The 121,896-nt window shown below is 35.0% G+C and overlaps 2 protein-coding genes across 9 annotated transcripts; one reads left to right on the forward strand and one right to left on the reverse strand.

Moving 5' to 3' along the window:
* Window positions 1-42,557: 42,557 nt before the first annotated feature.
* Window positions 42,558-106,728, reverse strand: PMS1 (PMS1 homolog 1, mismatch repair system component). Of its 6 annotated transcripts, XM_081142410.1 has the most exons (14): window positions 106,591-106,702; window positions 105,730-105,851; window positions 100,350-100,501; window positions 98,057-98,239; window positions 88,673-88,775; window positions 82,968-83,131; window positions 70,357-70,473; window positions 62,582-62,704; window positions 61,919-62,062; window positions 60,854-61,740; window positions 52,334-52,819; window positions 49,026-49,156; window positions 43,883-44,043; window positions 42,558-43,003 (listed from the first exon to the last, which is right to left on the reverse strand). In XM_081142410.1, the coding sequence occupies exons 3-14, from the start codon at window positions 100,479-100,481 to the stop codon at window positions 42,839-42,841; spliced, it is 2,796 nt and encodes a 931-aa protein (XP_080998536.1). In that variant the 5' UTR covers window positions 100,482-100,501; window positions 105,730-105,851; window positions 106,591-106,702; the 3' UTR covers window positions 42,558-42,838. The 6 variants fall into 6 exon arrangements, with proteins under 6 accessions (XP_080998536.1, XP_080998537.1, XP_080998538.1 ...); XM_081142411.1 differs by lacking the exon at window positions 105,730-105,851 and having other exon boundaries at window positions 106,591-106,728; XM_081142412.1 differs by lacking the exon at window positions 70,357-70,473 and having other exon boundaries at window positions 106,591-106,678.
* On the forward strand, window positions 106,695-121,424 carry ORMDL1 (ORMDL sphingolipid biosynthesis regulator 1). 3 transcript variants are annotated; one of them, XM_081142418.1, is made up of 4 exons: window positions 106,695-106,907; window positions 108,564-108,744; window positions 114,145-114,296; window positions 119,445-121,424. In XM_081142418.1, the coding sequence occupies exons 2-4, from the start codon at window positions 108,571-108,573 to the stop codon at window positions 119,578-119,580; spliced, it is 462 nt and encodes a 153-aa protein (XP_080998544.1). In that variant the 5' UTR covers window positions 106,695-106,907; window positions 108,564-108,570; the 3' UTR covers window positions 119,581-121,424. The 3 variants fall into 3 exon arrangements, with proteins under 3 accessions (XP_080998544.1, XP_080998542.1, XP_080998543.1); XM_081142416.1 differs by having other exon boundaries at window positions 106,814-106,957; XM_081142417.1 differs by having other exon boundaries at window positions 106,814-106,911.
* The last annotated feature ends 472 nt before the right edge of the window (window positions 121,425-121,896 follow it).

Consider the following 121,896-nt stretch of genomic DNA (forward strand, 5'->3'; position numbering starts at 1 on the left):
GTGAACATTCTTTTAGAAATGTATAACCATTCTCTTCCCCCTGCCACCCACTTTTACATGTATAGCAGGGGTCAGCAAGTTAAGGCAGAGGCCTGTTTCTGAAAATAACGATTTATTGGAACAAAGCCATACTCACTTGTTTACACATTGTCTATAGCTACTTTTGCTATAGACAGGAGAGTTGAGTAGTATGACACAGACCGTATGACTGGCAAACTTAAAAAATTCACTACCTGGCCTTTTACAGCAAAAGTTTGCTGAACGTGTTATGCAGAATCATATTACACATGCTGTATTATAAACTGTGTTTTCACTCAACAATATATTATTATTTTTACAGATCAATAAATATAGATCATCATTTTAATGGCTGCACAGAATTTCATTATATAAAGGAGCATTATTTATTTAATAAATATCTATTAATGGATAGAGTTCTAATTCTTCTATGTAATAATCAGTGCTGCCACAAACATCCTTACATCTTACCACACTAGGTTATCACCTTAAGATAAATTCTTAGAGACAGAACTGTGAGGTCAAACGCTCCATATATATTAGATGTGAAACATATTTCCAAACTGCTTTCCAGAATGAACTGAGCAATTATCACTTCATCAAAAGAGAATAAAAGTGCACATTTTTCTCTATTCACTTGCCAATGCTGAGTATAAGCATGTGTTTTGAATCATGGAAAAAAGCTGTATCAGTTGTTTCCATTTTCATTGTTTGCTTCTTACTGAGGTAATACATCTTTCATTTTTATTGGCCATTTGTGCTCCTTTCTTTGTGAAATAATGTAATGTACATTATACTTACACAAAAATGTATGTCATGTACTTTGCCAATTTTTTCTGTTGGAGCATTTCTTAAACTAATTTATAAGTGTGTTATATGTTAAATAATTCAACAAATTATCTACTGAAGAAAAAAGACAGGAAATATGGCTATATTCCATCTAAAGAAGGAAGCAGGTATGTTTTCTGTCTTCACAGTGACAATGTAGTAAAGACAGGAGCTATCATTTTGTTTGACATGCAAAATGCAAAGAGCTTCCTAAAATTCAGTGAATTATTTCATAAACATGTCCTAGAAAGTGCAACATCACAAACAAGTCAAAACAATTCATTTGAAAATTAATATAATCACAGGGATACTAGGCTCATTTTTAAAGCCTGTATGTTAATTAACAATCCTACCAATCAAGTTTTTAAACTTTCTAGAATGTTAATGCTATTTTTTTGTGTGATCAGAATAACCATTTTTCATTTCTCTAATGCTTATAAACCTCAAGCAATACAGAAAACCATAAAGGAGAAAGCAAAAACCACCTAAAATCCTTCACACAAACATGTTTTTATGTTTATTTTCACTCCTCTCCATGAATTATTGCACATATCTGAAGCAAGTCACAGAAATGGGGATAATCAAAAAGGCAAAAAAGAAAGGGAAATTTAAGGGAAACCAGGAAATAAGGGAAATCTTTTCAGAGAGCAGCAGAATATAATAGAACCAGCACCCTCTGCTCTTGACATTTTTTCTGGGGTTACAAAAACAGGCAGTTAAGAATTGAATTTCATACACAAAATTACATTTTGAAATTCTACAATGCCTGATCTCATCATTTGCTATAACTTTGCAAAATAAAACAAATAAAAAAGCATCCTCACACTTAAATTGATGGATCCTGAACAAATACTGTTGCACAGGAAAAAATTTAAAAACAATTCTAAACATTCTTTCATTACCTGTTATAAAAACCTAATAGGCTACCATAAGCCTATATAGTGCTTACAAAATGTGCAAGGGAAATTGATCATCAAACACCACTGATGACAGATATTTATATCAAATTTACATAACTATTCGTAATTATAAATATAGATATACATTCCAGGATTACCCACAAGTATGTACTCCTATTAATACTTATTGCAGTTACATATGCACATTGAAAGGAGATATGCCCTTTCACCTTTTATGTACTACTCAGAAATATTAGAGTATCACCAGCTGCCATGAAGGTCACACTGAATTTTGGGTGCTAATTGTGGCAGACTTATATACATCACTTAATTTAAAAATAAGGATGTCATTTTAAATCTTCATTCTAATATAATTCCTTCTGCTTAAATGAAAACTAAAACCAAGTTTAGTAAGAGGCCATGTTTATATGTTCTTCTCCCTCTATGCAAAATGTGGTTGGTATACACAGCATGTGAAACTTGATAGAGAAATCAGTTAGTTGAAACCTCAAGTCAAGTTTGATCTGTAGTACATAGCCACCACGTAATTCCCACCGACTCTATTAAGAATAGAGCATTGTGCATGCATGTCCCAGCTTGGATTTGGAACATAATGTGGCATGTGGGATGAGGTCAATATGAGGTTAGGGGGCAAGAAATATTACTCTTTTAACAAATGGTGTTGAGTATAAAGTTAATGCTAAGGTACATAATCTTTCCAAGGGCCAATTTAAGTACTTGTATTTTAGTACATGCCATAAAGTTGTTCTCAAATTCTAATCCTGGAATTTTGGGCCTGGGTTACATTGAAGTTCATAATTGAAGTATATATAAAAAAGAACTTAAGTAAATGAATGCATTTTATAAAATAATAAAATTTATCGTATTTTTTAAAACCTAAGTACTTTAACAAAAAAAAATTCGTTGAGTTAAAGCTATACTGTACTAATTCCCCAAAATGCCATTTGCTCTCGCATCTTGGTGCCACGGCTCCTTTTTCCTGGAAGTGAAATTTCCCCCAATCCTCTCTTAGTGTCAGAAGCCTTTTCAGTGCCTAAAGTACATACCTCCAACAAGCCATCCCCTTTCCATCCTCCAAGCTGAATTTATTCTTTTCTCTGCCTTCTTCCAGCACTTGCCAAGTAATCTCTATTCACCATCTATTACATTATGCCTTGAGGCAATAGTTTATTTACACTTCATCCCCTCTCACTAGATTGGCTTACAAGTAGTAAGTAGATTGTAAACTAGTTGAAGGCAAGAAATGGTTTTAGTAACTAGGCATTCTATTAAGTGTCTAGCACACTAAATGCTCAAAATGTTCATTCAGTTCAATTCAATAAACCTTTTCCAAGAACCTACTGTGTCCAAGACATCATGCCAGTGTGCCAGGTATTTTTCATTGACAGTCATCTGTACATTCACACTTTTGTGTTCTCCCTTGAACTACTGCGACTAATACCTTGAAAATATTTTCCAAAGTCCACTGCCAAATTGGTTCTGGTTAGATTCTGCCATTTGAAGGCACTCACGTGAGATTAGAAGGTAGGAATTAGACAGGCACGATTCTTTTTTTGTTTCAGGCAGCTGCAAAGCCTCCCGGGTCTTATAAGGCAATTAGGAGTGTTGGTTTCTAGTCCCTGGTTAATGAAATCTTCCCTCTATGTTCCTCTCACCCTTCTAACCATTCCCCTAAACAAACAAACAAACAAACAACACACACACACACACACACACACACACACACACACACACACACACACAGCCTGTGTTCCCAAACCAAACTTGGTTTCTAACTGAACTCTGATGTAGATGGAAGCTAGGGATCCAAAGGTTTCATAGCCAAATAGATTAGGAGATGACAAATTTTTTTCTGTAAGAGCAATTCGTAATTATTCTAGGTTCTGTGGGCTACATGCTGTTTCTGTCACAGATTCTCTTCCTCCCTCCATTCCTTTCTTCCTTTCTTAACAATTCTTTAAAAATGTAAAGCCAATTTAAAAAAAAAAGTATAAATTTTTCTAAAATAAAAAAATATGTAAAGCCATTCTTAGTTCCAGGTGTTCAAACACAAGAAGGCAGGGGTTGCAGGATTTGGCCTGTTGGATGTAGCCTACAGGCCATAGTCTGCTTACCGCAATGCACTGTAGTAAGTAATATAGAAAAGACAATGCCTAGCTGTGCCCAGAATGGTCATGTTGTGTTGACGAAGAAGTTAAAGATGAGTTGAATTTTCACAAACAAGTGGATGTTCAATAGGCTAATATGGCATTCCAGAAATAGAGAATGCTCAGTAATAAGGACCTGAGAGGTTACAGACAGAGATAGTCTTGCTTAGAGGAAATATAAATAGTTCAGAACTAGTGATATATAAACAATGTAAGTGGGTTTTACATCCATTATGCTAAGTGAAAGAAACCAGACTCAAAAGACAATATATTATATGAATCTAAAAGGTGAAGCTGCAGGGACAAAACACAGATCAGAGGTCACCAGAGATTGAGATAAGGAAAGGGATAGTGGTTGACTACAAAGGGGACAGCATGGAGTAATTTTTGGTGATGATGTAACTTTTCTGTATCTCTTTTACTGTTGTGGTTAATTGTATATATTTGTCAAAATTTATAGAAATCTACATAAAAAAGAGTGAATATAACTTACTGTATGTAAATGTTTTAAAACTATATAAAAATAATCTGTTCATTGTGGACACATGATGTGGGGAGATGGAAAGTGGGAAAGGAGATGAGGATCTGAAAGTAACCAGGGAGCAGATTCTGAAGCACCTTGTGTGCCCTGCTAAAGATTTTAAATAGTAACGGAGTTGGAAAGCCCTGGAGAGGGATCTCTCATGCACACACCACTAGCTGCGGCCTACAAAGCAAGCAGAAAGAGAAAAGAATTATTTTGATAACGAAGGACATTTTTCACAAAGAAATTCATCTCTTGCTTTTAAGAAAAGGCAGGCCCTAGCCGGTGTGGCTAAGTGCTTAGAGCGATGGTTGCACACAGGAGGGTCCCAGGTACGATTTCTGGTTAAGGGCACATACCTGGGTTGCAGGTTCAATCCCCAACCCCGGTTGGGGCTTGTGCAGGAGGCAACCAGTCGATGTGTCTCTCTCACATCAATGTTTCTCTCTCTCTTCTCCACCCCCCCCCCCCTTAGAAAAAGCAAGAAAGAAAGAAAAGGAAGGATGGCCGCTCCCTGCCCAGCAACAATGTATTAACCACTCTTTGCAGCCAATTAAAAACTGACATAGCCTGGAACTCCTATTCTTTTCCAATGAACTTTTGTTCAGAACAACCTTGCTCCCCACCTGTATTTCCTCCTAAAACCCAACAGAAGCTAACTTTCCCTTTGTCTCTTCAGGCTTGCCTATGGTTCACCATAGCTGGCTTGTCCCAAATTGCCATTCTGTTATTCCCAAATAAACTCATTTTGCTGCTGAAAAAAAGATTTAAAATAGTACGTGGCTGAAACAACTCAAATTTGTAAGTAGTCCAACTACTTTTAGAAAGAATCACTACAAGTGTTAGCACAGAGCATTAATGAAAAAAAGGTGACACTAGAAGCAGGAAAATTAAGAGATTGTCACCCTGAGTAGATATTTAGAAAATAAAACTGATATATCTTAGTGATCAATTAGATTTGTGCCTATTCTACAGTTGCACGAGGTATGTATATGACTTTACATTGGAAAGAACTAGGTGTCTTTAAAAATGAATATATAACAGTTTTCAGATCTTATCTTGGTTTCTCAAGATAATGTCTGAGTTCCACGTGCATATCAGCCACTAATTGATCTAGGCTCCTATTGCTAGGAAGCAATTTACCATGGTCAGTCCAATGACTACAGCTCCAGTAGGAACATTACGGTAGTCAGGACGCTGCCCTCCCATCTCATTACTTCTCCACACCTGTTATTTGCATTTGTATGACATCAAATACAGTCACTATTGTATCTAAAGGATATCTTGAATTTTATAAGGCAACAATACGTATAGATTTATAGATATGGGGAAATGACTAAAAAATATTGCTATTTCCCCCTCTTACATTGATGGAGTTTTAACATCTTTCAGAAAATGTCCAAAAATTGTAATTAAACTACAGAAAGTTATAACCTAACTAATCTACCTTTACTTCAAATTAAATACAGACTAGGGAAATATATATACATTACTTATGGGATAGTATATATGATCTTTTGAGGCTCTGTTTATGATCCCAAAGAAATCTAAGCAGCTTTTATTTTTCCTTAAGTTTATGGTAAAATAATCCTCTTTAAAGAGATTGTTCTATTACAAAAATTTTTTAATTTAAAAAATTTTGACCTTTTAAAATAAAAAAATATTGAAATAAAAACACCAATGAATTTTTCTTCAAAATGATTAATCCCTACAGTATTTCTCAAGCTTTCCCATCAAGTAGCTCTTTTTTGCTCTTCCAGTTTTACTGAGATAGTAATTGATACATAGGTGTGCAAAATAATTTGATATATATATGTATTGCAAAATCATTACCATGATGAATTTTAAGTAAAATATTATGAAACAGGACACAGCAATTTTTCAAAAGAATAATACTCAATTATCAAGTAAGTTTTCATTCCAAGAATACAAGGGTGATATTGTATCACGGAATCTATTAACACAATTTCATCACCAGGAGAAAAACTACATAATCAAAGGAATAGTGCTAAAAGGCATTTGAAAATGATAAAAGATTAAAAAATTATTTTTAAAGCACTTGATAAAATCCCAGCAGCCACTGTTAAACACCTTGCTGACTGGCAAGTTTGAGCCAGAACTCTCCCATGTGGCAGGTTATTTTTCCATCGTGACAGGTTAGCAAGGTGTTTAAAATCACTTTAATGTAAGTGCAGACACAAGTTATCTCATGACCGGTCAATAACATTTGGACATGGAAACACATGTATACTTGTGACCAGTCCTCAAGGTGTTTTAATAAAAATCTATGATGGAATATAAGGAAAATACTTAAATTTGATAAAGATTATTTTTAAAAATCTAATAACAGATATTATTTGAAATAAAATATAAAAATTATTTCAACCATTATCAGGTATCAGAAAGTGATACATGCTATCTAGAAATCCCAAGAAACTATGATAAAATTCTATTGTAAATAATATAAGAATCTAGTAAGGTGATTAGATTTAATAAAATGTATAAAATCAATAGCTTTTTTTCTGTAATAGCAACAAACATCTAGAAATATAAATGATGAAAATATTTCTTTTACATAGAAACAAAAATCTATAAAATGTTTAGAAATCAGTATGATATTGGCATAGAAACAGATAAAATAATTCAGTTACTAGATCTATACCCGAAAGAACTGAAAGCAGGGACTCAAACAATTATTTGTATACCTATGTTCATAGACATATTATTCCCAACAGCCAAAAGGGAGAAGTAACCCAAGTGTCCATTGCCACATAGATGAATAAACAAAATGTGGTACACACTCATAATGTAATGTTATTCAACCTTAGAAAGGAAATGCTTACACATATTACAACACGGATGAACCTTAATATATGTAAAGTGAGATAATCCAGTCACACAAAAATAAATACTGTATGAAGTCCTCATAGTAGTGAAATTCATAGAGACAGAAAATAGAATGGTGTCTAATATCACCAAATCTGAAGAAATTAGGTAAAAGTCTCATCAGTGAGTTTTATCTAAGTGTCTTAAAAAATTTGGTAGCACCAAAATAATTTTCAGTTACATTTTAAAAAGCCAGCACCGATAAACTTTACTGCTTTGGCTTTTCAAAGAAGCTTTTCTTTCCAGCTAATGAATTGTCCTGGGAACAAGTAATGAGAATAGCTAGAAATAATTTTTTATGCTTAAGTGTATGAAATAGCTGCTTTTAGCATTCGGTATTTCTTATTGTTTTCCTTGCTTTTGCTCTTAAAGTACTCTCCTTATGCACACATATTCATTGATAATAGCTGGGGCACTGAAGAGGCACAGTCCTTATATGAAAATTATTAGTTCTACTACCCCATTCTACCATATGTCTGCATTCAAAACTTCCCAACATGGGCCAAAGTACCATATTCCTAAAACACTTTCACCCATAACATAAATGGAGAAGACAGAGAAATTCCCTGTGGGATGTAGTAACTTGATTAATCATTGAAACTCAAAATGTGTACTATTTATGTGTGTGCCTTTATTTTGTAAAGTGAGAGAACAGCTGTTATGAACCCAGGAAAATTCTCACTCAAATTAATTTTTGGAAAGAGTTGGAAGTGGAGAATTTGGAAATTTATCGCTTTGAAATGATCCATATTTTTGTATTCCCTACAAAGTTTTCACATCTGTAAGAGGTAGCCTACCCCAGTTTGAAGATTATTGGTAAGTGTTTCTCTCGTGTGATAAAACGTACACTGCTGTGGTTATCTGACACCCTAAAATAAATCACTGAAATTTTTTTGTAGTAACTGTTCCTCAGAAGATCTACTTATCTAAAGTCTTACATAGGATCTCTTCACAATATATACCACACTAATTTGGTTCCCTAGAATTCTGCTTCTAACTAGCTTTTATGTAGAGCTGCTTAATGACTCATCCACTTTGAGAAGGAAATTGTGGCTCTTTTAGTCAGATATTTTACTTTGAGTCTAGGGGAGCTCTAGCTTAGAAAATATATATTACTCAGTTATGCTCCAGAAATGTTGTCAAGGAATGCTTCCTTCATAATTGCAATTCTTGAATATTCTCTGATACAATCTTTTCACAGATGAGTTATTCTGTAAGTGATAAGGACACTGTACTATATTTTACTTCTCACTAACCATACTAGAACACTTAACTGGCCATCTTCAGGTACTTTTAGTGCTCATTTGCACCTCCACTGGATGGATAATAGTAAAAGCTCCTATGTACTGAGCACAAATATAGTGTATCAAATATTGCAAAGAAAGAGGCTAAAGGGACAAAAATTCAGATTATAAACAGTGTCTGCTTCCCTTCTTCCCAATCCCAACTAAACTGAACAAGGAAAATATAAAAATAAGGAAAAATTAAGTTGGTGCTTAAAGCTAAGGAAAGATTGGCAGATGCTACTGTTACCATTGCAATTAGCTAGTTATTAATATTAATAATAGGAAGAAAGCAAAGGGAAAGCCAGACATTTTAGGCACGGTGGTCTGGGCAGCTTCACCAGGAAGCTACAACTTCATGCTCCACTGGGAACCACCAGTCCATTCCCTGCAAATTACTAGGGGAAGGGACTGGACAAACGGGAAGATGGCAGCATGCACAGTAAAGTCGGGGTGATATAGGGAAGGTGGCTTGTCTGTTAGTCTAGCCTGGTCTGAGGTACAAGGACAAAAGGTAGTTGTAACTGAATCCTCCAGTGGTATGGCTATTGATATCTTGGAAATAACAAAAAAGATAGCCCAAGATATCCTGTTTCTAATATCTCCATAGGTGTCTTAGTTCCTATACTTCTACAAGTCTAGCTACTTAACTCTTACTCTGATTCTGTGAACAAGTAAGTATATATCCATAAATTTTTAAAAATATTTTTAAAAATTTACTTTTAGAGAAAGAGGAATGGAGGGAGGGATGGAGGAAGAGAGAAACATTGATTTGTTGTTCCACTTATTCATGCATTCACTGGTTGGTTCTTGTATGTACCCTGACCAGGGATCTAGCCTGCAACCTTGGCGTATCGGGACAATGCTCTAACCAACTGAGGTACCTGATCAGGGCTCCATAAGTTTTCTTTTATTGACTAAGTAAGGAACAATTTCTGGTGTGTGCAGCCCCAAACTCTAACTACAACTGAATTAGTTTCAGAGGCTCTCATAAGAGTCACATTACTCCAAATGTCCAAGACCAAAATTAGGCTTTTGTCAAAATTCATGCCCGACCCTGAACAATAATAAACCGAGAATGCTACTACCATGGAAGGCAGACTCTGAGAGGTCATGGTCCCCAAATGGACAGTACACTGACTTCATATCTGGACTTGTATACCCTACAGCTTCTTAGATACCTGTTCTAGAGTGTGTCAAAAGGAAAATTAAGTAGCCAGAGGCAGGGCAAAATCAAATCAAATCATTCCCAGATAAATAAATACTAAGAGAATTAATTGCTGGAATACCTGCCTTGCAAAAAAATAGTAAAGAAAGTTTTCCAAGCTGAAAGGAAGTGACACCAGACTATAACTCAAATCCATAGGAATAAACTAATAGCACTAAAATGGAAATTCTGTGTACTAGTACAAAAGACTAAATATATATATTTTTCACACAATGTTTCTGATAACAAAAGAATTAAATTCAAAATTGGTGAGTTTAGTTCATTACATTTATTGAGATTATTTAACATTTCTGGGCTTGTTTCCATAATCTTACCTTGTGCTAACTGTCCTGCCTTTCTATGGCTTCCACTACTTCCTTGTCCTTTTTAGCAAAATAGGAGGATTAAGATTTTATACTAGAAATTATACAGTCTATCTATTCTTTTAGTGGTTACCCTTGAGATTTTATCATGTGTTCATAACAAAATCGAAAGACACTATCTGAGCTTTCTGAATTAAGGAAAAGGCTAAGACACTCAAAGATACAGTGGCTCAATGAAAAATTTCTTTCTTTTTCACTGAACAGTCCTGAAGCAAGCAGTCCAGGTTAGTCTGGTGGTTTTGCTCCATGAGATCACTCACAGCCTTAGCCTGCCTCCATATCACTGAATTGCCATCTGCTAAGTATGCTGTCCTCATCTGCACAGTCAAAGGCAGATTGTTGCCACATTTACAGTGCACAGGAAAGGGAAAGAGAAAATCCAGTGCAAGCAATTTTCTTTTAAGCCAATGAAGCAGAAGCTGCACATAGCACTTCTGTCCAATATCAAGAAATTAGTAACAAGACAATATATTCCTGCAACTCTGACTTGGAAATATAGTCTCTTGCTGGTAAGACCAAGTACCTAAAGAGAAAGGAGAAAAGATTTTGGGGGTCACACTAGAAATCTCGTCATCAAAATAACTATGTCTACTTTTTTCCCATAGAAAAGACTTTAATGCCTCTCTTTGGAACATAATTCAAGATCCCATCTAGTCCAAGGTCCAAATTCTCCCCATTCATTTCAAATGAGTCTGCTCATAATCCTGGGAGTAATATATTAATAGTCAAGTTATATAAACCTGAACCCTAACATATAATGATGAAAGCCCTTTTAGATCAGGGGTGGGGAACATGCGGCCTGCGGGCCATATATGGCCCATGAGATCATTTGGTCTAGCCCTGCCAAGGCCTCACCAAAGAGAAGCAGTTCCAGCCACCACATTAGGGGTGAGTTAATTAAATACTTGACTAAATATAGCTGGCTAATTTTTAAGTTGATAATTTTGTTTGGCCCTCAAATGATGTTATAAATATCCAAATAAATGGCCCCTGGCAGAAAAAAGGTTCCCCACCCGTTATAGATAAAGAAAGGAAGGATGAAAGACAAAAAAACAATGGAAAATACATAGTTGTCACTGGCCCACGGACAGGAAAACAATTGTGCTGCCCAGGAATTACAAAGAACCTTTTGGCCTCATATTAAAAGAGAGTTCTTTGTTTACACATTGGTTCTGATATCTTAGAAAAATTCCTTTATCATCTACAGTCTCTGCCTTTGTCTTCTAGAGGTTCTTCACTGTTCATAATCTTCTGTGGTCATATCTAATTTTGGAGAGAATGTAGGTATGGTAAAGTCGAAATGGGGGAGTATACTGTTTTAATAGCCCACTTCTTTGTTATAGTAGGTTTGGAAGCCTGAAAGTTGCTCTAAGGATTAAACCACCAAAGCCTTTCACAAGATGTTACTTATTGACTCTTTGGCAGTAAAATTCTCAAAACACCTTAGTAGGCTTTGGTTTTATTTCCTATTTGTTTACATGTTAGTAACCACATCAAATATTTTTCTTTTGTTTTATTTTTTGCTTTTCTGAACAAAGTTTTTAAACCAGCCTTTTCCCCGATTTCTTGGCTCCCTCTCTCCCTCTTTCTCTTAATGACAGTGGCTTTGAGGCTATCTGAACAATAGGTTTAGGTTGGAAGGCAACATCCTTAATTTGATATTTGTCAAAGGATTGCCTTTCTTTCTTTGAGGATGCTTTAGGGAAAGTTTCTGAGTCATAGTTTTATTTCATACTATTTCTTACAATACATTACTAAAAGCAATAGGGAATATGTGTTGGCTGCTCTTGCTGCTTTTAGCAAGGTATTATAAGAAAAAGATGAGCTAAGGCAAGAATATGCCAATTTGCAAGGAGAGATGGAAGAGGATAGAGAGTCCAGAAATTTGAGCCTCACAGGCTAGAAAAGCCAACTACTTCTGTACCCCAAACAACATAAGATCCACTGCCTCACTGCTAAGCCTTAAAGTTTGCTAAGCCAAATGCCCCACAATTCCAGGGACTGATTTAGTTAAGGTTAAGCTACTCTAAGAAAGACATCTAAAAATACAAAGGGTTAATGCAAATTTCTGCCTCATGTAATAGTCCCAAGATATAGTCAGGATAGCACTATGGCTCTGCTCTACTTAGTCCATTCAGGGACCCAGATGATTCCATTTTGTGGCTACACCATTTCCTGCCATCTGAATTTGTACAGTCAAAGCTAAGTCTCTATACTGTCCATGTTCCAAATATGAGAAAGGAGGATGAGATGTCCAGAATGAGCAATTTCCTTTTAAGCAAATAAGGTGACAGGTACAAACATGACTCCAATTCACATTACATTGGTGATAATTTATCATATGGCCACACCTACTTGTATGGGATACAGGCAAGTATGGTCTCTGACTGAATGGCCATTTGCCCAAGCAGGAGGGGGATCATATTTTAGAAGGAACACCACACTTATAAATCCCTGTCCCTGAAATACAAAGATCTTAGAATACTTTAACTATGGTAAGCCCTCTTTCAATTTATATGCTTTTGCTCAGAATTGTATTTTTGTTTTTTAAAGACCCCCCCAATAGGTAATACTATTATTTTTACACAGATGCTTGTGTAGATTTACCTACACTTACCAATTTTTTTGGTATTGTGTTAGTTTTCTATTACTGCATAACAACTTACCACAAGCTTAGCATCTTAAAACAACACCTACTCACTAGCAGGCAGTTCTGTAGGTCAGAAGTCTTGTGAGGAATAGAGGGGCTCTCTTCTAAGAGTATCATAAGGCTGATATCAAGTTGTCAGTGACACTCAGTTCTTAACAAGAGGCTTTGGGGGGAAATCCTCTTTCAATCTCATTCTTTTTGTTGGCAGAATTCGGTTCCTTGGGGTTGCACAACTGAGGTGGTCCCTCTTTCCTTGTTGACCATCTTCCATGGGCCACTCTCAGCTCTTTTCCACTTGGCCTCCATAAGCAGTTCATAGCATGGCTATATGGTTTTGAGGCCATTGAGTGTCTCTCCAACTTTCTCTTCTTTAACCAGTTGAAAAAATATATATTTATATATATATAATGTATATATGTTAGTTTCTCAACTGCTCTTTGAATTAGTCATAACATCTGAGTAGTAAAATCTTTGATACTTGTTAATTTATATTTGTATGAATTGTGTTTTTTAACCTTAAAGGTTACACTTTAATAGTTGCATTCAATAAAAAAGCTAGCTTGCCACAGAATGCCCTTAAAACTGCTAGTCATCAAGGCCCATAGATACATAAGGGTCTGTAATCAGATTTTTGGTGCTTCACCATTAAATATAAATAATAAATTTACATGTGGAGAAAGCCTCCAATATGAAAATATAGAAGAAAAAAAAAGGAAATCAAATTAAGAGGAAACTAAGAAACTGCTAGAAGCAGAAGAAAACTTTAAAGAAATGATATTTAAATCCTTAGGGAAACTTCCAGTTCTGGACGAGATGGAGTAAGCATATTCAGCCCCACCCTTCATCAAGATTACAACAACCAACCTGTGGACAAAACACATAAAGCAATTATCAGAAGCCTCTGAAAGAAGAGGCAACTGGCTAGGGACCATGGAACTTGAGAAATGACCTGTGTATGTCGGTTTTTGTTTTTCTTGTTTGTTTGTTTGACTCCTACATATGCAAGTGGCACAGACCCTCTAAATAAACAAACAAACAAACAAACAAACAAATAAATAAAGCAAGCCTCAGTGAAAACCCATTTTCTCCAGCCAAAAGACTAGCAAGGGTGTGGCTCTGAGTAATAGAACTCTTAACTGTACCTTTCCAACTCCAGGCAAACATGAAAGAAGTAGTGCCCCTCTCCCTCCACACCAGTCACTGTGTGGATAGAGCCCTGTCAACTATTCCTACCCTGCACTAAAGAGTAGAGCAAAGAGCAGCTCCAACTCCCTCCCAAACTAGAGAGGAGACGAGGATAAGAGAAGGGAGAGAGCTAAAGAAAGGAATTCCTTAAACTTGTTTGTGAAGTTCTGGGCACACCCCCAAGTGGCCCAGATATAAAACCAATGAGAATCAACACAGTAAACGTTCTGATAACGGATCTATGGTATAGAACATTTCCAGGTTTCAAAGTAACCTTTGGGTAGCACACAAGTGAGGCAGGCCAGATTTGCACTGCAATCGCTTTGAAAACTAAATTGACATTCAAGACGTAGCCAACAAAAATGGGTCAGGATGCATATTCTGAATCTAAAAAGCATGACCAGCTGCTATAAAAGAAGACTTAAATAGAAAATATATTCTCATAACATAACACGCAAAATATACATACTACTCATAGCAATCCAAAGTTATGCATCATATTAGGAACCAGGAAAATCTAACTTAAATGAGAAAAGACAATCAATAGGTACCATGACTGAGATAGCATAGCTGCTGGAATTTATCAAACAATGATTTTAAAGAGCAAGCACACAAATGCTCCAAGACGCAATTATAAACCCTCTTGAGCCAAATGGGAAAACTAAAAATCTCAGAAAAAATAAAAAATATAAAGAAGCAGATAGAAATTTTAGAACTGAAAAATATAATAACCAAAATAAATAATCTACTAGATGGGATCAACAGGAGATAACAGAAGGAAAAAAAAGCAGTGAACTTGAAGATAAATCAATAGAAACTATAAAATGTGAACAAGAGGGAAAACAGACTTTCAAACAAGCCAAAAAAAATGCCCTTCAGGAACAGTACAAGAGACGAACATGCAAGTCCCCTGGTTTCCAGAAGAGGATAAAGAAGGCTATGGCGAAGGGACATCTGAAGACAGTTGGGAACTTCCCAAATCTAATGAAACACGAACCTACACATTCCAAAATCTTAGTGAACCCCAAACAGGGTAAATGCAAAGACACTGATGCCCAGGCATAATCAAATTTCTGAAAAACTGAAAACAAAGAAAAACTGTTAAAAGCAGCTGTAGAGAAACAACACAGTACCTGAAGGGACACAATGACAGTAAATTTCTTATAGTACAATATAGAGGCCAGAAGGAAGTGGCACACAGGGGAAAAGCTTCATGACACTGGTCTTGGCAATACTTTCTTGGATAAGACACCAAAAGCACAGGCAACAAAAGCAAAAATAAACAAGTGGGGCTACATCAAACTAAAAAGTTCTGCACAATCAACACAGTGAAAAGGCAACCAATGTAATGGAAGAAAATATCTGCAAACCATATATCTGATAAGGGTTCATCTCTAAAATACAACTCAATAGCAAAAAACTAAACACTTGATTAAAAAATGGGCTAAGGACTTCAAAAGACATTTCTCCAAAGAAGTCATACAAAAGACTAATATGTATAAGAAAAGATGTTCAACATCACTAATCATCAGGGAAATGCAAATCAAACCACAATGAGATTACCTCATGACTACTAGGATGGCCATTATATACATACATCACACACACACACACACACACACACACACACACACACAACCAATTGTAAATAATTATTGGCCAGGAGTGGAGAAATTGGAATCCTTTTGTACTGTTGGTGGGAATGTAAAATGGTGCAGCTACTATGGAAAACAGTATGGAGATTCCTCAAAAACAACCAAAACAGCCTGGCCAGGTGTGGCTCAGCAGTTGAGCATTGACCTAGGATCCAGAAAATTGCAGTTCGATTCCCAGTCAGGGCACATGCCCAGGTTGAAGGCTCAATCCCCAGTTGGGGGCATGCAGGAGACAGCCGATCAATGACTCTCTCATCATTGATGTTTCTATCTCTCTCTCTCTCCCTCTCCCTTCCTCTCTCTGAAATCAATAAAGGTATATTTAAAAACAAAAACAAAAAACAAACAAAACGCTCCCATATGATCCAGCAATCCTACTTCTTGGTATTTATTTATCCAAAATAATTGAAATCAGGGTCTCAAAGAGATATCTCGGCTCTCATATTCTTTTCACATTGTTCACTATAGCCAGGATGTGAAAACTACTAAATTGGCTATAGACGAATAAATAGATAAAGAAAATTTGGTATACACACAATGAAATATTTAGCCATAAAAAAGAACAAAATCCTGTCATATGCTGTAACATGGATGAAACTTGAGAACATTATGTTAAGTGAAATAAGCCAGTCACAGTAGGACAAATACTGTATGATTCCACTTATATGAAGTCTGTAAAGTAGTCAAATTAATAAAAGCACAAAGTAGAACAATGGTTGCCAGGGGATGGGAGGAAGGGGAAATGGGGAGTTGCTGTTCAGTGGGTATAAAGTTTCAGTCATGCAAGATGAAAAAGTTCTAGAGATCTGCTGTATAACATTGTGCTTGTTGTGTGTGTGTGTGTGTGTGTGTGTGTGTGTGTGTGTGTGTATATATATATATATATATATATCTCCACAGTAAAAAAAAAAAGAGTGGCACATTTTCAAAATGCTGAAGGAAAATAAAACTGTCATCCAGAATTCTATATCAAGTAAAAGGTACAAAAGCAATTGAACAGATAAAGAACAGTATTAGAACAATACTTGGATGCCTAATAGGCATATTTAATCTTTTTTAGACAAACATCATTTTCAATAAGCATTCCATATTTGAAATTGTAAACTCCATTAGGGCAAGAACAATGGTCTATCTTATTTATGATATTCAGCATCTAGCACAGTGAAGGCACAACAAATATCTGCTATTTAAATAAATTTGTATTAGCGTGAGTTTTTTAAAATCTAGTCTGCAATAGGAGTTAATCATTAGCCTGTAATGACTGATTTCAAAAAAGGCATCCCTGTAAGTTACTATACTTTATAAAAACTTTATAAAAGTTTATAAAGTTTTACTTTATACTTTATAAAAAGTATAGTAACTATCAAGGGAGCAGCCACACAAAGGTGGGGTCAAAGACCATATATTATCCTGACTTTACTACCCTACGGCTAATTTATCTTCTTTTCCAGAAAAAGCAGGAAAGAACATTCTCTTCCAAGGATTAGAATCACTCTTTTACTTTACCCTAAGAGTGGTTCATAGTAATCACTGGATTAACAGAGTAGAAATAAAAATGTGTGTGATGGGAGGGAGCAGGGATAAAGAAGCCCTAATAGCTCTTTTCTCTTTTTCAGATCACTTCACCTCTTTATTCTTCCTGAGTTTATTTATTCTAGGGTGGCAAGGGGGCTGCCTAAGCCATATATTCCACTCTACTGTATCTGAGAACTCTAAATCTATATTTGGTTTGAGATACAAGATAATCTAATAATAAAATGGATTTGGACTTGCAGTTGTCTCAAATCTATAGTCTCCTGCAGGAACCTTATGAGGATGGGTAATTCAGCCAAAGCAAGATTTTGGGAGCTGGGTTTCTTGAGCTAACACCTAACAGCAGGTGTTCAGTAAATAATAATAATCATCATCATCAAACATACTGGTATGTGCCCAAAACAGAAATGAATACAAGATCAGTTTGGAACTGGCTTCTGCCAAGGCAAGTTGAACTCTGACTGCATAAACATATTTTCATTCCTTTTCCCCCATTCTTTTTGATGCCTATAGGCAGAAGTGACTCAGTTGTTTTTTCCTGTGAAAAGAACGTGAAAAAATATCTACACAAATGTTACATTAAAATTCTTTTCATTTTTTGAAGAAACTATTGAATATAATAAGTAATGGCATCACAAATATTTCTGGGTATGTATTTTTTCATTTCAAATGAATATAACATTATCTACTCTCTCCAATAAAAATTATAAATGGGTTTTTAAGCTAACAAATCATGAAATATTTTTGTTGAGTTACAAGTGAACCAAATGGTCATATTTATTTTAACACCTGGAAAAAGTCAGGCTATGCACAGCTGGCTGTTAGCTTGTCACACATTCCTAAGTTTACAATTACTACTAGTGTTCTCAAAGTTCACTGACAAGCAGTTACAGGTGGCCAAGATGTTTGTGTGTAGAAACAGCTTTACTCAGCAAAATCCAATCATGTATCAATAATAGCAGTTACTTTTGAAAATATCAGTATTTAAGAATGGAAATTTCTAAATATTTTATTAAAATTATTTAAAGCATGCTTAGGACTGCTAATGAGAAATTTACAAATACCGCTCTAATTTTGAAAAAATTTAAGTAAAATATTTTATTTCAAAGAAAGAGTTGACCTGTTAAATAAAGTTTAATTATTTAGAATTTTTCTTATGGTAAAAATAGCCACAGTCTTATATAATGTACTCATTCTCTAGAACATTGTTTCTAGATGTAATGCAGCTAGTATCCCAAAGGAAGCAAAAACATATCCTTTTACAAAAAATCATTTTCAGATTTTTAATTATATGAAAAGCTAAATTTCTATATTAAATTTAAATGTTTTATATAATTATTTAGAATTTTAAAATTAAATATTGATAGGAAGTTATATTTACAAAGAATATAACATGTAAATATTAACAAAAATATTTACATACTGCCACCCAGTTTAAGAAGATAATGTTATCATTGCAGTTGTGTGCCCCTTCCTGAACTAATTTCCTTCCCCTCTGTCCCTCAGAGGTAATCACATTCCTGCATTTTGTGTGTTTCATTTTCCTGTTTTTCTTTAGGGTTGTACCACATAAGGTTTCATTCCTAATCAATTTATTGTTTACTTTAGAACATTCTAAACTTTATATAAATTAAACAATACTATAAGTATCCTTTGACTTTTAGTTTGTTCAACATTATATTTCTAAGATTCATTCAAATTACTGCATGCAGCTGTAATTCATTCATTTTCACTGCTGCATTATACAATATGAAAGTAAGACAATATATTTATCCATTCTATTGTTGATGGACATTAAGGCTTGTTTCCAGTTTTTCCTATTACCTAGTTTACTAACAACAATTTTGCACAACTTTTTGGTGCACATATGTAAGAATCTCTAATGGGGATATAATGATAGATATACATGTGTGTATATATACATACAAACATATAAAATGTCAAAATTATATGTAATATATAAATGTCTATAATATTTATGCCAAATTGTTTTCTAGTGTACTTTTTATCAACTTATACTTTCACCAGCAGTATTTCCAATTGCTCTATATCCTTGACAATATTTGATATTATCAGACTTTAAATTTACGCCACACTTGCAGGTTTATAGCAGAATCTAGTTGTGGTTTTAATTTTTAATTCTCCAATTAACAATAAGGTTGAGTACCTTTTTGATTATTGGTCATATTGATAAATTCTTATGAAGTGCTTGTTCAAGTCTCTTGTCCATTTTCCTATGGAGCTGTCTTTTCCTTAGCTGAGTGGGGAATAGTTCTTTATATATTCTGGAGATTAATCCTTTTTCAATTATATGGTGCAGATATCTTTTCCCATGGCTTGTCTTTTCACTCTCTTTATGTTTTTTGATGAACAGTTCATAATTTTAACGTAGTACTATTTAACCATCTTTTCTTTGTTCAAAAGTATTTTTCATACTGTTATCAAATATGAAAAATATTCTTAATACAAAAGCTATCATACTGTACTATAGAAATTGGGGATATGTCAGTTGTTTTATCACATAATATATTTTTTATTAAGTAACAGAAGTTCACATGAAAAATTGTGGCTCAAATGATTGTTTAAATGATTATTCTTCTCTGTTCTTGGTGGCAGCTGACTTACTAACAAATCAGTTTGTTGGCTGATAAATCTGGAGCTACCAAAGGCACAGATTTTTGAAAAGCTTTGTATAATTTATCACTTAACTGCAATAAAACATCAGTGAAGATTGGTTGCAAAGACATACTTGCAACATTTGAATGAATAATGGAGCTGATGTCATTTGTTTATCAACAGGGATATGTAGGTACAAACATAGAAAGTATGTAATGGGAGTGAGGGTAGGGGGAAAGGAATTTTTTTACTTTTCACATCTTAAGATCATACGACAAGTATGGATACCTTTATAATGAAAACCATGTCTTATATCCTTCAAGCTGAATTAAAAATTATTGTAAAAATATTAAAATATTTAACTGTATATGGTATGAAAACTATAATTTTACTATATTGCAGAAAAGACTAATTTTATGTTTTTATGTAAGATCTGGGAGTCTTATATAACTGCTCTTAAAAATATACTAGGCAAAACAGGTTTAAAGATGCTAAAGCATTATCAATTGAAAATGCCCCATGACTCTTAAGAATTTTTGGAAGATCTTTAGACTGTGGATCTTGTTATTTCCAAAATGAAGAGGCAGAATATATCAGCATTAGAAGTCATAGGTGAACATCTCTTATATCCAAATTTAGAAGAACAAAAATTATAATTTTGGCAAGAGAATAAGCAAAGCAAATACCTACCTGATATTCACCATGACTTAGATAAAATATATCTGCTTTAAGTCAGTTCTGTGTTAATTTTCTGCGATATCTTAAGTTTTAATATATTTATATTGGATTCAGTTTTTTAAAGACCCTGCCTGAGTGGATGATTCAGCAAAGGCATAAAATCTTTTTTGAAGCTTCTCTTCCTGCCTTGTCACATGATGGTGTTTATGATAAATTTTGTGTTCTTAAATCACATTCTGATAAAAATATGCTAGTTGAGTAGGTTGAAGAGAAACTTTCTATAGGTCAAAGACACTAGAATATATGTAAAGATTAAGGCAATTCAAACCTCAGTAATCAACACACAAAAATGTACAACTGAATGGTCTAATTCTGAGCAAGGATGTGGAGAATATTTTTGCTGATAATATTTGAATATTAGAAAAGTCATTGAAGGTCAATAAACTGTAATATTCTTTTCCAAAATATTTAAAGAACTTATACAACTCAACACTAGGAAGAAAAATAACCCACAAAGGACCTTAATAGACACTTCTCCAAAGAGGACATACAGATGGCTAATAGACATATGAAAAATGCTCAATGTCACTAATTACCAAAGAGATGCAAAATAACACCACAATGAGGGATCACCTAACACCTGCCAGAATGGTTACCATCAACAAATCAACGAACAACAGGTACTGGCAAGATGTGAAAAGACAACCCTAGTGCACTGTTGGTGGGAACAAAGACTGGTGCAACCACTGCGGAAAACAGCATGAAGTTTCCTCAAAAAATTTAAAATGGAATTACCTTTTGACCCAGTGATCCCACTTCTGGGAATATGTCCTAAGAATCCCAAAACACTAATCAGAAAGAATATATACACCCCTATGTTCTTGGCAGCATTATTTACAATAGCCAAGAGCTGGAAACAGGCCAAGTGCCCATCAGTAGATGAGTGGATAAAAAAGCAGAGGGACATTTATGCTGGAATACTATGGAATACTATGCTACTGTCAAAAAGAAGGGAATCTTACCCTTTGTGACATCAAGGATGGACCTGGAAGTTATTATGCTAAGTGAAAAGACAAATACCATATGATCTCACTTATATGTGGAATCTAATGAGCAAAATAAAGTGACAAACACACAGAACCAGAGGCATGGATACATGGAACATACTGACAGTTGTCATAGGGGAGGGAGAGTTGGAGGGACTGAATAAAAGAAGGTGAGAGATTAGCCAAAGAACATATATGCATGACCCATAGATACAGACAACAGTGTGGTGATAGTCAGAGGGAAGGTGGGTGGTGGGTGGAGGGGCTGGGTCTGGAGATGGGCAAAAGCAAGGGTAGGGAAATGGGGACATCTGTAATAATGCCAATAAAAATAAAGTTTAAAAAACTGCAATAATCCAGCCCGGCCAGCGTGGCTCAGCAGTTGAGCATCGACCTATGATCCAGGAGATCGAGGTTCAATTCCTGGTCAGGGCACATGCCCAGCTTGCAGGCTCGATCCCCAGTAGGGGGTGAGCAGGAGGCAGCTGATCAATGACTCTCCTCATTGATGTTTCTCTCTCCCCCTCTCCCTTCCTCTCTCTGAAATCAATAAAGATATATTAAAGCAAACAAAAACTGCAATGTTCTAAACGGATTATTCTGAGATATGCCAACAGATGTCTAAAAAAATAATAAAGTGAACTGAATTAATCATGGATAAAAATGATGCAAAAGTGTGTTGTTACTTGTAAGAGTTTTTAAAATAAAACACATTTATTTAATATTCAAACACAATGTGATTTAATGTTTATATATCTGTACAGTTTCTCATATAAACATATCAACAAACCAGAAGAGAAATTTGGTCAAACCATGTGTACTGATGATTTTCATAATAAGTTACCACAGATTTAAGTAACTATTATGTGTGCACATGCAAATTTATCATATTGTTACTTAGAATCAACTATATATAAGAATGTGAATGTATTAAGTAATTTTCTTATGAGAAAATAAAACTTGATGAAGTAGGTGTCTCGTTTATACTAAGAGGGAAATGAAAAAAGGGCTTGCAGAATGGTATTTTTGCTTCTAGATATACCTGACTTGGACTATATCTCTTTTCTTTTTCTTGCCTTTCCACTAACCTTGATCCTAAACTTTGATGTTCATCTTCACCTAATCTCTCTGGCTCAACATATATTGGCATCTTTTACAACTATCACTTGAATTTTCTTCTAACCCTATGACTGTTTTCATTTTTGCAATGCAATTGTGGGATTCATTCATTCATTCAACATCACAAACAAACAAACAAACAAAAGGGGTAGTTTAGTGGTTAAGACCTGGAACCTGAAGTCGGATGGCTTATCTATATCTTGGTAATGACAATTATTTATCAGCCATTAGACCTTGGAAATGTCATTTAACTTCTGTGTATCAGTTTCTTCATCTGTCAAAAGAGGGTACTAACAATACCTATCTCATAGGTTGCTGTGAGGAATGAATAAATTAATATATGTAAAAGTCTCACAATAGTGCCTAACATGTAGTAAACATCATATAAATGTCAGTTGCTTTTACTATTATTGTTATTTGAGCATCTATGTGTCAAACATTCTACTACATATTTGGATTATATTGGTGAACTAGATAGACAAGGTCTTTGGAAAAGTCATTTTATATGCAAACTGTCCCCAGTTTTTCTATCTCAGATTCTTTTTTCTTAAAAAAATGTTTTTATTAATTTTAGAGAGAGGGAAGGAGAGAGAGAAACATTGATCAACTGCCTCCTGCAAGCACCCTACTGGGGACTGAGCCAGCAACCCTGGCCCTGACTGGGGATCGAATTGGCAAACTTTTGGTATATGGGACTGAGCGACACTGGCCAGGGCTCTGTTTCAGATTCTTAAGTGGACCCTAGACAAAAAGTTTAGGGATGCTATCACATTTAACAGTAGGCACCAAAAATGTTAAAGTCAAACCATCAAGAAAAGATACAATTCCCAGGACTGGCGCAGATAATGAAACCCATCTGACTACCTATTTTTCATTTCTGTTGCTCTTACCACATTCTTGTCCTCTGTTTTGACATTTAAAAAAAAAATATCTTTATTGATTTCAGAGAGAGGGAGGGAGAGAGATCGAAATATCAATGATGAGAGAGCCATTGATTGGCTGCCTGCTGCATGCCCCCGACTGGGGATTGATCCCACAGCCCGGACATGTGTCCTGAGACCAGGAATCGAACCTCAATCTCCTGGATCCTAGGTCAATGCTCAACCACTGAGCCACGCCTGGCTGGGTGAGTTTTGACATTTTAGAAAATTTATCTTTATTACTGAAAATATTACAGATGTCGTCCCCCCCCCCATTCACCCCCTCCACCCCACTCCCACCTGCTCCTCAGGCTTTTACTGCACTATTGTCTGTGTCCATGGGTTATGCATATACGAACATAAGTTCTTTGGTTAATCTCTTCCTCTGTTTTGACATTAATTCTAGTTCACACTTTCCCCCTTTCCATCACTACAGCCTACAATTTTCAAATCCTAAACTGGTACAACTAAAAGTAACGTCTGGCCTCAGTATGTTTTTTCGTGTTTTTAGCACTGTTCATGAAACTGTTGAAGTTATACACACAGTTACAAAAATATCAGTGCACTGGGTTACCAAGTAAACTTATTTTTTTTTCTGTGCAGCCCATATCTGAACAACTCTGCATCACAGGATGGAAGAATTTCAATATGCATAGAGCGAGAAGAGAGCCAAGGCAGATTAACCCTCCCAACAAAGCTGCTCTAATGTAAGCTGCTTAGAAATGGTATTATTCTCCAGTTTTTAAATTTTCTTCATCAGTTTGTTGACCTGGAATTTCTGCTCCTATTTGAGATGCTGCAAAGGAGAAACTTGGCTTTCTGTTACTGTTGATGAGTTTGTATTTTCTAGAACTTCCTATAAATGGAACCACATAGTATGTAGCTTTTGTGTAAGGCCTCTTTCATGTGGCATGTTTCTGAGATTCATTCCTGTTGTTTCAATAGATCATTCCTTTTTATGGCTAAATAGTTTCATTATATAGATATACCTGAAAAAAACTTGATTATTATTATACTTTGAATTTCAGCAATGAAGTGTTTATGGACATTTTTTCCCCCTCTTGCTATGTAAACAACTACATAGTATCTTCATTTTGCTTCTCAGCCTGCAAACTATAAAATATTTCCTAACCCTTTAAAATAAAAGTTTGCTGACCTCAGACTAACAGAATTGTCATTAGCTAGGAACTTGCTGAAAATGTAGAATCTCAAACCCATCCTAAAAGTAACGAATCAGAATCTAGACTTTAACAAGATCCCCAGGTAATTCATATGCATATCAAAGTTTGAGAAGCACTGGTGCTTTTTTCCTCCTCATGATTCTAACAAGAAGCAATACATATTGTGTATGTAAAAGTGTGGAAGCCTGTGTGTATGTTTATTGACAAACATAATAGTCATTCATATCTATGAGTCTCAGAAAATTATTATCCAAAATAAACTCATAAAAAAATCCAACAAAATATGGAGATATATACAAGTTAGAAATTCTAATTCTTATTTTAAAATTATCTTTTTATGTATAAAGTATTAATTATTTTACAATCTGAAGAGTAAAATATTCATCATTTTACAATCTTAAGAGTATAAAATAATTTTTACAAATTCCTTGTTAAAGCATTTTCCAAAAGAGCAAATGTAGCACAAATAACTATTCTGTCTTCTATACAAGGATGTACCAGTGATTAGTAGAGATTAACAGATGATCATCTTCATGCATGTGATCAACAAGACCAAAGGTCACCAGGGTTTTAGTTTACCATATGCTGCAAAATTCATGCAGCAAACCTACATGGCATGTGCTTTCATTACACACACTTTTAATCAACAAATTAGAAGTTAAAGGTCAAATTATTCACTTGCATTTCTATTAATATTTGCTCAGTAAGTATCTGGAGCTGAACATTTTTCTCCTCTATGCAAAGCTATTTTCAAAAGTAGAAAAAACTAATTTATATATAATAATTTTAAATGTACAGTAAGCAGTAACAAATAGCATTTTAATACTAAACCTAGATGTTCAGTTTGTAATCATCTAACCAACAGCTGTAATCTTTTTGGATTTCCTAGATAACATCTGAAATTAAATTGTATTTATGTAACTACTATTTTAGACAGAGTTTCATATTTTCACTGATTCAGTTCTATCAATTTTAAGTTATTATTTAAGGCCCTTAATAAAATCCTTCAAAATAAAATATTTAAATCTCTTTTCCATATTTATTTCATTAATGCTAGCCAGAATACAGAAATTTGTCCTTTTCAAACATTCTTTTCCAGAATTTCTTGATTCACTTTGTATCTTTTTGCACACGTTAGTTCTAAATATATATCTGAACTCTAAATGACTTCTGTTCATATTAATAGTCCATAACAAGCTATTAAATCTTCCTTACAACAAGCAAGAATATGCCAGAACACTTGCTCTGTATTTAGTGAAAAGAACCTATAAATACCCCCAAAATAATTATAAAAAAATCACTTCTTCATTAATAAATATTGTGTTCTCCATTCATATAATAAATTTTAACAATCGTCAGAAACTGTCATAGAAATTGTTCAAAACAAGGATTTTTTTGGATTTATTTAATCTTATTTGATAATGCATATGCACTATGCTTAGAAAGAGATTACTTGGTCCCTTTAAGCCCTTCAGATATTCACCTAAATTAGTCCTACTTTAAGAATAAAAGTTGTCTCCATGTTATTGTTAAAATCTTAGCAGAATAAAATAAGTAATGTGAGATTACATCTTTTTGTTTCTGTTTGGGGTTCTACTAATATTTATTATTTATTATTCAGAGAGAAGTTGAATTTATAAAAAATAAAAGTCAATTATATTCTATATCTAGTTTTAAACAAAATATATTAGTTGAAAGAAAAAATATAATTAAAAGAGGGTTACATTTAAAATGATGTGCTTCTCTGGAAAATACAAAAGGAAATGAAACATGTAAAATCCAATACCAACACAAATATTAAAAAAGGGCATACTAAAATACAATTATAGGTTAAGTATAAGTGACTAGAGAATTTACAAGCCATAATGCAATAAGCTCTGATTTTAAAAAGGCAACAAGAGTGTCTCACTCTGAAAGATACCCCTACAAATCTGTAAGGTAATAATGGAGAGAAGTAGAAATCATTAATGATGCACGAGTCAGAACATCAGTTTAGAGTAAAAGCCAATTACGATTATGGAATCTGCATCTGTTCGTTACAACTTTGTCAGTTTTCCAGAATATGAGACTAAGCAGTTTTTACAAATGACGTAAATGGAAATGTGTTTAGAAACAGCTAAACAATGTGTGCAACATGTAAAAAATGCAATGTTACAGCTAAAAAGGAATTCACTCTTCTTCACATTACTATTTATATAGACTCCTCTTGGTTCTATTTCTATGGACTTTTTTCTTACTCTGTATAATTATGCCATTAAAAGACTGACTCAACATTCCTTGAATGTTTAAAATTTCTACAACTTTTTCTGTTAGACTACAAAATATCTTCTACCAAGGTGTATGGAACGGCTTACAGAGAATCTAAATGACTTTGAAAAACTGCATTAAATTTGCCTGATGAGTGTGTGACAAATGTTTAGATGAGTAATCTTAAGGTAATTTCTAATTCATGAGCTCAGCTTTTTGGGAAATCAAAGGACTTCTTAAGATACGTCATATTTTGCTGAAAAGAGGCTGATTAGTGAGAAAGAAAATTCATTTGGAGCATTTAAAGTAAACCAAAAGTGACAAAATGATACAAAATAATACAAAAGAAATCAATCTAAAGAAAGTTAAGCAGCATTCTAAAGATCAGATAAGCATTTCCCAAAGTGTGTTCCATGATACCACAGTCCTTTACAAACTGCGAAAAATGGGTTTTACCATTAAATGAGCATTAAAAAATGCTGGGTACTGTCCTTTCCCTAAGAGGTTCACAGTGTACAAAAACATACGAAAGGCTTTGTGGGCAAAGTGCAGAAAAATAATCAACCTCATTTTTTTAAAAATGAAATTCCTACCCCACTTGAAATTTTCAACACATTTTTTTTCCACAGAAGACAGTTTGGGAATGCTTTAATAGGTAGTTAGAGATATTTAGGCAACAAAATGTTAAAACTAAAAATGGCCCAGATGTGAAAAACTATTAAGTTAAAAAACGATCTAAAGGAATTTAAGATAAAAGAAATAGTAGGGGAGCCCTTCCTCTAGCTTTTATTCATTCATTCAACAAATAGTTACTGAGCACAAACAAGGCCAAAGATAGTGTTAGGTACTGGGTACATGGTTTTGACTTTCTGGAAGTTGCTCCCACCCTCACCCTCACATTTCCCCCCTACAAAAGACTAGGAGTCTTTTGGAGAAAGAATTCTGTACATGAAGAAACTGACAATTTCAACTCTTATACAGTGTTAACCTTATTTCACAAGCACTAACATTAGTAAAGGCACTTAACAAATCAGGAAAATAACTAAGTATTGATTATATGAAAGCTCTCTCAAAACTGAAAAGTTTGCCTGAGTTAAGCACGACAAAGCAATGTCACTGAAAACATCTTGTTCTCAATAATGTGCATGAGATGTAGGATAATCTAGAGACACAGATAAACACAGGAAGAATAATCTTTGCTCTTCAGGAGTGTAATGATGATTCAGATATTTTAAATAGTTTTACCGTAACTATAAGACTTTTTAATTAAATGTTACCAATACTGCAGAACAATCCCATTTTTATTAGGTGACATGCTCAGCTGGAATATAAACCAGCCTAAAGGGCTCTTACTATTCATATCTGGGATAATCTGAGCATAAAATAACTAATGATGATAGGAATGGATTTTAACTATAGAATGAAAGAATCCATGAGTCCCTACCAATAAAAGTAAATAAGGAGAGGAAGTTTATTCTTGCAATAGAATTCAAATGAGTAAAAGTGGTAGAAATTAGAATTAGAAAAAAATGTGTCATGAAATTTTTGAAAGACTGAGGAATTATCCCAGATTGGAGGAGACTAACAGAGATGTCACAACTAAATGAAAAAGGGATTCTGGACCAAAGAACAGTGGAATATTTAACAAAATTTGGAACACCTCTTTTTCTTTGCTATAAAGGGCTTTAGTGGAACAACTGGCACAATATGAATGTCTAGAGCATTACTGTGTAACAGAACTTTATGCAATGATGAAAATGGTCTATATATCTGTGTTCTACAATACAATGGCCACTGGACTGCTGAGTGCTTGAAATGTGACTAGTGTGACTGAGAAACTGAATTTCTAAATTATTTAATTTTAATTAATTTAAATTTAAATGGCCACATTTAAATTTGGCTAGTGGCCATCATATTGGACAGCACAGGCTTACAGATTAGACAGTAGCACCATGTCAATGTTAATATCCTGATTTTGAAAACTGTATTGAGATAGTGAGACTCTTCATTTTTAGGGAACACACAGTGAAGTTTGTAGAGGTTCAGGGAGCATTTTTGTGTAAAGACTTTAAAAAGTTTCATGGAAAAGAAAAGAAAGAGAATGCTAAAGCAAATATGGTGAAGTGTTCATGTTTGGAGTATATGGGTAACGGGCATACAGAAATCATTGTACTATTTTTGCAAGTCTAACTTTATTTCAAATTAAAAGTTAAAAAAGAAAAAATGAAAAAGCTGTATAAAATTAATATCTCACTAGTACTTATAAATTAATCAAGTTCTTATTTACCTCCACATTTTTCACTTAGTTTTTATTTTTATTTTTACTGATTTGAGAGAGAGAAGGAGAGAAAGAGAAAGAAAGAAACATCAACTGATTGCCTCCTGTATGCACCCCGATCCGGGATAGAACTCACAACCTGGGTATGTGCCCTAACTGGGAATTGAATCCATCACCCTTTTGGTGTACAGATGATGCTACAACTGAGCCACACCCGCCAGGGCTTTTTACTAATTTCTGAAATGTAAGCATTCAACTATTAATTTGATTTTTATAAAAATCTCCATCACTCTCTAAACAAATATTCACTCCTTGATCAAAAGTGTATGTTAAGTTATTCTAAACTTTTGTAGTTAGCAGAGGAAAAAAGATAATAGAGCTCAGATTTCAGTTTGAGTACTAAATATTAAAGCAGCAAAGGTATTTAAAAGTTAAGGTCATTCAAGAGAACACCAATAACACTTTGGGCATCTGAGAATGTGGAACATATACATTTATTCCCACAGGATACAATGGAAAGCCCCACAAAGAGTGAGATTTAGTGGGTTCATCCTTAGGAAAATTATTTTAAAATGCGTATATATTCCAGCTATGTGTTAACAATCAAATGTCAACAATAATGCACAAGTTGTTAGCTAGAAAACCGGGATAATAAGGAACAAAAGTATCTAAATTAATTTCAAATCAGACTTCTTTTTCTACACACTCATTAATCCAATATAATCAGGTTTCTACTATCACTTCATTAAAATTATTTTCAGTGAGATCATATATGTACTTTTTACTGATGTTTTGTTCTTGATGTCTACGTGCTGTTTGATAATACAGACTATGCCTTCTGGAAACATTCTTTTCTCCTGGCTTTAATGACATGTATTTCCTGATTTTCCTACCTCTCTTTATTCTGCTTTTGTATCCTTTGCATGCTCCTCTTCCTTTACTCATTTTTTTTTTTTTTAATTTTTTACTGATTGATTTTTTTTTTCCCCCAGAGGGAGAGAAAGGGAGAGGGAGAAAGAGAAACATCATTGTGAGAGTGGGACATGATCAGTTGCCTCCTCCTGCACACCTCCTACTGGGGATTGAGCCCGCAACCCAGGCTTAATTGTTATTTCTTAAGATTCTGTCCTAGGCCTCCATCATCTCTCCTCATTATAAGCACTATCCTTGGGTGATTTTATCCCACATTCCTGCCTTCAAAAACTATGTGTTGCACATATGGGAATGAATCCAAAAAACATCCTAACCTAAACTATTTCTAAGGTTCATACCCACAAATGGACTTGTGGGTATATCTAGTTAGATGTCTTTCAGGAACCTCTAACTCTACATGCCAAACACTAAGCTCATCATCTCTGATCCCTATGCTTCCTACCTCCCCTAGAACTGCTCTTCCTATATTCCCTCTTAAAAAATTCCCACCATTTGCTCAAGATAGAAGCTAGGAGTTACCTTTGATTTTTCTCTCTATTATCTCTATGAAAAGGATCATCAAATTTTGTACATTCTACCATTTAGAGTAGATTCTCATTATTTGCAGTAGAGATGTTCTACTAAAAATATAAAGTAAATGTTAGTACTGATTTGGGCTCTTTCTCCTTTTTTAATGTAGGCATTTATAGCTCTCAGTAGTTTCTTATACTTAAGAAAATGAAAGCCAAGGCAGCAGCAAGCATACTGTTTCAGGTGGCCTTAGGTTAGTTGAGGAAGGGAATGGGCATAGCAGAGGCCTGAAATAAAACTGTCTAGTTGAGATTTTTTATTATGGTTACCTGCACCTGAGACAAACTAGAATTAGCTAAACTGGAAGCATAAGATTTGAAAGAATTTTTATTAAGAAGTCACATACCTTACTTATAAAAGTGCCTATTTAACCACTAAAGTAAATGATGGGCTACCAAAAATGCACCAGCAGAAAGTAGCTCCCAAAGTTGTACATCCCACAAGAGCATATTCTTTAATGTGCATTTTAAATGCGGCCATGGATAAGAACCTTCCAGCCAAAATCCAAAGATCAGAGAAGACAATGAAGAGGGTTCCTCCCAACAAACAGAACTGGGGTGAAAGGAGGAGGAGGAAGGCCAGGTTATTCTGTGTGGAAAGTGGTAATGGATGTCGGACACTCTGTTAGTATCACTGCAGTGTAATAAATTACCACAAACTTAGCAGCTTACAATAATACACATTTATTACCTCACAGTTTCTGTGGATGCTGCAATTCATTTTATGAAGTTAGTAATATCCTGACACCAAGACCAAAGACAGTACAAAAAAAGAAAACTACAGACCAATATCCCTCATGAATATAGATGCAAAAATCCATAACAAAGTATTAGCAAATAGAATTCATCAATATATAAAATGATTTATTCACTATGACCAACTGAAGTTTATTCTAAGGATGCAAGGCTGGCTCAATATTTGAAAAATCAATGTATTCCCACATATTAACATGATAAAGAAAAATCACATGATCATATGAATCAATGCATAAAAAGCATTTGACAAAATTCAATACACATTTCATGATTTTAAAGAACTCATAAAAATAGGAATAGAGGGAACTTCTTCAACTTGATAGAGTATCTACAAAAACCTACAGCCATTATTACAATTAATGGCAAAACCAAATGCTTTTTCCCTAAAATAGGGAACAAGGAAAGGGTATAAATCACTACTATTTAACATAGTGCTGGAAGTTATAGCCAGGGTCTGAAAGTAGAAAAAGTAAATAAAATGCACAGGGATTGAATCGAAAGAAAACTGTCCCTATTTGCAGATGACATGATTATCTATACAGAAAATCCCAAGGAATTTACAAAAAATCTCCTAGAACTAATAATTGAGTTCAGCAAGGTTGTAGGATACAAAGTATATGCAAATAACAATTATACTTCTATATACTGGCAATGATCATGTGGACACTAAAACATAAAAATACAATACCCTTTATAAGCATCCGAGAAAAACAAAGTACTTAGGTATAAACCTAACAAAACCTACCTGGATGCTGAAACTATAAAATACTGATTAAATAATCCTAAATAAATGGAGAAACAGTAAGGATTTCAATACTCTACTCCTTACATGCTGGCATACAAATGTAATTCAATTCCTATCAAAACCCCAGCAAGAATTTTTGTAGATATAGGCAATATTATTCTAAAATTCATATGAAGGGTAGAGGAGCTAGAATAGTTCAAACAAATTTGAAAACAATTGAGACAAATCAGTATGCTCAGTTTCAAGACATTATATAGCTATAGAAACCAAGACTTTATGATATTGGTGGAGGGAAACACATGTAGAACCATGGAACACTAAAGGGAACCAATAAACACACTTACACAAATGTGTCCAACTGATTTTTTACTAAGGTGCAAAAGCAATTCAATGGAGCAAAGATAGCTGTTTCAACAAATTCTGAACCAATCCAGCATTCATTACCCACTCACCCTACCCCCACAGTCCATAAAGAACCTGTTTTTAAGTTTCACACTTATACAAAAATTAACTCAAAAATAGTCATGGACTTAAGTGTAAAATGTAAAACTAAACAGCTGTGGGTTCGATTCCCAGTCAGGGCACACACCTAGGTTATGGGTTCATTCCTGATCGGGGTGCGTAAGGGAGGCAACCCATTGATGTTTCTCTTGCACATGGATGTGTTTTTTTTCTCTCTCTCAAATCAATAGAAAATAGCCTCGGGTGAGGACTGAAGAAAAAACAACTATAAAACTTTAGTATTGTGAAAATAAGCAGATTTTACATTGTCTTGGAAACAACCCAGATGTCCTTTGGGGGTGAAGAGTTAAACTGTAGTAATCCATACTATGGAATACTAATCAGCAATAAAAAAGGGACAAACTACCAGTACATGTAACAATCTGGGTGAATCAGCAGAGAATTATGCTGAGTGAAAGAAAGCCAATCCCAGCATGTTACACACTGTATGATTTCATTTATATAATATGCTTGAAATGACAAAATAACAGAAGTAGAGAACAGATTAGTTGTCATGGTTAAGGGACTGCAGTGGAATGGAAGTGTATAGCTGTGAAAGGTTACATGAGGGATCCTTGTGGTGATGGAAATGTTCTGTATCTTGACTATTTTAACATCAATGTCCTAGCTGGGATATTGTACTACATAGTTTTGTTGGGGTAAAAGGTACATGGGATCTCTGTATCACTATTTCTTAAAATTACATGTAAATCTACAATGATCTCAAAATAAGCTTTCATTTTTAAAAAGTCTTCAAAAATATATAGAAAATAAAACTACCAAATAATTCTGCCTGGGAAATCTCTGTACTGTATAAGATAATAATTTCATTGTTTAGCTCATGTTCTTTGTGTTGGGTAATTAGTTTTGACGAAGACACACAAAAAACAAGTTGAATAAAACTGTAATGCTGAATACAGGACAACTAATTAAATTTAGTAAAATACGTGCAATAATCATTAAAAACTCCGATAACATGACATACGACATTTCATATTACTGTATGCAAAAAGATATGTCTATCCTTCTTATATTTCAGAAAACTTGCATGCAAGAACATTTTGCCTCTTAAGAACCACCTTATAACAGACTTCTACATTATTAAATTTCTCTAGTAATACCTCATGACATTGCTGACCCTAGTTAATCTTACGAACATTTTTATCACTGTCAACAGAGAAACTACACAGGTGGAAATCTTAGAACTCTCTACAAAAATAATTAGCTGAACACTTTCAGATTTCTAATTTTAAAAAAATTAAATGCATACAAATATCATTTGCTAACTGTGATCTTGGCCAATTTATATTATATTTTTGAGGCTCAATTTCTTCATATATACAATGGGATACTTCCTATGACAAATGACAAAATAAACTAAGAGTATAGAAGTAGTTTTAATAATAATTTCTGACAGAGAACAGTCATTTAATAAAAATAAGTTTCAATGATAACTGATAGTTCTAGGTTAAGACATAAATAAAATCATGTCTTGTAGGTAGAAGTTACATCATGCTGCTCTTTAAAATCTCTTGAATCAAAGAAAGGTTCTTTTGGGGAAGGGGACCAGATTGTTGGAGCTGTCTCTGCAAAGTAGCACATGTGGAATAAAATCATAAAGGGGTATTTGAAAATCTTTTCCAGTGTAAACGGTGTCATGATTCCTGTGTTATGAGACACTCTTGATGATGATGAAGAGCACTGACACAGTCATGGTATAGTAAGATACCAAGATTTAGAGCTCTCCATATTTCCATGCATGTTTTAATTGTGTTTGCTTTTTAGGCAAAAGGACTAAATGATATAATTATCACTTTGGGATGCATATAGTGGCTTCAAAAACAGGACACTGCCAAAGTTTACTTTACACATAATTTCCCCTCTGTATTAATGTTGATATTTGATGCTAGAGGCAGAGAAAATGCAAAGTTGTTAACAACAAGAGGCCTGAGGATGAAAATGCCTGGGTTTAATTAAATCCAGTCTCCATCTCTTACAGGCTATAAGACCAGTCAATTTACTTCATGTCCCTAAGGCTAAATTACCTCATCTAAAAAGGGGGACAAGAATATTATAATACGTATAAAGTTCTTTGCACAACAACTTTCATATATTAAGAGCGCAATAAATGTTAGCTATTAATCATAATAATAATCTTAGCTAATACAACTGCTCTTCGAGCTTAAACATAAAAATGTTAATCACTGAAGTGGCATCTAAAATACCTTCTTTGACAAGGTGAGATGTAAGGATTAAAACATAATCAAACAGCAAAAGGCTACTGGAGTTGAAATAACTTGCAGAAATGTTTTGCCTGAATATGGTCATTATCCTAAGAAAGTATTATGTACTCTGTGCCATAAATATTTGATAAAAAATCATAATTTCTTATTTAGCTTATGATGGCAGTCTTCGAGCATAAAATTAAACAAAATTGTTATAATTAATAATTTTCATATTCATGAATAATTTATTTTTAAATATTTAAAAAATTGTTTATCCTACTTAGAATATTAGTCAATTCATGCAAACAATAAGAATTTTATAAACATATGAATTTGTATCCATAATGGTTAAATAACTTATCCTCAGAAATAAAATTAAACTACATTATGAAACACTATAAGATTAGAAATTAGATCTCTAAATTTTAAAACATTTGGGCCTGCGAAGGAGAAATTAACTAAGAAATTCTATCATTGTAAGTAACAGCTGCACAGTCAATATTTAATCACTATATTGTGAGACAGTTCAGTAGTGGAAGACAGGATTAACATATTGCTTTAAAACATTCCATTACTTTCTGCATCTGTTTACTGATAATAAAAGACACAGCTGTTCTAAACGAAACACACTAACAGGTGTAAAGTGCCAATTTGGCATTTTACATAAAAGTTACTCTCTCCATTTCCTTTTGGAATACTCTAAAATTATACTTTAAGCACAGCTACCAATAATTTAAAGAACTTTTTATACTAATTTGGATTATTCTAGTCATTGAGAAAAAGATATGCTTCTTTCTCCATGAATTCAAGATTATTTTTAAACAGTACACATCCTGAACTAATTATAATTACCCCAGATGTTTTCCATAAAAATGGTCACACATTTGAACAGGGTTTCTTTAGGCAACTGTTCTATATCAAATTAACTGCAAAGAGCATCAAAATTATGAAGTAACATTATATCAGATTCACTATGTTTAAACTACAAATGATAATGAAGCTTGAGCTTATAATTTATTTTGACAAATACTCCAGCTACTCTGTAGCCATATGTATTTAACCCAAGGGCACCATGAGGAAAGTCAACATTTTTTAATAAATTCTCAGTCACTCCACTAAAACATGCCAAAGTAACCAAAAACTGTGAATACCATAAATGATAACTTTATAGGGTTTTTTGTTTTAAAACATAATATACCACAATCAACTTAAAATGTCCCGAATAAAAAAGTTGACCCCATTCTAGTAATTTAATAAACCTGGATAACTAATTTTTAAATTTTTAAAAATATAACAGTGACATGGTAAGACAACTACAAACTGTCAATGAAAATATTAGCATATTGGTGATAAGAAAGAACACTGTGAAATATTTAATTTGGCCATTATATTTACTTTTAATATATAAAACTTAAGAGAGGAAAAGTTAAGGGGGAATATCAAAGGAGTCCAAAGCATTTCAGTTGCTTTCTTTTCTCTTCCTAAAGACATTTGCCATAGCTTTAGAAAAAAAGGTTCACTAAAATGTTCATTTAAAGAGTCCTTGACTACATCTGTATTTTGAGATACACACCTGAGAAAAAAACATATAAAGTATATATATTTTGTTTATTTAAGATTACACAAAGCATTCAGATCTTCCCCCAGTAGTTCCTTTTCCTTGTTAGCTCAGGTATAGATGATTTTAAGTTTAATTTAAATACTATACAGCTTTGCAATAAAGTACCCTCAGCCCGGTCCTTTGTTACAATAGTTTTTCCAGTCCTTTTGGAAACAAATTATGATCAAAGAAAATTCTATGAGTTTGCTGCTTAAGTTTTGAAAAGAAACATAGGAAGCAAATTTTTGTATCAAAAGAATAAAGAAAAACATTAATTTCATTGTGGAATCAATACAAACTTAACTCTGCTTATAATGTAAAATGATGATGGGATTTTCTGATTTGTAAGATAAATCAAAGCATATATTCAATAATCCAAATCTTGTGATCAGAAATTGATGAGTTGTTTATGTAGACTTAATAAGACCCTCAGTCTTCATAAATTTAACTACCAAATGTAACCGTTTATCAGAGGAATTTTAATCTTTATCATATTTATTAAGAAAAGGGTTTATTATTTGGAATTATGTACCCGCTGTGGTGTATCAACTTACAAAAAGTACAATGCACCATGCTAGGTGATAAACAGAGGTAGGCGCCAGCTGGTGTGGCTGCTGGTTGCTGATTCTATTCCCGGTCAGGGCACAATCCCAGGTTGCTGGTTTGGTCCCTGGTGGGCGGCATGCAGGAGGCAGCCAATTGATGTTCCACTCTCACATCAATGTTTCCCTTTCTCTGTCTCCCTTCCTCTCTCTAAAAATCAATAAAAACTTATGTGTAAAAATAAACAGAGGTAAAACTATATATAAGAAATTTAATACTAAGTATATTAAGCATCAAATGAGTAGTAAACATGAGTGCTAAGGTATACTTTATTGTTTTGAAAAAACAAAAAACAGGAGTTTCTGGCCAGCTGAAGCATGTCCAGGCAGTGGGATTAATTATTAGTGCAGAGTCCTATAAAGTATGAGTGAGTAGGAAAAAATAAAATTAAAAAACTTTTGTGGTGATTGAACAATACAGGTTAGCTCCAGGACAAAGGTTCTTCCTTTCTTCCTATTGACTCTGGCTGTAGTTCTCTACTCAGATTGTTTCTTTTTTGTCTTTTCTGTATCTTTCCACTTTCTCCTTTATTTACTATTTAATTTGAATATTTTCTTTATGTTGTTTTTATCTCATTTTATTTGTCCTTTAATTGTAACCCACTGCAAATCATTCTTGGAAATAAAGTTTTCAAGTCATTTTTATTTTTCTTTCAAAGTCCCCCCTCCCCCTTTATTAGTGTTGTTCTCTTAATTGACTAGGATTCAGTAATGAGATTTTCTAATATTTAATACTCAATAATATTTTACATTTTGTTCTAAATTTTGTTACTTCCTGGTTAAGAAGATTTAAGAAAGTTTTTAAGTGTGGTCTTTCCATTTAAAAAATATGAATCACTATTATAGGGAAAGCATAAATCTTTTCTGACATTTGAAATAAGAAATTATGAAAGAGAGGCAATTTAAAAAGAGATGCCAAAAAAGTTCACATTAAGAAATGAGTATTTCAGGCATAAGAAACAATTTAGGAGGAAAACTAAAAGTAGAATTATATAAATAAAATTTAATTATCTAGCATGGTCAAAGTAGAGAGAGAACAGATGAGGTGATCTGAGGAGTACGGATCTAAAATTAAAGAGGTAGCCTGAAGCATTGTTGAAGGACTAAGCTTTAGTTCTTGTTTCTAATTCAAAAAACAAGATTTTATTTGGAGATGCCCAAAAAAAGATATGGATGTCATTTCTACCTGAGGAAGACATAGGTAAAAAAGAAAAAAATATGAACATTCATTTTATGGAAAAGTAACACCATGATGTTCAGAGCTACTAAACTGAATGTCTCTATAAATGTATTACAACCTGAAGAAAAAAATATTTTTATCTACTCCTAAGCTGCTGCAAAGATCACTCATCTTTCAAACATTTTGGGTATAAGTATCTTATGTTAGAAGTGCTCATGCTGTCTTCATAAAACATGAATTGTTATACTGGTTTTATTTTTAAAAGCATTGAAAGTCATTTTGGATCTATTACCTAATGTATAAAGGATACATTTACACGGAAAACAGGATTATTTTTCTGGGAGAATTATTTTTATTGAACCCTCATTCTTACACCAGTGGTCCTTCTACATAATGTAGCCTTCCTTGATGGTACTATAATTTATGCACAGACTCAAACTGAGTCTCCTCTTATGCCTTTGATGCCTTGATTATCTATCTACCTACCTATCTGCCTGCCTACCTAGGCACTAAGTTGAGTCTATCTCCATTAATCTTTTTTTGTCCTTTCAATTTCCAGAGTCACTGACTTAATTCATGAGGTATTTGTGTTCTTAGGCTCCTCACTGAACTTGACTCTCTCACACAAAAATGTTACACCTGGACGCCATAGTTAATCTAAGGCATAGTTCTGAACATGTTTCATCTCTACTATTTCCATCCTTTTTTCCCTATGTCATTCTTAGAATGTCTTCTCTGATGTCAAATTTAAAAATATGCAAACAAGAAACATTTCCAGCCCCACAGCCCAGCTCAAAAGCAATTTTCTTCATGAAGCTGATCACCATTGCTGATGTGATTTTTATTTATTCTGAAACTCCCCTGAATTTTTATTCCTCACTCAGGATTGGTTCTAAAAGGATTATTTGTGACTATTCTCCATTACGAGACCAAAATCTTCCTGAAAGGATTCTATTCATTTAACTTTGACTCCCTCTGTGTCCTGAATCCCCTAGGGTGCTGTGGTTTTTTTAAAGGGTGTTTTTAAAAAATATGTTTTTATTGATTTCAGAGAGGAAAGGAGAGGGGTAGAGAGAGAGAAACATCAACCGGCTGCTTCCTGCACACCCTCTACTGGGGATGGAGCCCACAACCCGGGCATGTGCCCTGAACAGGCACTGAACCAGTGACCCCCTGGTGCACAGGACGATGCTCAACCAACTCAGCCACACGGGCCGGCCCCGTAGGGTGTTTCTGATAGATATCTTGTAAAAACTGAGGGAATAAGTTTTAAAATGTCACTAAAATCATTCTTTATGGTTAAAGTAAAGCTCAAAGGAGAGCGCCCCTAAGAAACGATTGTGTGATCGATATCTAGACAAATCACAGCACGAACCAAAAAGAAAAGAAAAATTAATATTTGGTAAAAAATAGTAATCTCTTTCGCATTCATAGTTTGATATTATGGATAGGTGACAGCATGAATACGTGAGAAGAGAAAATTCTAGTAATTTTGTGAAAGAGCTGCAAATCAGATGTACAAAGAAACCACCTTCAAAAGCATTATCCCCAGTCTCAAAGGCACGACAGTCGCTGTACAATTTCTGTTTCACGGTTCCGGGGGCTGAGGAGCTTCCTGGGCGGCTCTCACCTGGGGTCCCGCGCAGGGCGGTGGTCCGACGGCAGCCGGGGAGTCATCTGAAGGTGTCGTCCCGCAGCGTCTGACCCGGAGCTCTGGCTGAGCAGCCGGGAACCAGCTGGTCCAGCGTCCTTCTCCACACGGCCGCACCTTGCACCTCGCGCTTTCTCACAGAACGGCAGGCTCAAAGCAGACTGGCTGCTTATGGGGTAACTGACTTACCCAGAGAAACTGTTTCAAGACAGGCAGAGGAAAGCTGCAAGGCTCCCATGACTTCGCCATGGAAGGCATGTAGAACCACTTCTGTTATGATTTAGTGGCCAAAATAATCATAAACTAGCCCAGATTCAAGAGGGCGAAGGATTAGACTCCGCCTCTTCATGGGGGAATGTGTGTACAAGGTAACAACTGATCGCGGCCATTTTGGAGCCAACGGCCTCAGTAACATTTTTGAGAATATATAAACCCGATTTCTTTTAAAAAAGAACGTCGTCCCATAAGAAAACCTAAATCTAACATCCCAATGGGAATGGAGAGCGATAAAAGGCTAATGTTCTAATGACTTCACTTTTAGTATATGTTCGGGTATTTAGTATTCTAGCTCAAGACCCTAGCATTCGGCCAAATGCTAAACCGTTCCCGCCGGCCTTCCAGGCCTCGCCCCGCCTGGCCTGGGCGCCCCCGAGGTACTGCCACGGCTGGGATCCCACGCCCTGGGCGCGCAAGGGCACTTGGGTGTATTCACACTTGAGTCTTCCCTCTCCCCGGCCAAGCCCCGTCCTCATGAGGAAAACGGGCCATTGGGGTGCGGCATCCTTCCCTCCACATCTCCCTGCCTCACCCGTAATCCCAGAGCGGGCTTCCGGCCTGCAGCGGCCGTTCCCTCCATCCCGGTTGCCGGGCTTCGCCGCCGGTCCCCTCCGCCGTAAGGTTCCCTCCATCTTACGCCGCGGCGCCGGGCGCTGCAAGGGCTTGTGGGGGACGCGAGGGCGCGGAGGCAGCTCCTGGGGGCGGGGCCTCCGCCTCCGCCTCGCGAAGCGGGAGACCGGCCTCGACTCCCCGGGCCCTGAACCCGCCGGCCTCTGCTTCCCCAGCCTCCCGTTAGAAGAAAACATAGCAGCCCAAAATTGATCTAACATTCCTAAGAGTGGCGTCTGGGAGTGTTGGATACTCCCCAATACTTGAGCGGACCCTAATGACTCTTGCGGGCCTACGTTTCATTGCAGGCAGCGTAGCAGCGGTGAAGAACGCCTCCACAGTGCCCGCAATCCTAAATCTGTTGTGAAATCAAGTGAGATCATACAAGGTAAGCGCACAGCCTACCCGGCAAATAGATGGTAAAGACCGGTCATTACTGCTAACCTGACTTGGCAGAATCCTGAGCTGGAAAGGAAAGGGAGCCTAAGCTGACTCCTCGAAGAGGCCGTAGTAGGACCTTTCACACCCCGAGTCAGCTAGAAAATTAGTCCAAAATTTCGCTTAGGGCTGGTACAAATGTGTGATGCAAATTTTGTCATCCACTGTATCTCTGTGAGCTTCTCTTCCCATAACTTACCCAGTAAATTAAAAAGGATTACTCCCTGAAAGGTCTGAGAAGGGCCCCCAATTTTTAAAGGGGTTAACGAGAGAAAAAATAGTATTTGGGTTATGGAAAACAGGGCAATGTTGACAGCAGAAAGGCCTGACTACAGGTCGAATTCCGGGGACCACAGTGTGCATCTCTTTATAACACAAGGGTCTTGAGAATTTAAAAATTCTCCTTGAGAAATATGGGAGGTGGTGTATGGGGACACTGTATCCAGTATATTTTACTTTGTACAACAAATATATTCATTGAAAATCATGTTTCAGTTTTTTGTCAATTATTTTGATGCACTGTGGGATCTGGTTTTTGAAAGGACACATGCAGAACGAATAATCTTAACCTAAATTTCCTGTTAATGTAGATCTCATGCTGACAGATTTTAACCCCAAAGCCCAATAATTTCCATGTAAGAGGTAGCAACTTCTAAACTGTTACCCTCTAAACAGAGGTAAATGGCAGGATTTTCAAAGTTAGGTTTTTTCTTCTCTTCATTCTCACTTCTCCCACTTCTCGTCTCACCATCCTTGGAGCAAGGATCAACTTCTGTCAGATATGCCAGCTCAGTCTGGATGATTTCTCCCTGCACAGGACTGACCCAGTGTATTAGCTCCGACCGCCGTAACAAAATACCATGAACTAGTGGCTTAACCTACAGATCTTTTTCTGAGTTCTAGAGGCTAAAAGTCCACAGGCAAGGTACAGCACGGTTGGTTTCTGATGAAGGCCACCTTCTCTCCATATCCTCACATGGTGGGTGGGGAGGCAGGAAAGGAGACCAAGCAAACTGTCTGGTGGCTCTTCTTACAAGGGCACTAAAGCCACCATGATGGCCCCACCCTACTGACTTCATCTAAATCTAATTACCTCCCAAAGGCCCCATCTTCAAATACCATCACATTCCGGTTTAGGGCTTCGACATATTAATTCTGGAGACACAATTCATTCCATAACACCTAGTAAATCACCCACCCAAGAATACTATTTATTTTCAATTTTGCTGTTTACAACCAATTATTAGAAAGGCTAGTTCTTCAAAATAAAATGAATAGTCTATATTAAAGTTTTCTACAGTTTAAAAAAAATTTTAATATACAAACAAGCCAGTGAATCTTTACTTATAAAATAACCAGTTAACAGTACAGAGATGGTTTAAAAACTGATTCATATTATTTTATGACCAAATCAATTTCAATAGTAACTAATTTTTTTCAACATGTTTAATCACGTAGCTTCTGGAAGATGGGTTAAATGATGAAAAAATGGGCGACCATGAACACACCCTTTAATTTCATTTCCAAATTGGTGCTTCATTTTGTAAATGATGTCTTGGATGTCCTCCTTTGATAAGTACATGGGTAACTGTCTAGATAGACGCACTGCTTCTCCCTGTGGAGAGAAAGCCATACATTTGATATACCCGGAAGCAGAAATATGTTATTCCTGGCAAGAAGGAAGACAGAAAATTGATTATATATATTTTTTATTATTCATTCACTCAACCAATATTTATTAAACACCAATTATGTGCTAGTCACTGTTGTAGGTTATAGGAATATAGAGGAGAACAGGACAAACAAGATCCTTGCTCTAGTTTAAGACAGATCAAAAAAAAGAAAATTTCAGAATGCAATGGGCAGACTATGATTATAGTCTAAAACAAAAACAGCTTTATTTTTAAAGGGAGAAAATACATTTTATTAAAGATTAGGTTTATTTTTAAAATAGTATCAGTCAACCTTGAAGGATAAAACCTCAAATATGGAGACAATTACTATTGTTTTTCCACCACTACCTTATATATGGATTTAAAAGTTTATAATCTTCCTCCAGCCTCTATTACTTTTGAATTTATTTTTTAACTCACTGCTACATTTCTCATTTGTGTTAGATATTGCTAGAAAACTAAAATTTCCATTTATTTAATAATCTACATCTTTCACTTTCTCGCTCCTCTTTTGCTCTTAAAACGATCTGGTATAAAGGTGAAGCAATTTTGAATCCCTTCTAAAAAACAAAAACAAGACGTCTCAGGCATAAGGCTCTCCTCAATATGTACTCAAGGAACAATGTTATAGTAAGGATCCACAGCAGAGTTTACCACAGCAGTCTATTTTAAAGAAAAATTTTTTTTAATAGTATTTCTCTTTTGCAAACAGTAACAAACCTTACAGAAACTTTACTATTTTGAAACCATTTATTATTTTATTAAGGAAGAGCTAGGTATCTTAAAACCTAAGCCAATCTACAAAACTGAGTAATGCATACCTCTAAATAACTTATCACTTTGCGAGGTCTACATTCATAAACTTCTTTTGCATTTTTGTTGACTATAGCATTAAGAATTTCTTTTAAATCCATCACTCCATAGAATGGAAGACAATTAGCCATTCCTTCTATTTCTAAGTAATTTTCAGCAATGGAAACTCCTAAAAGAAAACAAACAAACAAACTCACAAAACACACACCATATATTTAGTTGTTTATATAATAAACACATTAGTTTAGTTGTGTTTAAAATATCTATTAAAAACTAAACCACTGTTTAAGTATTTAGTGAACCTTCATTAGAATGTAATATACTCTGGACAGTTTTGTTCCTTAGTTGGAGAACAAATAATTCCCATAGGATTTCACATTCCCATTAAGTCATAAGTGTTCACAGAAACCACATGAGCTTTGTATCATTTAATCTTGGTGGCTGCTGTACTGTTCCCTACTTTTGTTTAGAAGACTTCTTTCTTTGGAGAGAAAATGGAGTCCCATGATATTTGTTAAAATAAAACTGCTCTAAATGTTTTAACAACTGCTGCTGTTCAAGTTCTATCCTACTAGTTTAATATCTAACTTAAAGGTGTGGATTATTTCTATGATTATTTTAACTTAAAATTATTATAAAAATACTCACATAGTAACTTTTCCAGCTTTACTGAAATATATATAACTGATATAACATTGTGTAAGTTTAAAGTGTACAGTGTTGACTTGATACACATATATTGCAAAATAATTACCACCATAGTAACTTATTAATATGTTAGTAATTTGAGGAAATGAAATACTAATGTTTATTCAAACTATTTTATGAGGATGTTTAAAACTGACATATTATCTATTATTTAAGATACTCTAAATAATTTAATGATTAAAATAAAGCTAAAAACTAGCTACATGATTGATTATATAACTAGGTAAAATATTTATAACAGCATATATTCCAAAGCATCAAATTTTGCATTAAAATGCATTTTATTATTAATAAAAAGAGATATGCACCCCTGTGTTCATTGCAGCATTATTCACGGTGGCCAAGACATGGAAACAGCCAAAGTGTCCTGCAATAGAGGAATGGATAAAGAAGATGCGGGACATGTACACAATGGACTATTTACTCAGCCATAAGAAAGGATGAAATTCTGCCATTTGCAACGACATGGATGGATCTGGAGGATATTATGCTAAGTGAAATAAGGCAGTCAGAAAAAACTAAGAGCCATACGATTTCACTCATATGTGGGATATAAAACTGAAACTCCTGAACAGAAACAGCAGTGTGGTAGTTGCCAGAGGGAAGTGAAGGAGGTCTTAATATATGGTGACAGAAGATATGAATTTGGGTGGGGGGCACACAGAGCAATATACAGATCTTGTAACATAGAAACCTACTCCTGAAACCTAAATGTCACCCCAATAAATTTAACCACTGTCACCCCAATAAATTTTAAAAAAATAAAAAAGGAATCAAATGGAAAACATTAGGCTTGTTTTCTTTGGCTACATCTGTGTAAGTGTTCTTAATATTGAAATCCATACAATGTTACTTTGAAGTAAAGAAAATGAGACAGTCCAATGTTGGAAAGTGGTATAAATTAGCTATAAATGGATGAATAAAAAAATAAAAAGAGGAGTGATGTAGACTGAGGAGTTTCAGATCCTGATATGTCAATGATCCTATCCCTAACCTGTTCTCAGTTACAGACTATAGTTCCTTGACGTAGATGGCAGATGCAATAGTGGTACACTAAACAGAGCAGGCTTCCTAATGTTCTTCTTCGGGAAACAGGAAAGTGTAAGAACTATGTAATCAACCATTAAGTGATAAAATACAGTTTAGTGAACAGAGACAAAATAGAGAGTTTGAGCAACCAGGGGAACTTAAATGACTTGAAACAGGGGTTAGGCAAAGAGGAGGTAGCAGAATATTCTAGTTCACATCTTTACATATATGGATATGGAAATTTACAAAAATATTAGTCAAGAGACTTGTTACTAAGTGATTTGATTGAAAAGTTAATGCTGATTACATTTGCCCTGGAAAATTGTACACATTTTACAGAATTACTTGTGGACATTGGTAAAAAGTATTTGGCAACTGATGAGGAAATTGAGCAATATTTTAATCCCTGTCCTTGCAAAATTCAGATATAAAACTTAAAGAGATATTTGGAACCATGTAACAATAAACTTTCAGGATGTTTCTATAAAATTCTGTGAAATGCTTCCCATTTTTCAGGGAAAACACTTCAAATTAATAAGTGGTTTGACAAGTTTTCACTTCCTAAAATATGGAACTCCTACTGATGCAGAACAAAAAGCCATTAATAAGCAAAGTTCTTAGGGTCACATTCAGAATCTTTTCCCTCAAAGCCAGGTGTATTCTTCCTGTTTTTCATATGCCTTTGTCTGTATCCAAAGATGTTTTGTAAAAACTGGCAAACTGTTGATCCAAAGTAAAGTTCAATACAATAAAACTCTCACTAAAAGAAAAAGAAACGGGCTTTAAGAAACGTGGTATACAAGTTAATAAAGAAAAAAAGGCCAAAAAATTTAAGGAAGAAAACATGAATGTTTTTAATTTGAGCTGTTGTTAACAAGAGAAATAATGCTGATGATAATCTAAGTTAATTCCAAACAAATCAACTGAGTTTGCAAATGACTTATTCATTTTTACATCTTTGGTGCCATGCAAAACACTGTCATTCAATAAGACTTAAAAAACACTATAAGCTAAGAGCTGAAAGCATCTGTCAGAAACTTACTGGGTAGCTCAAAACTAACCATGCTCTTGGAATAGATATATTTATCCTAACTTAAAAAAAAATGCTGTGAACATTTTTTAGGGAAAAAAATGGCACCAGCTACCAACACCAGAGTTTATTAGGAAAAGAGATTAAGAAGAAAACATCTTGCCCGGCTGGGTGTGGCCCAGCAGTTGAGCACTGATCTATGATCTGGGAGATCACAATTCGATTCCCAGTCAGGGCACACAACTGGGCTGTGGGCTCAATTCCCAGCAGGGGGCATGCAGGAGGCAGCCAATCAATGACTTTCTCATCATTGATGTTTCTCTCTCTCTCTCCCCCTCTCCTTTCCTCTCTCTGAAATCAATAAAGATATATTTTTACAAAAAAGAAAATATCTTGCTATACACTACACAACACAACACAACACAACACAACACACACACAACACACCCCTTGTTTCACATTGCAAATAAATTAAAAAGATGCCAAGGACCCCGAAGATTTCTAGGAGGACTAAAAGAAATGACTACATGTCAGTTCAGGCCAGAAAGGAGTGCTGAAGGATGGGAAGAAAAGAGTATTTGCATACCTGTCATTGCTATGTACTATGCTAAATGATTGATATTCACGAAGTAAATATTTCAATTTTAATATGGAAGCAATATAACAAATTCATTAAGAGCTAGGCTCTAAAGGCAGATTACATGGGTTCAAATCCTAGTTCTACCACTAACTGTGCACCTTTAAGAAAATTTAACTTCTCCATACCTTGATTTCACCACCTATAAAATGGGGACAGCAATAAAGAATATTTCATAGGGCTGTTAGGATGATTAATAAATTAATACATTTAATATTAAGAACAGTGCCCTACACATAAGTATTATTCAATAATTATTAGTTGTTATTGATGAGGAAATATCTAGGCTAACTCACTTTCCTATAAACACAGTTTTTAAATGGCAGAGTTGGGATTTAGACACTCTATGCTCCAAATCTAAATATCTATCACTGAGGCAACAGGTAAGAAATTTTGGGTAGGTATCCTTAAAACTGAAAAAGTCAAGTAAAATTAATGTTTAGAACACCAAAGTATTTTCAGTGTATACCTAATTTCATGGTTTTGTACATTGTTTTTACTTTGTTTAAGTAATGAATTTAAATTTTAATATTTGTTAATTTTACTATGCATTTTATAAATTTTAATAGTTGATAGAATATTTTATACAAAGTATCTTTTTGGAAAATCATAGAAATAATTTTAATTATAAAATTTGACAGCATTTGGTAAAGTATATTCAAATTCTGTATACTTTAAAAATGACACTATTTTATTTTTGCTTATCTTTATTGTTGAAAGTATTACAGATGTCCCCCTTTACCCCTATTGATCCCCTCCACCCGGCATCAACCCCCCCCGCCCAGACCTTCTCCACACTATTGTTTGTGTCCATAGGTCATGAATTTATGCATCTAAGTTCTTTGATTAATATACCCTCCCACCCCCGGCCTTCCCTCTGAAATGTGTCTGACTGCTCCATGGATCTCTATCTTTTCTTTTGAGGTCTCATTAAAACATTCCTTTAAAAATCGTCAACACTGTTTTGGTTGAACTATGTTTTTCTACACTTTGGTCACAAGTTTAGGAGTGGGTGGGAAGTGGGAACAGTTGTATCACTCTTTGTGATTCCTTTGTGCTTCTTGGTACCAACTTAGGCAGCTAGGGCAGAAGGCAGTTAAGTATGGAAACTATGAAAGAACAGAGAAAGGGTCAGCCAGGAAAACTGAAATCTCTTAGCCAGAAGGATTCTTTTTTCTCCCCACCCAGTGAATTTCCATACCGACAGTGTTATCACACAGTCTTTTTAGCAATGAAATCAAATCATCCACTCTCCAAATAGTAAGAGTGCTGATGTTACACAATTAATTGGCAAAACAACTACATCACTTAAAATAAAGATGTCCATTTTTGTTAGGTCACTCTAGTAAGCTGTATATATACTTCTCCATCATCTAAAGGAGTTTTTAATAACTAGTTAAACAAAGCAGGCAGTTTGAATACTGTGACAAAGAATGGCAAAAATTAAAACTACCCAATTAGTTATGAAAATGCAAATGCAAGGCAACAGACTGAAAGAGATGCTAAACTTGCTTATTTCAGACAAATGTGACATGTTTGAAATGCGACTGTTTTTACACAGCTGATGTACTTTTGGTGAGACACAAAAATATACCATGATATCTCTAAATTATGAAACCCAAATGTGTCTCTTGAAACAAGATTTATTTCTCCAAACTAGGAAATATTAAACCACATCAGAATGTTTCCAAACAACATTCAGAACATCAATCTGAGAGCCAGATGATGGTGATGATGATGATCATACCTGGTATAAATTTTATCTTGAAACCATTTGCTGTAAGACGAGCATCAGACAGGTAAGTTGATCCACTGTATGTCTGGTCATCTGCTGTCATTTTATATAAAATCTCTAAATAATGAGGTCCGTTAAAAAGACTGGAAAAGAAATAATGGCCCTTTAACTTATTAAGTATGTAAAATAAAAATTTAAAATTTATAGAAAAAAGTTAATTCAAAAAGGTGTTACTTGTAAGCAAAATACAAAGCTACAAGTAGCCCTGTTAGAAACTTTACTTTTTTACATTTCTGTTAACACACACACACACACACACACACACACACACACACACATATATTTAAATATATATTTATTGGTTTCAGAAAGAGGAAGGGAGAGGGAAAGGGACAGATAGAAACATCAATGATGAGAGAGTCATCATTGATTGGGTGCCTCCTGCATGCCCCCAAGTGGTGACTGAGCCCACAACCCAGGCGTGTGCTCTGACCAAGAATCGAACCGCCATCTCCTAGATCCTAGGTTGATACTCAACCACTGAGCCATGCCTGGCTGGGCATCTGTTAATATTTTACACAAGATCTACCACATACTATGTTCAAAAGGAGGAAGAACAGATATAAAAGACAGTTTCTATCTTCTAGAATGTTATAAATAAAATGTTAAGTAAAAAAATGTGCTCTATATAATACAAATGAAAACTTACAAATAATGCCATTTACATTTTTAAACAGACACACAAGACATTGTCAAGTTACTCAAGTGGTAAATCCTACATAATTTTCAATTGCTAGTTAAGGTTTCTTCAATAAAAAAAAGATATATAAATTTAGTAATTCGGAACTTGGGAGAGCTTCCTCCAGTCTACTGTAGGCATGGCATGTTTGCCAAAGGTGGCATATGAAATGGTTCTGAGTGGTATAGGCTTTAAACAAAATTTTGAGGTAGCCAAAGATTATCTAGGTCACAAATTAGCCTTTCATGTTGGTGTTAGACCTGATCATAGTGCTAAAACATGTTATTACAATAAAGTATCTATTGGGGTTGACATGTGAGTGGTTACATTTTCCCATTCAGTCAATGAATATCTGAGTGTCTATCAACTGATACTGTCTTAGGGGTGCAAGGCACTGTTCTATGTTCCAGTAAAAATTTATAAGCTGTTATTTCTTCATTTCAATCCTGTACTCTTGAACAAGTAAATGAATAGATGATGTTTTTCTAAACAACATTCAGAATATCAATCTGAGAGCCAGTGGTGATGATGATGATAAACTACAGCAACAAATGATACAGGCTCTACAGTTACTGTCTAGATTGGATTCTTGGATCCAAATATTTATTTATTAGCTGTGTGAACCTAGGTAAGTTACTTAACAGTTCTATGTTTTAGTTTCCTCATCTATAAAATATGGATAATGATAGTACCTATCTTTCATAAGGTGTGAAGATCATGAAAGCAAAGGGCTTAGTAAAGTTAGTATCATAAGTAAGTGCTCAATAAACATTAGCTGTTATTATTATTATTGAGCTTGTTTTGTGTTTTATAGATATCTAAATTACTCCCTTCAGAGATAAGCTACACAAACCTCATTAGACTCTTTTGAGAAAACTGAGCCCAACCCATAATTATTCTGTCCATAGCTTGTTCTGAAAAACTTACATTATTAACTGTGATGGGGACGTCACATTTCAGAAAACTCCAGCTACACCCTAGCTCTTTTTTAAGAAAATTAAAATAGCTTTAACAAATGTTTTTCTGTGTTTTGGTCCCATTTTTTTTTCCTTCTGGTGACAGAGTCTTTAACAAAAAAGTTTTAATATATTTTATAAATAATATTTTATTTATTCTTAGAAGCCTGAAACAATTATCTGTTGATGTGTCCTAGACTACAAATTCTAATTATCTTTTTAATTTCAGGTTTTTATCTCCTTTCTTGTACATATGATTCTCTTCTACCCATGTTAGACTAAAAAAGAAATATTAAGTATAAAAAGGTAAATATTAATGTTATTAGTTATTCATTTTTACAGAAAGTAACTTGCTCATTTAAGATATAAAAAGGAAACTCCCTGTTTTACAATCTGTAATAAAATTAGTCCAAGCAATAATAATCAATGGATGAAACCATTAGATGGAAAGGTTGATAGGACACTTCAAGGTGGAAGATCAGGCTGTTAGCAGCTGAACCCAGAGATAAGTGCCTTTTGATGTGATTAAATATAAAGCACATAGCACCACCTATTAAGCAGTCTCACCAGAAAGCAGAATCTAAACCCATTCATTCCTTCTGAGCTAACTTCCATTTAAATACAGGACAGGGAAAAACAAGTTGACTATCTCCACAAGGAAGCAAAGAGACAAATCAAGATGAGACAAGTGTCAGTATCAACAAAAAGTTAATGGTGTGATATCAAAACAGATTTGTATGCATACCAAAATTTATAGTTGGACTTTGTTTAAATACAAATTAAAAACTTAAAAACTATAGAAAAAATATTTTGAGACAATGAAGAACAATTCCAAGGAATTATTATTGTGTAAGGTATGACAAAGGCATTTGGTTAGGTAAGAAAATAGTTTGAACCTGAGCCAGGAGTGGCTCAGTGGTTGATCATAGACCTAGGATCCAGGAGATTGCAGTTCCAATTCTTGGTCAGGGCACATGCCTAGGTTGCGGGCTCTACCCCCAGTTGGGGGAGTGCAGGAGGTAACCGATCAATGATGACTCTCTCATCATTGATGTTTCTATCTCTCTCTCCCTCTCCCTTCCTCTCCCTGAAATCAATAAAGATATATTAAAAAAAAAATAGTTTGAGAGAGATATACTGAAAGATGTGTGGGAACTATTCTAAAATAGTTTAGCAAAGGAAAGAAAATATGCATATACATATACATATATACACACACGTACATTGGCAGACATAATAAATGTGGCAAAATCTTAAAAATTGTCGATGAAGGTATTCATTGTATAATTCTATTTTGGCATATATATTTTTAATGTTAAAGAGCATGCAATGAAGAAGAATCATGGCAACCTAACTTCAAAATTACCCTGGGGAAGTCACTAATGTACAGGAGGAGAATTAAGCTTCATATTTATTAACTGCAGAATTATGTAGAATATTTAAAGTTATTTATTTAAAAGCAATGAATTCTACTGAAGATTAGAAATAAAGTTTTTAAAAGATTTCTTTAAATAAACATTACTTTTCCCTATTAGAAAACACTTTCAACTTTTTACCTTCAATTTCTAATCTAGTACAGATTAATAAGTGTTTTTAGAGTAAAAAATATTATTACTTCACCATACCTCTCTGTTAATATAATTGGTTTTTCCAGTGGTTCTGCAGGAAGTTTATGATTCTCAAGAAGTCTTTTAAATAGCAGGGCTTCTTCCACTCTGTATGGATTTAACAACGTCACCTCTGTTTTGGATGCAATCACCCAGGCATCAGGAAACTTGAGATTGTGGATCAAGCACAGTTCATCCTTTTCTTCTAGTGCAAATGTCTTGTGTTTCTCAAAATTTTTTTTAAAGTTTTCCATAGAAAAGTGAATTTGTACTGTTTTAATGTTTTGATTCTTTTTTTTTTCAATTTGGGACTGAAAAAGCTCATCAAGTTTTGGCTGATTAGATGATGACTTTTTTAACTTGTGCTTCTGTGCCAAACTCCATGAGCTTGTGGGTTTTATCTTTTTTCTGCCATCTTGTAATGGTATTTGTGACTCCTGTTCAATGGCTCTCTTGATTTGTCTATTGTATCGTTCCAAGTCTTTAGTAGCCCTCTCTTCATATCTATGAATAGAGATAAAATAGAACTAATGAGTTCATAATCAGAAATATATTAACCATCTGAAATAAATTTTATAAAAAATGGAGCTGACATTCCAGGTCTAGTAATGATGGAGCTTATATTGAACTATCCCTCCCATATATGAACATCTCCCCCCCATATATGAACAAAATATAGATACCAAACATTTAAAATAGTCACTGAAGAGCACCCTAAAGCAGGCAGAAACTGTAATGGATTCAACCCTTGAATAAAGAGAACCACATTTATATAGCCTTTACCCAGAGAGCAGTCCCCACCATTAAGGGGAATGGCAAGAACTCAATTAGAAAGCTGCACTCTTATTAGCTTGGGTCACCACAACACAGAGCTAGTTCCTTGCTTCCAAAACAACTGAAAATAGAGGGAGAAAATCCCATGTGTGGGAACCCAGAGGAAAATAATCACTAGAAGACTAAATGAGTTAAGCAGATATTTCAGCGGCTACTCATTGCAGTTAAGAAAAAATAAGAGTCTGGAGTTTGAATTCCAAATTACATGGTGTAAGTAAACACTTTGGGCTTTCAATTAAAACTGAAGGAAGACCACATCTTAGGGGTAAGAAATAAAAAACTGTCCTATGACTATGGAAGCTGCCCTAGGACTAAAGGCAAAACGTAGTATCTCTAATGAAGTGTAAAACGATGCCTCCACAAGCTCAAGGTTATCTGCCAATAACTTAAATACTCAGCAGAAAAACCAACAGTTTTCAGAAGAAAACAGAATGCAGAGTTTCTATAACATATCAGCCACAATGTCCATTATGCAATCAAAAGCTATCCCTTAAGCAATAAAACAGGAAAGTATGAGTCATGGTCAAGAGAAAAAGTGGTCAGTACAAACCAACCAACCTCAAATGACTCAGATATTGGAATTTGCAAAATAAATAAAAACAGGTTTTTATAATATTTAAGGACTTAGAGGAAAACATCATAATGAGAGAATAGAAGGGGGTATCTCAAAAGAGAAGGAAAATTATAAAAAGGACCAAACGGAAATAGAAATTCTACAACTAAGAGACACAATATCTAAAATGAAAAACTCACTGGGTAGGCTTAATAGCAGACAAGTGATGGCAAAAGAAAAGGTCAGTAAAATAGAATACAGATCAATAGGAATTATCCAATCTGAACAACAGAGAGAAAAGTGACTGAAGAAGATTGAAAAAAAAAAACACCTTAGTGACTTATGGGTCAACCAGCAACCCAACATATAGGTAACTGGAGTTCCAGATAAATAATAAAAGTGAGGGAGGAAAGACACTTGAAGAAATGATATTATGGCTGACACTTAACCAATCTGGAGACATACAACATTTTACACATCCAAGGTCAGTAAACCTCTAGGAGGATAAATGCAAAGAAATCCACAGCTAAGTATATTAGACTCCTAATGACTGAACACCAAAGATAAAGATAAAATCCTGAAAGCAAAAAAAGAAAAAGATATTACATAACTGCTAAAAACCAAAGGTGGTACTAATATTCTGAAACGAGTCAGAGGGAAAAAAAAGACATTACAAAAAAACACCACCACAAAAATAAAAACAGACATTTTCAAATAAAAGAAAGCTGAGAATCTTGTTTTCAGCATAATTGTACTATTAAGGAACGACACCAAATGGATACTCAGAAATGGCAACTATGTAGGTAAATAGAAAAAATGATCTTTTAAATAAAATTCTCTTATTTTTGAAAGGTAACTTTAAAAAAGTAGTATTTTAAAGTGACGTTTATGCTCTATGTAGATATAAAATATATGACACCAACTGCAGAAAGGCTAAGGGTGAAATTATAATGGAATTCAAGTAACAAATTTTTATACAAAAGGTTTATAGTTGCTTGTATGGAAAATAATAATTAATAAATAAAACAAGAATAAACTCATTTCACATACAACTATAAACCTACTTTTGAACCACTCTGTATTTGTGTGAAATATCCTATTAACTCTAAGAAGATTATGATAAATTAAGGATGTATAAAATATTTCCCAAAGCAAAAACTAATGCAAAGGCAATAGAGGAATTAAAATTAAATATTAAATTATATTATTTTAACCTGGAGAAGGCTGCTTCCCAAAAAATAGAAGGAACAGAAGAACAAAACAGAGATGAGATGAACAAAATAAGAAAATGGTAGACCTAAACTCAACCATGTTCATTACATTACATGGACTAAATATTCCAATTAAAAGGCAGAGATTGTCAGACTGAATTTAAAAAGAAAAATCCAGCTATTTGAGACTACAAGAGTTATACTTTAAATATAAAGACACAGACTTTTTGAAAGTAAAAGATTTATGTATTTACTCTATTATACTTTTTATTGTTAGAGTATGTTCTATTTATAAAAAAAAAGTTTGCTGTAAAACAGTATGCCATGTTATGCTGGCAGCAGCCTCATACGTCTTGTGTTTATTAAATCTCTTGCATCATTTTCTTTCCTGCTTGATTTAATCTCATGTTTTATAAATTTAGTGTAGCCTACTACTGTAGTGTTTATAAAATCTATAGTACTGTACAGTAATGTCCTAGTCCTTCACATTCACTTACTGCTCACACACTGACTTAAGTAGAGCTCCATTCATGTTAAGTGCCCTCTATAGGTGTACCATTTTTAATCTTTTATACTATATTTACTGTACCTTTTTTATATTTAGATACACAAATACTTGCCATTGTTTTACAACTGCCTACAGTATTCAGTATAGTGACATGCTGTACAGATCTGTAGCCTAAGAACAAGAGGCTATAACATAGAAAGTAGGTCTGTAGTAGGCTATACCAACTAGGTTAGTGATGGTACACTCTATGTTTGTACAGCAACAAAATCACCTAACGATGCATTTCTGAGAGTATATCCCTGTCTTTAGGCAGTGCATGCCTGTATATTTATATAATTGAATATAACCTATTAAAAAATGAACTATACAGATACATTCAACAAATATAATGAAAATCACTAAAATATTTTGTTGAGGGGATGATGCTAGGTATAAAAGTACATATGATTTTATATATATGATGTTCAAGTACTGGAAAAAGCAAGCTAGTGTGATGGAAATCAAAACTGGCTGCTTATGGAGACTGGCTGGTAACTGGTATAAGGGAACTTTCTGGGGTGATGAAATGTTCATGTTTTAGGGTGATGGTCACATGGGTGTATACATATGAAAATGCATTGAGCTATATATATGGTTAAGATATATGCATTTCACAGCAACTAAATTTTACTCAGTTTTAAAAACCATTTAAGAGCCCGGCCGGGCGTGGCTCAGGGGTTGAGTATCGACCTAGGATCCAGGCGATCAGGGTTTGATTCCCGGTCAGGGCACATGCCCGGGTTGGGGACTGCAGCTGATCAATGGCTCTCTCATCATTGATGTTTCTATCTCTCTCTCTCCCTCTCCTTTCCTCTCTCTGAAGTCAATAAAGATATATTTAAAAAATAAATTTAAAAAATAATATAAAAACCATTTAAGAAAGCATTGAAGGCACACACAGTAAAAGCAACAAAAAGACAGTCAATCCCAGATGTGAAGAGTTCCTTATACTTTTACTATCACATCAACATGAAATAATTCCCTGAGCACTACAAAAGAAAATTTACATACATTAATTAGTATTCCATTTTCTAAACAGATACTAGTAAAATTAAAGTCACGTAGGATGCAAAATAAAACTTATGATTAAATTTATAATGGTTTCATAGCTAAACATTTATTTTTTCAGTTGCTACATATTTCTCATTTTAGAGTGATCAATGAAAAAAATTATTCAAATAAAGTGAACAATTACAAAATCATCTAATTTAATTTCAAAAGTACAAAATAATGAACGTTTTAAAATTTTACTGGGCTCTAGTGTAATTGTCATATCAAACCTTTTCTAAAAAATTGAGATGCTTAGGTCCCACTCAGTTTCTACTGCTCCAGGTCTAGGCTGAGGTCAGGCAGTCCTGTTTTTTAAAGAGTTCCATGAGTGATTCTAATTCACATCTAGAATTGAAAACTACTATTATTGTGTTCAGCAGAGTGTAGTGGCTAAGAGCAAAGACATAAAAACAGACTGCCTGGCTTGGCTCTGCCATTTAGTAGCTCTGTAAACGTTGGCCAATTATTCTTCTGTGTCTCAGTATTGGATAAACTATAGCTACAGTAGAACAGTACTTGGCACATAGCAAATGGCGATGTTTGCTACCTTTATCGTCTATCAAGAAACATAATGAAAGGGAACATAATTTGACTAATGGTTAATAATTATTTGAACAATCTTACTAAATGTTTTTTTAAAAAATTCAGTTTTAAATTTGAGACTAAAGAATGCTCTCTCTTGTTTTAAGAAGCTGGTTGAATTCTATTGTAGGTAATATACATAAAACATTTTAAAGTGGAAATCTGAATAGATTTCTGTTAGAAAATTAAAATGATATTATTGGGAGAACTGTATTAAATATTAAAAGTGAAATTAAGAGACAAAAGACCATAGCACATGGTGTAGTTAAAGAAATGTTATCCGATGAGAATGTAAAAAAGACCTTGTTTCTCTGTAAACTAGATAAAAAATGTCTCTTTTGGTTACTCACCATGTCATACTCATAAATTTTTACACTATTTTCTCTCATTTCTACTTAGAATCTGAACTTCTGGATTAGCTACATAAAACACATGATTAATTTACTTTCAATATTACTACAATTAAGTATTTTTAGCTCCTGGAAATTCAAATTCAAGATTTCCTGTATGATGGAAAATTAGTTCAAGATGAAGGTCACCATTTGTAATTAATTATAAAGCGCAAATTTTCACATATGGTACTAATCTTTTGATTTACTCAAGAAGTCAATTTCATTAGTTCCTTGGGAAATATAAAAAGTTATGTCCAAAGGAATATTAAGTGAATGTTAAGTAAAAACAGCTGCTACCTTTGACTTAATGTCATTAAGGGATTTATTAACTTGAATGGAAAAATACTAATTCTGATTTGACCAGTAATCAATTAAAATGATGTTTTTGTTACTAAAGATTACATGTAGTTATAAAGTTTATTTACCATTTTCAATAATACCCCAATTACAATCTATTCTTAGCTATTTTAAGTAGAAATATGTTCATAACTACTGCAAATGAAAATTCAAGTTAACATCTATTGACTGAGACCCCAGCGGCACGTCACATGCCTAAATCTGGTTTCCAACCCACAAGAGGAGAGAAAAACAAGGTGAAGGGGAAACCTGAAAGGAAGAACTGAAAAATGAAAGTATTCCTACTCCACAGTATGTCCTAACTGTTCAGCAGAAATCCTCCATTTTAGTTCTTTTCAAACTCTTTGTTATGTTTACAAAACCCTTCCATGACCTGGCCTGCCTTTCCCCACCTTTCTTTACCACACTCCCATATATTCAATTCCTGTCATAGAGGGCATCTTTCAGTTCCTGAATAATACCATTTTGCTTCTCATTTCTGGGCCTTCTTACATGCTGTTCCTTCTATCTAGAAAATTTCTGACACCTTTCTGATTAATGTGTATTCAGGGAAGCATTTCCTGTCCCATAGATGAGATTAAGACCAACTGCTAACTGTTTTCACATTCCCTATATTTTTAAAATTTTAAAACTCATCACATTCTATGATTACTATTTTTTTGTCTTCCTCCCTAGACTGCATCATTTATAAGCAGGAAATGTTTACTTATTACTGTATTTGAAGTGACTAGCTAGGGTACATAGGGTTTTGTACACAGGATGCCTCAATATATATTCCCTAATTTAAGGAAGGAAAGAGGGAAGAAATGGAGGGAGGTGGAGAGGGAAAAGGTTAGGAAAGGAGGAAAGGAAGAAAGCAAAAAGAGAAGGAAGAAGGGAGGAAAAGAAATAGAAAGGAAAAAAAAGAAAGGATGAATGAAAAGACTGGTTGTAGAAGTCTACTCTGATATCTCTTAGCACTCCTTGTAGAATTTAGAATCATGGGGAAAAAAATCGAAAATAAAGACTAGAAGTGGTAGTTAGTGTTATTAGTGTGATATTTTTGTTCCACCATCTCACTAATCATGATTTTGGACACAGCTGATCATGGTCCCAAGACTTCAGGGGCTCTGGAAGATTCTAACACAGAGTAAATTCTCTGATCTCAAGATACCTATATTTTCTCCATAGGTTTCTATTTCTGGCCTGCAGATTAAATTTAATATTTACAAAGCAAATGAAAAATAGTATCAATCACAACAGAAATTTCTTTCACAGATTAAAAATCTGATTAACATCATGGACAGTCATTCACTATGTGCCAGTCATTTATCTTGAATCATAATACACAGTATCTTATTTAAACTTCACAATTATCTAGGAGATACTGTCCACATTTTTACAAAAACCTAGCAAAGAGAGAAATGGGTTAGAATGCAAATATAGATTCAGAGGTCTGCTTTTGACCAACATGGCATTTTTGTCAGTCTTATGGCAGTAAGATAGAGAAAATTTTGGATTCCAGAATACTGCCTAATGACAAACTTTTAGATGAGAATTATTAACCATAATCCTTGTACCCTAACAACTTGGGGCCTACAAGGAGAAACAATACTGACATTCCCCAAAACTGGAACAGTATTTGCTATTGTGAGGTTGCAAGGGAATAGCTATCTTAAGCGGTTACACTGTCTCTACTTCCATGAGAACTGGGAAATATCTATGCTTTTAATTTTTCTATTCTCAGACAGTTATCAATTCATCACCTTCCTGGCCAATGTAATTCAACTTCTGTGGGTTTGATGTACTAAAAGTTAAGTGCACTCATCTTTAAACTACATAGTTGTGCGTCATTTAGGTAAAACTAAAGACAATCGTGTGACCTTTACTTGTATACTGATTCAAATAGACAAACTTTTAAAAACCTGACATTTATGAAATAATTAGAAATCTAAATATTAAATATTTGATGATATTATGGAATTTCTGTTTTAAAAAGTTACAATTGTATTATGGCTATATTTAAAATAAGAGTATCTTTATTTTTTCTAGATACATGCTGTAATATTTATGAAATAGATATTATCCTAGGATTTCCTTCAGGATAATAATGATAAAGAAGGGAAAGTGAAGTGAGTGCAGATAGGATGAAGCAAGACTGACCAGGATATGACGATTGATAAAAAGGGTGATGGGCTCACTGTACTGCTTTGTCTACTTCTGTGTATGTCTGAAAAAAGAGCAAAACTTGATGACCATTCCCACAAAAAAAAGTGAAAAGACAAGTTAATTTATGGAGGTTTTGCCTATTGGTATTAATGATGGTCTTTATTATTTTAAATTGATAGTATCTTTATAAGACTGAATAAGCTAATGAAAAAAAAAATTGGTCAAGTATCCATATATTTTATTGCCAAATATAAACTCTGGATGATAGGTTACATTAAAGTTCTTCCTCCTGGTCTCTGACATAGAATTCAGATGGCTTAGATAATAATGTGTGATTGGAAGTGTAATTCTACCCCTTCATTTTTCTGGTGGGCTAGAATCATGCAAACATATTTTGCGTTTATAGTAAGTACCCTAAGTCAATTAGAAACACCCATCATATTATCTGGGAATATTTATTTAGATCACCCGACTTAGAGATGGCAAGTAAGTAGTTATTTTAATCAAAGATAGATCAGACCACCTATTTACCTACCAAAAAACCTACTGTAGTTAAAAGCTGCCAATAAATAAAGACTTTAGAAGGAAGCCTTGAGTTACACTGAATAAGGACAGCATTAACACCACTAAACTGAATCTGCAATAATGTTATAATTTTTAAACAAACAGTTAAGGCTTATATCAAAACAAAAAAGAGCTAAAATCTTCTAGCTAAAAAAGTGATGCCAAAAAAGGCACTCTAGCCAAGTCAAAAGGCATTTTCCATTCTGCTTTTCCATAAATAAGAAGTTAAAAAAAATTTTTTTAACCTAGTGGATGGAAATATTTGAATATTCAGGTCACATGCAAGCTCTGGAAACTTACTTCAATTTTTCCTCTTTACTCAATGTCTTCCACAGTTCTTCAATTTGTATTGTTGCATCCTCCAAACTGGTCTTAGAATTTTCTGTGAGAAACTGAACACGATGATCTTGAACAAAAAGGGCACTTGCTGACATGGGTTTCTTGATTACACGATTGCTGATTAAATCATACGCTGTAAGCTGTCCAGATTTGTTATCTACCACATTTGAATTTTTGTTACAGAAACCTTCACTGAGATTCTTTTGTTCAGGGCTTGGATTACTATTCTTACTTACTTTACATACTGAACTTTCTTGAGGAACTAAAATTTTCACAGGTTCGATGTTTTCTCCCATTGAATTTTTGAGTGCATTTCCCTTGCTCCAGTCATCTGCACAAATTTCCAAAGACTTCTCAGGAACTGCCTCTTTTTCATTTTTTCCATTCTCATCTATATGGCCTTTACTGCCATTTTCTGATTGGGCATGCTTAACAGAACCTACAAAACAAGTTTCACTATATTCCTTCTGGGTGTCTTCACATGATAAATTATTCATTGGGATCTCCTGAAATGTATTTTTAGTGTTCTTATCAATGTTAGAATTTTCATTAATAAAATGATCATCATAATGGTCACTGTGTATATGATGACTTAAACAACAATTAGTGTTTTCTCCAGATTCATCATTATGCACATCATTTTCGAAAGAAATGCTTGAAGTATCAACATTTGGATAATTACTTCCAGATGATTCCATCTTATTAAAAAGCACATCTGTTTCTGCTGTTTTACTTACAACCATGTCAACTGAGGAAACATCTGTTTTATTATTTTCATAAGAATTTGTACTAGGTAGTGATCCGTAACAAGTCATCATCAGATTTTCAAGAGCAATTAAAACAGATTCCTAAAAATACAAATTAACAAATGTTAGGAGAAATTATAAAAATAATAAATAGACAAGATTTAAAATAATATTTTAAAGTATGTATAAACAAGCAAATCTCCTTTGTCACACAAAAAAGGTTAGGATAGTGTAAGTTTGTAAATAACAAAAATTCAAAAAATTATCTAAAAAAGGTTACCTTATTCTGTAATAATACTTGACTTTTATCCGGTGTTAAATTAACATCCACATTAGCTGTAGGAACATCAATTTTCAGAAAGAAAATGGGATACAAACGAGTAGATTCCTTTAGGCACTTCAGATTGTAATAACGTCGGATTAGCTAGAAATATATGTAATGAATGAAAGACAAAAAACCCCACATAAACAAATATTGCCATCCATAAAATACCACCAAAAGGAGTGAATGTAACTGCTTGCAAGGAAAAGCAGTATCTAAATAGTAATACTCATTTAGAGGCCTTGAATCTAAATGAATGAAGTATAAGCATTATAGATATCCAATGCAACTGGCTTCATAGTAAAAGATCATAGTGTTAAAGTCCAGAGTTAAAATCCAAACTCTGTCACTTCCTGGCTATGTGGTCAAGAAAGTCACTAACATTTCAGTTTTTTTCACCATAAATAAGAAGAAAATAATATATCATATAGTTGTGAGGAGTCAATCAGACACTGTATGTAAGGTACCTAGAACAATGTTTAATAAATGTTATTGTTTCTCTTTTTCACCTTTTCCTTATTTTAGAGCAAAGTCTTAGAAGTAATTCTTGTAACAAGTTGACAAATCACAGCTAGTTTTTATTTCTGATCCAAGGGGTACTTTTTTTCTTTAATAGATTACCTTTAATACTTCTTTTTGGTGTATTGGTCGACTGTTTATAAAGATGAAACACCTTTCTGGGGTTGAAAGACTTGTGACAGAGTGGTCTGCATCATGCTTTGGAAGAAATCCACTGAGATAAATCTATAATTGTAATAATTACAGAAATAATATGCAATGTCAACAATAAATGTGGTTCCATGGGTCTGGCTATACATAATACATTAAAAGTTATCAAAAAATAAACAAACAGATTTTCATCTTATGCTCTCAAGAGCCATATACTTCCTGATAACCACGTCTTGAGCATTAACCTTAAATAAAATATTGAAGCATGTTAAACTGGTGTTCTTTGCCTCTCTCTTTTTGCAATTCTATGTTAAGGAAAAATTGGCATTCATAAAAGCTTCATGAATGGGCATATATTTTACTGCCACAAGACATAAATACTGCTCTCTGCTAAACGTTAAATTCTGTCTTTTAAATTTTTCTTTTTTCATGTTTGTGACTTTCCTCTGTTTGTCCTTTTTTTTAGCCACCTTTTCTTGTAAAGAAGTGGCTATTTCTACATTTATTCTGAGTATGCTATGAAGCCAATCTGACTGGGTTTTTATTTCTGAGTTAAAAATCTTTTGCTCTTTGGATTCCAAGACAGCTGCAGAGTTTGTGGAAGGTACAGCAACCTGCTCCTGGCCCAAACTGGATTTACAGCTAAATTATAAAGCCATCAACCTGAACAACCAAATGAAAGCTAGCTAAGCTGAAATACAACCACCAAGAATTTACAGAAGAAGCCACATAGACTGGTAAGAAGGGCAGAGATGCAGAAAACGCTGGCCCCTCCATTCAGATGTGGTGGTGGCTCCCTCCCTCTAGGAGCATAAGGTCTCAATTCCATGCAGGGATCTCCAACCAAGAACAACAGAGACAGGAAGAGGAGCCCCTATAGCATCTGGTGGTGAAAATCAGTGGGAATTCAGTCTGGCTGGGAGACCCAGACACCACTTTCCCAGGGAAGAGCACCAGCCTGTGGAGTGCAGGGACCAGACTCCAACTGCTGGCTCCGACTGCCGGCCACTATAATCAAAACAGCCTGATAGTGGCATAACAACAGGCATATAGATCAATGGAACTGAACAGAGAGCCCAGAAATAAACCCACACCTTTATGGTCAATTAATATTTGACAAAGGAGGCAAGATCATACAATGGAGTAATGTAGTGCAATGGTGTTGAGAAAACTGAATAGGTACACGCATAAAAAAAATAAAACTAGACCACCAACTTACACCACATACAAGAACATACTCAAAATGGATAAAAGACTTAAACGTAAGTCGTGAACTCGCAAAAATCCTAGAAGAAAACAGGCAGTAAAATCTCAGACATCTCTCAGGGCAGTATTTTTGCCAATATATCTCCTAGGGAAAGGTAAACAAAGGAAAAAATTATAAAATTGGACTACATCAAACCAAAAAGCTTTTCACAGCAATAGAAACCATCAACAAAATGAAAAGGGAACCCACGAGATGGGACAACATATTTGCCAATGATACATGTAATAAGGGGTTAATTTTAAAAAATTATAAAGAACTTATACAACTCAACACCAGGAAGACAATCCAATTAAAAAATGGGAGAAGGACTTGAACAGACATCTCCCCAAAGAGGACATACAGATGGCCAACAGCCCTTAAGAAAAGATGCTCAACATCACTAATCACCAGAGAGATGAAAATTAAATTAAAACCACAATGAGATACCACCTCACACCTGTCAGAATGGTTATCATCAATAAATCAACAAACAGTACTGCAAAAATGTGGAGAAAAGGGAATCCTAATGCACTACTAGTGGGAGTGCAGAGTGGTGCAGCCACTGTGGAAAACAGTATGGAGTTACCTCAAAAAATGAAAAACGGAACTGCCATATGACCCCACAATCCCACTTCTGGGAATATATCCTAAGAATCCCGAAAAACTATTTCGAAAGAACATATGCACCCCTATGTTCACTGCAGCATTATTTACAATAGCCAAGATCAGAAATAGCCCAAGCGCTGAGTGGATAAAAGTAGATGAGTGGATTAAAAAAGCAGTGGTACATTTATACAATGGAATACTATGTGGCCGTAAAAAGGAAGGAACTCTTACCTAACGGGACAGCACGGATGGACCTGGAGATTATTATGCTAAGTGAAGTACACCAGTTAGAGAAAGGCAAATACCCTATGATCTCACTTATATGTGGATTCTAAGGAACAAAATAAACTGATGAACAAAATAGAAACAGAGGCATATATACATGGAATAGAGACTGAATGAAAGAAAGTAAAGGGATTAGCCAAAGAACATATATGCATAACCTACAGACACAGACAACAGTGTAGTGATGGCCAGAGAGTAGGGGGGCCGAGGCTGGGTGAAGGTGGGCAAAGAAGGGGAAAATGGGCACATTTGTAATAGTGTCAACAATAAAAATAAAGTTAAAAAAATCTCTTGCTCTTTGACATTGATTGCAGCATTGTACTTTATTTTTTGTTTAGAGAACTTTTCTACAAACAAACCAAATATTTTTATATATTCTCTATTTTACAAATATAAAGACAAGGAAGAAAATAAAGAAAGAGCCTAGAAAAAATTACCAATGAGAAGAGAGACACTGAGGGAACAGTAGGCAAGGAAAATGCTCCTACTTTTACCTTTAAGGGTAATATAATCATTAAGAATAGTTTAGAGCCAGACTGACATGATTTAAATCCCAGCTCCACTACTAGCTATGCCATCTTGGTCAAGTTATTTAAAACACAGGACTATAATCTCTTATTTAAAACAAGTAGAACCAGAGATGTTATTAACCTGTTAAAAAAATAATAGTAAAGTTTCAGCTGAGATTTAGAAAAGTGAGAGAAGCAGTGGGTGTACTATTTTTGGTTAAGCACAAACCATGAGGCTCCTTAACAACATAGCCTGTAGGCTGCCACCTATGTCTATGGCTATCACTGCCCCTGGAAATAAGTGTTTAAGGAAGACACATTACCAATTTTAGAACACTAAGTGCATTATTGTCACAGTGCCAACTTGTGTCAATCTTAAAAAGTAAATTAATAAAGCTGGATAATCCATTACAAAATGATACTACTTAATTAACTGTAAAACTTCACAGCACTTATAAATGGCTGTATAATTTAACAGGTAACATGAGACCCTTCCTAAAGCACCTGCTGAGCATCAGGGACAGCATATTTAGTCTCTAAAAGACTTACTAAGCTTGTGGATTAAAAAAAAAAAAGTCTACTCCAAATCGGTAATTATGAAGAATAAAATGAAGAAGAAATTGGTAATACTGTTAGTGTTTACCTTTCATATCATCTTGGTTGGCCACTGAATAATTACTATTACTTCCAAAATACTAAGCTTTTAAAAATAGCTTAGGATAACTTTAAGAACTAACAAACTATATTTAAGTTATATGAAAAAGTAAAAATCAAATAAAGAACCCTGCTACCTACCCAATCTGTCAAATCCATCTCCTCCCTTCTACCCCAATTCTGTTGAAGTAACTGTGACTGGTATACTAACACTAGTCTTTCTCCTATTTCAGTTAACCTCTAGAACACTGTGGAGTTATGTTTCTAAGGTAATAATTTAAGTACTTTGGTCAGAATAACGGAGTAAGTCATGTAGAAATTTCCTTCTCCCCCAGCCCAACTGTAAATAGATAGCACTAAGAGATAAAATTAGTTTTTACAATAATTTTGAAAAACCTAACCATTTTTTAAAACGACAAACATAAAGATGTTATGTGTGCAAAACAGAACAGGGAGTGACAGCTGAAGTCAGAAGTCCTATGTGCTCTAAGATCAGAAACCAGCTATGTCAGTTGGAAATTAAGTTCTGTATGGAAATAGGGACAGAAAACACTCCCATACAAAGCAGGGAATTTAAAACAGTCTTTCCAATTTAAATGGGTGGCTCAGATACCCTCCCCCCAACCCATCTCTCCAAAATGCTTAAAATGACTATGTGTCACCACTGTTTGGAGATGTTTGCAGAGGTCCCAAGAAAGAGCATACACAAATCCAAAACAAAGAATAAGGCTAAGCCAAGGCAGCTAGAAAAAGGGATCCCTAAAATCTTGACAGGATGAAAGGCATCAACTACTTATAACACCTGATTTTGAACTGGGGTTGGGAGTGGGGTGGTATCTGCCAAATTATGGGAAACACCTAACAAATGTTACCACAGCAACTGGGACAACCACCTATAATTGGAGATTCTACCCAATTAGAGTCCCTGTACAAAGAAAACTGACCCTTAACATTATGGGAAGAGATATATATTCTCTACACCCAAGGTTCCCATGGCCTATGCATCTACCATCCCAGTCCAGTGAAGGGGCACTGGTGACTAAGTTTCACGACTTAAAGGTATGTAATGGAGAAAAAAATGCAGTGAGGGGGCAACCACTAGCAGTTGGCAAACAACTTAAGAGTATTTTTGGCTGGAAATAGGAAGGTGTCAAAGAAACTGTGATATAAAACAACTCTCCTTACAAGTCCAGAAAGCATGGAATGGTGACGGGTAGCTGGTAACAACATAAAAGAATACCCTTCTAGAAACACAGTGCATGACAGAAAAAGGTATTTGACTAGATGATTACTCTCACCAGAGACACACTCAGAAAGTTTATCATTCTGATAGCCCATGGAACTAGAGCCACTCAGCCACACATTTTGCAAATTCTCCCATTCCTCCATGCAAAAATACCCGCATGAAGGTGCATCAAAAGTTTTGGTTATCAATCACAGGTTACCAATAGCCCTTACGCAATTCTACATCAATAAATTTTTTTTTTAATCAATGGGCAAGCATAGATCTGGCAACACATCTCAATACAGATCAGAGAAAATAAAATCCCAACTGCAGAACTGGGTCATGAGATAGTCCCATCAACACATGGAATCATAACTGACCAAGGTTTAAATCAGTACTTTCCATACTTCAATGTGCATCTGGAGACCTTATTAAAATTCAGATTCTGATTCAGTGTGTCTGAGATGAGGGCTGAGATTCTTTGTTTCTAACAATTAGCTTCCAGGTGATGCCAATGCTGCTGGTCTTCAGACCAAACTATGGCAGTTAGAATTTCTAAAGCATGATATCACAGACATCAGGTATGTAACTCCTGTCACAAAGCTTCCTGAGTTACCAGTGAAGGCAATAAAGTCCCATGAAGCCATAGGTAACCCATGGTAACTTAGATAATACTCTAAGTCATCCATAATAACCAGTTTAAGGTGGCATTTGGGTGTGTCGAAACTATTAAAAAACTACTGACTTCTGAAAAATAGGACCCATGTCAGATCATGGCCATGCTCCAAGCACTACAGCTGGCCACTAAGGCTGGCCTGAATTGTTCCTAGGGCAGAGAGAACTTTTAAGACACTACTAAAATTATAATAATTAAGAACTCAATACTGCAAAGAGAATAGGAGGGGAACCGGTAGTAGAAAAGAGATTTCCACAAAATATGAAAAAAGGGCAAAGTAGAACAGAGAAACCAACTGCCCCATAGAATAGAGAGTCTTCAGGCTTAGTCAGCAGACACGTAAGAACAACAAACAAAAGGGATCTTCTATAAAGAAAATGAATAAAGGCAATCTTCTGAAACCAGTTACAATTTAATTTAGTGCTAGGAGGAAAAAAAAAAAGAGAAAAAGGAGGAGGAAGAAAATGGAGCAAGATAAAATGAATTTCCTAGGGCAGTGAGTGTGGTTGCAGAGTAACCCTCAACTCCACAATGGCACTTGTGATTCCTCCAGACTCCAGGAATAGGATCAGGGTCTTGATTACTTAACACTTATGTGGAGCCTAACAGTAAGTGTAGCCACAAACACAGTTCCCAGTTAGACTTGCTATTTTGGGGGAAAGATAGCAAGAGAATGAGAGGCTTGGAAGAAAAAGATCTGATAAGCAAAATGAAACTGACCTCCTAAGAAAAAAGATTACTTAAGGAACAAATAATTAAAAAACAGACACCAAAACTTAGTATCTTCAGAGGGATTTTGTATCCATAAAACAATAAGAAGTTATGAAGAAGCAATACAACTTTAAAATGCTCTTGGAAATTAAATATAAAGCTTTAAAAAAAATCAGTAGAAGGGGTAAAAGAATCAGAGAGATCTCCAAAAACTTACTGAAAAAAGAAAAGATGGAAAACTTCAAACAAGAAAAATAAGAGGTCCCACTCAACAAAAGGGAGCTTTCATTAAAAAGCAGAAAAATTATCAAAGTGAAGAGAGATCAAAGTACATAACCCAGAGCTGGGGGGTGGGGGGGAGTCTTCAGATTCAGAAGGTCTCACACCAAGAGCTCAGCATAGTTAAGTAAATGTGTAATAAAAAACACACACCTACACATATCCTTGTAAAATTTAAGAATAAAGATGAAGGAAAGAGCCTGAAAACTTTCAGGTAGAAAAATACATTGCCTAGAAATAAAGAATTGGAATATATTAATCTTCCTATCAGCAACAATGGATGGTCAAAGATACTCAATATCTTCAAAGCTCTGAAGAAAAATTATTTTCAATCTAGAATTTTATGTCTACCAGAGTATCAACAAGAGAAAGTGCAAAATAAAGTCACTTAGATATGGAAGTTTACCTTTCATGTTCCCTTTCTGTGAAAAATACTTAAAGATACATATCAGATAAATAAGAATGAGTACCAAAAAAGAGGAAGGCATGGGACACAAGAAATAGTTGAAATAACCAGCACTCTTATGAAAAGAAAGCCCAGGATGAGAGTTGTACAGAATGCCCAACTTGACATACAATCAATCCAATACGGAATAAGTGAGGTCTAGGAACAATGAGTTCAAAAAGAATGAAATGGAATGGATTACCATTTATAGCTAGAATAACTAAAAGAGCTGGATTTTATTGCTGACATAATAAAGTTTCTTCACTTAAAGAAAAACTTTGGAAAGCCCAAAAAAGCAAAAAACTATATAAGATAGTCCATATAGGAGGCAAAGAAAAACATGACAAATATTGCATAATTGATAGGAGAAAAACAGAGAGATTCCATTTAATTGGGACAGTGGAAATACTCTAATTTATATGGCAAAGAGACATAAAACTGAATCCTTACAGAGGGAATGTAATTCTAGCACATACTTGGGTTTGCAATGAAGATTATTTATAGCTGTAGTAATGTATACCCCATATACATTTTCAACTTTTAGAATCAATCTTCAAACAAAATATGGAAGACTTAAAAAACGGTTACATAAGAAAATAGGTTATTAAGCTTGATAACATAAAAGTAAAGCTGACATGACTAAGAGGAAAGGGCACGTAAAAATAAGAGTGGGGGTGTTAATAACCACATCCAACATTATAGGGACTCAAGAAACACTGTCTGAGGATGATAGATCAGGAAAAGGAAGTTGGAGTATATATTTAGAATGAGAAAGGGAAAACAAAGAGTTAAACTCTTTTTCTTTCATAGTGGAAAGCAAATAGATGACATCCTAAATTGAAAATCATTAAAAAAATTAATGTAAGCACAATAAAATTAAAAATAAAGAATATACAAAAAGGAGAAATGGGGAGAGGTTTAATACAAGCTCTGTATGTATTTTGTTTTTTACCTTATACATATATTTGATATAAATGTTAAGCAAAACAAAACAAAAAAACCCTCTTGCCCCCCCCAAACCTGCAACAGGGAAATAATTTAATAGTTTCATTGGTAAATTAGAATTTTTAAAGAACATTTTTGTTGTATACCTGAGAGTCTTCAGAGTGGTACTGAAAGGATTCCATATTGCCCATAACAGCAGTCCCCAGAACAGACATGAGAGCCATCTTATGATCTGATACTCTAGTTTTCTGCCAAATAATTGCCTAGGGAGAAAAGACACATAACTAACATAATTTAGATTTAGTACACTCAAGTATTTACACCACTGATTTCTATATTTAGCCTTCATCCCCAGTTTATATTTTCAGTATCATTCAGAAGAGATGCATGGAAAGAACAGATGCATGCAAAGTCTGACAGAGCTCTGGTTCTGAATTTTAGTAGCTGTTTATGTTGCAGTGTATAACCTATTTCACTTCCTTTAACTTCAGTTTTCTCTTCTCTATAAGATAACTAAGAATATTTATCTCCCAGAGTTGCTGGAAAGTGAAAATATATAATGGAGGCAGACAAATAGGCCAGTGCCTGGCATAAAACAGTTTCATTAAGTATTAATTTTCTCCCTCTTCCAAGCTTCAGAGTATATTTAAATTAAATTGTTCCTCCAAGTAAGGTATTATTTTATTAAGGATGGATAGCTATGCTATAAGATTTCTGAAAATAGTCAAACTGATATAAAAATTTGGAATAATGCATGCTCTTTAAAATTATCTTCATAATTACCTTTTATATACAGACAACTTACAAAAAGCTACCTGAACCTCATAAACTCAAAAACTGAATAATGAGCTTGCATTTTTCACTGCAAGTATGTAGTAAGGTAGTTTCAGAGAAGCATGGACCAAAGTTTGATTGTGAAGGGTATTGATCAGGTATGATATATTGCAATTTCTTCAGTTAACATAAGGTCCAATTATAATCAAATCTCTTTAGCAACCATCAATACAGGTACATTCGTTCATTCAACAAATATTCACTTAACACCTCCTAAATCCTGAGGAAAATGTGTAAAGGGCCTAAGAGAAAACATCAACATTCCTGGGGCAGGCAGAAGAAGTAGAGAAGACTGAAGAGGAGTGGCCTCAGAGGCAGGAAGAGCCACAGAACAGGATAGTGCACAGAACAAGAAAGTTTTTAAGAAGGAAGTAGTCCTATGTGACCAATGCCCAGACACCAAGGTAAGAACAGAGATGTGGCCACAGGATTTAGCAATCGGGAGGGACAGGCTAAAGAATATGAAATAGACTTGATATGGCACGGTGACTGAATGCACGTGAAGGTGAAGAACAGAATGAGGAATGTGACTGAGTCCCTGGTACCAAGAACACTGTCAGGTACCCAGCAGGGCCCAATAAACACTAATTTGTTGAAGGACTGAGGAAATTAATACATTTTTCTAAAAAAAGGTAACTCTAGTGGAGTTGAAAACTAACTCTTTGTTTTAAAGATTAAGACTGCTGGTTACCAAACTATATACACATTAGAAATTATGTCTTAATAACTCAGTAGTAACTTTGCTTTAGAAATTCCAAAGCAACCTTTGGTTTTCTTTCTTTTTAAAAAAAATATAATTCACACATCATTACAACTCACTCAATTTAAGTGTACAATGCAATGGTTTTTAGTATATTTACAGAGTTGTGCAACTATCATCATAATCTAATTTTAGAACAATTTTATCACTTCAAAAAGAAACCCTGTACCCATTATCAGTCACTCCCCACTACCCTCCACTTTCACCCCAAGAAATCACTAAATTACTTTTGTCTCTATAAATTTGTATACTTTGGGTATTTCATATAAATGGAATTATACAATACAGTCTTTTGTGAGTGGCTTCTTTCACTTAGCACAATGTTTTCAAGGTTTACCCATGTTATATCAGTACTTCATTCCCTCTTTAATGGCTAAATATGGTTCCACTGTACGAATATACATTAGAATTACCTCTCGTCGGATGATGGACATTTTTGTGTTGTTTCTACTTTTTGGTTATTATGATGCTGCTGCTAGGAATATTCATGTACAAGTTTTTGTGTGGACATATCTTCATTTCTCTTGGGTATATATACCAAGGAGTGGAACTGCTAGGTAACGTGGTGTTTATTTTTTGAAGAACTGCCAGACTGAAATCTTTGCACTTCCTGTGTGTTAAGTGCTGGCTTCTGGTATTATGGCTGTTATTTTAAGCTAGCCAGTTGGTGGTACTTTAAGGGAAAATATTCAAAATAACAGAAAGTAGGTAAGTTCTGAATAATCTGCAACTGTATTGGAGTGAAATGCCCCGTTTCATACTTTCCATATCACAAGTTACTTTTAACAAAAAATAGTTCAGCAATAAAAACTTATTCACAAGCCCAGCCAGGCGTGGCTCAGTGGTGGAGCATCGACCTAGGATCCAGGAGATCGTGGTTTGATTCCCAGTCAGGGCACATGCCCGGGCTGCAGGCTGGATCCCCAGTCAGGGGTGCAGGAGGCAGCCGATCAATGATGACTCTCTCATCATTGATGTTTCTATCTCTCTCTCTGAAATCAATAAAGATATATTTAAAAAACAACAACAAAAAACACACCTTATTCACAAAAAAATTTATGTCTTCAAAGCTATGCTAGCTGATACTGACATACATATAGATAAAATATACTTAAAGTATATTGCTTTAGGTTTCTCAAGAGATTTGACTAAAGCATTTAGAAAGTCTTTCAAGAAAATGTATAAGAAAACTCAAGTTTCAAAATCCCTGCTATAAAGCCTGTGATACTTCTAATGTAAATATAACATTGTTTAGTTTATATTAGAGTGATGCCTCATGTGGGGCCTAACATTTAAATCTTTGTTAATTAATATACAAAGGTGGTATTTCACTGCCTGAACTGCTGAACAGATAGTATACAGAAATGTAAAAAGATCACTTGAGAAAATGGGTTCTAAAAAAGCTATGAAACATGAGAACCAATAAATGTGAAAAAAAAATTTTTTAAATAAACACTGCTAGTAGTTCTGGAGCATTATTTCACAGCAGGCAATTACTGCATCAAAGGGACTAATCTAGAAACATTTTCTAAACTAGTTTTACAGCTGGGCTAGCAATAAATGGTAAAGAGGTCTCCCAACAAATTCAATCTTCACTATTAGGCAATTAAGATACATTTTCTAAACAAAATCCATTATTAAAGAAATAAAGAATGTAGTAATTAAAAGTGAAGGATCTAGAAGAAACTGAATTTTTAAACACTATCTTTTCTACAGTAAATAGTTTTTAGTTTGCTTTCCCTACCATTTAATCAATCCTTTATCATTTTCTAAAACAGATTTTCTTTTCACTTCCTGAAGTTTTTCATATATTTTGCCCTTAGGCTGAAAGCTTAACATGTGCTAAAAATAAACACACATGCCCCCATATGTTTTCTATTTAGGTCACACAAAGTTGGAGCATCTAGATGTGCCAACTAAGAATCTGACTCTAGTCAGTATGATGACAGTGCAAAAAACACCTCAATCAAAAATATATTATTACAGGCACACCGTGTAGTTGATAGGAGATATATATAAATATATTTTGCCACTGTTCCTACTTAATTGACATATACTACTTGAAGGAAATAAAATTAGACGAGAATATTCAATATTTAATTAGCAAACCTCAATTGTGCAGGCAATTTGTGATAACGGGGAAAAGGAGGTTGCACACAGATGACGTACAAGTAACTTAAAAAGGCAATGCTAGTAAGACTGTCTGAGCAAAGGACACTCCTTCATTTAATATGAAATAAAAAGTATACATATTGGCATAGAGTGCAACCAAACTTTTCATGCAAATTATATGCACAGATGTACTAAGAAGATTTAACTCCTTCCAAGGTCTTACAAGTTGATATACCTGATCTGTATCTACTGCTATGTACTCCTGGATATGTATTTGTACTGACTCTGGGTAGGGGCACAAAAAATTATAGGAAATGGCAGTTTTTTTCTACACTGGCAAAATGACAATGATTTCAGCTACAGAAGCTTATTACTAAGCAAGTGCTAAATGTTTTAAATTCAGTATAAAATTATGAATTATTCCATCACATTATCAATATTATTGTTAAAGAACATCACATTCTATTAACATAATAAGTTATGATCTGATTCTTGCTAATAGCCTCAGACTTCTAAAAAGAATACTATCTTGGTAACATATATTCAGCATGACTCTGAACTTAAAATCTCTTATCCATACTTTTACTCTGCTTAAATGTTTTTTATTTCATATTCATTTTTTGGAATAGAGTATGCATAATTACTTCCCCTGAAAGTTACAAAGAAATTGGTAACTTCACCGTTTTTTGGTTGGGGGGGAGGAGACGTTGCTTGTAAAAGCTAGGCAGGTGAGAGATAAAGATGAGAGTAATTTTTTTACTCTACTTTTTCATATTTTTGGTTTTGGAACTATGTAAAGGTATGATTTATTTTAAAATTAAATAAAAATTTAAAAACATAGAGTCAATCTTTGCATAACTTTCAAAGGGAGATTATAGATATTCATTGTTTGTGATCTTTAAAACAAGAAAGATTATTTCCAATTGCTCATCAAATCTTGTTGTATCTACATCACAAATGTTTTTCTTATCTAGACCCTCTTCTCCATACTCTGTGAAACTACTGAACCAGTTTCTTCAGTTACGCAACTATTAAACATAATTTGGTCCACCCTCCAACTGCCATGAGAATGATCTCATTTTGTTAGTTTCCTATTGAAACTCCGTATTTTATTCCCTTTTAGCCATCTGGCAAGAAGTCTAAATTCCTACATAAGGTACACAAGGTCCTTTAGAATATAGACCCAAGCAACTTTTCCAGCCTCACCTCCTATTTTCCCAAACCATTCTGAGCTTTCTCTGACCTCTGATGACTCCTTGACTTTACATGTCCTTTGAATTCCTATCCCAACCTAGTCTTTCTCAAGGACCCATTCTAAGGCCACCTCCTCTAAAAAATTCTTTTGAACCTAACCAGATAATAACTGCCTCCAGATTACCCATACTTCTCAATATTTTTTACAGAAAACTCTTCAGATCAGGCTTTCTAACAAATCTTTAACCTTGGAAGCCTGAGGCAATCATTACTTCCTCTCACATTTAACTTTATAGAAAAGGTTATTTGCAAACCAAGTTGCTATTGCTTTATAACAATAGTTGATTTCAGTTTTTCCTCTTTTTTCTGAATAAGAGACTTTATCTATTACGTTTTGTTTTTCATAAGACTTTGCTTCTCCAAACTTGCCTTTACTTCTCCCTAACTCATTCTAAATGAAGCTACCCCAACCATCTTTTCTGCAATGCATCTCTCCACATGGCTCTCTAGTTGTTGTCTTTTCAGATATAGGCCAATAATGGATAGAAAATCCAGATCAATAAGGAATCCAAGAACTTGAACAGCATTAAAACCAAACAGACCTAATAGACATATACCAGTCACTCTCCCCTACAGTAGCAAAATACACATTCTTTTCAAACTCACATGAATCCTTCCCCAGATAAATCATGTTAGGTCACAAAACAAGTCTTAACAAATTTAAGATTGCATCAAAACGAAAAGGGAGCCCACTGTATGGGAGAGCTTATTTGCCAATGAAACATCTGATAAAGGGTTAATATCCAAAAGATATAAGGAACTCATGCAACTTAACGAAAGGAAGACAAACAATTCAATTAAAAAATGGGCAAAGGACCTGAATAGACACTTCTCCAAAGATGAAATACATACAGATGGCCAAGAGACATAAAAAAAATGCTCAAAGTCACTAATCAGAGAGATGCAAATTAAAACCACAATGAGGTATCACACCTGTCAGAATGGCTACCATCAACAAATCAACAAACAACAAGTGCTGGCGAGGATGTGGAGAAAAGGGAACCTTAGGACATTGCTGGTGGGAATGTAGACTGATGCAGCTACTATGGAAAACAGTATGGAGTTCCTCAAAAAATTAAAAATGGAGCTGCCATTTGATCCAGTGATCCCACTTTTAGGAATATATCCTAAGAAACCCAAAACACCAATCACAAAGAACTTATGCACCCTTCTTATGTTCATAGCAGCGCTATTTACAATAGCTAAGATCTGGAAACAGCCCAAGTGCCCATCAGTAGATGAGTGGATAAAAAGCTGTGGTACATTTATACCATGGAATACTATGCAGCTGTAAAAAGGTAGGATCTCTTACCTTTTGGGACAGCATGGATGGAACTGGAGAGTATTATGCTAAGTGAAATAAGCCAGTAAGAAAAAGACAAGTACCACATGATCTCACTCATATGTGGAATATAATGAACAAAATAAACTGATGAACAAAACAGATCCAGAGACATAGAAGCTTGGATCTCAGACGGAAGGCAGGGGTGGGGAACTGGGTGGGGAGAGATTAATCAAAGAACTTACATGCTTCTACAAATTACCTATGGACACAGACATTGGTATGGGGAAGGCCTGGGGGTGGGGTGGATACAGGGTAAAAGGGATTAATGGGGGAAAAGAAGGGACATCTGTAATACTGTCAAAAATAAAGATTAAAAACAAAAAACAAAAAAACATTTAAGATTGAAACATACCAAGCATTTTTTCTGGCCATAATGGAATGAAACTAAAAATCAACAGCAGAAGGATACTGGAAATTCACAACATGCAGAAATTAAATAACGCTCTTTAAGATAAACAAAAATGAACACACAACATACTGAAACTCTTGACATGCAGCAAAAGCAGTATGAACAACAAAGTTCACAGTCTACCTTAAAAAAGATGTTAAACAACCTAACTATTCACCTTAAGAACTAGAAAAAGAACAACAAACTAAACCCATAGTATCAAAAGAAAAGAAAATAACAAGATCAGTGCAGAGCAGAAATAAATACAACAGAAAAGAGACAGAAAAAAAAATTAAAACTAAGAGTTCGCTTATTGAAAAGAAACAAAATTGACAAACCCTTAGACTAAGAAAAGGAGAGAAGACTCAAATAAAATTAGAAATGAAAGAAGAGACATAGAAACTAATGCCAGACATATAAAAAGAGTAAGAACCTACATGAACGATTATATGCCAACAATATGGATGACCTAGAAGCAAAGGCTCAATTCCTGGAAACACATAATCTAGCTAGTGTCACTGCTTATAGCCTCCTATAATTCTTCCTTGTAACCACTGCCAAATTAACACATTGATCAAGTCACTTTCCTACTCCCAATTTTCTATTTAAAAAAAAAAAAAAAAAGAGATTCAGCCTAGTTTTCAATACCCTTTATAATCTAGCCTCAAATTATCTTTCAAGATTTATCTTCCTCTATTCCTTTATATAAAATACCTACTCATCTAAATTGACTTAGTCACTGATTCTAAATGGGTTCTACAGCTTTAATGTTCATACTATTTCTCTACCTAGAATGATCTTAACCCATTTATCTGTATATCCAAATTTTACTGTAATAGAACCCCCTATGGTGCACCCACCTGGGGGGAGGAGGTCCTAGGTGAGATCACTTTTACATGTTTCTACTATACTGAATCAATAACATCCATCTATCAAGTGGCCAAAGTTAGCCCCCCTCTACTGTAACTTTCTAGGAGTCCCCCAAAAGGGTTCCAACAGCAACTGCATCAACTGGAGACTCGTTGGCAATGTAGACTCTCAGGCCCTCCCTGACCTACTGAATCTGCATTTTTAACAAGATTCTCCAGTGATCTGCATGCACAGTAAAGTTTGTTTAAAGCACTGACAGGAGACCAGGAGAGAAAATGGACTGCAGAAACACAAGTATGAATACTAGGAAGCACTAAGATTAGTGATCATGAATTTAGTGGTACTAGTCAGGAGAGATGTGTGTTTTCTTCTAGCTATGTTCAGCTGTACTAATTCAGGCACCAAAAAGAGATGGATTTAATCAGCATTTGGTTAGTCAAACAAGTACAGTTTAGTGAGAGGGGAGCAAGAAAACTGAAATAGTTTCCAAGGAATGCTAATTATGGACCATGTAATTTAAGCAGGGTAAGGAGAGAATTGAGAGCAGGGACAAGAAGTAGTTAAAAGGCAGCAGGATCAAGGATCAGAGGTTCGATAGAGTCTAAGGATTGTTGCAGGGAGAAAGCTGCTGGTAGAGAGTAAAATACTTAACATTGAAATTATGGAGGAAGTGCAGCTTTTGGCAATGACTAGGTCTAGAGTTTAGTCACAGGAATTAAATGGCTGAGGAAGGGTGGAGAATAAAATCCCTGAAGAAGAGATCTGAGAATCTAGAAAAATTTCTCTGACTATACTCTCCACAACCCTGGCTGGGATGGGAAAAAGGGTGTGCCTTTTCAACATGGGTCCAATTGTGGGCAAAAGACTTCTCCTTGATTCCTCATAGCACAACTGAAACAGAACTGGGGTTCATATGGAAAATAATACAATAATTGATAAGTAATAACACAAGAATCAACTCTTTCACATGCAACTGTAAACCTACCTTGCTTCATTCTGTAATATTTCATAGAAGTTAGGTGAAAAGTAACTAAAAGAACTTAATAAAGCAGGCCCTGGCCAGGTGGCTCAGTTGGTTGGAGCATCATCCCATACACCAAAAGGTTGCAGTTTGATTCCTGGTCAGGGAACATATCTAGGTTGTGTGTTCAATCCCTGGTCAGGGCGAGTACGGGAGGCAGCCGATTGATGTTTCTCTCTCACATCAATGTTTCTGCTTGTCCATCTCTCTCTCTAAAAATCAATGAATATATCCCCAAGTGAGGATTTAAAAAAAAGAACTTAATATAATGGAAGAGAGCATGAGAACAATTTAAAAAATTTAGTTATCATTAATTTACAAGTAGCAAACCAAAAAATAAACAAAAAAAAAACACCCACCCCAAGCAACCAAGCAATATGATTTATAATCAGCCCCAAGTTAACTTTAAAATATATCCGAAGATTACAAAATAAACTAATGAATAAAATAACTAATGAACCAGAGGCATGGATACATGGAACAGACCGACAGCTTTCAGATGGGAGGGCTATGGAAGGGACTGGATGAAAGAAGTAAAGAGATTAACCAAAGAACATATATGTATAGCCCATGGATACAGATGACAGTGTGGTAATGGCCAGAGGGAAGAGGGGGGGCGGGGGCTGGGCAAAGATGGGGGGATGGGGACATTTGTAACAGCGTCAACAATAAAGTTATAAAAATAAATAAAAATTGCTCAGCTTCTTAAAAAAATAATAAATTTGAAGAGATATCTGCCTTCATTAATTAAAAAAGGAACAAAACAAAACAAAACATTAGAACTGAAAGAATAATTTCTTCATAAGGAAGGAGCATTTAAACCACAGTCCTAAACTGATGACTGTTAAGAGACTGCATCTCTGTCAAGTATTTCCTCCCCTTATGTCATCCATGCAAAATCTTTATATATTTCCTGACTAATGGTAATAAAGACATTATTGGTGACTTAGATGCCAGGATAGACCATAAATTACCACTTACTTATCTTTAATTTATAATCCAATAAATGAGTCCCTTCTTTCTCATTCTTGGCTACCCCCCCCCACAAATCTTTTGACCACCACCACAAAAGGGTAGCCTCCTAGAGACCCAAAAACTATGTTAAGAGAGGGAGCTGCCACAGTCACTACCAAGTCTCCACTGCCACTTTTCTGGGTTTCTGTTCCTGGCTAAGGCCCTGCCTCTTCCCAAATTGACGGAAACTAGAGATTCAACCCTTCAAAGCTGTGTCATCATTCTTCCAAGCCTCAAAAATACATAAACTGATCCAAATAAACTTTAGCACTCATGTCACATATAGGTGGGGTATGTGGGAAGTCATTCCTTCAATTACTTCTGTTTTGAACCAACTAAAACCTTCTTATATCAATGATATCCAATTCATCTTTTGCAGTACCAGTGGGCTTCTAATTATGAAGACAAAAATTCAATTCCAAACAGTTTTTAAAACTATAAACAAAATTTTTGGCAAAAGAAAATATTCACAAAAAACAACTATGAAGTATGAAAGTATCTCTTATCTGAACACATACGCTTAACATTATGTTCTGAACTTAGTGATTTACTGACTTATTCATGTACATATGAAACAGCCAAGAATACTAAATTGGTTTCAGATATTATCACACTGAGCAAAACTTCTAATTATGGAAAATAATTACTTTATTAAATAAAAACATTTGCAGAAGGACTTTATAGGAATTCAGTTATTGCAACTAATGCTGAAAACTGTAGTGCTCATCCTAAGGAATGGTTATAGCATTTCTCTAAATAATATCTACTTTAAATAAACTCACTGAGTCCACTTGTAAATTATTTCCCTGTGGCAGTCTCATTATTCAGTATGCTTTCAAGGAACATGATGATGAAAGAAGAAAAACACCTCTTTCTAACATAACCATACTGGCAAGAACATCGACATTATCAGTATTCAAAGAATGTCTTGGCAGGTTAAACCTTCATAAAAAGAAGGAACACTATCTAATCCAAGATGTCAAAATAGCAATAGTACTTCTCATATTATGTGTAATGCGATTGTTTGTTTCTAATGCAAAAAAAATTTTCAAAAAGAGAAAAGATGCCGATATTGCCACGTTTAAAATTTAAGCAAAGGCAAAAATATTCTTCAGAACAGCACATAAAATAGGATAAAAGTAAGCACGTTTAAAAGAAAAAGACTAGGACCAGAACTGTACTCTATGTTCAAAAAGATTTAAGAAAATGTGGCAATATTATTTAGGAAAGTTTAACAATATATTTTAAAATTTGAGGCATAACAGCACTATTAAGAAACAAAAAGTAAAAAAACAATTTGTACTAAGAGAAAAAAGCTTGAAGATAGACGGCTTGTTGTGATCTAGTCCATGATTTCCTTGTGTAATAATAGCTGATACCTAATTTTACTGTAAGACTTTTGATAGTCTTGCATTACTTTCATTGTGTAACACTCTCAGCATATTCTCCAGGACTTGAAATTACTGAAGGTCACTGAGGAACTCATGTTTGCTCAATATAAGTTCAGATATGTTGTCCTCTAAAAAAAATAAAATGCAGTATATTACAAAATCCTACTTTCCATTCTCAAAAGAAAATGCCTATATTGATGATCTTACAGTAGCTGAGAAAATAATATAAATTTATCCAAAGCTTACAAGATAAATATACTTGACTTTAAATACTCATTTCCATTATGTGAGGCAATAATCTTGTTTTATTCTTCAATTATGTTTTCTCTTACTCAACTTTTCTCTTTAGTTGTACTCACTTCTATAAATACACGCTTCCTATCTTAATATTTTACCTTTTCCATCTGTTTTCTCTTCCTGATCATTGTTTCTTCAGTCCTTGATTTTTTCTTAATTGGTTACATTCAACTTTCAATTACTAAATGTCGTTTGGATCAAGAGGTCACAGGGTTATTTATATTAGCGGAATGAGCCTTCATCCATTAACATCCTGAGGAGTCATAGCATGGTAGAGCTGGAAGGGATCTCAAGGTATCATTTGGTTGCGCTCTATGCCAGCAGGAACAGGTGGTTGACTATTCTTAATGTTTTTTTTTTTCTTTTTTTAATGGCCAAAGACTTTTGTCATAAATATTCTGACATAGCTTGGTTTAATACAAAATCTTAACATGTAAAAACACATAAGAGTAGAAAGAAAAATGGATGAAAACAGTTCTGACCTCAGCACTGTTACTTGCTGAAAAATATAAAATTATTCCTTTGATTGCTCTGAAAAAACAATTCCTTTGATCACTCTGAGCTTCAAGTTCCCCATACAAATAGAAATAATGCTGTTTAATTCACAAAGTTACTGTAAGTGCTCTGAAACCTGGGAAAAAACCTATATAATGTACTGTTAAAATGGGAAGCAACACAATAGTGTCAAGACCTGCACTCTGCAGGCATCTTAGTTTCAAATCCCATCACGATTTACTAGCTGTGCAACATGGAGCAAAGTATTGAACGTCCCTGAGTTCATTTCAGAGGACAATTGCAAAACTGGTACGTTTACCTCACTTGATTGTTGCTGTGGATTATAGGAATTTAATGTACCTACATAGGTCTTGGCATTATGTAGGTCCTCAATAAATGTTAACTCCTTACTCCCCATCAGACTTCCACATTTCTACTGTGTGGTTTTGCTCTCCATCCATTAACTATTTCAAGATACACATGTGAAATTTTATGAAAAACAAAATAATTAGAAATTATATAAACCTTTCTTTACCCTAAGATTCATCAAGCAAAAAAGAGTTCCTCATTAGCCCTGCTTTGAAAAATGGAAAAAAATGAAGTAGAATTTCCTTTAAAAAACAAACTCTTCCAAAGAAGGAACAGTTTAGAATAGATGATGAAAAATGTCACCAAATTGTGAACTCCTTAAAGGAAAAAAAACAAGTCTTTATTCATCTTCATATTTAGGAAGCACTCAAACATTTCTTATATGGAAAAGTCTGTTGGTGGGATCTCTAATCTTAGAAATTACAAAATGAAAGGTTCAATCAGATTTTATATAGATATTAGGAAACAGAGTAAAGACTATTTACTAAGATTAAACTAAACAAGTGAGGACAACTGTTAAGACTCTTTACATATCTAAATGATTTAGATAAAATACATTGTCCCTTTAATATATCATATACCAAAAAAAATCTTATAAAATGCTTACCTTGTTATGTATAAAAAGAATCCTTAAGTCAGGTTTAAATACTCCATAGCTTATGAGGAGATCTAGTACCTTTTTTATTTCATCTTTACATTTTTTAGCAGTTGAGTAAAATTGCTTTCTTACAGGTAGATTCTTAAACAATCTTAAAGCAGTTACAGTTGTACCTGTTGGCAGATAAATGGAAAGCATATTTGGATGTGGAAGGAGCTTCAGATCTTTAAATCCATATACAATCAGTAAATAACCCCTTCTATCACTGAAGGCCAGTCCTCCTCCAACTTTGGGAACCCAAAGAAGACTCAACTTTGCAAGCTATTCTGATCCTGTGCTAGACTCTTCTACTGGAGAGTAGGACTGACTTGCTAGGTATGATTTCTTCTATAGGACTGACTTGCTAGGTATGATTTCTTCTATGAGATATAAGCAAGAATAATTGTATTTCTAGCACTACAGAGAAACATTGGCTCAACAGAATGTAGTTTCTTAAGAATTCTGTGATATTCAAATCACCTGGGGATGATGCTTATTCTACACTTTAAAATATAACATATGGGTGTCTACATAGCATATGTAATAACCTTAATTATTCCACCAAAAACTCCTACCTGAAAAATCTAATTGCCTGATTTAACTTATCCTCATCTTCTGAACAAATATTCAAAACAGAATATTTTTTTTAAACTGTGAATTTATTTAACTAAAAGTTGAGTAAAAGTATACACATTTATACTGCTTCAATATTGGGTTCATAATTAGCTTTGTTTAAAAAACACAACATTAGGACCATTTTTTCCTCCAAATTCTTTAGCATAACAGTTGTTTTAAAAGTTATCTGCTGCCCGACCGGGCGTGGCTCAGTGGTTGAGCGTCGACCTAGGATCCAGGTGATTGGGGTTCGATTCCTGGTCAGGGCACATGCCCCCGTTGCGGGCTTGATCAATGACTCTCTCATCATTGATGTTTCTATCTCTCTCTCTCTCCCTCTTCTTTCCTCTGTAATCAATAAAGATATATTAAAATATTTAAAAAAAAAAAAGTTATCTGCTAATTGAAATATCTGGGTCATCTGAGGGTTTGCTTATATCAACTATTTTTCTTAGTTATGGATCCCATTTTCCTATATTTATGTCTCACAATATTCTTATTTTTGCCAGACATTGTGTATAAAAGAACAATAAGTAATGAAGTTGATAATACTTTCCCCCAGAGAAGGCACTTCATTTCCTCTGTCAAGCAGCTAGAGTGAAGAGCAGATCTCTTCAATATAATCAGGAGTTTATCAGTGTTGGCGCTCAGTTGCCCATTCATTTAGTTCCAGTTCACTTCCAGTGTCTAATGTCTTGAGGATAGAAACAAGTATCTTCCCTCTAGCAAGGCTTTGGGACCTAAGCACTGCAAAACTTTAAGATTTTTCTTTCTCTCTCTAGTTCAGTCCCAACTTTCTTCGTCACTTGCTTACTCAGTAAAAGTCCTGATGAGATTTAGGCATCTGTGGTGAACTAGCTCTGTGTTTGAGGATCCCATCTTCCAGTCTGTCCCATAAACTCACATGTGGCTATTAAAAGTTCAGCTGGTTTCTCCAAGGGCCATAGAAGACCCCCTGCCTATAGTAGGCCTGCTCTTTTGTCTGCTATGACTCCAGTCTCAGTTAATGTTCCCAGGGATGCAAATGGCCACCAATTTCTTCTTGTCTAGGAAGCGGTCATCTTTCTTTTGAACTTAATTCATTTAAACTTTGTGACACAGTTCTTCAATAAGTTTTTAAAAATACAAGTTTTAAAAATTATGTGTTGCCCAGCTGATGTGTCTAAGTGGTTGAGCGTTGACCCATGCACCAAGAGGTCACTGGTTTAATTTCTGGTCAGGGCACATGCCTGGGTTTCGGGCTCGATCCCTGGTGGGGGGCATGCAGGAGGCAGCCAATCAATGTTTCTCTCTTATCAATGTTTTTCTCTCTCTCTCAAATCAATAAAAACATATTTTTAAAAAAAATTATGTGTTTTTCTCCTCCCTGGTACATAAAGAGCAATGGTACCTTGAAATCTTCTACATCCATCTTGCTGACCATCCCTTCTGGCCTACCATTTTCAAACTCAAATGTTCTTTTCTGAAAAATTTGCTAACCTTCCTCTTGGCAGCTAGTGGCTGCTTTGTATTGTCATTACTTATTTACTCATCTGTGTTTTCCACTGGCCTGTGACAAATATAATAGTATATACTGTAGTTGTGAACAGTGTTAAGGAAGGCAGAGCGAAGTCAATAGGGCAAAATATAAAAATGTTTATGAAAGGAAAAAGTATATGTTGATTTTTAAAAAATATGTTATATATCAAAGACCACACTATACCTAATCCATATATTAGTTGATAAATAACTGCTTTAGCAGCTAAAAATATTTTCTCAGAGTAAACTAAAAATTATCAATAAGCTAAGAATTATATGTTGGAATAAAACTTAATGATGGAAAACTCTGCTGATTCCAAATGAAATATATAGCCTTAAAAAAAAAAGTACTAAGTAATATTGGCCAATAGGGAGGAGGCCCTTGTAAACTATCATATTTTACAAGAGAATTGCTCAGCTCTCTAACTTTAGCACATTCTACAAACACCAGAATAAAACTGCAGTCCTGTGATATGCTCCCTGTTATATTTTTACATGACAACTATGTTATGCCATTTATATAGGCAGCTATTTATGTTCCTAATGTAAAGAGGTATGATTGCTTGAATATATCAGAGTCTCCTTAAACTATTTAATAAATATAGTTCCATTCTCAAGCTTAAAAAATCTTTCAATACATGCACAATCACACATAGCAGGGATTTACAAAGAACACGATGCTCTAACAATGGGGTAGGGAAAGGAAATACTCTGATCAGAGTACTTTAAATATACTACTTTTGATATCTGAGAAATTCCTACGACAGAAGTGTTAAAAGAATTTTTTCCAGGAGAGTAAATCAATTTAGAAAGCTTAATACTGATTATCTAGGGTAAAGAGAATAGAAGTGATGACAAAAAAGATACGACTAAAACAAATAATTTTGTCAGAGTACTTGGTAAAAGAATTTAAAAGGCTTAAAATAAAAGTGAACAGAAGTTAAGGGTAATTTTAAATGACATACTGTTAAACACATAAATCATTTAAAATAGCTAAATTGATCCATAAAACAAATACCTACACTAGAACTGGAATCTCCAGTAAGCTATTTTTAAACATTTTAAAATATGTTTTTTAAAGGGGTAACAAATTTTCCAATGCTTAAAAAAGATTCTGTTGTAAGTTGTCCCTGCATCTACAGTTAGGCTATCTACAGGTGTCATCCTATCAGATGATATGAGGAGTAACTGCTAAGTAAGGATGTTTACACCACAGCAGAAATTAATCTACAAGAACCCTAAATGCACAGGTATTAATTAAGATGGTTGAACTGTAGTTTTATCTTACACAGAAAATATTTAAATGGAAGCTGAATGACAGCTGGTGGTGAAATGTGATTCCGTGATTCAATCACTCACAAACTATCAGCACTAAGGCAATATAAATGTAAAATGCCTTTGAAAGTGTTTGTGGATTTCCATAATATGTCCACCTAGAGCAATTTGAAACAAAGGGCTTCATTTTTGTGTTGTTTTCCTAGACAACTGTAATTAGGAGAAAAAAGTGAGCTATGAAAGGCAATTACTGCTAGTTTAGCAACGATTGGCTTTCCACGTCTGCTGTTCTTAAAGTAAAAGAAATATTGCTAAAGAAAATAAGGTTCACTTATTAACTGTAGAAATTCCTTAATATGCATACCTGATCTCACTTACTAAGAGAAGGCACAGGTAAGCAAGAACAGAAAAATCAATAAGAAAACAAGCAAAGATCAGAAAATTTCCATATTTAAGAACTGTTATTTCATAGTTCTCATGGAGATGAATACAGGAAAGCATGAAAAGTATGAGTGATATAAAGCCACTGGCCATCCAGATTAGACTGGCTACTACTAAGATAAAAATAAATACATTTAAGTTTTTATAAGGTGACTAGATTACTTCAAAGTACTCTACTGGATGGCCACTCAAATATCTCCTAATGGTTTCCTAATTTGAACTTCTAAGAACAGAGGTCAGAACATTTCTGGAGAGGAACCATATTTAAAAATGCCTTGCCCGGCCGGGCGTGGCTTAGTGGTTGAGCGTCGACCTAGGATCCAGGCGATCGGGGTTCAATTCCTGGTCAGGGCATGTGCCTGGGTTGGGGACTCGATCCCCAGTCAGGGGCGTGCAGGAGGCAGCTGATCAATGACTCTCTCATCACTGATGTTTCTATCTCTCTCTCTCCCTCTCCCTTCCTCTCTCTGAAATCAATAAAGATATAAAAAATAAATAAATAAATTCAAGCTCACTTGAATTAAAAAAAAAAAAAAAGCTGCCTCTTTGTCCTAATCTTCCATATATAAAAATAATCACAATCTATTATTTTAAAATACATGTACAATATTATTATACATCAAATTAATTAGTATTTAGGTGAGCTCATTTTTATTAACTGAATAAAAGAGAAAAAATGTTAGTGTGTTTTCTTAGGAGTTCCTATTAACTCCCCCATGTGGACACAAAAATGTTAATACTTAATGGGCAAAACTAATCAGTAACTAATTGGAGGTTTATAATAAAAGAAAGAAGAGAAAATTTGGTATCAGTGTTAAGATACAAGAAAATAAATTTCAATGAAGACAAGTCATTTAAAAAAATAAATCCAATAATTTAACATTAAAACGGGGAGAGGGGGGAATCACCAAAAAACACAGGACTTTCATAAGTTACAGGGACCACAAAATTAAAAGTAAATTTACAATACAAATTGGAGAAGGGCAAACAACAACAAAAACACAAGTCCCTTTTCAGATCTAAAAATTCTTTTGGACATGGCTCTAAAGAGGTCATATCTTTAATATTTTCTCAACTTTAAACATCCTATTAGTAGAATTTAGCAGTATGAAAAAGATTAAAGGATGTATGTGAAACGCAAGCCTGAAGACATTTTTGTTCCCCCTTCCAGGTAAACAGTAGAGGTACTTAGAAACATAAGATGTCAATTAAAATATAATAATAAAATTACTTAAATGTATAAAACACTAAAAAACTAACCAATAGCAATAATAATTAATATATTTATTTGCTTTAAATAATACAGAAAGGGAGGAAGTGGGTGAGGGTATTAGACAAAACACGAGCAATGAGTAAATAATTGTTGAAACTGAGTAATGGATACACTATTCTATCTATTGTATACATTTTTGAAGTTTTCTCTAAACAAATATATTTTAAATTATTTATTTAATCATATCTGATGGTATGGTTTGTTACCATGATTAACAAATCAATGTTTTAGTAAACTCAACAAAATAGTATCCTTCATATATAAAGACAATAGCAATCCAGCAAGAGTAAAATAATTGCTCTTACAGTCTTTACAGAGGAGTAACTAATCCATGTTGGGGCCCAGAGTCTTTCACACAATTCCTCTTGAGACGAACTCTAAGTATTTAGGAGACTGGTGGCTAAAGTACAGGCTGAATGTTCACTTGGAAGTTAAGTAGCTATTATCTGGACCAAACCCAAAACAATCAATATATTTAAATGCATGAAGAATTTTTTTTAAATAAATGATTAAGACAGAAAAGGCAAAGAATGCTACAAAGCTACTCTCTTACCTTGACCAAGATGTGAAGGTTTTTGAGAAATTATGTGGCCACTGCCATCCAAAACATATTGGGTGCTAAAATTATCAGCAGCTGTCCTAGTTGTAATTAAAACCTGGAATTAAAAAAAAACCTCTAATAAAATAATGATTTTTGCAGAGGGCTCATTCTCAAACCGTATTTAAAATAATAATCATTTATTCACAAGACTGAAAAGTCTGACTTAATAAATTCTTATGACCACTTCTCTTGTAATATTACTTAGAACTACACTAATAAGCAATAGGTGAGTTTATGTATTTTTTATGTTAAATCACTCATTTTTGAATATTTTACTCTAATTAAAACAACTGTAAATAAATCGAAATATCTGAAATGGCTATTTTTATTATATGCATTATGTGACTTACATTTGTAAAATCAAATACTTCAAATGCATTAGGAAAGTCTGTTTTTTAACAGACTATTCTCATAAATTTGTTGGTAAAGTAAATAATCCTTTTGTAGTGATTAAAGTGTATAAAACTGCACTTCTGTATTTCAAGTTAAACAGTTCAAAAGAATAAAAACACAAAAATCAACCTACATATGTATGGCCATTTTTTTCTTAAACCCAAGCTTTGAACTCACTTGTTTAAATGTAAAATTTTTATTAATTAAAAAAAGTTTAGCATTAAAACATGCAAGTATAAAAAACGATTTAATTCAGTACGAAACATTTCCAAAGATGTTACAGTCATAGAAATATAAACTTAAGAAGGTCTGCATTCTCCCTCAGCTTTCTATTTACCTATCTCATGAGATTAGTAGGCGAAGATAACAATAGCAAACCATATCCTTGCTAGAAAATACCATAGATGGGGAGTGGGGACTATGGCAAGGAAAGCAGGGTGGATTCATAAAAGAGGAGCCTCCTCACACTTGTGGTAAACAATGATGACCCAGAATTAGTAGCAATCTGTCTTGGCCATCCTTAGACTGTGCAGAGCTGATTATCTTAAAATAAATCTATATAATTTTGGAAAAAGCCATAAAAATCTAACTCTCCTGCTAGAACTCAAGTAGGTCCAGTTGAATCTACATCTGATGGTTCTGTCACTCTGTCCTAACCATGCACTGATTTACTGCAGGCCATATGGCTTTGTGGAACTTGTGGGTACCATGTAAAGAACTGCAAAGTCACCATGAAAAAGTATGGTTTCTCTAGCTGACAGTACTAGTACAGTCTACTAGATTCTCTCTGAAGGTGACATCCATAAAATTCTTACTAGGGGCACTGCGTCAAGCTGCTATTTCTGTGATAACTGTTATCTAATAATCTAAAGTGATTATTTTACTTCTTTCAAAAATATATTCCATGGTTCAAAAGTTGTATAATTTAAAATTTTCCCTGATAACTAATCTTAATCTTCCCTGCAACATCATAACTCCAGTGGTTCCAACAGTGATTTCTTCTAGTAAAGTTTGTCAAAATCAAGACGACAGATTGCTAGAGATTTTCTTTGTCTCTAATTACTCCATGATTGTCCCTTTAAAAACAATTCTACATTTAACCAACCACTTCTCCAAAATGCCAAGGTCAACTGAATTCTATTTCTATTCTCCAAAGAGCTAGCCACCTGACCTAAAGTTGGTGTCACTGAGCAAAGACAGCCCTGGAACTCCGAGTTCTAGTACTAACTCTGCCAGTGGCTTGCTAGATGGTCCTGAATAAATTACGCTATCATCTTTAAGGGGAGGGTGATGATAAGATGAAGATGATGCTAATACTTCATAAGGTTACACGTGTTTTTGCTTTAACTACGTCAAAGTACTTTACAGATATTAACTTGCACATCCTTCAAAACATTAATGAATAGTAAATATACTCCAGCCTCAATGAATAAATTGAAGTATTAAAAAGTAAAATAGGGGTCAAAATGCAACATTTATGTTAAAGTAAAAAAATAAAACACAATATTATTTCCAACATTAACATTTAAAAAATTAGAATTTGTAGGGTACTATGAACATTTATTTAGATAGGAAATGCTCTGCAATTCACTACTAAAGACAGTGGAAGATAAAACGCATAAGCATGTTTCACAAATTCATGAAATACAGTGTGTTCTTCAGAGGAAGGAATTGTATTTCAAGAGTTCATTTCATCATATGACCTGTGTCCTGGGCAGGAAACCTTTTTTTGGACCAGGCACAGGTTCAGAATGTGTTAGCAGTCTAGTAGCTAGCATTTGAACCTGCCGTAACTCCACCTCAGAAGCATCTCTAATATTACAAATTATTACTGGTGCCTCTTACTGGAGACATTGAGGAATTGTGGCAGTGAATGAATCTAGTGGTGTTAATAATATATTTAAAGAATTTTGAGGAGTTTATTTTAAAAGAAGTTTTAGAAGTTCTTAGAGTTTTATTAGTTATCAATTATTAAAAACTGACTCTGGTTCAGTTACTCAGTTTCAAGAAATTATAGTACTATTACAAAGCTAAAGTTACAAAAACAGCATTTATAGTTTAGATAAGCAGTTTTTCTCAATGTTATAGATAAAATGTTAATTACAAACTTAGGATACATCCTGGTAATTCTTGCAAAAAAATCCTCTTGACAAAAATTTATTTAAGATAATTGTGTTATAAATTTTGTTTTTGTTTTTACTGACTTTTGGAAGAATGCTGCACAGGAACATGGGTCTAAAAACTGAAGTAAATGGTTCTCATGATCCAACTGAAATATGGATTTTGCCTGGATGACCAAAATGTCTTTTTCTTACTGTGTTGAGTACACCTGCGTGTCTGTTTAAGCACTCTGATGTCAGAACATTCTCCCAGATACCCCACTGTGGGAGACTGGCAATAGAGATCTTGGCTCTGGCTTTTCCCTTTTCAACAGAGTTCTATTAGCTGTGAGGAGACTGTGTTTAGGGAGCATAACCTTCAAAAATCCTGTGCCTATTCTAACTAAAGCTCTACCACCATGGCTTTAAAGGACACAAAAAGTACCCTACACTGTGAAGCAGGAGGCAGGAATCATCAGAATGAGAACTAGGGGCTTCCTTCTAGCCCTTTACAGCTAAGTGGGCCCACTAATAAGGGAGTTTCAACTTCCATCCTCAAAACAGAACCACTTAGCTTCTCATTCTGCTCCCTTTAAGTCATGGAAGTTTAATGTAATATAAAACAATAACAAACCTACAGGTACCATATTAGCTCATCACAAAATTATGTATAGTGAACTTAGATCAGAATAATACCCAGCTTACTGTCACCACTTTAAGAAATGCTGAATGAATAAACCAATAAACATGAGTATTATCCAGAGGATGGCGGGCATTCTTCTAATTCTTCTGAGGGAAAACCAAAAGGAAAAACAAGAATTTATGCAACAAAATAAAGAACTCTGGTGAAAATTAGAAGGAATTTACCTAGGAATGGCTGTAAAGTTTTAGAAAGTATTTCCCAAAAATATTGAGGAATTTGCATAAACTCTGAAAGTTGGGGTGAAGTACTGCTTGCCAGCAAGGAAATGAGCAAGGCTGATGATACTATCGCCTATATGATACAGCCGCATACTACTTTCCATACCAGAGTGAAAATAACTTTCAATGTATGGCACATGACAATATTCAAGATACTTTAATGTGTGTTATTATTTCCTTTGACCCTCAAATTATTATCATCACCTTATAAATTAAAAAAGAAAACGACTCTCAGAAAAGTTAATCTGTTTTATGCCTTTGGCCAAGTCTCTTATTCAAACACTTAGGAATGAGAATTAGCCTTCTGACTCCTAGTTCAGTGTTTGTTGTGATTTTTCAGAAAACAAAACTATTCTGTATTCCTCCTAAAATTGAGATATAACTTAGCCTTCACTTAAAATCCAATTCAAAAAACTTGTATGAGTTTCTTAAACATTCCTTTGGAGGGAAAAAAGATCATTTTTAATGTAATGTATATAAAACATCTGCTTATAAACAAATAAAATACATTTTATGTTTTATTATATGACAGGAGCAATATATATAATCTTCATAAAAAACTTTATGAGTAAGTCAAAACAGGATTTCACTCTCTAGCTCACTCTACTCAGTATGCTTAGAAATTAGTACCAGAAATTTAACATTGAAGAATGGCAAACATACCAAAATTATTACTCTACAAACAATATATTTTAAGAGAAGTAATGTTTGATGATATCATTTAAAGAAAACCATTATCAGCCAATTTGTGCCAGTCCCTGGTATATTCACCATAGATTATGAAATCAGTAATTCCATTTTAAAGTAGCAATAGGATACTTTGTAGATATAAAGACAATGTTTTACTTCCTTGGACTGTTTAATTCTAAGATTGAAAGTCATTTTACTATTAACCAACTAAAAAACTGCCCATTCTTTTAAAGTGTATAAAAAATATAGATGTATTTTAAATTTCTCAAGCCAATTTTGCTGAAAGTTTACTTTTTCTCATTTTTAACTAAAATTACTAACACCCTATTTTTTTTAATCCTCACCAGAGATATGTTTATTGATTTTACAGAGAGAGAAAAGGGGGGGAGAGAGAAGGAGGGGAAGAGAGGAATGGGGAGGGGGAGGAAAAAGGGGGAGAGAGGGGAGAGAGGAAGAGAGGGGAGAAGGGGGAAGAGAGAGCGAGCACGTGCACGGGAAATATCGATGTGGGAGAGAAACATCAATCAGTAGCCTCTCATACCACCCCAACCAGGATCAAACATGCCCTGACTAAGAATTGAACCCACAATCTTCTGGTGTATAGGATGACGCTCCAACCGAGCCACACGGCCAGGGCTAAAATTAACATCTTTAAAGTAACCTAACAAAAAATAATTTCAACAATTGGAGTTTTGGGGAATAGCTGACTGATATTGTGCAAAACATTATCTCAATTACATACAGGTAGGGGCAAAAGTGAGTTTACAGTTGTTCATATGGAAAATAATAACAGCAATTAATAAGTAATACAAGAATAAACTCTGTGTTTCGCATACTCACAACTGTAAACCTACTTTTGCCCCATCCTGTATTATCAACCTAATGAATTTGAGATGATTTACATCTGTATGACTTTAAAATTATCTGCATCAGTTAGTGTGGCAGATAAAATAACCGAATCATTAATTTTTATTATGTAACTGCAATCTCTATCCAAAAATTTTCAAAATAAACTGGAGCCTTAAAATAAATATTCAATTTCTATAAATAAAACTTCAATTTTGAGTGAAGAATATTCATTAAATTTAAAAGCAATCCCCCCAAAAGTAATCATTAAGTCTTCCTGAATAACAACATTTATTTTTAAATGTAACTGACCTTAACAAACATATATTACTTTCTGTATTTCTGAAACACTATTCAGAACCTTCCCACATAAGTTTCAACTTGACTTCTCTTTGATAACCTACCTATTGGGCTTACCACTGCAGGCCTGGGATATTTATTATTTAAATGTGAGGTACTTTTAAACTTATATATACCTTTTTAACCACCCTAATAAGAAGGTAACATGACCTACTACAGAAAACTCAGCACTGGGAAGCATGAAATTGGAACTGAATTCTTGGTTTCACCATCAACATACTATCCCTAAATAAGGAGCAATTTTCATATTCTATTTACTTCACTATAAACAGTTCCCCCGAAGTAAACTTCTTAGCACAGCATTCTACAGACAAACAATGAAATATTAACTGACTGATTATTAAGACTGTGTTTTAAAGCTGGGGTGAGAAGAACTGGCATTTGGTCTTCACAAGGCTTCAGTTTCCTTATCAGCCTTACAAGATTGAACCATAAAACCTCACCATAGGGTGGCTTACAAATGAAGTAGACTGAGATGAAGAATAGTGAGAAGGACGTTTACTGGGGAGTGCTCCTAGGATGATCTCCTGTGGGGGCGGGGCAGAAAGAGAAGTGGGGCTGTGCCACAGACACAAGGCCCTGGGGTACTCCACTACGGTGCTCCAGGGCACAGGTAGCATGGTGGAGTTGTGAACTGGAATAGGGCCTTCACAGCCCCTTGTCAACCAATATTGATGCAGATGCCTTGTATAATGTGAGTAAGGTAACTCTCTTTAGCTGAGGTAAGGGCAGTCTCCAGTGGGAGACTCAGCGGTGAGCATTTAGTCGCCAATACTCTTGGTAGCTGGGAGAATGAGTGTTCAGTCCTGAAATGGGGATCTGGGCAGTGACTAGGGTCTATTACTACTACCACCAAAGTTCTATATTTCCTTTGGCTTTCAGGCAAAATCAAACCTAAATCATCAAAAAAAAAAAAAATTGTCTGTGGCAAAACAGTATATATTGTAAGATGCCATTTAGATCAAGTTCAAAAACCGGTAAATCTATGTTGATATAAGTCAGAACAGCTATTACTTTGAGAGTACTGACTAGGAGGAGGAATGAAAGAACCTTCAGGAGTGCTGACAATGGTCTATATCTGGATCTGGAGTGTACATATGTAAAAATTCACTGTGATGTGTGCTGTGTGTGTGCAAGTCCGCATGCATGTATATGTGGGACACGGACACACACACACACACACACCTACTTGTGGTTCTCCCAAAGATTTATAAGCAGAGATTCCATAAAATGCTGTTAAGTATTTCCTACAAGCATTTGACATTGCAATGTGAAAAACTGAACATAATTTTTTAAGTTTATAGTTTTCTATTATTGTGGTACTTTGACAATTATTTTACTCCTTTTGTAATTTTGATGAGCAAAATTATTTTAAGTATTAATATTCAGGGCATTCAAATACCTCAGAAAATGAAACAAAAGACAAAATGATAAACATAGATATCAAGTGGGTTCAAGTAACCAAATAAAGAAACCAAACAGAGTACTACAAGATAAAGACTTGCAAAACAGCCATCTAAAATCAGAACTAGTGTAGATTTGGATAAATCATATGGCTTATGTATAAGTATAGTGCTGCCACCTAGCAGACAAAGCTAATAATGACTAATTTCAGTTTTGAAAGCTTATATACACCTTAGAAAATAGTGAAATACTAAATTATATATTTTTCAACAATACTCTGCCAAAATAAAGCTTAAAGACTACCTGCCAAACCTGGACAACAGCTAAAAAATCAAATATTTATGTTATCAAATGATATGATTTCTAAAATAGCCACTGAGAGCTTAAACAATAGTACTAGTACTGGGAGCTTCAGAGGTTCTCTGGTACAAATCCCATCCCACTTTAAAAAGACTTTCTGCAAGATCTCAGGGCTATAGGTTCCCATATACACTCTCTGGGGAGAATGATGGGCAATGCCCACTTGTACCCTCTGGATATTCTTCCCTAAAATCTCTTTGGAGACTCAGTGAACTTTAAATAAAACAAGTGCTGAGAAAAATAACAGAAGCACAGGGTGTGCTAGTTTAGGGATAGAAGTTTTAAGCAGAGTGCACTTAAGGAATGGCAAGGTCTTTCCTCCTTTACTGATGTCTGAACACCTGGCTTCTAAGCAAGGGCCCACAATCCTCTGTGTTAGAACAGCAAAACCGGCCACTCTAAATTCCACCTCCTCCCCACCCACAATTTTTCTTTCTTATTTAGGTATCACCTTACAGAGGCCCACAGTCACAGAGTAAATGAATACCTAGCTGGAACCCTATCCACAAAAATGGAAAAAACCTACTCTACGACAATACTCTAAAGGCAGAAGGGCAGAGTGAAGACCACGATAAGCCTGGAGAATACATCACTGCTGGGGAGACTAGGCTACTAAATAGATGTCCAGAGACCAAATGAGGAGATAGAAACAGTATCTTCTGTCCATGACATTTTCCTGGATAATTAGGTATAAAATCCTATCATTTTATTGCATCTGAGCATTCTCACCTAAATAGGGTCTGCTAGCCTAAGCACAAATGAAGGTTTACACTGCCACTGGGCAAATTTAGATAGCTAAAAAGATCCTCACAATTACCAGGTCCCTCACTAGCACACATATACCATCACTCTAAAAAACAGAACCTAACACACATAGACAAACAGTACAGCACAAAGAACAATGTGATAAAACATAACTGAGATACATGCAAATTAAGAGAACAAGGTTCTAGATGAGCTTTGCCACAAAATAGTTGTGTAATCTATCGCAGAGGCCATGAGGAATAATGTGTACTAGACAATGAAGTGAGTCAGGCAGTGAACTGGATTTATAAACATTGAAAGCACCTAGCCATCAGTCAGGAGAGCAAAATTCTAAGATCCAAACTGCCTCTAACTACTAGAAGTTTAGGCCAACTCAATTCACATCTCTAGGGCACAATCTAATTATCTGTATTGACTACATAGAGTGGAATTTCTATGTTTCTCAATGAAAGGGTTTCATAGCCAAGTAGATGGCAAGGAAATGCACCTACTAAAAATCACCAACCTTAGAGATTCACGATACGCTTTAATATAGTTAAGGCTCTGAAAAGTGCTTATAGTTAAGATACCCATTTTATTTTATTGAATACATTTTTTTCCAGTGGGCCAATGGGTCATTAAAACACTTTTTCCTCTTCTAAATTAGAAACACTGCAACACATACTTTGCTGTTCCTCAAAAAATTAAACAGAACTACCATATGACCCAGCAGTTCCACTTCTGGGTATATACCCAAAAGAAGTGAAAGCAGGGATGCGAGCAGATAGTTCACCAATATTCATAGCAGTATTTTTCACAATAGTAGCTGAAAGGTGAAAACAACCCAAATGTCCATCAACAGATGAAGAGATAAACAAAACATGGTAAAAAAAAATAAACAAACAAAGAGCATGGTTTAAACATACAATGAACTATTATTTAGCTTTAAGAAGTGATGAAATTCTGATACACATTACATGTGCAAACTCTGACACAAACTAAGTGAAATGAGCTAGATACAAAAGGACAAATATTGTATGAGTCCATTTTTGTGAGGTACCTAGAATAGTTGATTCATAGAGAGAGAAAGCAAAATAGTGGCTATCGGGGAATGGGCCAAAAGGAGAATGAGGATTTATTGTTTAATGGGTGCAGAGTTTCAGTTTGAGATGACGAAAAAGTTTTGGAGATGGATGGTGGTGATGGCTGCACATAATGTGAATGTAATTAATGCCACTCAATTGTACACTTAAAAATGGTTAAAATGGCAATGGAGGGAGACTAGACTTTAAGTGGTAAGCATACAAAAGCATACACAGAGATGTCCTGTTATAAAATTGTACACCTGATGTTGACCCAATAAATCTAATTTAAAAATGGTTAAAATGCCAAGTTCTATGTTATGTATATTCACCACAAGAAACATACTTTTTCCCAAATACTAATGACTTAGTCTTTTCTTAATTTTAATATTCTGTGACTATAAAATCACTAAAATAGTCAGTATAAATTACCTTACCTCAGCTACACAACAAATTGATCCCAAGGCTTCTCCACGAAAACCGTAAGTTGTCAAATTTTCAAGATCTTCATGACTATTTATTTTTGAGGTGTAGTACTTCACTGCCATTACAGGTGCATCACTGGCCTTGATACCTTCACCATTGTCTCGCACTTCAATTTTATCAAACCCATAATTCTCCTACACAAAGTTAAAAAATACTTTTAGCATACAGGTACATTAAACTGCTACAACATTTAGAAACAGAAACACAAGTGAGATAACTTTGTCATTTATCTTTTATGGAAACCTAATCTTAAGGAAGTAAGAGTTTAATTTCTTAAGTCTACTAACTCCTAGTTATGGTACAATAGGCAAGTTCCTCATTTTCCCAGGACTTAGATTCAACTGTAAAATAAGAAAAATCAGTCTGATATTTAAAGTTCCCTTTGTCTCAGTAGCATAGGTATTTATGTTTAAATTTGTTTAAATTGACTAAAAAAAGTTCTTCTAAATTATAAATACCTATGTATATGTAATCTCTCAAATAAACCACCACCATAACCATCAAAAACAGTACCCACCAAGAGTCTAGCAAGTATCTTTCTTCAACCTGATTTTTTTTTTTTTTTTTTTAAATATATCTTTATTGATTTCAGAGAGAGGAAAGGAGAGGGATAGAGAGATAGAAACATCAATGATGAGTCACTGATCGGCTGCAGCCCACAACCCGGGCATGTGCCCTGACCGGGAATCGAACCCGGATTGCCTGGATCCTAGGTCAACGCTCAACCGCTGAGCCACGCCCAGCTGGGCCAACCTGATTTTTAATACTTTCTCCTTGAACTACTTACTGTTTCAATAAGAAATTTAAATATTTACATCATAGCTTTAAATTTCTTTCTGCATAGTAAGCTAACAGGAAACTGCTGAGAAAATACACCTAACTGGGCAATCTCAGTGAGTTTTTAACTTGAAAAGTCAAGGAAAAAACCCTCAATTCATAGCTTAGTTTTTGTTATCTAATACTAAAAATATGCATACATAACAAAAAAATCTAAATTCCTATAGTGATCACACTTTCTCTGAATACCATATTCTAAATTTGGTACTAAACGTCTATCATAAACTTGACTTCACAAAGTTTTATGTGTATGGCCAAAGATGCAAGTTTTAAAGGGAAAAAAATCTTCTTACAATTACAATGACTCTACTATTTAAAATAATACCACATCTTTTTAATAATCTAAAACTTTTTAATACTATTTATGTCAGTACTTTTTAGATAAAATAGATATACAAGGTATTGGGGGGAGACACACAAGATTTAGTTCCTTATCTCTTTCCAATCTAAAATTAAATTATTCTGGGAATAGCTGGTCTGCTTTTTATAAAAAAAATCATTAACTAAAGAAATGCAAATCTTTCAATATAAGTAAGAACTCTAGTCATCTGAGAAACAGAACACAAAGATCCATTTAAAAAATATCAGCCTGTTTAACTAATTAGGAAAACATTCCCAGCTAGGATAGTTATTATTGTATGAAACCAAAATGAAACAGCCCTTATTACGTATAGCAGTACAGTTGTTTATTTTAAAACTCTACAAAGCAGACAAAAAGAAACTGACAAATTCAAGGGACTAAAATATATATCCAGTTAAAAATGTGCACTTTCATTTCTTTTTCTAAGAGGACCCCTGTTGGCTTTATAACATGATTTTTAAAAACTGGTTTTTTTTTACAGAGAACTTTAAGAACAAGATATCTGTCTGCCTAAGATTCTTAAGTGAAATATGTCAGATATAATTATCTAACCCTATTTAATTACTATCAATTGTATTAGAATCAGACTAAAGGGAATATAGAAAATGTCCAAGAAGTTTTCTTTTATAATTTCCTTTAGTGTTACTAATGTTGATTTAAATCAAAATTTAAGAATTTACTCTTGCCCGCCGGGCGTGGCTCAGCGGTTGAGCGTTGACCTAGGATCCAGGCGATCAGGGTTCATGCCCAGGTTGGGGGCTCGATCCCCAGTTGGGGGCGTGCAGGAGGCAGCCGATCGATGACTCTCTCATCATTGATGTTTGTATCTCTCTCTCTCCCTCCCTCTCCTCTCCTCTCTCTGAAATCATAAAGATATATTTTAAAAAAAAATTAAAAAATTTACTCTTAAATAAGACAAAGGGTCCAATGTCCTCTGAATAATTTACTGGTACATATAAAGAAAAGAAAGGTAATAGTTGTAAGGAGGAATTATCTGTCCAGCCCTTTTTTGCTTTAAAGGTATTTGGCTTCTCAGGGACACTCACCAGTTTAACATCTATGCTTGTGGCACCTGCATCCAAGGAGTTTTCAATGAGCTCTTTTACAACACTGACCACTGAAGTGATTATCTGGGAACTTGAAAGGAGGCGAACTGTTGCTGCAGGTAACTGTTTCATTCTATCTTTTAGCAGAGTAGCTAGAAGATAAAAATGTAAGTTGTAAAAATAAAAACTGTTAAACATTCCCAATAGAACTAATGGCAACATCAATAATAATAATAATAGCAGCTCATATTTATGGAGACTCACTGTAAGCCAGGCTCTATTGTAAGCACATACATTATTAAATCATTTATTTATTTATTTATTTAAATATATCTTTATTGATTTCGGAGAGAGGAAAGGAGGGGGGGGGGAGAGAGAGAGGGAGAAACATCAATGATGAGAGAGCCATTGATTGAGCCTACAACCCGGCCATGTGCCCTGACCGGGAATCGAACCCCAATCGCCTGGATCCTAGGTCAACGCTCAACCGCTGAGCCACGCCTGGCCAGACCTAAATCATTTATTTCTTAAAAATACTCTTTGAAATATATGCCATTATCATCTCCGTTTTATAAGACTAAGGCACAGAGAAGTCAGTTAGTATATCATGTTATGGTAATAACTGAAGGATAAGCACAATTGAGTGTGTCAGTGATCTGCCTGATTAGGAATGACCAGGTGATACTGTCACCTTTGGATACAGATGTCAGTTTCACTGAAACATCATTAGTCATCCATATGTTTTGATGAGTTACAATGTCTTTTACAATTATTGAGCTCTTTTGGAGTTAGGATCTCCAGACCCTAGAATTACTGTTAATCTGAACTAGTCAGATCCCAGACATATCAGGAAACTACCGTCTACACTACTCTGCCTGAAGCATTCAAATCATGTGGCTCCCCAAAGTCAAAATAAGATAAAGCTCAAATCTGTGCTGGAATTCCAGGTCCTTTACATGCCAATCCAAACTGTACATCCAAAATCTCTCTGCCAGTAATTGTTTTAGCTATGAAACTCTTTCAAACAAAGGACAAAAAATCTCATGAAAATCCCACACATAAAATATGCAGGGAGTTGGGTTTGCATTTGTCTTAATGCCTAATTTCAGCAAAGATTTCAGGAAAATAAACACCAGCTTGACAACATACAATTCCTCTAGAGTCAAGATTTTCTTTGACAAAAAACTTGAGGGGGGAACTAGGTACATTCTTAATTTACCATGACTAGTTACGTGTTCACATGATGAGTTGATCCTATGGAATCTAGGTCCAAACAAAACAGCAATGCCAAAAATAAGCAAACAAAACAAAATGATGTACTCTTAGGATTCTCAGGCAACATAGACAAGCAGAGTCACATAAAGTAAGAGTCAGTAACTGAGCAAGAAATGCAGTATAGCCACCATAACAATTATATAGGATTTTAGAGGATATATTTCTGGGAAGAGAGTGGTGTACAAGGCAAAGCTGATTAGCACAGTAGGAAAATAATACCAGATCAGAGTTTTAAAAATACAGGTTTTGGCCCTAGCAGGTTTGGCTCAGTGATTAGATCATCAGTCTGACGACTGAAGGGTCTTGGGCTTGATTATGGTCAAGGGCACATACCTCGGCTTCAGGCTCGATCCCCAGCCTGGTCAGGGAGGGTGCCTGAGGCAACCAATCGATGTCTCTCTCTCACATCAATGTCTCTCTCTCTTTCTCTCTCTTTCCCTCCCTTCTGCTCTCTCTAAAAAAAATCAGTGGAAAAAATATCCTCTGGTGAGGATTAACAACAACAACAACAACAACAAAATAGAGGTTTGGGGGTTCATCTTTATTACACGTAAACAGAAGCAAATCACTTAAATCCTTCTGTAAAATCAATTCATCACCTGTATTAAGTGGAGATAATACCTCATTGGTCTGTTGTAAGGAACAAGTAAGAAAGCATATATAAAATGTTCCGTAATTAATAAGGCCATATAAAATGTACATTATTATGATGATGACAGTTGATTATGTAAAAAAATGCTAGGAATTCTTTTTTAATTCTAACAATTAACTTCTAATTATATACTTGATGGGTCCCCAGTTTTAAGGCAAATAGCTGTAAACAACTACCTCTCACAGGTTTTTCTGTGGCTCTCAAGGATTGGAAGGCTTTCCCAAAAAATCAGGAACACAGTGGACAGTCAAGCTGCTTCATTACCTTAACATTCATACAAATTAATGCTGTCACAAGCATAAGGCACCCTCTGCACTATCCCCAAGCTTCAAACTGGCCTCAGGTTTTAGGGTATAGAGCTGCACTAATATGGTAGCCACTAGCCACATGAGCCCTTGAAATGTGACTACTCCAATTGAGATGTGTTCACACACTCTGGACTTCAAAATCAGTATTGAAAAAATATAAAATCTGATTATTCTTTACACTGATTCCAGGATAAAATTATATTCTGGATATACTGAATTACATAAAACATTAAAATTAACTTTATTTTTTAAAATTTTTTAATGTGCCTACTAGAAAATTTAAAATTATATGTGTAGCTTACATTATAGTTCTATTGGACAGTGCTGGGTAGTTAAAAGAGCAGGTTCTAAAATCACACTGCTTTTGGTTCTATCCTAGTCTTTACACTAATAGCTATATAATGCAGAGGAAATTAAAGTCTAAAAGTCATCTAATCTACAAAATGGAGATAATGATTATCATATGATTGTGGTAAGAAGCAAACAAGATACTTATAGTATTTGGCATATATATGCTAAAAGGTCCCAGAATACTTGAAATAAATTGAGTTTCTCCAATCTACTAAATCAATTTCTAATGCCTAACCCCAAAGGGGCTAGGCATCGAGTTAAGCTTTGTGTTCAAGATGTCTACCTTAGTTTGAGAATCTCAAGGATCTAAGAAAAATACTGATCAATCAAGCTTTGGGGTATAAACCTAGCCCTACCTCAACCTTTACTCTTTCTGGGCAATCTCTTCATTGATCTCATCATTTGTCTCATTCTCTACAATCCCTTTTCAAAATCTTCTATTCTCTACCCCTCCATAATTTTATCCCAATCTTCCTCATTCCTCTAGTTTACTGAGATCAAGGCAGTCATAGCATAAACTCTATCTTCACACACACCTTAACTCCTCCACCCCACTGTGTCTCCTGGTTTCTTAAACATCTGCATCTCTACTCATACTCTTCTTTCCTCAGTCTTGGGTCAATGTCTCTTCCTCCTAAGCTAACACTTATACCTAGTTTCCTTATCCAGCCTCCCCACAGGAATCTGGCTTTGAAAGCAAAAACAAACAAAAATTCTTCCCTCAACCCTTTTACTCCAATAATTATCTTCTTTCTTTAGGAAGCCAAAATTTGAATAAGTAACCTATATTCACTGTTACCAATTCCCTATCACCAACTCACTTCTAAAAGCCTTGCAAAATGGCTTATACCATATCCATTGTCAGGGTTTTCTCTTCGAGTTCATCAATGATTTCCCAAAGCACAACTTTGATGATACTCCTTAATTCTCAAGGATCTTTCCATCTATACTTCTTTGATCTCTTCATGTTTTCTTCACTCTCCTCCCAGAAATATGAGTATATCCAAATCCCTCTCTCCTCTAAGATATCTTAAAACCCAAAGCCTCAGTTACAGGATATCTAAATATATACCCCCAACACAGATCTCTCTCTTCCCAACACATGCATTTTTAAAAATCAGTGTCACTGCCACTTAAAAATAAGTATTTCTAAAACAGAACTTAGGTTCTCCCTCTCCTTCCCTTGCACTAAATTTTGCTATTTTTCTTAACAACACATTGATCTTAGTGATCAAGGTCAAAGATCTTAATCTTCCCACCTCATTTGCACCTCCACTTCCTCCTAATGCAATCCTGTTATTATAGACCCAGTTCCAGGAAGATTTGTAACATGACCCTTTCTGATCACCCAATGGGAAAGATCCTTCACTCCCACTACATTCCTAAAAAACTTGGCTTGCATCACTCACTGGAGGTTCATCACTCCCCTGTCCTGACATATACAACTTCTGAATGCAGGGAATTACATATTTCTGGATGCAACAGAATAATCCGAGTACTTTAATCATGGCAAGCACTTCATTAATACTAATGAAGGGTGATGAAAAATAATTTTATCAGTGCCTTCCTGATGCCAATGTAAACATTAGGAACACGGTCTTCCTTCCCAGAAAGTTACTGCTGCCTTAACTCACTTCCTTTATATACTCTATTTTCATTGGCCTCCATACTGTCCCTTATCTCACCTGTATCTCCTAACCAGACTTTTTTGAACTCCAGGGCAGGGCCTTATTTCCAAGTACCTTCTAACTATCATCATTTATATGACTTGGAGACATCCTAACCTTAACATGTCCCAAACTAATCTCAGAATCTTTCTCTAATTAACCTTCTTCCTGTATTTCTTTTTGATAATAAAAATAGCTAGAACAAGCAACTGTACATATATATATATATATATATATATATAATCCTATTTAATCCTCAGAACCTTATGTTTATCATTTCTCTATCACAAATTAGACATAAAAGAGCAATAACTTGTTTAAGATCACACGGCTAGTGACAGATGCACACCTGCACACCTTGGTTTGACTCCAAAGGCCATGCACATTTCACAAGGCAAAATTAGAAACTTTAAAGTCATCCTAGAAATTCTTTCTATATCCTGCCACCAAATCCTATCTACCCTACTACTTAAACATTTCTCAAACTAGTCCTCTCCTTTCTATACCTATAGCTACTGCCTCTGTTCAGCCCCTCAAAATTTCTCCCTTGTACTTTGCAATAACCACCTAACAGATATTTTGCCTGGAATCTCGACCACCTATAGGGTTCTGTCTGTAATTTAAATTTCATCACGTTGCTACCCTACTTAAAATTTTATAAAGACTTCCAACTACTAATCAGGTAAAGCCCAAACTCCTTAACAACTGGACCTCTATCTTCCTAATCTCATCCTACTATTCTCCAAGGCTACAGAACAGTCATACTATACAACTTGTCTCTCACAAGGTTCCCTTTCCCTACAGATGACTTCTAACCATCCTTCCGGAAGTAGTTCAAGTGTCATCTCCGCAAGGAAGACTTTCTTACCAGCTCCAACCCCACCCCCAAGAGATTAAGCATTCCTTCCTCTGTATTCCTACAGCACCTTTTCCTTATTTCTAACCCCAAACTCATCACAGGTTACTCTAACTTATTTTTCTGTCCCTTCCTTCTGGCTCAGAGTTCTCTGAGGACAGAGGTTTTTTATGTGTCTCATATCCCTGGCATAACCTCTGGAACAGAGCAAGCCTTCTATGTGCAACAAATGACATCTTTTGAAAAGTGTAAGGCTTGATATTAGGCTTACAAGTTACAGCACAGAATATCTGAGAATGTCAGGACTCAGTCTTCCATATCTGCTGAGAGGGAAACTGAACACTGCTGAAAGAGTGCTGATGGCTGGGAAAATCATTAAGGACAATGGTATACCTAGAAAAGAAGCAGAAATCAGACAATACAATGAAATAATTTATTAAAAAAAAATAAAAATCTAACAACTGTTTCACAGAGCCAATAGAAATGCAAAATATAGTCAACATTCTCTTACACCAGTTTTGAAATGTTGTTGAAAGCTATTTAAGCAGTACAAATCAAACTTTGCATACTGCCAAATAATGTAATTCAATTTCAAATGACTCCAGATACTCTTGATTTTTTTCCTCTCGGTTCTCAAATAAAATCAATTTTTGGTATCCACATTTCCTCAGCATGTCATACAGATGCCTGACGTGAGCATGTGGAGACACCCAGAATGCCACCAGTAAGAACTGTTAACTGAAAAGTTTGCTCGCACTGCTTGTTCTGATGCCACAACATACAGTATTATCACACACCACACTCACAAGACGAGCTGAGTTATGGCTGTCAGGGGTGGGAGTTGATGCCTGGCAAACAGCACCCAGAAGGTCCTGGGGAACCGGCTGTAACAAAGCTCTAAACACGATTTGGTCAAGAAACAGCAACGCTGACGACGAAGCAGCAGAGCCTAGACGGGCTCAAGGCCGCGCTCCACGTGGGCGCGCCCGCCGGCCCCGCGCCCTCCGCTTCCCGCCCCCTAGTGGGGGGAGGGGCTCCACAGAGGCCAGCGGCGCCCGCACACCGACGAGGACTAGGGGGCCCCGAGCCTACGAGAACAGAAGCATGAATGCCATTAGCCACACGACACTACCTTCTTGCTCGCGCGACGTGGGCAATTACCATCCACTAGCCGACCAGGTAGCGTCCCGCCCGCAGCCCAGGGCCGGCCTCGCGGACGCCTGAGCAGCCCTCGGCGCGCGCGCAGCGGCGGAGCACTTAGTCCCGCCCCGCCTGAGGAGCGTGGGATTGGCACTGCACGCAGCCAATCCGCTGGCAGCGCGTTCGGCTCGGAACGCTTCCGCAAGCTCAGTTGCGCTGCTTTGGGGCTGACCACTGGCGTTCAACCGAGAGAAGCGAGAGTCGCCGCGGAGCTGGTCCTGGGCTGAGCCGGCCGCCCCGACTGTGGCGGTGGGTGAGTGGGCACGAACGGCCGCCGCGGCGTGCTGCTGCTTGCGGTGGTAAGGGGCTGCTGGCGGGCCGCAGTCGGCCTCAGGGAGAAGAATGGGTTCTGGCCGCTTCCGCGCGGTGCGGGCCAGGTGGCCCCGGGGGCTTGCACCCCGAATGTTTGTCTCGTGCCTCGGCCCTGACGGACGTGCGGCGCCGAGGAGGAGGGGCGGGCGGGGAGGAGCTGCGGGGGTAGCAGCGGCGGCTTCTGCTCAGCTTCCACTCCCCGGGCTCCGGCGTCGGGGGAGGCAGCGGGTGGGGCTGGCCGGCCAGGGACCCCTCCCCTCCGCCCTTACGGCGCCCTCGGGGTCTGAGCAGAGAGGCTTTGTCTGCCGGGGTCTCGGCGGACTCCCCGGGAAGGTTTACTGAACTGAGGGTAGGGTCAGTATCACACCACCTTTGCCTTCCAGCTCAGATGTCAATTTTAAGTGTCTTTCGAGCATTTTTTCCCCATATGGGAAGTGGGAAAGTGATCTTGAGTGGTGGTGTGTTTTGAGTATAACAACGTATTAAAATAATGTATGATACGTGGTGGGTGTTTAGATTAGAAACAATATTTGCACATGTAAATTTGAGACTTTCGCTTCGTTTTAGTGTAACCAATTGTCCTCGCTGCAAGCCTTGATGCCTTGGGTTCTTCCATAGATTTTAGGGGGGGAGGGGACATTGTACTCTGGAAACACTTGTTGGATGGGGTTATGAGAAATTCCTCACTCAGTGCAAACTCTGTAATAGAAAGGGTTTATATATTTTTAAATCAGAGCTTTTCGAAATAGAATCTGACTCTGTTTTTCCCCTCCAATCTCACTGGTCGGTTTTTACCGGGATGATAGGCATTCTTCAGAACAGTTTTATTTTGTTTAAGGGATTCTTAGACCCAAGCAATCATCATCATTAAAATAACTTGGAACTATTATCAGTTCTTCCTTTGGCGTTCAGCTTGAACTCAAAAGGAAAAAGAAAAAACCTAAAAAAGAAGGAAAAAAGCTGAGTTGACTAGAGTTAAAATATTCAGAAGAAAGAATGTTGTTTTGACCTAATTGTGTCACGAGATTGAGAAACAAACCTTATCCCTTGGCCATGTAAATTTTCCACTACCTTGTGTTCCTTCCAGGTTCAGTATTCAAAAGGAGTGATTTGAACTCTGACCACTCTTTTTTACATTAGATACGAGTCTGGCTACTTACAACAGACTGGCTGGGTCAGCTTTGCTTTCATTATATTTATTCCATTGATAAATTTAGCTCCTGAGTTTTCACTTTTCTCTCATGATATAAGAAAATGTAGATTTTCTCTTTCAGTTTGAGTTTTCCTGCCCATTATTTCATTTAGTAAAACCGTCATGCCAGAAGACAAGTTTTAGGAAAGGGATTTAAACTTTATTTTTTCAATGAGAACCATAAAAACAAGGCTTGTTTGTCTTACCAGAAAGTCAGATATTAAGAATTCTTCACTGCCTTTATCAGCATCTCTGCAAGTAGCATATTTTGGAGGGTGTGTTCTATTTCAGAACAACTAGGAAAAAATAACCCTAGTTAACACTTATTTTATCATGCAGAATTAGGAGTAGTTAGGTTTCCAGTTATGTCGGTGTTGATTCATTTCGTTGCTTTCCTACAGAGCAAACATGAATGTTGGAGTTGCCCACAGTGAGGTGAATCCAAATACCCGGGTAATGAATAGCCGGGGTATGTGGCTGACATATGCATTGGGAGTTGGCTTGCTTCACATAGTCTTACTCAGTATTCCCTTCTTCAGTGTTCCTGTTGCTTGGACCTTAACAAATGTTATACATAATTTGGTAAGAATTTCACTTATACTAAACACTTGAAATCTTAAGTTTTAATCATCAGGGACTAGGGGAGAATGGATGGGGAGTTACTGTTTAATGGGTACAGTTTCAGTTTTACAAGATGCAAAGAGTTCTGGAGATGGATGGTGGTGATGGTTGCGTAACAGTGTGAATGTATATCACTCAACTGTGCACTTAAAATATGGTTAATATGGTACATTTTATGGTAAGTGTATTTAAACACAATTTTTTAAAAAGCTTAAAGTTTCTTATAAAGAAAAACACATGACTTAGGTTTTTTAAACAATTTTATGAGCTATAATTCACATTTTACATTCACTTATTTAAAGTGTAAAATTGAGTAATTTTTAGTATTTATGACAATTTTGAAGAATTTAAGTCTGAAATGGGATTATATATTTTATCAAACTTTATATTTAAACATTGGGCCCTTTTTCTAAGTAAGACTTTTTTTCCTTCTATTGGTTTTCTAGAATCTAGAAAATAGGTCATTTTAGCAAAAGTTTCAAATACACTATAGTTCAGGCTACTACATTATATTGATTAACCAGAATACTTCAGAAGAAGTAATTTTGTTTTTTGGACTCTAATGAACATCTTTGGTTTCAGTCCTTGTTAAGTCTTTCTAAATTATATGCTTTCCTACTTCTGTATAGAAATTTTGAGCTTAATTATATTTTATATGATTCAGGATCTTATGGTGCCTTAGCTTCTTCATGTTGACTTATCACTTTTCTGTATTATATGACAGCTCTGCAAAGTATCAGAGATTTGATCAACTCTGCTGACCATATTATGCAACCTTAGAAATTGCCTGTTAAAGAAAAGTCACTGTTGGGTTTATTTTTTTAACAGTTTGTTAAAGTAGAGTGAAAGAAGAGAAATCCAGTTAATTGAGACTTTTAATTGAATTCAAATTAACTATGTTTGTTTAAACATGTTCAAAAAGTTAAGAACTTAGAATTAAGACAAAAATGTAGAAATAGATTTTTTTTAATTAATATTTTTTTAATTTCTTCTGGAGAGTATTTAAAGTTGACTGGAGAGGACAAGGGTGATGTGGTAGATATATGGCAATGTCCTTTTAGTCCGTTTTCAGTGATAGACTTTGGTAGGGTAAAACTGTTTTTAAATAGTAACTTCTCTGAAATATTTCTTGTTAATCCGATCCTTTTTATTGGAATTATTTTCCTTTGGCTTTCATGATACTGCTTTTTCCTATATATATTTCTGATGTTTTCTGTTTCCTCTTGCACTTCCTGCCCTCTCTTTCCAAGGTTCTTTTCTTCATCTCTTCTTATGCTATATATTCCAAGTTACTTCATCTTTCCATATTTTCAGTTTCTACCCGTAGAAGAATGATGCCCAAATTAATATTGCTAGATCACCTTGCACCTTAAACAAGTTCAGATTGAACCCATTCCTCATCTATTCCTTACCACCCACAATCAATTCCTCTGACTTTGTTCCTAATCTAAAGGCACCATCGTCTTTCCAGTAAGCCAAGCCAGATAGCTGAATGTCAGAGGAAAAGTGATTAATATAATGTATCATTCAAACTGAGATTGTATTGAGTGTAAAAAGAGCTATACTAATAGCTACTCCAAAAGAATAGTTGTAAATCAGGGCCGTCCACGCAAACTAGCAGATAACTCCTTTTCCTATATATTCCTTATTCATTTAGTCAAATACCTGTCTATTCTGTTTACTGTCTCAACTTAATCCCCGCTGGCATTGCTGTAATTCATGCACTTATTTTTTTGTCATTTACTCCAAAAGATCAGCAGTTTCAACCAGTGAGTTGCAAGAATTTTTAAAACATGCAATACCTGACTATTAAGTCGAGGGCACTGACCTTTTCCCTTACATTGTCAAGTAAATGACAACAGCTAACACAACAATAGCTGTCCAGTGTGAATGAATCAAAATTATACTTATTTTTTTTGTCAGATTGGCAAAAAGTATATTTTTTGGTGTGCTGCAGAATTTTAGTAATTAGTTTGTGTGCCATGAGATGAAAAAGGCTGAAAATTACTGCAGTAGATAAGTGGTTTCCTTGATACTCCTGAGCTCTCTTCCATTCCTGCTTGGTAGAGCGATAGTTTAAAAATGCATGTCTGCTCAAGTCACACTATTTAAATCCTTCATTGTTCCCTGTTACACTCATAGTAAAATGCTCAGTTTCTTGTGTGAGATACAAAACCAGTTGATAACTGTGGAGGAAAGGAAGGGAACTCAATTTTATCTCAGCCCATCTCCAAACACAAGCTATGTACTAACGATAATGCAAATCGTCTTGGTCTCACTTTTTTGCTTTGACTTAAGCTCTTCTATTTTAATACCCCTACCTTCTTCCTGCTCTGCCTGACTGATTTCTACTTGTTCAGGAAAACTCTACTCAAGTATCACCTCCTCTAGGAAGCTACAAAACTTTCATGCTGCTTTCTTGTATTTATGATAGTTTTATAATTAGCAATTTATCTTTTTTTTTTTTTAAAGTCTTTATTGAATTTGGAGGGAGGGAGAGAGAGGAAGGGGGGAGAGAGAGAAACATCAATGATGAGAGAGTCATTGATTGGCTGCCTCCTGCACAGTCCCTACGGTGGATAATCCCGTAACCCTTCTATGTGCCCTGACTGGGAATCGAACTGCTGTCTCCTGAATCTTAGACTGATGCTCAACTGCTGAGCTACATCGACCGGGCTATCTCCAAATACCTATTTGAATGTTTGCTGAATAAGTTAATCTATATTATGTAATTTTTCCTTCTCCAATGACATTTGTATTAAATATACTTTAGAAGTCATCTCACCCCCTCATGTTTTCAGTCTGGTTGACTGAGATTGAAGCACAGTACGTGGCAATGGAAAAGGATGGGAAGTTGACAACATATAGAGAAGCAAACTGCTGACTTACCAGTTCACCACACTAAAAACCTAACTAACCAGATATAGCTGTAGCAATTATATGACTCCAAATTTAAGTTTCTTTTGAAGATAGCCTACATTAAACCAATTAAAAGTGTGAAATACACGCTGAATGCTTTTAAATATAGAAAAGGAGACCTAATTGGTATCCCTGATTAGAAAAAATAGTCTTTGCGTTTCTGAAATCACAGTGGAAACCTGTAGTGATTGTTTTTCTTCAGTGCTACAGATCACCTTAGAGGTATTAACACTTTGCCAAATTTTTTGCCTAGCTTTTAAGGTGAATGAGAATTCTTCGCATTTTGTGTCAGTAAATATTTGTGAAGGGCTGACAATGAGTTACATTTTTTCCTAATTCTTTTGATGTGGGTATAAATCATCATCACTGAAATTTCATAGAAAAACTATTAAAAATAATGGAGTAGAAGATATATGGCCAGATAAAATTTTATTCCTTTTCATTAAAAAGGATATATAAAATAAACTGAATATTACATATATTCTAAATACTATATTACATATATTCTAGAACCAGGATTGTTGTTTCTTTGATAATTCTAACACATTACATGATCTAGAGTAGACTCAACTTTTTTGGGCCACATATTCCTGGGACTTTGAAAGCTTAAAATTTCTGTTTCATAGTTTCCTTTAAAATAGTTCACATAGTTTCCATGTGAAAATGTTTTTCCTTATGCTTACAGAACAAACATCCCTTGACTTAATATTTAATACTTGCTGTATGCAGGCCCTTGTTCCTGAGGTATTCAGGCTAATGGGAAAGCAAACATTATGTAAACAGCTCCATCACAGTATATGTATTGTGCTATAATAAAAGTATTAATAAAATTCAACCATGTAGATAGGAAGTTATTACTAGTGAGGAGGGCTTCACTAAAGAGTTGTCATTTGAGCTGGACGTTCAAGAATGAGATACTTCACAAGGTAGCATCAAGGCTTTTGCCTCAGCAGCAAGTAACCTTTTCCTCCTCTGCATTTTCTGAGTACCATGATTGTACAATTGCTGCCCTACATTCTAGTAGTTTACGCATCTTTTTCCCCCTTACCATCTCTTAGAGCAGGTGGGGAACGTCCGGCCCTCAGGCCATATACTGCCCACGAAATCATTTGGTCTGACCCTGCCAAGGCAACTGCAGGCTGGTCTCAAAATTCAAAAAATATAGGCACTTATTTCATAGCTAATTTTTAAGCTGATAATTTTGTGTGGCTCTCAAATGATGTTACAAATATCCAAATGGCTCTCATCAGAAAAAAGGTTCCTCATCCTTATCTTAGAAGATTGACATTTTTAAGGCCGCTTGTCTTCTTCAATTCCGTATATGCATGCATGTCCTGTGTCCCATACATTTAAACCACTTATTAAATGTATATTGAGTTAAATCCAAGTGAACATGAGTCTGTTAATGTATAGCTTAGCTGCTATTGCAGCTAAACAACTTTTGAGTTGCCTAATGGAATAAAGAAGTAGATAGACTAAGCTTTGAAAATAAGGGCTCCCAACCTCTACTAATAATGTAAAATTTCAAATCACTAATTTTTGTTTTCCCCCCATATATTTGTTAAAAGTAGAAGTAGAAAAAATGGCATCACATCATGAGTTCTAGTGGGAAAACTGTTTCATGATAATATTTAGGTTTTATTGTTAACAGTTTCTCAGACATTTATCCTGCAATAAAGCATTACCTATCAATCTAAATAGTATCATAATCTCAAGGAAAACAAATCTAGTATACATTGTTTTTTCCCTAATTAACCACAAACTTAGATGTTTAAACATATCACTGAACAGATTGGCTTTTAGTAATTTTTTTTTTTTTAATTTTTAAAAACTAACTTCAAAACAGACACTGTTGAGGTACAGTTGTAACTTTAAAAGCAAATTGAATTAAATATTATGCCTGTTACATCTTTGTTGCTTTGGAAGAGAACTATTGAGACAAAGACAATCCTAATTAAATATTTTCAAAGCCATTTTTCCCAATACAGAGATTTTATTTTATTATTATTATTTACTAACTTGTATTTTTTATATTCTATAAGTATTATCAGATTTACTAATATGACACTAAACTTTTCCTACACATTGGGGAAAAGGTAACCCTATTTCCTAGTAGGAAAAGTGTTAGAAAAATCTAAACATAATGATGTGACCCTGATGTTACTTTTTGTTTATTTTCAATTTAATACAAGATGAATGAAGGTTGCTATTGGTTGAATTTTCACTGGTTTTTACCAAATAATATCTATATGCCTCTGGAAGTTTTATTGTACTATGAGGAAACTGGCCACAGCTTTCACAATAATATGAAAGCTTAAAACTTGAGCTGTAAAATAAATCATAGACTTTGTCACAAATAGTCTGGAACTATCCTAATGCTTAACTGACAAATACGAGTTTTGTATTTGATGTTGATTATATACTCCCTTGTTTGTTTTCCAGGGGATGTATGTATTTTTGCATGCTGTAAAAGGGACACCTTTTGAAACTCCTGACCAGGGTAAAGCAAGGCTCCTAACTCATTGGGAACAACTGGACTATGGAGTACAATTTACATCTTCACGGAAGTTTTTCACAATTTCTCCAATAATTCTGTAAGTGGTGGAAATTTTTAGGTATGAGGAGGATTGGATGGGAGGCAGCTATTGTTTTATTAGATTGAATTTGAATTAGAAATAATATTTTGTTAAAAATCTCTTTTCAGTAAATAGCTACCTCAGATAGAGGATAAAATACAGGCAAAATCTTTAATAAGCTGGTAATAAACCAGTTTTTACTTTAGTAACATGGAGACAACATTACATGCTCTTCAGTACACCTAGACATTCTAGGATATACAGGTCAAATATATTCTAGTTCACGTTCATAAGTTGCCTATGAGAAAACTATTTATTTATATTCCACTGTTATTTATATTCCACTATCAGCTTGATCTCTCTAAACAAGGATTTGGATAATTTCAGACAAATTTTATTCACCACCTGCTCCATTTGGATGTTCAGACTCCTTGGGAGAGAAAGTATGGTTTTGAGCAGTGATTTTCAACCTTTTTCATCTCATGGCAAACATGATTACTAAAATTTTGCGGCACACCAAAAAATATTGTATTTTTTGCCAGTCTGACAAAGAAAAAAGGTACAATTTTGATTCATTCACACTGGGCAGCTTTTTTGCTGGCTGTTGTCATTTTTTTATTTGATAATTAAGGGAAAAGAGGTCAGTGCCCCTGACTAAATAGTCAGGTGTTGCATGTTTTACAGATTCTTATAGCACACCAGTTGAAAATCACTGGTTTAGAGAAAAGAGAGGTTAGGCTTTTATTTATAGGACAGACCTGGATTGAATCCTCAATCACTCAGCCAGTTTGGTTTGCTCATAAATAAAATTCTAGCCTGTGGCACCTACCATAAGAAATAAAGGATATAACATTTATTTGTAAGCATTTAACCTTGTATCTAGTATTTAATTTTCTATTACCTGACACTCAGGGACCTCCACAAAATGGTTCCTACCTTTTTTTTTCTATGTTCATATACACCCAACTCCCACCTTGTCAAGCTCTTCTTAGCAGCTTTTCTTAAATACTGCATGTGTAGTCCTATTTCTATGCCTTTGTTCAAATCACTTTACCTGAAATTGCCCCCTCCTTTCCTAATTTATGTCTTTCTTTCAAGATTTAAATTCTGTTGCCTCAGTGAGGTCTTTTCCTGAGCACCCAACCTTCAATGATAAGGCTCTGCTTTGAACTCCCATAGTAGTTACCTACTCTTATTTATGCCGCTTTATATTATTTCTTTGTTATTATAAATGTTTTATTTTATTCAAAGAATTTGTAAGTGCATAAATTGCTTTGAATTCCACACATTATAGTTGCTTACATGTAATACATGTTTCACATATATCTTAATCAAATACTCTGTACCACGTAGCTTATACATAATATATCCACAGTGGAATAAGTGGAGTGTGGAGTAGCTGGAAAGACTTCTTGGAGGCATTATAAAATATTTCTTAAACTGGGACTTAAGGGAGGTTAGGTTTTGGATAGATGTTCAAGTAAAGGAAGGCATTTTCAAATGAAGAGAATAAACATCATAAAATGCTGGGTTTCTTTCTTGTATTCTTATAGCACTTAGAGGAAATTTTAAAGTTATTTTAAACAAAACAGTTGTCAAAAGAAAAATGATTTGTATAATCTAACAAAGATAAATGCAGTAACAAGAATAATGGTTATTCAAACAGCCTTAAATATGTATTTAACTGTACTGCTGCTTTCTACCTATGTGACTTGGCCATTTTCTTGAAAGCCTGTTTCCACATCTCTAAAGTGTTGATTGCATTATAATACATGTATAAAGCCTACTATCTGATGAATTTTCAGTAAGACTATCAGAAAAAAGGCCAATTGAGATGTACCTGTGTACAACATCTGTATTTCTTTTTTTTTTTTTTTAATTGAATTTATTGGGGTGTCATTGGTTAATAAAATTATATAGGCTTCAGGTATACAATTCTATAATACATCATCTGTATATTGTATAGTGTGTTCACTACCCAGTCAAGTCTCCTTCCATCACCATTTATCCCCACTATACCCTCTTCTATCTCCCCCCACCCCCCTTCCCTTCCCTCTGGTAATCACCATGCTGTCATCTGTGTCTATGAGGTTTTGTTTTTGTTTTTTGGGTTTGTTTTGCTTACTCTCTTCACCTTTTTACCCAGCCTGCAACCCCCTTCCCCTTATAGCTGTCAATCTGTTCTCTATCTATGAGTCTGTTTCTATTTTGTTAGTTAATTTTGTTCATTAGATTCCACATATGAGTGAAATCATATGGTACTTGTTTTTTTCTAACTGGCTTATTTCACTTGGCATAATACTCTCTAGGCCTATCCATGCTATTGCAAAGAGTAAGATTTCCCCCTTTTTTTATGGCCGAGTATTCCATTGTGTAAATGTACCACAGGTTTTTTTATCCACTCATCTACTGATGGACACTTGGGCTGCTTTCACATCTTGACTATTGTAAATAATGCTTCAGTAAACATAGGGGTGCATATGTTCTTTCAAATTAGTGTTTTGGGTTTCTTCGGATATATTCTCAAAAGTGGAATCGCTGGGTTATAAGGTAGTTCTATTTTTAATATATTGCGGAAACTCCATAGTGTTTTCCACGGTGGCTTCATCGTCTGCATTCCCACCAACAGTGCATGTGGGTTCCCTTTTCTCCACATCCTCGTCAGCAACTGTGATTTGTTGATTTATTGATGATCGCGATTCTGACAGGTGTGAGGTGATATCTCATTGTGATTTTAATTTGCATTTCTCTGATGGTTAGTGACATTGAGCATCTTTTCATATGTCTATTGGCCATCTGTATGTCCTCTGGAGAAGTGTCTATTCAGGTTCTTTGCCCATTTTTTAAATCAGATTGTTTGTTTTCTTGGTATTGAGTTCTATAAATTCTTTGTAAATTTTGGATATTATGCCTCCCTCCCCCCCCCATCAGATGTATCATTGGCGAATATGTTTCTCATTTAGTGGGTTTTCTTTTCATTTTGTTGATGGTTTCTTTTGCTGTGCAAAAACTTTAGTTTGCTCTAGTCCCAATTGTTTCTTTTTTCTTTATTTTCCCTTGCCCGGGGCAATATATCAGGAAAAATATTGCTATGAGTAATGTCCGAGATTTTTACCACCAGTGTTTTCTTCTAGGATTTTTCTGGTTTTGAATCTACTAACATTTAAGCCTTTAGTCCATATTTCTAAAAATGATTTCAAGTATTCTGTAATTAAATTCCTTACATAACTGAAGAAGCAGCATTAAAACCAGCTATATAGCATTGATACTTTTCAGAGTGCTTTCATGTTTTTTTGTTTGACTCATTATTTGCCAAGTAGTTGGGATGTGCAGCATTATCCCAGATTTTTAGATAAAGAAACAGTCTTAGGTGCATTACCTTGCTCCAGATCTTGTAGGTAGTTGGAGTCAAAAACCCAGATGAAACCAAAAACTTCTAATTTCTAGTACAGGTCTCTTTCCAGTATATCCTTTGGCAAATAAACACTGTTACACTGATTCCCACCTGGTTTTGCATCTCCTTGGAAGTTTGTCTAGTTCTTTTTAATAAGTCAAGTAATTTTTATATTGTCTACACACACAATTAGTTTTCATTAAAAGATATAAAGGGGACGTATGCTACGGTACGATGAGAAGCCATTCTAAGAAGATTCATTATTTCCAACATAACAGATTATAGATTTAACTTATAATGCTGATGGGAAATCAAATAAGTTTACTAAATGCAAGTGGTATCCTATTTTGTTCATTGAGTGGAGTAAAAAAGCAGTGTTCAAGTATATGAAAGCAGGAAGAAGGGGTTTAAAGTAAAGATTAAAGAATATGGATTATTTTCAAAGAATTTTCTCACTATATAGTTAGTAAAGTAAGTTCAAGATGATAGAATTTCTCAATTTAGATGGTTCTGAAAATGGTGTGTAAAGCTCTCTGATATAGTTAGTCTGATATTTTTAGTTTTTGCCTTTTAAACCATATCTAAACACTTATCTCCCCTTATGAGAAACTACTGACAGTACTTAGCAGAAAAGCTATAAGAATACTTTCCTATGTCTCTAAAAATATGAATTAAACAATATACTCATATGCAAACTAACTTCTTAGTTATGATATTTTATTCTTTAAATCCTGTCTATATTAGGATACTCTTCTTAGGGGCCAGATGATGTATCTGTACTCTGATATACCCCTTGGGTAAAACTAGACATTCTGACTCAATGGTTTATGGCCTTACAGTTGGGTTAGTCTTGTTGAAACAAATTTTCAGATGTTGGGTGTCTTTGAATATGTATGTGTGTTCAGTTATAGCAAAACAACTGGAATTTTACAACAGTGTCTTTCAAGTTTCCTGTTAAACTGGTTATAGACCTGTTCATCTACCTTATGGAAATGAGAACATCAAAAGGGCAATCAAGAATTTTTCTTTCAAAGATACTAATTGTACTAATGCCCTAACCTCATTTTTCGCAACTGTACAACAGTGGTTCTTAATCTTTTGGTGGGTCACAAAACCCTTAGAGAATATGATGTATACTTTGGATCTGGATCTTCTCTTCAGAAACACACACACATAAATACAAAACTACACCTGAAATTTCAGGGAGCATATGAACCCTAGCTTGAAAGCCTGCTGTAAAGGATACTAAGTAGCAAACATATTCTATTAAATGCATTTAACATAATTGTAGAAGTACAAAATGTGCATATATGCCTCCATTAAAATATTTAAATTCTAAATAAAATTAATTTAGGTCCCCAAATTAAAAAATTTCCCCTTGTTTTAGTGCTTAAAAATGGTTCTGCCTTGCCGTAGCTGGTTTGGCTTAGTGGTTAGAGAGTATGGGTCTTTAGTCTGAAGGGTCTAGGGTTCGATTCAGTAAAGGGCACATACCTGGGTTGCATGCTCAGTCTTTGGCCCTGTTGGGGCTAATGCAGGAGCCAACCAATCGATGTGTCTCTCACATCAGTGTTTCTCCCTCTTCCCCCTCCCTTCCCCCCACTCTGAAAAGCAATGGAAAAAATATCCTTGTATGAGGATTATAAAAAAACGTAGTTCTGCCTCTAGGTATCTATGTTTCAATGGCCTTTTTTCTACCTTTAAAATTTTAAAATATTATAAGTAACTTTATTTTTAGATCTTATATATATTCTTAACTTTTATTTCTACAGATATTTTCTGGCAAGTTTCTATACGAAGTATGATCCAACTCACTTCATCCTAAACACAGCTTCTCTCCTGAGTGTGCTCATTCCCAAAATGCCACAGCTACATGGTGTTCGGATTTTTGGAATTAACAAGTATTGAAAAGTTTTAAAACTGAAGAAAAAATTTTTACAGCTACTGAGTTTCCTGTAAGGAAGGAGTGGTTAGTAAACTGCACTGTTTCTATGATAGTATGAAATGAGAAGTATTTATATTGGAGAGCCTATTGCTGGTTCCTCGTATACTGTTTTGAAGTGCAGAGTTTTACTAGAGGATGCCTGTGTTTAATGCATCTGGTACATTTCTGAAGAGAGGCTTTATAGGTATGCTGGGCAGGCCCAGCTTATAAGTTAAATGGCTATAAAGTGAGGGTGTACTAGATAAATCAAGGAAATGAGAGATTTATAAGAAACTAAGACTAGCTTAGTTTATAATGAATGGGCATTATGTTAAGAGAAAAAACTTTCCAATCATTCAGTCATGGTCAGTTTAAGCTGACTTAACATGTAAACCAAAATCATCTCTTTACAAGTTTACTGTAGATTGTTTTTGTTACCATACATACTCCTCTTGTGCTGTATAAGAGGATATATACTTTCTTGTTTATACAAGCCAATTCCTACCTTATGAGTGTGCTTTTTTTTTTTTTTCATTTTGCTGGCTCAACATTGTGTGTTGATGGATGAGATCATTTTTACATTTATTAAGTTACTGAGTTCATGAAGGTCCATGTTCATGACTGATTGGTGATAGAAGATAGGCATCTTACAAATAGCCTCTGAGTAAGCCTTCTAATTTTGAAACAAAGTGGGTTTTGCTGCCTTTGCAGACACAAGGCTGCTAAACCAATTAAGAAAATAATTTATTTCACACAGTTAAAGTATATGATAATTTAAAAGTCTATGCTTATTTGATTGAGCAATCTAATTATTTAAGTCAGTCGTTCTTTAGAAAAGGAAATATAAAATGGACAATTATATAGCCAACTTGTGGTTTGGCAGCAACTGCTTCTCTAGCAATAGTGCCAAAATAAATAATGGAGTCTTTTTTAGTAGGTCTGCAGTAAAAGATAATATTATATTTTCTTAGTCCTTTCGCCCTCAATCCCCATACTTTCCCAATAATATTTGGACTTTCAATACATGAGTCTTCATGTAGATAACCCAATATGGTAACTATTTCTAAAGTAGCAGCCATACTGAATTCTTGTAACTTAGAGGAGCTTCCTATAGTTGCTGAAATTAATTGCAAGAAATAACTATATACAACTTTGAAAAGTAAATATTCCCAAAAAACAAAGTTCTGATACATGATGAAACTGAAAAACCTAGTAACATTTGTAAACAAAATTGAATGAAAAGCATTATAGCATCAACTTAAAAATCAGTTTGTTTCGATAAACTGACTTTTGGGGATAATGATCAATGTTTTATATTTCAAAAGTACTGACTTTAGAAATCAGTTGTATGATAATGCCTTTGTATATTTGTCTTTTCCCATGTATTTTTAAATAACGAGTAACCTACACTTCAATAAAATTTTTCTTTGGTATAGGACTATTGCAGAATCTCTAAAATTTAGTCATCAATGTTATACTTTATTTTTCAAGGGTTATTTTAAGCAACTGAATTTGTAAAAAATTAAGGTAGTTAAAAATATTCCTTTGTTTTCCTTCATTATTAAAGTTTATCTCAAAAGGCTTACATTCTTTTTTTGCACATACTTCAGAGAGAGAAATCTGGCTCTAATCCAGGCCTTCTGCTATTTTTCCCACTTTCGCACTTCAGTGTTTTAAAAATATTTATTCTGTAAATATTTGAGGGCCCGCTTTGTTGTAGGTATTGTTTCAGATGTTGTGGATACAGTTTATAAACAAGACAAACCAAGTTCTTTCTCTTATGTGCTTACAGTCAAGTTAGAGAATAGATAATAAACGAGTAAATACATATTATTTCATGTAGTAATAAATGCCATGGTGGGGGGACAGGTGATGGAGCAAGTGAAAGGCAGGGGAGCCCGCCTCAAAAGGGACTTCCTTATAGATCCTAACTAAGGTGACCTTACTGATGGACATAGATCTGGGAAAAGAGGCCTTCCAGCATAGGTAATGATAGATAGTAAGGCAGGAATATTAGGGTGATGTGCCTGAGGAAAAAAAGACAGCCACTGAGGCTAGAAAGGAGCATTAAGGGGATGAGAATGGTAGTAAATGAAGTCAGAGAAGTAGGTAGAGTTCAGATTATAGGGCTTTATAGACCAAGGTAATGAGCAAATTTTATGCTAACAAAGCCATTGGAGAGTTTTACGCAGATTAAAGGGATACACACACACACACGTGTGTGTGTGTGTGTATATTAGGGCTAATGTTGAGAATAAATTGTAAAGGAATAGGAAGCAGGAAGAATAGTTAGGAAACTA

Source organism: Miniopterus schreibersii, assembly GCF_964146895.1.
Source record: "Miniopterus schreibersii genome assembly, chromosome: 7".
Taxonomy (NCBI): domain Eukaryota; kingdom Metazoa; phylum Chordata; class Mammalia; order Chiroptera; family Miniopteridae; genus Miniopterus; species Miniopterus schreibersii.

What these genes read in the sequence shown, in the direction of transcription:
- ORMDL1 (XM_081142418.1), top strand. Translation starts at nt 108,571, where the DNA reads ATGAATGTTGGAGTTGCCCACAGTGAGGTGAATCCAAATACCCGGGTA. An exon ending in CAAATGTTATACATAATTTG is followed by an intron (nt 108,745 to 114,144) that starts GTAAGAATTTCA and finishes TTTGTTTTCCAG; the next exon opens with GGGATGTATGTATTTTTGCA. An exon ending in ACAATTTCTCCAATAATTCT is followed by an intron (nt 114,297 to 119,444) that starts GTAAGTGGTGGA and finishes TTATTTCTACAG; the next exon opens with ATATTTTCTGGCAAGTTTCT.
- PMS1 (XM_081142411.1), bottom strand. Translation starts at nt 100,481, where the DNA reads ATGAAACAGTTACCTGCAGCAACAGTTCGCCTCCTTTCAAGTTCCCAG. An exon ending in CAAGCATAGATGTTAAACTG is followed by an intron (nt 98,240 to 100,349) that starts GTGAGTGTCCCT and finishes AACTTTGTGTAG; the next exon opens with GAGAATTATGGGTTTGATAA. An exon ending in ACCTTCACATCTTGGTCAAG is followed by an intron (nt 83,132 to 88,672) that starts GTAAGAGAGTAG and finishes ATCTGCCAACAG; the next exon opens with GTACAACTGTAACTGCTTTA.